We start from the raw sequence: 128,368 nt of genomic DNA, 5'->3' as shown, positions 1-128,368 counted from the left end.
ATCAGGCACTCTATCTATCAGATCTAGGCCCTTAAATCTATTTCTCACTTCCACTGTATAATCATAAGGGATTTGATTTAGGTCATACCTGAATGGTCTAGTGGTTTTCCCTACTTTCTTCAATTTCAGTCTGAATTTGGTAATAAGGAGTTCATGATCTGAGCCACAGTCAGCTCCCAGTCTTGTTTTTGTTGACTATATAGAGCTTCTCCATCTTTTGCTGCAGAGAATATAATCAGTCTGATTTCGGTGTTGACCATCTGGTGATGTCCATGTGTAGAGTCTTCTCTTGTGTTGTTGGAAGAGGGTGTTTGTATGACCAGTGCATTCTCTTGGCAAAACTCTCAATTAGTCTTTGCCCTGCTTCATTCCACATTCCAAGGCCAAATTTGCCTGTTACTCCAGGTTTTTCTTGACTTCCTACTTTTGCATTCCAGTCCCCTATAATGAAAAGGACATCCTTTTTGGGTGTTAGTTCTAAAAGGTCTTTTAGGTCTTCATAGAACTGTTCAACTTCAGCTTCTTCAGCGTTACTGGTTGGGGCATAGACTTGGATTACTATGATACTGAATGGTTTGCCTTGGAAACGAACAGAGATCATTCTGTCGTTTTTGAGATGCATCCAAGTACTGCATTTCGGACTCTTTTGTTGATCATGATGGCTACTCCATTTCTTCTGAGGGATTCCTGCCCACAGTAGTAGATATAATGGTCATCTGAGTTAAATTCACCCATTCCAGTCCATTTCAGTTCGCTGATTCTTAGAATGTCGACGTTCACCCTTGCCATCTCCTGTTCAACCACTTCCAATTTGCCTTGATTCATGGACCTGACATTCCAGGTTCCTATGCAATATTGCTCTTTACAGCATCGGACCTTGCTTCTATCACCAGTCACATCCACAGCTGGGTATTGTTTTTGCTTTGGCTCCATCCCTTCATTCTTTCTGGAGTTATTTCTCCACTGACCTCCAGTAGCATACTGGACACTTACTGAGCTGGGGAGTACCTCTTTCAGTATCCTATTATTTTTCCTTTTCATACTGTTCATGGGGTTCTCAAGGCAAGAATACTGAAGTGGTTTGCCATTCCCTTCTCCAGTGGACCACATTCTGTCAGACCTCTCCACCAGGACCCGCCTGTCTCGGGATGGCCCGCGGGCATGGCTTAGTTTCATTGAGTTAGACAACCCCACGTCCAAGGAGTGGTGGCTGTGCGGGCGCAGGAGTGACTAAAGGAGCCATCCCACATTGAAGGTCAGGAAGGGTGGCGGGAGGATATACCCCTCATCCAAGGTAAGGACCAGTGGCTGTGCTTTGCTGATGCAGCCGTGAAGAGATACCCCACGCCCAAGGTAAGGGAAACCCAAGTAAGATGGTAGGTGTTGCAAGAGGGCATCAGAGGGCAGGCACATAGTATAGGAACAACAAATAAACTCTGGTGGGGGGGGGGTGATAGAGGTTCTGTCTTTGTTTACTGCTACATCCCTAACTCTAGCACAATGCTTTATGTAGGTTCTCAGTAGGTAGCTCAGCTGGTAAGGAATCTGCCTGCAATGCAGCAGACCCTGGTTCAATTCCTGGGTTGGGAAGATTCATTGGAGAAGGGATAAGCTACTAACCACTCTAGTATTCTTGGGCTTCCCTGGTAGCTCAGCTGGTAAAGAATCCGACTGCAATGTGGGATATTTGTGTTCAATCCCTGGGTTGGGAAGATCCTCTGGGAAGGGAATGGCTACCCACTCCAGTATTCTGGCCTGGAGAATTCCATGGACTGTATAGTCTATGGGATCTCAAAGAGTCCGACAGGACTGAGCAACTTTCACTTTCCCAGTAAAAACGTGGCTGACCAAATATTCATCTGATAGAGTTGAATTAAATTGGGTTGAACAGTGCCATCTGCTGGCCGCACGTAAAGTTTGCATTCCACGGTACACAAGGTCCTTTGGGATTTTTATCACACAAATACTGCAGTGCGAGGATTTGCTGTTTTCAGAGTCTGATGCTGACCAGCCTTAACTAAGATGGTGCCATCCAAGTAGTAAGGCTCTGATAAATAGCTTACGTTGACTGTGAGCGAATCAGGATCCATCCACAGGCTCATTCACTCATTCATGTGGGCAGTTTACACTCCACTGAATTGAGAGCTACTTACGCAAGGAACTCACACAAAGGGAGTTATATTACACAACTATCTTCCACGTTGAAAAAGGGTCTGACGCCCAGCTCCACGTTCAGTTCCCCAAAGAACTCCATTAGTATGCTGAAGTGCATTAACTCTTAAAAGGGGAAAAAAACTTGGAACTTAATTTTTTTTAAACCTGCTTTTGATTAAAATCAACACACACACACACACACACACACACACACACACACACCACTTCAGAAATAAAACTGGGGACCAAAGGAGAAATTTTTTGATATATGAAAGCAGAAATGAAAAAAATGTAATTTATATGTATCATATGAACAAATGCAGATTTAATGATGGCAATTTTGATTTTAACTTACCCATCCCTTTGTTTCCTTGTATTTCTTTCTGAAGGAATATATTATACTCCCTATACCAGAAGCCTTGTGAATGAGAAGATTCCCCTCTCTGGTCCCTACGCTGTGAAAGCGCTTTGCATGAATCTTGTATACACGATTTGAGTCTTAACTTCGAGAAAGACATTTTTATTTATCCTTGCCTCTGGGGTATGTTGCCTTCCCCTTAAAAACCTTTGTCACTGGGTCATTCTTTACCTATCAAGATGAAGATGGACTCTTAAAATTTCCATTCCAAAGACTTTTCCAAGAAGAGACTTATAGAAGGCTCAGATGAGTCCAGGGTCTGTGAGCCAGTTCAAGTTGACCCACAGAGGAAAGACAATCCAGTTCAGGAGAGAGTGGGAGGGTGGGGAGACACAACCCTGTTACCGTAGTGTCCCCAGGTCTCTGCTGGGGAAACAGCTGGTGGTGTATTGACATGGACACAGTCAGAACTGCTGCAGGTATTTCAGCCTTCTCTTCATGTCCTGCTCAGCCAAGTCCCTGTTTAAGTCCTATTTAATTTGACCATACATGTGCTAAGGGATAAAGCTGGCTTCCCATGTGGCCCAGCGGCAAAAGTATCTGTCTGCCTATCAATGCAGCAGACACAGATTCGATCCTGGGGTCAGGAAGATCCCCTGGAAGAGGAAACAACAACCCACTCCAGCATCCTCGCCTGGAGAATCCCACTGACAGAGGAGCCTGGCGGGCTACAGTCCCTGGGGTCGCCATGGACTGAGTCAGACATGCCTGGGCAACTGGCATGCATGCCAACGGGATCAAGTCGGAACCTACCAGGATACTCAGGCAGCACAAAGGCTAAACAACAACAGTGGCCACAGCAACGAAACAGTGACCCTCGGGCACACACAGAGCACTCTTTGTCCGAGGCACTAGTCTAGGAGCCTTGGGTTTATTGGTCCATGAACCTCCATGGACTTAGGACCTGTGGGAGAGGTAATTAAGGTTAAACGAAGTCATAAGGAAGGGGCCCTAATGTATCACCCCGGAACAGGGAGACAAAGTCAGGAGTGAGATGTCTGGGCATAGCTCAGCTCAGTATCAGGTGGCAAATAAATAACACAATGTGACAAAATCAGTAGACTTCCATTTCCATCTCGAAATTTGGAAAGCTGGAAAGAGCACTCTGCCACCTTTCCTGCAAGTAAAAGGTGAGGCGAACTGGCCCGCACCTTAAACATGAGGTAGCGCCAGGGCAGTCAGACACTGGATAACTCTGCTGTGGAAGCTGGGGTGCGGCCCTGTGAGTCGCAGGATATTCAGCAGCACCTGTAGCCTCTACTCACTAGATGTCAGTAGCACACCCCGAATTCCAACATGCCCCAGGCAGTGCCAAATATCCCTAGGAAGCAAAGTCACCCTCAGGTGAGAAGCACTGAGCTAGAGAAACCTCAGTCCTATGGTGCAATGGGGTAACCACGGCAACAAACCACCCTCACACTATCCTGGACCCGATTAACACATACCTCCCTCACACTGAATGACTAGCCGAAGGAAAATTGTGTGTGTGTGTGTGTGTGCATGTAGTATTTAATAGCATTACTTCACTACCTACTGTCCTATACAGCATGCCAAACTTTCAACAAAATATCACAGGACATGTAAAAAGCAAGAAAAACCAGCTTGAGCTCTATTTCCCGAATGGTAGCTTGGGCAGCTCCATGGATCCATTCCCCAGTGAAACTTCTGTAACTCGTGAAATCTATTTCAAACATCTGAACATTTAAAGTCTAAGGAAATTGTCCTAAAGACAAATAGAACATTAGTCAAAAAAAAGACTACTAAGATTTTCATAAGCACACCAAGTGTCCTTGACATTTTAGCCATGACCCACTCTCTCCTTATTTCACAAAATACACAAAAAATAATAATTCACAACAGACTACTGGCCTAAATGTAAGAACAAAAACCATGTAACTCTTAGAAGTAAACGTGGGTATAAATATTCATGGCCATGAATTAGGCAATGATTTTTTTTATATAACCCAGGAAAAGCACAAGCAATACAAAAATTAGATAAACTGGACAATAATGAAATGAACTTTTGTTCACCAGTGGAAACTACCAAGTAAGTGAAAAGATAACTGCAGGGTGGGAGAAATATTTACAAATTATATATCTGATAAAGGACTTGTATCCAGAATATACAAAGTGCTCTAACAACTCAGTAATAAAAAGATAAACAACCAGTTTAGAAATGGGCAAAGTGTCTGAACAGACATTTCTTCAGAGAAGATATGCAAATAACCCATAAACACATGAAAAGATGATCACGAAATGCTACACAAAATCCTACTCTCTTGCCATCCAGGAAATGTAAATCCACCATCATTGGAAAATAAGTGTTGAAGAGGATGTGGAAACATTAGAGCCTCCATATACTCCCAGGGATGGGGGAGCCTGGTGGGCTTTCGTCTATGGGGTCACACAGAGCCGGACATGACTGAAGCGACTTATAGAGGCAGAAGCATATGCTGCCAGCAGGAATATAAAATGATGCAGGCACTCTAGAAAATAGTTTGACAGTTCCTCTAATGTTGAAACACAGTTACCAAATGATCCAGAAGCCCCACTTTGAAAACATATATTTATACAAAAACCTGTACACAAATGTCCATAGCAGAATGAGTCGTAATATCCAAAACCTGGGAACAACCCAAATGTCCATCAAAACTACCAATTTTGTAGCATGCAAATTGTATCTTAATAATAAATCCCATGGACAGAAGGAGCCTGGTGGGCTACAGTCCAGACACGACTAAGCCACTAAACGACGATATTGTTTTGGGAAAAAAAAAAAAAGAAAGAAAAAATGCAGGCTGAAGAGACAAAGCAATCATCACAATTAAACCCAGATATGACAGAGATGCTGAAACTACACCACAGTGGAATTAAAATGATTTTGATAAATATGTTAAAGATTATATTGGAAAAGATAGACAATGTGTAAGATAAGATAGGCATCTTTAGCAGAGAGATGTAAACTATACGCAAAATATCAAATGCAAATTCTAGACGTCGAAACATAGTCACAGAGGTGGAGAATGTCCTTGACAATTTCACCAGCAGGCTAAAGACAGCCAAGGGACAAACCAGTGAACATGAAGACAAATCAACAGAAATTATCCTAGCTAAAGTGCAAAAAAGTAAAAAAAGGTGAAAGAAAAAAAGACACAGAACACATCATTCAAGGTCTAATGGGCAATAGCATTAGATCATGTTATCTTATCACTGAAGTTCCAGAAGTACAAGACAGAACATGGGGCAGAAGAAATATTTGAAGAAATAATGGCTGAAAGTGTTCCTAAACTAGAGATACATCAAAGAACAGAGCAAAGAAACTCGGTGCAAATAAAGCAGAATTAAAATCAAGAAAGAAAAAAACATACAAGTAGGCCGATCATATTCAAATTGCTGAGTATCAAAGAAAGAGATAAAAATCTTTAGAGGCTGCCAGAGAAGAAAAAGTGGGCTTCCCTGCTGGCTCAGCTGGTAAAGGACCCACTGCAATGCAGGAGACCCCGGTTCAATTCCTGGATCAGGAAGTTCCCCTGGAGAAGGGATAGGCTACCCATTCCAGTACTCTTGGGCTTCCCTGGTGGCTCAGCTGGTAAAGAATCCACCTGCAAAGAGGGAGACCTGGGTTCAATCCTGGGTTGGGAAGATCACCTGGAGGAGGGCATGACAATCCACTCCAGGATTCTGGCCTGGAGCATCCCACGGACAGAGGAGACTGGCAGGCTAGTCTATGGGGTCACAAAGAGTCGGACATGACTGAGCAACTAAGCACAGCCCAGAGAAGAAAAAGACACAGATAAAACACAGCAGACACATCATCAGATAATATACAAATACGAAGACAACAGAGTGACATCCTTTTAAGGACTGAATGAATTAAAAACCCACATTTCATCTCAGATTCTACATCCTTTAAAAGTGAAGGGAAAATCAAGCCTAGCCATACTATAAAAACAGGGGGAATTCATTGCCAGCACAGATTAGAAATGTTAAAGGCTTCAGGAAGAAGGAATGTGATACAGATCAGGGAGTTGGTTCTAAACGAAGAAAATAAAATTGCTCTAACTCTAGTTTCCTACAGTGGAAGCATTTATTACTGATTTAGATCTTTCTTGTTTCTGACGCATGCACTCAAAGCTGTAAATTTCCCTCTGGCTGCATGCTTGTTGCATCTGACAACTTTGACAAGTTGTATTTTCATTTTCATTTAGTTGAAAATGCTTCTTTATCTTGAGACTTCACCCTTGACCATGTGTTATTTAGAACTGTGCTGTTAATCTCAAGATATTTCTGAGTGTTCCAGCTACTTTCCGTTATCAAGTTTTAGTTTAATTCCATTGGGGGTATAGAGCATACTTTATAATGTTTCTCTTTTTTTGAGATCGTTAATGCCTATTTTATGGCCCAGACTGTGGTCAATGTGATCTTGATATGAATGGGTATCCTGCTGATCTAGCTGAATTCTAGATCCAGTGGAATGCTGACGATGTTCTTTGGTTTTCTGCATTTGTGAATATGATATGTCTTATGTAGGGGGGTTTGGTATTTATCCTGCTTGCTGTTCTGAGTTTCACGGGCCTGTGTGTAAAATTGCCTGTCGTTAACTTTGGAAAATGTGAGACTTTTACTTTAAATAATTGTTCTCTCTCCCTTCTCCTGGATATGATCTCAGGTGGCCTAGACCTACAATAGCTTGGAGTGGGGCTTGTGTTCCCAGCCAGAGATTGAGGTTGTGTCGGGGCAGTGAAAGCATCAGATTCTAGTCACTAGACCAGCAGTCGGTGCCAAGGTCTCTGGCACTTCAGCTTTGCAGAAAAGAATTTCCATAAAGACGGAAAGTAGTAAAGCAAGTAAAGTATTTATTAGGAGGAAAATGAGAACAGTTCATGTGGACAGACACACAGGCAAACTCAGAGGGAGAGTCCCTGAGCTGTGCCCTCGTGGTAGTTTGAATTAATTTTACGGGGCATTTCTTCCAGTTTCCTTTGGCCACTCATTCTGATTTGCCTGGTTCACAGTTCGTATTGTGCTTCCCTGGTAGCTCAGTTGGAAAGAATCTGTCTACAATGTAGGAGAGCCAGGTTTGACCCCTGGATGTGGAGCCCTGGAGAAGGAAATGGCAACCCACTCCAGTATTCTTGCCTAGAAAATCCCATGGACAGAGAAGTGTGGCAGGCTACAGTCCATGGGTTCACCAAGATTCGGACACGACTGAGTGACTAAACCACCACCACAGTCCATATTTGGTATATCTTAGAATCCTTCCACGTGTGCACACACGTCTCTCAGCCAAGATGGATCCTACTGAAAAGGCCTATGGGTAGAACGTCCCTTGACATGACTCCCTTTTTGGCCTCCAAGAAGCCTTTTCTGTGCGTGTATGGTTGGGAAGGTCTCCTGACTTTGGGAACAAGAAATATGCCATCTGTTCAGCCTCCTCCCTTAATTGCCCCTGCTATTCCTGTGTTGGAGTTTCGGTCAATAGAGAATAAAGGTCAATAGAGAATGAATCTCAAGTTGTTTTACCCTGGGTTGGTTGGGGGCGGGGGGGGGGGGGATCCATCTGCCTCCTGCCTTAGTATTCCAATTTTGTATATATGTTTTGAAATTGACTGATAGTTCTTCAACATTCTGATTAATTTTTTCTTTTTCTTTCTTTTGTCTTTGCTTTGCAGTATGGGAATCTTCTATTGACTTATCTCAATCTCCATGATTTTTTCCTTGGCTGAGTCCAGTCCACTGATGAGCCCACCAAAAGCAATCTTAACTTCTATCACAATGGTCTTGCTTTCTATCATTTCCTTCTGATTCATTCTCAGATATTTTGTATCTGCTTATATTACCCATCTGTTCTTACATCTTGTCTACTTTCCATGAGAGTTCTTAACAGTGATCATAGTTATTTTGAATTCCCTGTTTGATGATTACAAGATTTTTGTCATATCTGAGTCTGGTTCTGATGCTTGCTTTGTCTCTTAAAACTATTTTTCTTCTAATAAAATTGTAATTGTTTTCCTGAAAGTTGAATGTATGTATTAGGTACTAAAAACTCTGGTACTTGGGCTTTTAGCATTAGGCTTTATGTGAATATGCGTTGGAGCTAGGTGTTTAATATTTTCATAACTGTAGGTGCCAGAGACTTCAGTTTCCTCTTGTTCCCTTTTTTCCCCCTTTCCTGTTGCCTTTGAACTTCCCTAGAAACCTTTTTTAAAATAGGGTCTCTGTCTTACATCTTTCTCAGCTATAGTTAACTGTTACTATAGCAAAGCCCTGTTTATATTTTCCTAAGGTGGGGGCACTTTTATAACTGTATGATTAAATCTCAGTGTTTCGATGAGCTTGAGTCCTTGGATGGTGACTTCCAGAAGCATTTCTTAGCTTTCTCCCTGCTTCCCACTACATGAGACCAAAAGACAGGCAAGGTGCTCGAGTGATCTAATTATCCTTTCCCAGGTGCCTGGTGGCTCAGACAGTAAAGGCTTGGCCTGCAATGAAGGAGCCCCAGATTTGATCCCTGGAGGACGGCATGGCAACCCACTCCAGTGATCCTGCCTGGAGAATCCCATGGACAGAGAAGCCTGGAGGGCCACAGTCCATGGGGTCACAAAGAGTCAGACATGACTGAGCACCACTACTCTGGACTTAAAAAGTTACCGGTTTTTCACTTTGTCATCTTTTTTTCTTATTTTTAAGTGTGGGAGCTGCAACTGCCAAGCTCTTTACACATTGGAACTGAAACCAGAGTTCTCTAAAAATCTTTATATGACTGGAATTATACAGCAGATCCTCTTCATTTGGCTTCCTCAGTCAGTGTAACTATTTTGAGATTCATCCATGATGTAGCATGAATTCACAGTTCATCTTTATTGCTAAGTAGTAATACCACAACTTGTTCACTAATTCACTTGACAGATATTTATGTTGCGTTCAGTCTAGGGCTACTGCAAATAAAGCTTGTATCAATAGTTGTGTACAAAATCTTGTTTGGCTATATGCTCATATGGTAGGTGTATATTCAACTTTTTAAGATATTTTCAATCTCTTTTCCCAATTGGTTTTGGCATCACATATTCCCATTATTGCCCCATATCCCACCAACTCTTGGTATATTCTTTTCATCTGTAGATATTCAAATGACGAACAGCTGAATCCCAATGCAGCATACTATAAATGAGAATGCTTATCTTAATAGTATTCAGTCTTCCAGCTCATGATCATGGTATACATCTCTCCATGTAGTTATGTACTTTTTCATGTCTCTCAGCAATGTTTTGCAGTTTCAGTGTACAGGGTTTTTTTTTCTCAGTTCTATTTTTTTTTAATTTTTTTACAATACTGTGTTGGTTTTGCCATACATTGACATGAATCCACCACTGGTGTACATGAGTTCCCAACCCTGAACCCCCCTCCCACCACCCTCCCCATATCATCTCTCTGGGTTATCCCAGTGCACCAGCCCCAAGCATCCTGTATCGAACCTAGACTAGCAATTCATTTCTTACAGGATAGTATACATGTTTCAAAGCCATTCTCCCAAATCATCCCACCCTCTCTCTCTTCCACAGAGTCCAAAAGTCCGTTCTATACATCTGTGTCTCTTTTGCTATCTCGCATACAGGGTTATCATTACCATCTTTCTAAATTCCATATATATGCATTAGTATACTGTATTGGTGTTTTTCTTTCTGGCTTACTTCACTCTATAATCGGCTCCAGTTCCATCCACCTCATTAGAACTGATTCAAATGTATTCTTTTTAATGGCTGAGTAATACTCCATTGTGTATATGTACCTCAGCTTTCTTATCCATTGGTCTGCTGATGGACATCTAGGTTGCTTCCATGTCCTGGCTATTATAAACAGTGCTGCGATGAACACTGGGGTACATGTGTCTCTTTCAATTCTGGTTTCCTCAGTGTGTATGCCCAGCAGTGGGATTGCTGGGTCATAAGGCAGTTCTATTTGCAGTTTTTTAAGGAATCTCCACACTGTTCTCCATAGTGGCTGTACTAGTTTGCATTCCCACCAACAGTGTAAGAGGGTTCCCTTTTCTCCATACCCTCAGTTCAGTTCAGTTCAGTTCAGTTGCTCAGTCGTGTCCGACTCTTTGCGACCCCATGAATTGCAGCACGCCAGGCCTCCCTGTCCATCACACACCCTCTCCAGCATTTACTGCTTGTAGACTTTTGGATCGCAGCCATTCTGACTGGTGTGAAATGGTACCTCATTGTGGTCTTGATTTGCACTTCTCTGATAATGAGTGATGTTGAGCATCTTTTCATGTGTTTGTTAGCCATCCGTAGTCTTCTTTGGAGAAATGTCTATTTAGTTCTTTGGCCCATTTTTTGATTGAGTCATTTATTTTTCTGGAATTGAGCTGCATAAGTTGCTTGTATATTTTTGAGATTGTTTGTCAGTTGCTTCATTTGCTATTATTTTCTCCCATCCCGAAGGCTGTCTTTTCACCTTGCTTATAGTTTCCTTTGTTGTGCAGAAGCTTTTAATTTTAATTAGATCCCATTTATTTTTGCTTTTATTTCCAGTATTCTGAGAGGTGGGTCATAGAGGATCCTGCTGTGATTTATGTCGTAGAGTGTTTTGCCTATGTTCTCCTCTAGGAGTTTTATAGTTTCTGGTCTTACATTTAGATCGTTAATCCATTTTGAGTTTATTTTTGTGAATGGTGTTAGAAAGTGTTCTAGTTTCATTCTTTTACAAGTGGTTGACCAGTTTTCCCAGCACCACTTGTTAAAGAGATTGTCTTTAATCCATTGTATATTCTTGCCTACAGGTTTTTGTTAAGTCTTTGATTTAATCTTATCCCATTTAAAAATTAAGTTAGCTTACTAGTTTCATAGATGCCAGCAGAAGACATGAGACGCCTGCAACAGAAACAAAAGACTTTATTACTCATAATGCAGTGAGCAGCATAAACATTAGCATGTTTGTGTCTGTTTCTCTTGCCTCCACATACCATGAGAGTGATGTCCATATTCATGCTGCACCTCTAGTGGATTTTCATTTCAAGTGAGAACACTGGGCTTAGTTAGAGTATCTATCATTTTTATAATCTGTAAGTAAGCTTTATCTTTAACCAGTGGGGATATGCAACATCTTTCAAAGCTATGGCATAAATAGAAACGGTTACAAGTTTACCATCTTGGCATACCCCTAAGAAGTTCAGGCATCAACAGTTCCAAAGAGAGAGGAATGTCTCTTTGCACATTTGTTGGTCAAATGTATCCCCATCTCACATGTCATGTTTTCAAAATGATTTTTAAACTCCAGTTTCTAATTCCTTTTTGTAGCATTTGTTGCTATTGTTTAGTCACTAAGTCATGTCTGACTCTGCACCCACCCGGCACCTCTGTCCCTGGCAATTCCCAGACAAGAACACTGCAGTGGGTTGCCATTTCATTCTCTTTTGTGGCATATGGGAACAAAATTATAATCTGTATATTGATCTTGTATTCTGCAACCTCATTAACCTTACTTTATGAGTTCTAGTAAATTTTTTTTGTAGCTTCCTTAGTGTTTTCTACAAGATGACCATGTGGTTTATGAATACAGTTTTATATCTTTCTACCAAATACAGATGTCTTTTATATCTTGTGCTTACCTACTACATTCAGCTGGGAAACTGATGAAAATCACCGGGAGGCAACTGGAGCAGTCTCTGTGGAAATGGCCAGAAAATTACTTGCTGGGGCACCTGGGAGGTTCTCCTGGAAACCAGCTGGGATGCCCAGGGAATGTGCTACGTATCACTGAACCTTGCTAGGGGCAAGGGACCACTAGGTGTCTAACAAGTTGGCCACACACCGCAGGAACAAGAAGAGAGAAAAGCACTTTAATGTGTTAGAGAAGCTCCTTCCCCATGCAGTGTCCCTCAGCATCATCTATAGACAGAGTTTCACATCGTGCCAGCTAGCACAGGAGATGTGTCTACAGAATCCAGCATCAGGATCACACAACAGAGCAACAAGGCATGTATTTGGAGCAAAACTGATCACCAGCACAGTCCATTCTTTGGGTACCTGGCTTCCAAGTGCACCCTTCTGTTCACATTTCAATTTTCATAAAACAACTCCACAAAGGGAAAATGTCACAACAGTCATTGTACCCACTCTGGCTGGCTCTATACATTACTCCTCAAATTCAGTCTTACTGAATTTTCTGCTACCTAAAGACTAAATTAAAAACATCCTTGGTGGCTCAGAGGGTAAAGCCTCTGCCCGCAACATGGAAGACCCAAGTTCGATCCCTGGGTCGGGAAGATCCCCTGGAGAAGGAAATGGCAACCCACTCCAGTATTCTTGCCTGGAGAATCCCATGGACGAGCTAAATTTACTAAAATTATTAATTTAAAAACTTACTAAAATTAAACTTTAAGGACTTGTAAAGTTATACTTGGAAGAAGACAGAAGAAAATTGTGAGCATGTGCCAACACCCACATGTATAACAGAAAATATGCAAAACTTCAACAGTTCTCACTCTGGAAGTAGCCCCAAAGTCATAGCTGGTATCTGTGGCTTCTCTCTTTATTTTACTACCTATTTCTTTTCTTTTTTCTAAGACTAAGGTTCTTTATCTAAAAGAGGAAACTTTTCTAGAGATTTATTTCAGAAATAGTAGTAACGCTAATAACCTAATTCAAACTGAGGACAGTGTGATAATTAACATATAAACTCTTCATGTCTTTAAAAGAAGTCTGCAACTAAGAGTCCCTTAATCATCTTATTGCTGAAAACACCTGTTACAGGAATAACAAGAGACACTGATTTCATAAATGATATTTTTTTGTTTGGGGTTTTTGTTTTTGTGTGTGGGGGGTTTTTTGCTTTTGTTTGCCCTTTTTTTTTTTTTTTTTTTTTTTTTGCTTTTTTCTGCCTATTCTTTCCCTTGCCCTGGGCCTAAGCATCAGCTGTTCAGGGGTCTTTACCTCACGCAAGGATGAAAGTCTTTCTTCAGGAGTCCAGGAATTGATTCTTCCACAGTTCAATCTTCTTTTGTTTCCTTGTTTCTGGAACGTTCCACGCAGAGTCCTTCTTCACTCCACTGGACAATGATTATCCAACTTGCCCTCAGTACTCCAACTCCATCACTTCAGCCGGGAGAAGCTCCCCCTGGGCTTCCTGACGGTTTGGTGGCTTCAGGAGGCCCAACCATCCCGGTGATGGTCTCACGGCCCAACACAGCAGAATTTCTGCTCCACCCCTCGTGGAAGGTCAGCCCTCCTGGAGTAAAAAAACCTCCAAACCAGGAGGCTCCAAGTTGCCAAGACAGACGGCAGCGAATGGTCTACAAGTAAGCCGCCCTCGCAGGTCCCAGAGAAAGCGCTGGGGCGGTGTTTGTATTAATATATAGACTCCTCACCCCTCCAGGAGGCTGGTCCACACTGGGTCCTCCTGTGTTTCAAGTGGGAAAAACGAAGCTGGGAGGGGCCAAGGGTTCTTTCTCCAGGTCAGTCACTGACAACTAGGCACGCCCAGTCTGAGTTTCTTCCCGCCAAAGCAGGCGATCCCCTCGGACACCCCGTCACTTCTGAGCTAAAAGCTCATCATCGCAATTCCCTCCAGCCAGGCAATGGCGGAGGGAAGCGGGCTGTTTATCCCCAGGGTGCGCAGAGCATCATCACCACCATCACAAAACTGGCGCGTCCTGCACGCACGCCCACTCTCTGGGCGGGGCGCGAAGCCGCGGGGCCACGCGGAGCCCGCCTCGCTGCGCCTGCGTCGGAAACGCCGCTCCGAAAGAAGGCTAGCGGCGCGCGGCTCTGCGCTGGCGCAGCCGCTCGCTTCCGCCGGGGGCGGGGCCCGTGCCTCCGGCGCACAGCCCCCCGCGCGCATGCGCATGGAGCCGGGGGACCAGACCTGCGGCATGGCCCCGGACCGGGGTTTGGTATCAGCAACACAGAGACCGCGGCAGGAGCCCGGGACAGGGACCCAGGAGGGGGCTCCTGGCCCCGGTGCTGTTCGAGCCCGCCGCTTCCTGCTCTGTCTTTACCTGGTAGGCTTCCTGGTGAGTAACTGCGGGGCCAGCGGGCTGCGTCCGCGACCTGGAACCCGACCAAGGTGCCTTTCCTTGCACATCCTGGATGGTCGCCAGGCTCTTCGAGGGCTGGAAACCTGCGATCCGCCTGGTGATGCCTCCCTGCCTCTCAGGTCCCTTCTTGCCCCACACTCCCCCTTCATGCTGCACCTGGCCACAGATGAGGCTTGCCCCTCTCGCCCACTCGGAGTCCAGTTCGCCCCCACCCTCACCCCAGCCCCGCGATTTAAGACTCTCCAGCACCAGGCTCAGGTGTGACTCGGTGATCGAGCCACTCACAAGGGTGACCCCGGGTGGTAGATGCTGTGGCAGGGGCGTCGCCCAGCAGTGCGGTGGCTACAGGTGTGGTAGGAGCACACAGGCCCTTTTTACTAGACTATGTAGGAAAGTCGCTGTTGATAACACCACTTGGGCAGAATTTAAGTTGTATTCACTTTAATCTTGAAATTTACAGGATTAAAAATATCACTATAGCTAACTTGGCTGGCATTTCCAATGCCACAGCCTCTAGTGTCTTTAAATTGTTTTGTTTTCTATTAATTTCTACTGGAGTTTAGTTGCTTTGCAATGTTGTTGTTGGTTTCTTCTGTACAACAAAGTGTACAACAAAGTCATATGTATACATACATCCCCTCTTCTTTAGATTTCCTTCCCTCTAGTTTCTTTAACTTTTAACTGATGCTGCCACATTTCACGCATAAAATGTAACACTGTTCAGACATAACCATTTTGATCTCTAACAGTGCAATACAGATCATTATTAACAATGAGATGCGGTGCCTGCTATATTCAATCACAATATACTTTTTAAACAATTATTTACTTTTGGCTATTCTGGGTCTTCGTTGCGGCTTGTGGGGTTTCTCTCGCTGCAGAGAGCAAGGACTGCTCTCTGCGGCAGTGCCTGGGCTTCTCTTGCTCCTGAGCACAGGCTCTAGAGCACTCAGGCTCAGTGGTTGAGGCTCACGGGCTTAGCTGCTCCGTGGCACGTGGAATCTTCCCAGGCCAGGGATCGAACCTGTGTCCCTTGCATTGGCAGGTGGGTTCTTAGCCACTCTGCCACCAGGGAAGGCCCAGAATAGCCTTTGAAAGTCACTTCCTTATCTAGGACAGGGTCCTGGACCAAGCAGAATGCTGAGCACATAGCATCTGAAACTCTCCCGACACAGACACAGGGCCTTCTGGAAGTTTCCACTCAGGCTGACTGGCTCACCTTCAGGTTGCAGCCTCTCCCTGGAAAGAACAACGGTGACTCCCCAAATGAAGTCTGACCCCTGCATTCAGTTTAACGCTGCACACTGCCTGAGCCTTCCCCGTCTTCCCAAACCTCCCTCCTCAGCCCTTTCTGGCTTATTTTGTCCACAGCCCACGTATTGCCTCTAACCTAACAATTTCCTTATTCGGTCCGTTCCTGGTGGCCTTCTCCCCCCTAGAATGTGAATTCCACCTGGGAAGGGAGTTTTATAGTTTTGTTCACCAACGTATTCCAAGTGCCCGGACAGCGTCTGAAACAGGACAGGTGTTTCAGAAACATCTGGAAAGGTGTTACCACGGGCTCCCTCCCAGGATTCCCGTGGGCCAGCCCCCCACAGCCCTGTCCTGTCACCAGCTCCCCGGGAACGGCTGCAGGCTCTGCTGATGGAGCCTCCCGCGTCCCAGAGGCGTGAAGCCGCTTACCCTGTGCTCCCGGTTCAAGCTGCTGTCCTTCCGAATGCTCTCCCGGAGGCTGTGCCGCCGGCGGATCAGGATCTCCTTGGCCTGCCTCTCACTTGTGTCCGCCGTCAGATTGTGTCGGTTGTAGGACAAGGTCTGAAATGAAGACACTGGGGACATTTTACTAAAACGCCGATCACTGCCCGGAAGTTCCAGTGCTTCACTGCACTTCTTTGGCTTTGCACCTTGAAGGGATATTTAATGATGAACGTACAGAGGGGGAAAAAAAGAAGAGAAGTTAACACTTGGGCAGAATTAGGTACATTTTCAGAGGACTTCCCTGGTGGCTCAGACGGTAAAGCATCTGTCTACAATGTGGGAGACCTGGGTTCAATCCCTGGGTTGGGCAGATCCCCTGGAGAAGGAAATGGCAACCCACTCCAGTACTATTGCCTGGAAAATCCCATGGACAGAGGAGCCTGGTAGGCTACAGTCCATGGGGTCGCAAAGAGTCAGACACACTGAGTGACTTCACTTTCACTTTCAGAGCTTTCCAGGTGGCGCTAGTGGTAAACAATCCGCTTGCTTATGCAGGAGACACCAGAGATGCACCTTGGATTCCTGAAAGGCTAGAGTTTAATCCCTGGGTGGGGAAGATCCCTTGGAGAAGGAAATGGCAGGCCATTCCAGCGTTTTTGCCTGAGAAATTCCATGGACAAAGGGTGTTGTAGGGTTATGCTCCTTGGGGCCACAAAGAGTCAGATGCAACTGGGCTAAGAAGCATGCATTAAACTTTACAGACTGTTGAGCACCTTGCATTGAGGTTGGGGGAGGAGAATGTCTTCCTGCTTCTCTCCTGGCTCAGTAACGCTTAGCACCCTAACCTCAGTCAGGCACCAGACTGGAGAGTCATGGCAATGGTTGTAACACACTGTATATGGATTTCTCCATACCTTTAACCAGATGAGTGTATCTTACTGTAGAATGCAGTTATGAGTTCTTGTTTGCTCAAAAATTTAGATATTGTCCTTGAAAAAAATCAGTTTAGAATCAGGATTCCACTTTAAAAATACCCAGGCCTCTGTTTCCAATTTGCATTAAGCAGCAATTTGTTGTTTAGGATTTGTTTGGTGTGAGCATGGTCGTCCCTTTACTGAGCGTTCATGTCAAGTCTCTTGGAGCAAGTCCAACGGTTGCTGGGATAGTAGGTGAGTAGGTTAATCCTGCAGCTTTTCAGAGCACTGAATTTTAAGCCCCCTAAACTGAGTTCCCTGGAAATAAATCAGTCTTTTAGCTAAGTAATATCCAAAGGTAAAAGGAAAAGAGTATAAGATGAATTTTCAGACTATTTCAAAGTCTGTCCTGGAGCAAATGTGATTCATCTTTTCCTGGACTATGTATATTCAGAGAGGTTTCCTGGTACAGTTCACCCCCATGCCCTGCCCCACCAATGCCATCACAGGTAACTTACTAAGTCTCTCCAGGGGCTCTGGTCATGCCTGTTAATAAGAGTTAGGTATTGACGCCTGCCGGCAGGGACCTGTAACCTAATGGGAGACCAGAGAGACATGATGTACAGAAATCACACCACGAAGAACAGATTGCTTACTGGCTTCCTTCACCACCACCAGAAGACCTTAGAGGGCTTCTCCCTCTGTGCAGCATAGTATCTCCATTCAGAAGTTGTCGATTTACCCAGGGAACAGTGAGGGTAGAATTCTGCTAATTAATGAGAAATTGATAAAAACTCACAGCCTTTGATCATTCACAAACGAGAAGAGCAGATGTGTTGGAGGAGTTTTGTACATAATATTTGGAAACTCCTGAGCCATGCTATGGCTTGTATTTCCCTGGAAAAGTTTATGTTGAGTTATACTGGCCCGCCAGCAGAGGGAAGGGGTCTTTGAAGAGCGGAAGGAATGTATTCTGTGATAAGATGGAGCTGAAAGTGCTCCATAAAACTTTCTAAGTTCTTTACAAAGCAAGCATTTTATAAAACTGAAATGTTAGAAACATAGGAGGTAATGTTAACATTTTAAGACTTGGTCGAGACTTTTGTGGGATTCAGATTTCTACTCCTGCGTACATGCCTCATGCAGGGTAAGAAGCACTGTCTCAAGATCCCTAAGGGTGACGTCAGCCTTCAGTCTCTTTTCTGCTTTGCCTCACTTTTACTCTGAAGACCTGTACTAAACACTGTATGACCTGACTCTTCTAGCTGAAAAAAGTATGGGGTCATTTCCTTTTTAAAATGGTCATTTTCTCCTAATGTTTTCTATTAACTTTATCCACCTTCTTGACAAATCTAGCTTATTTAACAGGTGTTACTTATTTTTTGCAGGCTCCTCCTATGGCATTTTGCAACTCTTTTCCAGCACATTAGTGGTAAGTTCTCTTCCGTCTGGCAGCACATCCCAAAAGCCCCCATGCCTCTGAGGGCCATCCACCATGCTGTAGAAAAATCACGGCTTGAGGTTTTCCCGAAAGGAAGTGTGTGGATGGCGAGGACCTAAGTGTCCTTAGACCAAGAAAGATGCGTTGATCATCTCTCTCCCTTAGTCAATCTCTGAGAAGACATAGGCCTAAAGGGGTTGGATGGCTGGATCTAAAAGGACCTGGTTGAGTCAGAGTGAGTGCCTGCTTTTTAAATCATAGCATGTTCTTCCCAGGATTCCTTTTTACTAGGAGAAGAGGATACAGACAGACATTATGACCAGTTTTATGTGTTTCAAGTAACTGACAGTCATCAAATCCATTCAGATCCTAGGATTCTAGGTGAAGTTGTGCCTTTTGAATGACATGGCTTATCAGTTATAAAACTTAAGTGTATGGACAAAGGAGCCACTGGCAGTGATGGGTTGGACATTGACCACAGAAAGTAGAAAGATCCAGAGCTGATCTCGCCAACCCCACCCACTTCTTCTTTTATTATTGGCCATGCTGTTTGGGCATGTGGGATCCTAGTTTCCCGACCAGAGATCAAACTGGTGCCCCCTATGTTGGAAGCCCCGAGTCTTAACCACTGGGCCTCCAAGGCAGTCCACACCACTCCTGCTTCTGACCGTGCAATGGCTTGAGATTCAGAATCCTTCACTGATTCTGTCTGCCCTCTATGTAACACTGATCCTGGGGTCTCGGCCTCCGGAGGTTCATGCTGTTCAAACAGAAAAGGCAGGGACTGATCAGCTGTGACCTTGGTCTAAATAACTGGTCTCACCTCGAGTGAGCACCAGGTGTACAGCACTGTGCTTCCCAAGAGTGGCTCATGTGTGAAATATATTTTAACATCAAAGGGCAATCTGGTGAGATTCCATTACAGATTCTCAGATAACTAAACAGCTACTCCCTGATTTATCTTTGTTACAGTGTTTCATGCTTTAAAGTGGCATAGCAGTAATAGTCATATTCTCATTTAATCATTAAAATGACCCAGGAAAGTAGTTAGTAGTCTGCCTTTTATTGAGGAGGAAATTAAAACTTAAAAAGTTAAAGTAATTTGACAAGGTTACCTAATCTCAGTATCTAAACTCTTAAGTGCTTTTTTCTCTCCATGCCATCTGCCACTGCCTTAATGATCTAGTAAATAGATAGCAAATATCAAACTGTATAGGAAACCAGTGTATTTACTTGTCGGGCAGCACGTCATATTTCATATTCTTTCTCATGAGAGAACCGTCTGGGATACATCTTAGTAAATATCTTTCCTGTTGTCTTTGGGAACTCCATACCAAAATACTTTATATGTGTGTGTATATTGGCTTCCCAGGTGGTTCAGTGGTAAAGAATCCGCCTGCCGATGTAGGAGACACAGTTTTAATTCCTGGGTCGGGAAGATCCTTTGGAGGAGGACATGGCAACCCACTCCAGTATTCTTGCCTGGAGAATCCCATGGACAGAGGAGCCTGGCGGGCTACAGTCCATGGGGTCGCAAAGAATCGTACGCAACTGAGCATTCACACACATGTATATACTAGACCAGTTAAATCGCAGTGTGTTTTAAATACCCAGTGCCTTTCTCCTACTGGACTCTGACCTCCCTGAGAATCTAGACCGGGCTTGATTTGTTTACGTATGTTCAGTAGCAGCCTTTATCAGAGAACCTGGAACACAGCAGCGCTTTATGAGTTTTTATTGCCAGGCACGGCCCAACCCTGGTTTTCGTATTGATCCTTTGCTGTATGATAGTAGTACTTACAAAGCACATTTCATAGCTCTCAGCTGTAATTTAATGAGACCCTTCCTTAGACATCCTTCAGTTAAAGGAAGACCTACTTAAAGGGTCCTCTTTAACCACTGCTTTCGTAAATACATATTTTAATTAAAAGTTTTATAAAAGCATTTTAATTTTATAAATATTTTCAAAAAAAAGGTTTGCTAAATCACGTGAGGTTTAATATTTTTTTCCATATGTGTATTTTAATAAAAATGACCAGAATTTATTATCTGTGATATGTCAGGCTCTACTCTCAGCACATTATTAGATTTAATCTTTGTAATAACCAGTCTCAACCACCAGGCTGGGAGTTGTGGGTTTTTAATGATTCATTTTAACTCAGCGCATGTAGCAAGTGTCGATGGGGAAGAGGAGTGGCGGAGGCAGATATGATTACTCCGACTTTATGGTAGAGAAACTGACCTCAGAGATAACGCCTGTGTGTGTAATTACATTGACTGATGCTTGGGCCGTATGTGAAATGACAAGAGTTCGGAGCTGCACCTGGACAGCCTGGCCCAGGGTGTTAACTGCCAGATTACATCATGCCCTATGAACACAGGAGGCCAGTGACCTCTCCCACACTGAAAGAGGAGAATTTCTAAAAATCCATTGAAAAGTGAGGAAAGATAAAAGCAACTGTTTCACAACATGAAATGATGTTCAAGATATACTGTTAAGTGGAAAAGCGTGTTCCAAAACGGAATGTATAGGATGGTCATTTTGTTAAAAACATAGGGGGCTTCCCTGGTGGCTCAGTGGTGAAGAATCCACCAGCCAGTGCAGGAGACACAGGTTCAAGCCCTGGTCTGGGAAGATCCCACGTGCCGCAGAGCAGCTAAGCCCGTGCACCCCAACTGTGGAGCCTGTGCTCTGGAAGCTGTGAGCCACAGATCGTGAGCCTTGTACTGCAGCTGCGGAAGCCCATACCCTCGAGCCCGTGCTCTGCAGCAAGAGATGATAACACAGTATGAAACCCGTACACCACAGCGGGAGAGTAGCCCCTGCTCTCTGCACCTGGAGGAAAGCCCATGCAGCGACGAAGACCCGGCACAGCCAAAAGTATATGTATAAATGTTTTCTAAAAAGTATAAAGGGAGAAATGATCAGGTCTCAAGGGACTATTAAAAAAAATGTAGATTCAGGATTACGAGGTTTTATATTCATTTTGTTTTTCAGTGTTTTCTAAATTTCTAAACCATGAATATAGTTGCTAAGAAGTTAAGTTGCATATAAAGTATTGAGGATGAAGACAAAACGAGGCTTTAGAAATTATCCTTCACCATCTCCTCAGCCATTCTTTGCTATTAGGTCACCATAGATGCTTCCTTTGGTATCTTAGGCTGTTTAAAAAATAAAACGGTGTTGTATTTTCCCATTCCACATGGGAAAGGCTGGAGAACATAACTTACGTGGCAAGGGGCGTAACAGAATTGATCTATGGATCTTAAACCCGATTCCCCCGTGATTTCCACGGGGTCACGTGTTGGGGTGTTTCCGGGCCGGCCAGGTTGTTTTAGGAGGAGTCAGAGGCTTTCCCCTGTCCCCTGCTTCCTCAGGGCTGCTGGAGCGACGTTGTCGGAAGACGGTCTTCCCTACTGGTGTGCATCCTGTTCAGCGCCCTGGGTTACCTTCTGCTCGGAGCGTCTACCAACGTGTTCCTGTTCACCCTGGCTAGAGTCCCTGCGGGTGAGTTCTCGCCCCGTGGGTGTCCATCCAGAACAATCAGTTTCTGCGTCTGCATCGAGAGAGCCTGTCCCTGCCTAGCAGTGCCTCTTTGATCAGACTTTATTTTTTTAATATTTATTCATTTTTAGCTACACAGCGTCTTTTTTGTCTGCATGGGCTCGCTCTCATCGCAGAGCGGGGGCTCTTCTCTGGCTGGGGTGTGCAGGTTTCTCTTCCCTTGTGGCAGAGCATGGACTCTTAGAGCGCGTGGACTTCAGCAGCTGTGGCTGTAGGGCTTCACTGCCCTGCAGCATGTGGGGTCTTCCCAGACCAGTGATCGAACCCATCTCGTTTGCACTGCAAGGCGGATTCTTAACCACTGGACCATCAGGGAAGCCCCTGGTTAGACTTTATGTGCAGAGCCTATCATGATGATAGCAGTTAGGACTGTTAACACCGGCAGCTGCTGTCGATCAAGCACTCGGCACCGCCAGGCTCTTCTGACTGCTCCAGGATTACAGACCTTGCAGTCACAGAGCCTGGAGCCCTCCTCACCCCTCGGCATGAACACCCACGCCTCAGTCATAGGACCTGACCGCTGCAGTCCACCTCTCTCTGCATCCGGTCAGTAGGAATTCCCTACATGTCTTTGGCCAGCAGCACAGTTGCTGTTTTCTCCCTCGGTGAGCTTATAGTTTTGAAATTGGGCTTCCTGACCTCAAATTGAGAACAGTAGCAGCAGTCAGGCCCTCCATATGTTGGTCAGGACAGTGGACGGCCTGTGGCTTTAGCATCCATCCACGTGTGAGTGTGTGTGGGTGTTCAGCACCCATGTGACACACACACATCCGTTATATCAGCACAAGCTTGAGGGATATAAAGTTGTTATGTACATTGTCATCTCTCTTTAAGGCAGGTCACAGCTTTCAGTTTGGCAACAAACTCCCAAGCTGCTTGTGGTAGAAAGTTGGCATTGGTTAGATGACCATGTCGTGGTGTTTTTATACTTTTAGTCACGCTCAGTCTTTCATACCCCTGCTCTGTTTGTCTTTATAGCACTTATTACCCTCCCGTGTCTTGTGTGTGTGTAAAATGATATGTAGGCTCTGTGAGAACAAGGATGAGTGTGTGTTTTATTTCGGTTTCTTGCTCTCTGTTCTTTGCGTTATCCTCAGGGTCACAGTGAGTGCTGGGCTTGCAGAAGGCATGTGGGAATTGTTTATTTACGGAGCAAATAAAGAGTGGTCAGTCTTTGCATAGAAACCACCGTGAACTGCACTTGGACCGCAGACGTGGCTGGAGACCCTGGAATGTCCTGATGGGGGGTGGACAAGCTGAGGGCTCCGGGGGCTTGGTTTAGATGCAGGTGGCCCACTCGGGTCTGGGGCCGGGCCAGGAGTCCAGCCACAGTGGGATGGGACCTCCAGGCCTTAGAACAGAGGTTCCCCAACCTTTCTGACATCAGGGACAGGTTTCATGGAAGATAGCTTTTCCATTGGGGGGACAAGATGTTTCGGGGTGATTTAAACACATCACATTTCTAATGCACTTTATTGTTATTACATCAGCTCTACCTCAGACCATTAGGCATTAGATCCTGGAGGGTGGAGACCGCTGCCTTAGAGGGTCACAGAAAATTGAGATTAGAACTCCATCAGGGACGGAGATGAAGCTCAGGATCCCAAGAGAGATGCTTTTGGTTGGAAAATGCACAGACATGTTTCTTGTCACCTCGCAGGTATCTTTAAGCACACACTCTCCATCTCAAGGGCCCTGCTAGCTGACCTGGTCACAGAGGAGGAACGGCCGGTGGTGCTGGGACAGTTCAACACGGCGTCCAGCATGGGCTTCATCTTGGGCCCAGTGGTCGGCGGGTATCTGGCTGAGCTGGATGGTGGGTTTTATCTCACGGCCTTCGTCTGCTCTTCTGTCTTCGTTCTCAACGCTGGTAAGTTGGCATGAATCATGAGGAGGTGGTCTGCTTGATGTGATTATCCCCACCAGTCTTACCCACTTTCTCTCATTACAGTGTTTTCCTTAGAATGTATTGTGTTCGTGCTCATTGTTATCCAACTCTTTGCAACTCCATGGACCAGGCTCCTCTGTCCATGAAATTTCCCAGGCAAGAATATTGAGTGGGTTGCCATTTCTTTCTCCAGGGGATCTTCCTGACCCAGGAATCGAACCCGCATCTCCTGTGTCTCCTGCATTGCAGGCAGATTCTTTACCTAGTAAGCCATCAGGGTATCCCTTTCTTAGGATAGACAGACTCATTACTCACAGAGGACAGTCAGGTCACATCGGCCCTGCTGGGGGCCGCTCAGTGGCTCCCGTCATGTGTGTGCCTGTGGGTCTGTCTGTCTGTCTCACGCCCACTTGGTGTGGGCCGGCCACCCTCTGCCTCCCCCACAAATGTCGGCTTCTTCTCACAGGAGGACCCTAATCCCGTCTTTCCTCCACCTACAGTATTCTTTTCACAGATCTATACTGACTGTTTCTTGGCTGATCATTCAATATTCAGATGTTTACTTCCTTAGACTGGCCATCCCTGATCCTTGTCTAAAATAACTCAATTTTTTGGTAGCACTTCTGAAATCAGCAATTTATTTTCTTATGTTCCGTTCCCTCAGTACGTACACAGTTAGAAAATAAAGTCCGCAAGGATAGGGGCATTCGGGCAACATTAGTTGCTGTGATTGTGATCGTTTTATCATCATTTAAATTATACTCTTCCTCTTGGTTCATCAACAACAGTCCTTTTGCACTTGTATCAAGATTCTGTGAAACGTCCAAGGCCCTTTGTCAAGGGTGAGGACAGATGAAAAGCCCTCACAGGCCCACGTTCTCTGTGGTTGGTTTTCTGCATGAATCCATTGTCCCTCAGCTCCCAGCCCACCTACACTGTGTTTCGAGGAACCACAGGCATCAGTGTTGTTGGTGAGAACAGCCCCAGGCAGGCCTGAGCAGCACCGGTCCATGTGGCGCTTAAGTGATGAAGGGCTGAAAACCACGGGGATGAATTCAGAAAGATGTCCAAGAAGGGCAGGTTTCAGTGTGAAAGAAAGGGTCATTCGCTCAGTCGTGTCCAACTCTTTGTGACCCCATGGACCGCAGCACTCCAGGCTTCCCTGTCCGTCACCAACTCCCAGAGCTTATTCAAATTCATATCCATCGAGTCGGTGATACCTTCCAACCATCTCATGCTGTGTCCCCTTCTCCTCCTGCCTTCTGTCTGCATCAGGATCTTTTCCAGTGAGTCAGTTCTTCGCGTCAGGTGGCCAAAGTGTTGGAACTTCAGCTTTAGCATCAGTCCTTCCAATGAATATTCAGAGTTGATTTTCTTTCTTAAGGTGAATAGCAGAATTCTGATATCAAAATGGAGTCTAAGTAGCTGTGGGAATGGTTAAAAACAGGTTTCAAAAATCCACCTAGTAAGTGGACTAATACAGGAAAACAGAGCAGTCGCCCCCCCCGAGGAGGCCCTGCGTGGAGTCTCTGCGGCTCTAACAGGTCTCGTGCCCTGTTGACAGGTCTCGTTTGGCTGTTTCCATGGAGTGAAGTAAAACTCAGCGGTCCAGAGGATGACTTGCCACGGGGTTGGAACCAGGCGCTTTGGGGAAAGACAGACTCTGCCGTGCAGAGGGCGGCCAGTGCCCAGGCGACCCCAGCCAGCCCCCAGGGGACCCCAGTGAGCAAGGGGCCGGCCCGACTGCCCTGGGCGGAGGTGCTGGCCACCCTGTGGGGCCTGAGGAGCCTGGTGCTGTCCGCCCTGTGGGTCGTGTTCGTGGTGCGCCTGCTGATGGCTGTGGCCGTCATGCTCTACTACAGTAACTTCGTCCTGGCCCTGGAGGAGCGCTTCGGCATGGGGCCCAGGGCGGCTGGCTATCTCACCAGCTGCAGCAGCGCCCTGGGCGTCCTGGCCGGCTTCGCCCTGGGGCCCCTCCTGCGGCTGCACGGCCACCAGTCTTACCGGCTCCTGCTGCACTCCAGCGTGCTCACGTCTGCGCTGCTGCTGCTCTTCGCCTCGGCACGCAGCCTGGACGTCGCGGTCGTCTGCTCTGTGCTCCTGTCCTTCTCCACCGCCATCGGCAGGACCTGCATCACTGACCTCCAGCTGACCGTGGGCGGGGTGCGGGCTGGCGGCAGCCTCCTGGGCATGGGGCAGTCGGTGACAGCCGTGGGCCGGGTCCTTGCCCCCATCCTCTCGGGGGTGGCCCAGGAGGTAAGCCCCTGCGGCCCTCCCGGCCTGGGGGCGGCCTTAGGCTTTGTGGCTGTTGTCATCATGTCACGAAACAGACCTCACTCTGGTGGCCAAGGGGGTGAGGAATTAAAAAGCGAGTAGGTGGATTTAGCAGCAGGAAGAGACAAAACCCAAGGTGTGTGGATGTGGACAGAGGCCCCAGGATGGGTGCTATGGAAAGGACCGATGGTAAAGAGAAGTGACTTCTCTCCAAAAAGAAGCTCTGGTGGTGGCTGTCCCATCAGGCTTGTGGGACGGGTAGAATCAAAGCAGTACGTAGACACACGAAGACGGGGGCTGAATTTGGCAGGAGGGGAAGGTAGTCAGCATTCCCCTAAGAGTCTGCTCTTCATCTGGCCAGTGAGCCTGGGGTTTTCAAGGGGAAATCGTGGTGGGCTCACAGAGCAGGACACGTGCCAGGAGGGGAGAGACTGCAGGAATGTCCCTGCTGAACAGAAATAAGGAAACATGAATGAAATGCTGGTCAGCTGGATGCAATATCAGGTGAAATTCGATGAGCTCCAAGGAGGCTTTTCTGCCACCAAAATGCCAGAGATCAAAGAAGTCGCTGTGCTGAAACCAGTCTGTGCCTTCTTCAGGGCCTCACAGCATTCCACCCGGGGAGCTGGCTCAAAACCAGAGATGCCCGTCTGAGCCCGTGGACCCAGGCGAGGCCCTGGAATCTGGGGTGTTCAGTGAGTCCTGTTTCCAGTTTCTCCTGGAGGTAGAGAAAGGCTCATTCCGAGACCTGCTGGTTTGGATTAAAGTCAAGTCAGAGACTCGGTTGTTATTAATAGCTAACGTGTTTGGGTTGTCTGTTAAAATCGTGCGATCACACACAGTGGGTTCCGCGTCCCCCGGCTCTTGGCAGTCACACTGTATACCAGGGGAACTCAATCCTAGGGGCCCTTCCCCTGTGCCCAGGGTCCCTGAGGCCCCCGCCCTGCAGAGGCCCAAGCCTGCCTGCAGCCACATCTCCCAGACACCAGGCGTGATGACCTGTCTGCTCCTGGAAGAGGGGAAAGAACCTGATGGAGAAACCAAATCAAATGCTTTTCAGATGAGCATCATCTTCAGGATAAGAGAGAGACTGGCATCAGGCCCTGTCATAGGTGCTACAGCGTCTTTGTTGAAAATCATTTCCTCACTTTCATGTTGACATCACACCTGAGAACAGAAGCGCTATGTTGACCTACAGGGAAGCGTGCTGGGTGCCTCCAGGGACCTCGGAAGTCAGGTGAGCACAGATGGCCCGGGAGGCTGCAGGCACTCACTGACTCTCCAAGGTGACATCAGTTACTGGTACAAACGGTTTAGGGGCCCCCTGTCCACACAGATCCCCAGAGCTCACGTTCCTTTCGGTCCTTTAAATCAGTCTGCTAGGGTTGGATTCCAGTCTTCCACCTGATGTGTGTAATTATAAATGATGCTTTAATACACGGATTTGTTATAACTTTAATACTTGCAGAGCAGAAAAAAATTGTTCTGCAGCTGCAGATGTGTGTTGGGTAAACTCAAATATTTATGATGAAAAATTAACTGCAGGTTTGAAGATTGTCCTTGTTCCTGTTTAGCTACAAGAAAAATGTTAGCTTCTAATTAAGTGTGAACTTTTGTACAAGTGCTTTTGAGGAAACCAAAATATGATATAAAATGGCCTCGCTCTGAGTGTGTGTACCGAGTTGTCACACAGATTAGACTCAAAAGAACAATAGATAATCAAGGGTTTATGCAATGAAGGAGAATTTCAAAAGAATTTCTCCAAAGATTGTCTTTTCTTCACTCTCAGAAATAGGTTTCTGAGAAGCTCTTAAATCTAGCCATGTGTTTATTTTTTTTTAACTGTAGCACTTTATTTTTGAAGTTAAAGCCTGTACACTTAATGAGGTTTTCTAACGAACTAGAGACATAGAAATACTGAGAACCCTAAAAATTGATCTCAGTGTGGAGAGCAGAAACACACTTGGTATTCTCTACTACTACAAATTTTAGTGTTTTGTTCGTGTGAATTTTTCAGATATTTATATTAGATAGTCTAACATGTTGCTACTCGAAGTGTGGCCCGGGGACCAGCCACGTCCCGTCCCTGGAGCTCCTCGGACATGCAGACACTGGCCCACCCCACAGCTGCGGAAGTCATGTGCATAAGACACCCAGCTCCTTTGCACGGTGAAGTGTGAAAACCACCACCAGTCTGATGGACACTGTTTATAATATGGCCTCAGGGAAATTAAATCTGCTCAAAGTTTGTGTTTTGTTTGTTTTTTTAATTTTGAGTATCTTCTGTCATCTTTTGCAATGCGTTAGGTCAAGCCACATGAAATTGCAGTTTTTATATGTCAAAAATATCTGAAGTTTACATCTGGTTCAACTTAAATTAACTGTTATGATGAAATCTCACTTCAGAGACATTGAATGTGCCTAAGAAGTTGGTAAAGGAAATGGCCCCCTGTCCAGCACTGTGTTAGCAGAGCTGGTACATTCTCTGAAACAGCCTGGGGCTTGGGCATCCGAAAGACTTGGCCTTTTCCAAAGAGAAAGGCGCGCCTATGTACATGTCCACCTGTTCACGCGTTCAGAGAGATGAGCAGGGAGGGAGCAGAGTGTGCCTGGCTAGCAGAGACATGTACCCGGCTCCACACCCAGGGACCTGTGCCCTCCTGGATCCTGAGGTGTGGAGGGTTATACCTGGAGCACGGAAGCAGGGGCTGGAGAGAGGGGCTCCTTTGCCCTGGCTCCATGTTCGAGTCACCTGATGCCCAGAGTCTGCCCTGCACCTCAGGGCAGCCCCAGGTGCTCAGCATACACCCAGAGCTGAGCAGCGTGGGGTTAAATCAAGGGCTTACCCGCCAGGCTCAGGGTAACGTTGTGTGCTAACATAACTGGGAGCCCTAAGCATTCATGCTGGATGGTGTTCCAGGGCCCTTCACATTCCAGGAAGCCCCCTCTGGCTGCAGGGAGGAGACCAGCTGGAGGCTGGAAGGAGTAGTCTGGGCCGAGCAGCCGGGGGAGAGGGGGGCATGAGGCTGGAGGGAGACCGAGGGAGGGAGAGGAGCCTCTCCCAGAGGCTTCAGGGAGACCTGGGAGGAGCTGCGGTGCCGCCCAGGTGTCTGGTCTGGCGGAGCTCTGCAAGCTTTGAGAGGCTCCTCCCAAGTGTCCAGTACGTTGTGCCCTTCCTGTGTTACCTGGCAGGGAACATTTATGGAACATTCAGAACACTGAGAAGGCGTCTTTTTCTGAGGACACTTGTAGGTATGGAGCAATCTGTCGCGGTGAGAAGCAACCCACTTGGGGAAATTTTAGGCATCTGGAAGGGAAGAGCTTTTCATTTGGAATCCGCAGTAAAAGCCAGCCTGGCCTTCCCAGGTGGTGCAGTGGTAAAGAATCTGCCTGCAGTGCAGGAGCTGAGGGAGGGAGACCCAGGTTCAATCCCTGGCTCAGGAAGATCCCCTGGAGGAGGAAATGGCAACCCACTCCAGTATTCTTGTCTGGAGAATCCCATGGACAGAGGAGCCTGGCAGGCTACAGCCCATGGGGTCCCAAAACAGACACGATTTAATGACTAAACATTCTAAAATACATCTTGATAGTAAAAACATAAACTTGTAAACCATATCATATCCAGTATATACATAATCTGAAATTTATTCTACACTGATGGTGAGACAATTGTTTTCAGGTCATCACAGAATTTATTTCTAATTTGATATAAAAATACTAACTTACTTAAAAGTGAAAGTGAAAGTCGCTCAGTCATGTCCAGCTCTTTACAATCCCATGGACTACACACTCCATGGAATTCTCCAGGCCACAATACCGGAGTGGGTAGCCGTTCCCTTGAACCCAGGGATCAAACCCAGGTCTTCCACATTGCAGGTGGATTCTTTACCAGGTGAGCTATCAGGGAAGCCCAACTTACTTTAAAGCATTATTTTTACTTTAGATCTGTTTTTCTCAAGTATCTAAACTCACCATTTTACAGATAACTGTGAAAACAAAACTAACAAAAGTTCTACTGTGTTCTTGATTCAATCCATTTTAAGTGTGCTGATTCTTATTTTGAAAGTGGATACTCTCAAATAGTTTTGTGTTGTTCCTCAAGGGGAAAAGATAATTATGAACATTAAAGATTGTTAATCATTACTAATGAACAGTATAAAAGTGGACTGTAAAGGTCTTGTTAGAAAAAATATTTGTATTTTGATTATTGTTCACTCGCTTAGTCGTGTCCAGCTCTGTGTGACCCTATGGACTGTAGCCTACCACAGTTCTCTGTCTATGGGATTCTCCAGGCAAGAATACTGGAGTGGGTTGCCATGCCCTCCTCCAGGAGATCTTCCCAACCCAGGGATTGAACCCAGGTCTCCTGAGTCTCATGCATTTTCAGGCAGATTCTTTACCACTGAGACACCTGGGAAGCCCATTTATCCATATTTATTCTGGATATTCAGAGATTGGAATTCACGTTGCCAGTTATGGCCACAAAAGTTAAAAAATTTTAAAAATTGCTTTAAAGAGGACTTGAAAAAATAATTTAAAAAATAAAGTACCAGCAAGCTACACATTTTGCTCTAAAAGTGGGGAAAACAAAAACAGAAAACCCCAGAATACCACTCATGAGCCTGACTTGTTCAGGTTGAGGAAAGAAATCAATATTCAGTGTTCAGGCCTCAAGAGAGACTATCACAGCTACTTCATCTGGACAAAGAAACCCTCTATCACTCTTGAAAGAGTAAAGTCAAGTATGCCCAAGGAACTAATAAAATACTACAGTTCTCATACGCGCTTGTGAAATGCCAGTTTTAACATAAACGTGATTTGTGTGAGGTAACAAACGCAAAACATGCTGAACGTGTAATAACCATGCTTTTCTCTTTTCATATAAACAAACATTCTCCCCCGACCCAGGTAAAATGGTACACCCCCACTACAAAGCTTAGCAAGAGCCCAAGGGAATTTCATTGCAGATGTTTGAGGCATATACAGCGAACGCATACTTTTAAGAAGTGCCAAACTTTGGGACTCACTTCTAACTGTCTGCTAACTGACATAACTGCTCTCAGCTCCCAACAGCCAGTCTTAGCATAATATATAAAGTAATCAGCTGGGTGCTCCTGTGGTTAAGACTTGGAGCTTCCAATGCAGAGGCCATGGGTTCCATCCCTAATCAGGGAACTAAGATCTCACATGCTGTGTGGTGCAGTCAAAATATAAATTAAATTAGTTAAAAATTAATATATAAATAATAATATTTTATCTATAAACAATATATTATGTAGATATAATAATTAATAAAATAAAAATAAATCAAGTTAAAAATGTTCCCAAGCCTAAAAAAAAAAAAAAGAAGAAAAAAATAAGCCCTGACTCTGCATTTATAAATAGTTCGAATTTGTTACAGCAAACACCAAAGACACAGCAAAATTCCACAGTCACATTGGAACTTGATTGTATCAAGTGCTATTTGAAACGGGAATTATTCATAAGGGTAGGGATATTTCTGTACCATAGAAATTTAGATTGTTAGGATATTTAAAGGGTTTCAGCTCCATACATGCTCCCATAATGTCTAGAATTTAATTACATAAAAAAGTATAGAGAAAAATAAAGTCAAATTTATTTTTCATTAATTTTATCATTCCACAAATAAGGAAAAATGATACTAATTATAGATAAAATGACACGTGTTCATTGTTTTAGAAATTGACACAATACCAGAGTTTGTTTTTAATCTGACTTTTAATTAATGAAAGCTGAATTTGGTCTATGTGCTTAACAAGAAGTATCTAATAAACATTTTTAGGTTTTCTCCTTTAGTTCCAGAACATTAGACTCCTTGTGATATTTATTAATCTTGGACACCAGGAAAAATCAGGACATTTATTTTAAGGTTATTATTTTACATTTCAACTTTCCATTTCAGATTTCATAAACGGTAACTTACTCTTCAAATTCTCAAAAATATATATCATATCTCTTGATGAATCATAATCTTATAATAAAGATTCTTCATTAAAATTCAGCTCTAATTTATTTCCAGCAGATGAAATATATACTTTTTATATAAATATTTCCATTTAAAACTAAGAATTTTGGCACAGAGTCCTAAGCTTGTAGTCTTTAAATTGTGTCTACATTGCTTTCCACCAATCAACCTGGGAGAGTTTGGGGAAGAAAGCATGCTCTTTTTACACTTGTACCTTGTGTGTTTACCCTTCCCTCTGCCTCATGCTGAACAATCCAGCAGTGCTCAAGATTTTAGAACATGAGAAAAAAGGGTAGAAGATTTACTTCTCCACGTCAGTGAGGGTAGAAGAAAGCTAAGCCTGAGAATTTCTAAGTACCGGATCTTTCCTTTTAATTTATCCTTGTTTTTCCAGCAATTATATGTGGTCACTTGTATCCTTTGCTATGTCTCCAAGAGCGAGACACAGCAAATGGCTCTCCAGTGTGAATCCGTCGAGAGTGGCTTCATTTCATACCTAAACCCCAGAAATGTTCAAGTCAACCTTTTATAGAAAGGTTTTTCAGGGGAAAATGACAGGCCAATAAAATCTACAGTCTGAGCGATTCCAATATGAATCTTTAATGGTTATGTTCCATTTCTAGTCTTTCTGCTGTACTTTTAAAAAGTACTCAGATGAGTAGAATTCACTTTTATATGAAGAATTTGAGCTACTCCTTTCTTGACAGGGGAGAGGTAACAAATTAGACTAGTGTAAAAAAAAAAAAAAATAGAACTCCCACATTCTCCAAAGTGCGTCCTGTGTGAAATTAAAAACCCAAATCCCCACCAGTTTGTTAAGGGTCGGAATATCATTTATCTCAACCTTTATCCTTGTCTGCTTGGAGCCTCTGTCCTGGATTCAAAGTTCTAGAATGTTCTACAGAAAAATCCTAAAGCAGGTGGTCGCAGATGGGCGTGACAGGGGATCTCCTGCACCGTCCCCCAAGTATTGCACAAAACCCGCCAGCCAGCTGCAAACAGGCACTGTCCTGTCACCCCTCGCCCAGCACGAGGCCAAGTCCCATCCCACACTGGCCCTGAGTCTGTCATACAGTGTAAGCTGGTTCCACCCACACCTTCCACGCTTCTCTTGGTACCATTTAAACACGACGGGGAGATGGAATCTGTACATCGCCCACAAACAGTAGAATGAGGAACACATTAAAAACCAGCCAACTCTCACAACTTCAGAGGACCTACAGTCTGGCAGCGAGGCCTCGTCCGCCCAGGTGTTCTGGCTGTTGGCGTCCTCAGGAATCTTTGCTCCATGCTGTGATCTTTCTTAACCAACAGCCATCAGCTCAGAATCATCAGGAAACACCCCACCATCCGGAGCTGATGACCTGGCCCCCATCCTGTGGAAGCTGCCCTGGACGCCGTGGAAAGGTGTTCTGAGTATTTTTAGTGCCATTCACTGAAAAACTAATTACAGATATACATATTTTTTCATAAATAAAATCTGAGGCATATATGTATATATTAAACTTTCACCAACAAGGGTGTGTTAAAAATTTCAAGTTCTGTCCTTCAAGTTCAATAAAGGCACAACTGTTTTTTGTGATTTTTTTTTTCCTCTCTTTAGGCTTGCAAAGAACACAATTGCCAGCAATAAGTCATCAAAGACACTATAGGGGACTTTTCTTTGACTTTCTTCTTCCTGGGGTGACCATTTGCCCCATGGATCACTGGCCACTGGCATGATTTCTACCTAAGGACAGTATTTAAATGCATAGAGGGTTTAAGTGGATTCCGTTGCTGTGTCAGGTTGCTAGGTAACACGCCACAGCTGGGCGGGGCCATTCCCCCCAGGTCTGCTTTGGCCATTTCCATTAAGGCTTCTCACTCCCAAATCGACCCTTCCGGTTTCCAGGTTCCGAGGCCCTTCGGACCAGCCTGGGGGGCGGCTTGGGTCGGTTGCCTTCGTGGACACGGTCACCCCGCACGGAGCCAAAGTGGCCTTTGGAGAGGAGGGGCTGGCAGAGCACACCCCGGGTCTGGGGGCACCCCTCTTTACTGTGGGCAGCTGGAGAGCTGCGGGGTTGATCCTGCCTGGAATCCATGTCCACCTCGTTCTTCCACTCCATTTTATAGGCCTGGGGGGCTTTCTTCGAGAACTGTTCTGGCAAGAAGCGCCTGGCCCGAGGCTGCAGGTTGAGCACCGTGGTCCCCGCCTCCAGGTCGGAGTCGCTGCTGTTGCCACCTGCCAGGGAGCAAAAGAAAGACAGCGTGGGCAGGCATTTTAGGGAGAAGATGATACAACCACCTGCTCCAGCACCTGCTTGGCCCTCCCTGGGGCTCTGGGGGTCATGCAGGAAGGCCAGAGGACTCACCCTGACTCCAGCTGAGTCCTGGGCCTGTGCTTAAGCTCTGTGAACGTCTGTGTCCACAAGTGTGCACACATTATTTCTAAAGAGCTTCTGATGTACCAGCCGCTGTACTGAGCACTTTCAAATGCATTAACCTATGGAATCCTCACAATCACCCACTTTACAGATGAAGTAACTAAGGTTCAAGAGATGTTAGTAAGGGATGAATGAGTGTGCGTGTGCACCAAGTCGTGTCCTACTCTTTGTGACCCCATGGACTGTAGCCCGCCAGGCTCTTTTGTCCATGGGATTCTCCAGGCAAGAATACTGGAGTGGGTTGTCGTTTCCTTCTCCAGGGGATCTTCCCAACCCAGGGATTGAACTTGTGTCTCCGAGTCTCCTGCTTTGGCAGGCGGATTTTTTAACCACTGAGCCTCCTGCCGGATGTCAAACAGACCATTTGGCAGCAGTTGCTGGCCCACTTGCCCCATCCAAATGGTCCTGGACTGCTCAGCTCAATGTCTGGCACACAGTAGACAGATCAATAATTAGCTGCTATTATGCAGATTCTTGTCCTGATCTACAATCTCATGTGCAGGTTTATTTCCTTTATATTTTCATAAAATGGTCAAAACACCAGTATGGCTTGAAAGCTACATAAAGATTACCATCAAATAAAGAGATATTAGCCTTCATGTCAAAGCTTTAATAATGAGGCCTGGAAGTCAATTATATGGTTGCCTTTATGAAAATATATTAAAATTATGAACATTTGAATTAGAAATATAGTAAGAATTAAAGAATTAAATGTAAACCTTTGAAGATGGACAACTTTCTATTTACCTGTTCACCAATCACACGGTGACAATAGTTGCTTTTGCTATGTCAGGCAGAATCATTATAGGATAAAACTAAATTATGTATAGCGTGCACCGAACTCGATTCCAAAAGGATGCAACACTAATAAAGGTCACCATGTTCTTATGTTTGCAAAGGACCGAACTCATTGTCTTTAATAAAGAAGAAAACATGGAAAAGTTTTCCGTTTTATAAGCATTGATAAATAAGTGTAAAGTCTTTTTGCTCCAACTGCCTTCATTACCTGAATTAGAAACATTCTTTTTCTTCTGTAGCTTTTCTGGAAGCTTTGTATTTTTGGGTAAGGATAAATATCGGGAGGTTGAAGTGGAAGCCTGTCAAAAAATAGTAGAAAACCTTATTTAGGTGTCACACCATTTATTGTACATTAGTTTACAATTCTACAGCAAATCTTGGTGTTGAAAATTAAAATCTTAGTTCTCGATTCCAAAACTACTGGGTGAGGAACTGTAAGGATGGGGAATAAATTTCCAAGTGATAATCATGTGATTTAAAATGTAGAAAGCCTCTTTTAAAATATCACAGAAATCAGTCCTATTAAGGAAAACAGAAATAAACTGGGACCCTTAGGAAAAGGATATAAAAACCTCTGGCTTTTCTTAAAGAAAAGCTACAGAAACATTCACTTATAAGAGCATTACTAAAAAAAGACATAGAACCTACATATATAAGGAGGAAGATATATGAAAAATGTAGCATGTTTAGGTTGTATTCACTTTAATAACTCTTGAAAATGATCAAATTAAAAATATCACTATAGCTAACTTGGCTGGCATTTCCAATGCCACAGCCTCTAGTGTCTTTAAATTGTTTTCTTGTGTTTTCTATTAATTTCTATTGGCGTTTAGTTGCTTTACAATGTTGTTGCTGGTTTCTTCTGTACAACAAAGTGTACAACAAAGTCATATGTATACATACATCCCCTCTTCTTTAGATTTCCTTCCCTCTAGTTTCTTCAACTTTTAACTGATGCAGCCACGTTTCACACATAAAATGTAACACTGTTCAGACATAACCATTTTGATCTCTAACAGTGCAATACAGATCATTATTAACAATGAGATGCGGTGCCTGCTATATTCAATCACAATATACTTTTTAAACAATTATTTACTTTTGGCTATTCTGGGTCTTCATTGCTGCTTGTGGGGTTTCTCTCGCTGCAGAGAGCAAGGACTGCTCTCTGCGGCAGTGCCTGGGCTTCTCTTGCTCCTGAGCATAGGCTCTAGAGCACTCAGGCTCAGTGGTTGAGGCTCACGGGCTTAGCTGCTCCGTGGCACGTGGAATCTTCCCAGGCCAGGGATCGAACCTGTGTCCCTTGCATTGGCAGGTGGGTTCTTAGCCACTCTGCCACCAGGGAAGGCCCAGAATAGCCTTTGAAAGTCGCTTCCTTATCTAGGACAGGGCCCTGAACCAAGCAGAATGCTGAGCACACAGCATCTGAAACTCTCCCGACACAGACACAGGGCCTTCTGGAAGTTTCCGCTCAGGCTGACTGGCTCACCTTCAGGCTGCAGCCTCTCCCTGGAAAGAACAACGGTGACTCCCCAAATGAAGTCTGACCCCTGCATTCAGTTTAATGCTGTACACTGCCTGAGCCTTCCCCGTCTTCCCAGTCCTCCCTCCTCAGCCTTTTCTGGCTTATTTTGTCCACAGCACATATTGCCTCTAACCTAACAATTTCCTTATTCGGTCCGTTCCTGGTGGCCTTCTCCCCCCCTAGAATGTGAATTCCACCTGGGAAGGGAGCTTTATAGTTTTGTTCACCAACGAATTCCAAGTGCCCGGACAGCGTCTGAAACAGGACAGGTGTTTCAGAAACATCTGGAAAGGTGTTACCACGGGCTCCCTCCCAGGATTCCCGTGGGCCAGCCCCCCACAGCCCTGTCCTGTCACCAGCTCCCCGGGGACGGCTGCGGGCTCTGCTGATGGAGCCTCCCGCGTCCCAGAGGCGTGAAGCCGCTTACCCTGTGCTCCCGGTTCAAGCTGCTGTCCTTCCGAATGCTCTCCCGGAGGCTGTGCCGCCGGCGGATCAGGATCTCCTTGGCCTGCCTCTCACTTGTGTCCGCCGTCAGATTGTGTCGGTTGTAGGACAAGGTCTGAAATGAAGACACCGGGGACATTTTACTAAAACGCCGATCACTGCCCGGAAGTTCCAGCGCTTCACTACATTTCTTTGGCTTTGCACCTCGAAGAGATAATTAACGATTGAACATACAGAGGTGGGGGAATAGAAGTTAACACTCTTTCAAATTTTGTTAACATTCAAAGGTTATTAATATTCATGAATTTTGAAAGAATTCATGGTCTATCAAATCTCAAATTTGGGTAACAATGGCAGCAATTGCAGGTTGTGTTGTTATGTGTTCTTACTCGCTCAGTCATTGTCCAACTCTTTGTGACCCTCTGGACTGAAGCCCACCAGGCTCCTCTGTCCATGGGGATTGTCCAGGCAAGACTGCTGGAGCTCTTGCCGTTTCCTTCTCCAGGGGGTCTTCCCAACCCAGGGATCACACTCATGTCTCTCATATCGCCTGCATGGGCAGGTGGATTCTTTATTACTGCCTCACCTCGGAAGCCCCACATATATTCAATAACTGTGTTTGATTGTGGAGAAGGCAATGGCACCCCACTCCAGTACCCCTGCCTGGAAACTCCCATGGATGGAGGAGCCTGGTAGGCTGCAGTCCATGGGGTCGCAAAGAGTCAGGCATGACTGAGCGACTTCACTTTCACTTTTCACTTTCATGCATTGGAGAAGGAAATGGCAACCCACTCCAGTGTTCTTGCCTGGAGAATCCCAGGGACAGGGGAGCCTGGTGGGCTGCCGTCTATGGGGTCACACAGAGTCGGACACGACTGACGTGACTTAGCAGCAGCAGCAGCAGCAGTGTTTGATTGGACCAAATAAAATTCTCTACTTACAGGGGGGAAAAAAAACTCATGTTTTAGTAAAAGTCAGCTAATACTTTTCATTGAAAAGTATGATCTTTATAAATCGGAAAATGACTGAATTCATCAAGCATCTTTGACTTCTTTGCAGTACCTTATATGTATTTACTCATCAGTAGCGGCTGGGAAGAAAAAAGTCATACATTCTCTATTGATAGTAAGGACTGGTAGGAAACCAACCACTTTGGGCCACTTGGTGGTGCTATGACCCTCTAATTAACAGTGTTTCTTTTCAAATTGAGAAAAGTGGCTGTCTCCACCAGCAATAATCATATCCTAATATTTGAAGCCACACAATTTATAAAGTCGGGCTGTCCAGGGTATACATTTTTAGTTCTATAAGCTATCAGTCAGTTCAGTCTCTCAGTCACGTCCAACTCTTTGCAACCCCATGGACCACAGCACGCCAGGCCTCCCTGTCCATCAGCAACTCCCGGAGTTTACTCAAACTCATGTACACTGAGTAGGTGATGCCATCCAACCATCTCATCCTCTTCTGTCCCCTTTTCCTCCTGCCTTCAGTCTTTCTCAGCATCAGGGTCTTCTCCAGTGAGTCAGCTCTTCACATCAGGTGGCCAAAGTACTGGAGTTTCAGCTTCAGCATTAGTCCTTCCAATGAATATTCAGGACTGATTTCCTTTAGAATGGACTGGTTGGATCTGCTTGCAGTCCAAGGGACTCTCAAGAGTCTTCTCCCACACCAGAGTTCAAAAGCATTAATTCTTCGGTGCTCAACTTTCTTTATAGTCCAACTTTCACATCCATATATGACTACTGGAAAAACCATAGCCTTGACTAGACGGACCTTTGTTGGCAAAGTAATGTCTCTGTTTTTTAATATGCTGTCTAGTTTGGTCAGAACGTTTCTTCCAAGCAGCAAGCATCTTTTAATGTCATGGCTGCAGTCACCATCTGCAATGGTTTTGGAGCCCCCCAAAATAAAGTCTGCCACTGTTTCCACTGTTTCCCCATCTATCTGCCATGAAGTGATGGGACCAGATGCCATGATCTTAGATTTCTAAATGCTGAGCTTTAAGCCAAATTTTTCACTCTCCTCTTTCACTTTCATCAAGAAGCTCTTTAGTTTTTCTTCACTTTCTGCCATAAGGGTGGAGTCATCTGCATATCTGAGGTTATTGATATTTCTCCCAGCAATCTTGGTTCCAGCTTGTGCTTCATCCAGCCCAGCGTTTCTCATGATGTACTCTGAATAGAAGTTAAATAAGCAGGGTGACAGTATACAGCCTTGGCGTACTCCTTTCCCGATTTGGAATCAGTCTGTTGTTCCACGTCCAGGTCTAACTATTGCTTCCTGAATCTGCACACAGATTTCTCAAGAGGCAGGTCAGGTAGTCTGGTATTCCCATCTCAAAGAATTTTCCACAGTTTGTTGTGATCCACACAGTGAAAGCTTTTGGCATAGTCAGTAAGCAGAAGTAGATGGTTTTTCTGGAACTCTCTTGCTTTTTCAGTGATCCAGCAGATGTTGGCAATTTGATCTCTGGTTCCTCTGCCTTTTCTAAATCCAGCTTGAATGTCAGGAAGTTCACAGTTCATGTACTGTTGAAGCCTGGCTTGGAGAAGTATAGCTATAAGCTATATAGAATTCCATTTCCTAAAATAAACTATAGTCAGTAATTAAGTTCATTTTCTGATAGAATTAATGTGTACTTCTTGGGAATAGTCTTATCCGCAGAACTGTATCAGACCTAGGCTTCCCAGGTAACTCAGTGGTAAAGAATCCACCTGCTAATACAGGAGACAAGGGTTTGATTCCTGGGTCGGGAATATTCCCTAGAGAAGGAAATGGCAACCCACTCCAGTGTTCTTGCCTGGGAAATCCCATGGACAGAGCAGCCTGGCAGGCTACAGTCCATGGGGTCGCAAAGAGTTGGGCACAACATAGTGACTAAACAACGTATCAGATCTAGTAGAGATAAACAGAAGTACCACAGAACCACACTCATTTCCTGCCTTGAGGAATCTGCTATCTAGTTGAGCACGTAAAACTAACAAAACAATATGAAATTGTGAAAAGAAATGCTAAAATGATGTGATATGCAGGAGCTCTAAGTGATAGCCCATTCCAAGACAGGCCGGGGAATAATTTAGAGGGTGTTGAGGAAACCTTAAAAATAGGAGAGTATGGATCAGCTGACAGGAAGGAGTGGGGCATTTCAAGTGGGGATGCAAAAGACAGCAACACAGTCTCAGGAATGAATCCAGACCCATAGCTCTGTGGCTGATGGGTAGGTGTGTGAGGGGTGGGTGGAAACACGGCTGGTTAAAGGGGAACCTGAATACAGATCCCAAAGACTGAAAGAATAGTTGAGCCTGGAAGCCACAACTGTTTTGTCTTATTTTAAATAGAAAGATGCTTTATTAAAAGGGGCTTTTAAGGGACATCTCTGGTGGTCCAATGGTTAAGACTTCGCCTCCCAATCCAAGGGGTGTGGGTTCAACCCCTGGTTGGGGAACTAAGATTCCCATATGCCTCCAGGCCCAAAAGTCAGAACATAAACAACAGAAACAATATTGAATTCAACAACAACTGAAAAAACATTTTCTATAAATAAAAAGAACTTGAAGAAAAGAGTGGCTGCTGCTGCTGCTGCTAAGTCGCTTCAGTCGTGTCCGACTCTGTGCGACCCCATAGACGGTAGCCTACCAGGCTCCCCTGTCCCTGGGATTCTCCAGGCAAGAACACTGGAGTGGGTTGCCATTTCCTTCTCCAATGCATGAAAGTGAAAAGTGAAAGGGAAGTCGCTCAGTCGTGTCCGACTCTTAGCGACCCCATGGACTGCAGCCCACCAGGCTCCTCCGTCCAGGGGATTTTCCAGGCAAGAATACTGGAGTGGGGTGCCATTGCCTTCTCCGAGAAAAGAGTGGGGCCGCCATGATGTCAGATGGAATGGGATGGGCTGGGAGGTCAGCTAAGAAGCTCCAGAAAAGCCCTTGATGTGAGTGACCGGGATCCCTGACAAGCACTGCGTCCGTGTGCCAGGTCACCTCATTGTGCCTCAGTTTCTTCATCCATAAAATGGAGACAATAGCAACACCACTTGCTAGAGAATGAAGAGTTAAGACACACAACACACAGAAATGAGGGCTGGCAAATGGCACACACCAAGTGTTGGCTGTATTATTAGCAAACTATGAGACTGAGGCTCTGTGATGGAAATGGGTTGAAAGGAGTGGCTCAGAAGATACAGCAAAAGAAGAAATGGTTGCACTTTACAAGCAATGAAGAAGGTTAAATACATTTTGAAAAGTCTTCTAAGTGATAAAGCTATTTCATTCAGAAAGTTTAAAGAGCAATCAATTAACTTTCTTCACCATTGGATAACACATGTTTTTATCTCCAGGTCTTTGGTAGCAGAACTCTTACCTCCCTGGGATTCCAGCCTCCAGCCTTTGACCAAGGTGTCTGGGAGGAGAGCTGTATGCTAATGGGACAGGCCCCTGGGGGGCGGCAGGGTCTGAGGGAAGGAAGTGCCTGGTGTGGGACCTGCAGAGGCTGGCACGATGGTGGCAACAGCCCCTGTAACTGAACAGCGTCAAATCTGCAGCTACATTTTTAACCAAAGGCAAGTATGTGCATGCTCAGTCGCTCAGTCGTGTCCAACTCTTTGCAACCCCATGGACTATAGCCCCGCAGGCTCCTCTGCCCATGGGATTCTCCATGCAAGAATATTGGAACGGGTTGCCATTGCCTCCTCCAAAGGCAAGGACATATTTTGCTAAATAAATTATTCTTACTCGCTGACGGATCTGATAGAGATTTCTTGACAATATTTCTCGGATTTCATCCATTTCACCAGGTGTGAGCTTCCTTACTTTTTCTTCACGACAGTCACTGTGAATGTTTAGGAAAAAATATTTTACTATTCAACAAGTATTAAATTCATCTATGTTCTATCATCATTTAAGAAGAAGAAACTTAATGAATAAAACTTGTAGTTTAAAGTAACGTTTAAAATCTAAAACATTTATTTCAGTGTCAAAATCATTCACATAAGTTTAATCAGGCACAAGTTTTTTCAGCCTGTTCATGCAACTATTTAAAGAGGAAAGACGAGAGGAGCTTGCAATGCTATCACTTTATCATTTCTAATGCTCCATAAATAAAGTAGCATAAGATTGTTATATTCCCACAAAACTGAATTAGCTGAATTTTACTATTATGGCTCTATTTTTTAAAATACCTCATTAGAAATATTTACAAAGACACCATTTATACTATGTATGTCCATACAGTTGATCCTGTTTATTCAAGGAGTCCATATTTGCAAATTCACTGACTTGCTACAGTTTATTTATAAACACATTACCAGTACTCAGGGTACTGTCTCAGTCATTCTCAGACACTTGCAAAGTGAATAAAAATCTGAATTGTTGGGCATGCAGGTTTCCAAATGAGGCCAAATATGTCAACCCTGTGCCTCTTAGTCTCCGTGCTCATGCTGTTAAAAAAAAAAAAATGTCCTTTTCATCATGTGGAATGTTCTTCACATTTTTATGCTTTTTATTGGTGATCCTGTTGTTTTAAATAGTTCCCAAGTCTAGTTCCGAAGTGCTGTCTAGGGTTCCTAAGTGCAAGAAGTTCCTAAGTTTTTGATTCTACTTTTTTAAAGGATACTTTAGCAGGATATGGAATTCTAGGTTCAGTTACATTTTTTCAGAATTTTGAAGCTACCAATAGTGTCTGCTGGTTTTATTGAAAAATCAGTGGTCAGGTTTTTTCTCTTTTGAAGAAAATAGGTCTCTTTTTTCCCCTCTGAGTATGTTTAAGATTTTCTCTTTGTATTTCTGACTTTCAGCAGTTTTATGAACCTGTATCTACATTTGGTTCTCTCCTTATCTAATCTGCTTGAGGCTGTCAGAATTCATGTCTTCTGTCTGTTTGGGGAGATCCTCAGTAAATATTACTTAAGACATTGTTCCTACCAGTTTCGCTCTCATCTCCTTCTGGAGCTTTTCAGTATATATGAATGTAGCCCATATAGTTCTCACTTTCTTTCTCATCTTTTTTTTTTTTTTCATACTGTTTTTCATTCTGGTCTTTCCTTCTGTCCTATCTTTCAATTAATTCCTTTTCTCTTCAACTTTATCTAGTCTGCTTTGATAGCTGTCAAATGAGATCCTAAATTTAGTTACTTTATCTTCAGCTCAAATACTTCACTCTGGTCTTTTTTGTTTCTATAACCTCCATGACAATGCCCAAAGTGTCAATGCCATTTCCTTTCCTTAAACATGTTTTTCTTTCTATTTTAAAGTCCCTGTCTGACAGTTCAGTGATCTGAATCCCTTTTGTGTCGACTCTTATTTTATATTTTGTTGACTGTTTCTCAGTGTTTTCAGTCACATTTCCTGTCTACTCATATGCTTGGTTATTTTGGATTGAGTATTAGACATATATAAAACAATCATGGGGATACTTTAATGCTCTTCACAATCTTATTTTCTTCCAGAGAACATTTAAACTTGCTTCTCTTGAGCAGCTGAGATAGAGGCAATCTCAGTCTCTGATGATTTAAACAGTCAAGAACTGAGATAATTCTAGGCTGGGCCTCTTTCCCTTGAGGGTTAAGGTATAGGATTTTGAAGTAAAAACCTATAGCTGAGAACATACAAATGGCCCTCCTTCTTGGTAGGTTCTGAATTCTGATTTTATTCTCTAAGACCAATCAGTCTGTCAAAAACCCTGTTTTAGCTTTTTAGACTCTTAAGACACGTTCTCCAAATTCCAGACAGAAAATAGCAATAAACGCCAGTTCTATCCTCTTGAACTTCCCTCTTTTTTGACTTCTAGCCAAGAAATTCCTCACTGTATGGATACTGTCCAGCTTTCCAGCAGATATTTAAAATATATTTTGTCCTTTTCCTCTGGTTTTCTCAGTAGTTTGGTCTGGACTCAGTTCATTATTGCCAGAAATATGATGCCTTACTGCCTCTCTTTTTCGCTTCTATCCTCCTCCAAAGAAAACACTTCAGAAGAGGTGGAATACTGAACATGGCAGTCATTTACCCATGTAAATGATATGTAACTATCCATCAATTTTTGCTACCCACTTCCCTACCCCTAAACCTTTGCCTTTACTCCACTTTAGACTGGCTTCAAGATGAACTGTGAACAGAGCTAAAGCTGAGATTCCCTTCTTCTATGACCACGAAGTCAATGACTCCCTTTTGAGAAGCTGGATAGTTGAATTATTTTGTGCTGCACCCACAAAAAGCACAGTGCCTAAGAAAGATCATAAATGGTAAACCTGGAGTAAACTTCAAGGAGCAAGTATACCCCCATTTTCTACTGGAAGAAACTCAATCTCAGGGAAACAGATGGACCCGCTTAAGGTCACACAGTGAGTTATTTGCAGAGCTGGGACTATAAATCAGTCATTCTGCTCAATCACCACTATTTCCAGTGCCATATAATGCCTTTATTTCTGAGTCATCCTGACCACTACTACTTTTTACTCTGGATTGTGTAAACTACAATAATTTTTATAGGGGACTATCATCCTAGGGAAAATCACAGTTTTTATGGTTGGGTGTGATTTGGAGTTTCTTTCATTTCAACCCTTCCATAGCTAGCATTTTAATTTAGGTGACACTTTGCTGAAACGAGCTTCAAGCTCATCAATGAAAGAAGAAATCATCGTGACCTGAAATTTGTCATGTAGAGGAGGAATGATGCTTCCATGATAAACTCATTGGCTAATTTGCTGACAGTATTTATTATTCTGCTATGGATTTGCTAGAAGTGTTTAAGTCACTTTACATCCTGGATATTCATCTTCTCATTTTTAAAAGTAGGGAGACAGACTAGGTCAATGCATTGCAATACTGGATTCCTTATTATAAATTTCTGTAAGTTTACATATCTTTTTATTAGAATATAATTGCTTTACAATGTTGTGTTAGTTTCTGCTGCACAACATCGTGAATCAGCTCTATGTGTGCATGTATCCCCTCCCTCTTGGACCTCCCTCTCACCCGCCTCATATCCCACTCCTCTAGGTCATCACGGAGCTGAGCTCCCCGTGCTATCCAGCAGCTTCCCGCCAGCTATCTATCCCATGCATATAAGTCAGAGCTACTCTCTCAGTTCATCCCACCCTCTCCTGCCCCCTCTGTAGTCACAAGTCCATTCTCTATGTTGGCATCTCTGTTCCTGCCCTGCAAATAGATTTATCAGTACCATTTTTCTAGATTCCATATATCCAGGCTAATACGTGATATTTGTTTTTCTCTAACTTAACTTCATTCTGTATGACAGGCTCTAGGTTCATACACATCACTTATATATAAAAAACCTATACCTAAGCCTCAACACCAGAGATCCTGATTTTATTGGTCTGGGTGGGGCCCAGGCATGTGTGTTATTTAAATGCTCCTACAGTATTTCCAATGCACAGCCTGTGTTGAGTACCTCTGCACGAGATCGCCACTACATGTTCTTTCCAAGCCTTAAATTATGACTCTGTGAATAATCCATGAGGAAATAGCTATGTAATTACATGCATCTTTATAACTGCAAATCATAACACACCTTAAACTATTCCATTTCAAAATACTTGCTAAAGAGGATTTACTTTCAGAACATACTGAACTGTCCAAAGCAAGTACAATAAATACATAATCATCCTAAACATGACCAGGTACTTTCTGACTGGTCCATTCTACAATAACATGGTGTGACAGGACAAGACATGGCATAATGTAAAATAAAGGACATGCTTCCAGGTTTTCACATTTTAACCAGGAGCTCTTTCTGCTGTGAGGTCTTAAGGACTCATGTTAGGACATAAGTCAAATTTCTTATTATTGCTGGTTTCACAAAACTATAAGTAACCTACTTAGCAATAAGTTGCTTAGATGCTCAGTCGAGTCCGACTCTCTGCAACCTTATGGACTGTAGCCCACTGGGCTTCTATGTCCATGGGATTTTCCAGGCAAGAATACTGGAGTGGTTTGCCATTTCCTCCTCCAGGGGATCTTCCTGACTCAGGGATTGAAGCTGTCTCTCTTGTACTGGCAGGTAGGTTCTTTTACCACTGAGGTACTTGGGAAGCCACACTAACTTCTATTTTCAAAATAGGACTTACTTTAAAGATGCAAAAGAAGGAACAGTGCTTATCATCCCAGTTTCTGCCATCTCAATGGCGTGTTTTATTTCAAGCTTTTTGTATAAAGATACAATGCTTGACTTGGGTTGGTTCTCCCGAATCAAAAGCTTCCGCAGGTACTTGTCATCAAACTTCTTAAACCTGGAAATAACCAAAATCAAAACTTCAATTAATTAACATGACACTGATTAAGAAAAAAAATCTGTTTTTACCAATAAAATAATTTCCATTACTCCCAGGGGAAAAACATAGTAGCAGTGTTTAGTTAGTCTGATCATTGTATTTATTTTTGTAGGTGCATACCTGAATATATAGAGACCACATATTAGTATATTTTTGTTTTAACCACAACAAACTTATACCTAATGGGGCTTCCCAAGTGGCCTTAGTGGTAAAGAACCTGCCAGCCAGTGCAGGAAATGCAGGAGACATCAGCTTGATCCCTGGGTCAGAGAAGATCCCCTGGAAAAGGGAATGCCCTTCTCCAGTATTTTTGCCTGGAGAATTCCATGGACAGAAGAACCTGACGGGCTACAGCCCATGGGTTCACAAAGAGCCAGACATGACTGAGTGACTAACACTTTCACTTTTCACGCCCAAGACTCCCAAATGTGTGTCTCCGGCTCCGACTTCTTTCCCAAACCCCAGAAATGAGTATCCAGACTCCTGCTCAACTTCTCCACTTGGACATCTCAAACTTGGCATGCTCTAATGGATCTTCTCCCAAGTCATCCCCATTTCAGTTAGTGACCACTCCACTTGGTCCAAAACCCTGATGTCATCTCTGATTCTTTGCCTTCTCTCATATTCCACATTATGGCCTGAACTGTGTTCCCCCCAAAATCCATATGTTACAGTCCTGGTCTCCAGGACCTCAGAATGTGACCATATTTGGAGACAGTTGATTAAGTTAAAGTGAGGTCATTAGTGGGCCTGAATCCAATATGACCGGTGTGTGTATTGTAAGAGGAAATTCAGACACAGACATGTTAAAAGAGAAGACGGTGTGAAGAAGCAGGAAAAAGAAGGACATCCACAAGCCAAGAAAGGATGCCTGGAGCAGACCTTTCCCTCTCAGTTCCAAAAGAACCAGTTTCACTGACATCTTGTTCTTGGACCTCCAGCCCCGAGAACTATGAGAAAATAAACTCCTATGTAAGGCACGAACATGTGGCACTTGGTGACAGCAGCTCTGGGAAACGAATACCCTACCTCCACTCTCTCTCAACAACTGCTGTGGGTCCCACCATTACAATACACACAAAAGCTAATCACTCTCCTGCCATTGCCCTGGGCCCAGCAGTGCGTGCTAAGTCGCGATAGTCATGTCCAACTCTGTGCAACCCCATGGACTGCAGCCCCCAGGCTCCTCTGTCCGTGGGATTCTCCAGGCAAGGCCCCCAGGCTCCTCTGTGCATGGGATTCTCCAGGCAAGAATACTGGAGTGGGCTGCCATGCCCTCCTCCAGGGGACCTTCCCAGCCCGGGGATGGAACCCACGTCTCCTCTGTCTCCTGCATTGGCAGGCGGGTTCTTTACCACTAGCGCCACCTGAGCATTACCATGTCTCAATGGGTTATTGCAACAGGCACCAAATTGGTTTTCCTGCTTCTGCCACTGTTTCTATAGCCTGTCCTTGATGCAAACCAGCTGCTGCTCCTAAGTCGCTTCAGCCGTGCCCAACTCTTTGCTACCCCATGGATTGTGGCCCACTAGGCTCTTCTGTCCATGGGGATACTCCAGGCAAGAATACTGGAGTGGGTTGTCATGCCCTTCCCCAGGGGATCTTCCCAAGCTAGAGAGAGAACCAGTGTCTCTTACGTCTCCTGCACTGGCAAACAGGTTCTTTACCACTAATGCCACAGGGATCCCATTAAAGTGAAAATCAAGGACTTCCCTGGTGGCCCAGTGGTTGAGAATCCGCCTGCCAATGCAGGTGATATGGGTTCGATCCCTGGCCAGAAAAGGTCCCACATGCTAAGCCTGCTCACTGCAACTAGTGCTTGGCACTACTGAGCCCAAGCATTGCAACTATGGAAACTGAAGCCCATGCACCTAGATCTCGTGCTCTGCAACAAGACAGGCCACCAGGGCGAGAGGCTCACGCACCAACTGGAGAGCGGCACCCACTCGTTGCAAGTAGAGAAAGCCCACACAGCAATGAAGACCCAGCACAGCCAAAAATAAATAACAAATAAATAAAATTCTCAATAAAAAAGAAGGCAAACCACGCCACTCCTCTGCCTCTCACTGAGTACAAGTACAATGACCTGGAGGCCCTACACCACTTGGAGCTGCCTGCCTCAGGCTGTGATGCTCTGACTCAGGTCCAGCCTCTCTGAGGCCGCCCCTGTCCCAGAAACATGCCAGCCCTGCTCCTACCTCGGGGTCTCTGTACCTACTACTTCTTCATTCAGGAACAGTCTTCCCCAAATACCTGCAGGGCTTGTTCTCAGACCTCCTCTAAGTCTTTTCTTGAAGGTCATTTTCTCACAAGAGCCTTTCCTATCTACCCCACTAGAACTGCACTCCAGAACTTGCTCTTCTTCTTCCCAGACACATTTTCCGGTTTTCCTGTCTTACCAGTGTCCAGGACACTGCCAGGTGCTTTGTAAGCTTAGAGGCAGACCGGTGCCGTTCCTCCCTGAACCCACACCCTGTAACAGATCAGGTTACTTGGTGATGCCCTTCCACCATGGCTGAGGTGACCTGCTCAGTCCTGCCTCCTGCCACTGAGATCAATAATGTCAACCTGCTTTGGTCAATGGGCAGTTAGGAGACACGATGTTGAGAGCAGAGGCTATGAATGGGCTTGCTCACTGGAGCTCACTTCTTATGCTGCCACATGGCACGAGAGGGATGTACACGGAGTGAGTCCTTGGTCCCATGACAAAGGTGAATGTCCCATGGAGCAGAGTTAAGTGACCCCACTTACATCAGAGAAGGGCAGCCAGGATCAGCTGATGACCCACTGATGCTCTGAAGCTGGAGCAAGACCTGGCCAGATGAGCTGACTCTCTGCCTCCTAACTTAAGTACTTTATTTCCTTTTTCTGATGCAAAAAGTCAATGTATTTCATTTTATTTTTTCCTATCAAAAATAATACATTTTCTTAAGCAGCATCATAGATTCTGAAGACATTTGTGCAGCATGTTCACGTGATGATAGAAGATGAATGCCTTCTGCATATGTCACCCTGAATTTGGTTCTTTGTGAAATATTGATTACTTTTTCCCCTTTGCTTTTGAGGGATTTTTTTATTCTTTATTTTTAATTGGCATATAATTGCTTCACAATGCTGTGTTAGTTTCTGCTATACAACAACGTGAATCAGCTATAACAAGTGACTGCTCCTGTAAGCAGTCGAATATTGAGTTGGTTTGTGTATAACTATTATGCCAATATTCAAGTCAATCAGGACGCTGCTGCTGCTGCTGCTGCTGCTGCTAAGTCACTTCAGGGAGTGGGTTGCCATTTCCTTCTCCAGTGCATGAAAGTGAAAAGTGAAAGGGAAGTCGCTCAGTCGTGTCCGACTCTTTGTGACCCCATGGACCGCAGCCTACCAGGCTCCCCTGTCCATGAGATTTTCCAGGCAAGAGTACTGGAGTGGGGTGCCATCGCCTTCTCCGAATCAGGATGAACTAAATATTTTATGAGAAAAAAATCAGTGTGTTACAGTGATCACTATAAGTCCAAGGTGTTTATAGGCACACCTGTGCTATGAAAGTGAACAATGTTAAGCTACATTCATGATACTAGTCCTTTGTTCCAAATACGGGAGAGCTAAAAACAACTGCAGAAAGCTATCTTGAAAGAGTTTTGCTATTGACTGGTCTCCACACAAACACCGGGCCTATTTTTGTCTAAGTTTATTTTGAATTTCACGCGAAGCTCACTGAACTAGGACACCAGGCAGCAACACAACACCTTTTCAAACTTGTATTAATATTATTGCTCTTGTTGTTTTAGTTTTCTTTCTTTCTTTCTTTCTTTTTTGTTTTGCCCAGCTGTGTCCGACTCTTTGCAACCTCATGGACTGCAGCCCTCCAGCCTCCTCTGTCCATAGAATTCTCCAGGCAAGAATCCCAGAGTGGATTGCCAGTTTCTACTCCAGGGGATCTTCCTGACCCAGGGATCAATTCCACACCTCCTGCACTGGCGGGTGGACTGTTTACCACTGTGCCACCCGGGAAGCCCAACTAGAGATTCACAAAAATAATAAACATTAAAGACAGTCACATCTGACCTATGCAGTGCAGGATTTATACCCTTTATTTGCTCTATCTCCATACTTTTCATTTCTCCACCAAGCTACACATAGGTGGCTTTTTTACTATCATCAGACAACTTTTGCCAAACATGAGAAAATCCTTACTGCATGACCCTTTCATTTCATTTTCAAAGGGTCAAATGGCTCAAGGACCGTCTGGAAGGACCGTTAGAAATCCACAGTAAAAGGATTTCAGAGGGAAGAGCAGGATACCCAGCACACCTGCAACAGTCGCTTGTTTTTTATGCCATTTTTGTAACATCTACGATTATGTACAGACGAGAAATGAGATCTGAGGACTCACTTCAAGAATGGCCTGTGTCAGCATCAAATCCCTTCACACGAACTTCTCTACTCTACCTGTAGTGCACAGTGTGCCTGACAACCCAGAAAATTATTTGTATTTACCTGGAAAACTTCATGCATGCAAATATGTAAGGCTTCATACATTTCTTCACTGAAGTATGTACACCGCGGAGAAAGTGTCAAGTACGCCGCAATATTACCTTCCAGACACGAATCAAAGGTGGCTCCACCATGTTTTGTATTTATGGTCCAATTAGCCCAGAGCTTACAGATGTCTGCCCAGAACAGACTCATATATAGAGATGAGGTGTCTCTGCCTAGAAGGCAGGATGAAGCTAGACTTTCTCTAGTCCTTCACCTTCTGGACCAAATCACATGATCACAGGGCTCACCTCTTCCATCACCTACCACTGCCCCAGGGGCAACCAACCTCATTCCTACACCATATCTATGCTTCCTTCTGTTTGGACGTCAGAGGAGTGGGATAAATCTTTAGTTCAGTCTCCCCTTGGGAAAAGGACAAACTGCTCTGGATTCCCATGCTCACTTATCACTTCAGAAAAGGACTGATACGATGCAAGAGAAAGAAAAGTGGTCGGGTTGAAAGGGATGCTGAAAATGGATAAAGGCATGGGGCTTCCCTGGAGGCTCAGAAAGTACAGAATCCATCTGCAATGCAGGAGACCTGGGTTCAATCCCTAAGTCAGGAAGATCCCTTGGAGAAAGAAATGGCTCCCCACTCCAGTGTTCCTGGCTGGAGAATTCCACGGACAGTGGAGCCTGGCGGGCTACAGTCAGTGAGGTTGCAAAGAGTCGGACACGACTGAATGACTCACTTTCATGCAAACAACAAAGAACAAGAGGCATAACAGCCTGTATCATGGGCTTGGCATAGACATCCAGAGACCTAAAGCGGGATGATGTAGGGAGTTACAGCAGGGTTTTCTGCTCTGCCTCCTGCCTCCAAAAAAGTGAATACCACCAAGACAATTGGCCTTTTGTTTCATGTTTTTACAGCAGAGATTTTAATTCACTTTATTTTATTACTAAGTGCTCCCATCTCACTAATCACGTACTCTGTTCATACAAACAAAATATTTTTCCTTTAGTTACGAAGGAAGGCTATGTCCAGGAGCCTCTGTACATTAGCAAACAACATGGTCAGGCTTGTGACGGTTGTGCCAGCACTTATAGTCTCTATAACTCCTTACTTAATGATGTCACGCACACACACCCCTGTTTGCTGTGTGACTGTTTACTTGCCTTTACTATATTGCAAAATTTTAAAGGCCCAAGTCTATGGCTTCTACTTCTCTTGTAGTCCACTGTCATGTCAGAACATGTGAGCAAACAGTAAGCACTCAAAAATGTACTTAGGTTAAATTATGTAAATTGGTACATTGGTGAACTTCATGTAAATTTGCAAGGGGGTGGAAATCTGCTTAAAAGTTAGGAAAGAAAAGACAAGAGGTTGAACAGGGATCCACCAACTATATCTTGGGACCTGTCTGTCTCTCTTCAAGGACCAGCCGAAACACCCTCCTTCAAAAGTCTTTCCCAGACAGTGATGTGCCAGCAAATTTAACACATGTATGATTTGTAGCATTTGTCAGTTCCCTGGTTCACCGCCCCCATAGCTGAGTCAAGTCACCAACGTGGATGGCAATGACTTAGATACACACAGTCAGCTCCCACCAGCCCATGGGAGCTGCTCCTGTACCACACGGGTCCTAACCCTGCTAATAGAATTAATCCTTCTTTCTTGATCCCGCAAGTCTGTGTTTCAGTATATGTTAAAGTGTGCACCTAATTCTGCTTGGTAGTGTACCACTTGCATTTCAGCCATAAGATCCTTGAGAAAGGTTCTGACTATTATCATACATGCATACACACTGTGTGGATCACAACAAACTGTGGAAAATTCTGAAAGAGATGGGAATACCTGCCTCTTGAGAAACCTGTATGCAGGTCAGGAAGCAACAGTTAGAACTAAACATGGAACAACAGACTGGTTCCAAATAGTAAAGGAGTACGTCAAGGCTGTATATTGTCACCCAGCTTATTTAACTTCTATGCAGAGTACATCATGAGAAATGCTGGGCTGGAAGAAGCACAAGCTGGAATCAAGATTGCCGGGAGAAATATCAATAACCTCAGATATGCAGATGACTCCACCCTTATGGCAGAAAGTGAAGAGGAACTAAAAAGCCTCTTGATGAAAGTGAAAGAGGAGAGTGAAAAAGTTGGCTTAAAGCTCAACATTCAGAAAACGAAGATCATGGCATCCAGTCCCATCACTTCATGGGAAATAGATGGGGAAACAGTGGAAACAGTGTCAGACTTTATTTTGGGGGCTCCAAAATCACTGCAGATGTTGATTGCAGCCATGAAATTAAAAGACGCTTACTCCTTGAAAGGAAAGTTGTGACCAACCTAGAGGGCGTATTCAAAAGCAGAGACATTACTTTGCCGACTAAGGTCCATCTAGTCAAGGCTATGGTTTCTCCAGTAGTCATGTATGGATGTGAGAGTTGGACTGTGAAGAAAGCTGAGCACCAAAGAATTGATACTTTTGAACTGTGGTGTTGGAGAAGACTCTTGAGAGTTCCTTGGACCACAAGGAGATCCAATCAGTCCATTCTAAATGAGATCCGTCCTGGGTGTTCTTTGGAAGGACTGATGTTAAAGTGAAACTCCAGTACTCTGGCCACCTCATGCAAAGAGTTGACTCATTGGAAAAGACTCTGATGCTGGGAGGGATTGGGGGCAGGAGGAGAAAGGGACAACAGAGGATGAGATGGCTGGATGGTATCACCGACTCGATGGATGTGAATTTAAGTGAACTCTGGGAGTTGGTGATGGACAGGGAGGCCTGGCATGCTGCAATTCATGGGGCCACAAAGAGTCAGACATGACTGAGCGACTGAACTGAACTGAACTGTACACACATATATGTGTGTGTGTGTGTATATATATATATATATGTACATATAAATTATGTACTAGCTTAGACAGTAAAGAATCTGCCTGCAATGCAGGAGATCTGGGTTTGGTCCTAGGTTGGGAAGATCCCCTGGAGAAGGAAACGGCAACCCACTCCAGTATTCTTGCCTGGAAAATCCATGACAGGCTACAGTCATGGGGTCACAAGAGTCGGACACAACTTAGCAACTAAACCACCACGTAAATTATATATACATAGAAAGAAATACACATTTATGTGTGTGCGTGCATGTTTAGTCATGTCCAATTCTTTGCGATTCCATGGACTATAGCCCACCAGGCTTCTTTGTCCATGGAATTCTTCAGGCAAAAATACTGGAGTGGGTTGCCATTTCTTCCTCCAGGGGATCTTCTCATCCCAGGGATCAAACCCATTGGCATGCAGATTCTTTACTACTGTGCCACCTGGGAAGCCCACACATCTATGTAAATGCACATAATTTTTCAGAGAAGTGTAACTTTAAAAATATTTGCTATTTTTGCAAGTCTATGTATCTCCTGAGGTGCTCTGGAGCTCTGCATTTGACAAAGCCCCTCAACATGTGTGGGAGAACAGACAGTAATGAAACCCCCAGTTTTAAACCAAACAGACTGCATTCCTCGGCCTCCCCCACAGTAAGAAATGCCTATATAATTAGTCCTGGTCATGCAAGGCCAAGCCATGTGATTCAACTGGAAGAACTGAGTGAGGCCTCTGATAACTCTGATTAGGAGGAAGCTAGTACATATTCTTTGTCTCTTTGTTGACTTTCTTCCTGGAATCTGCACATAAGAGCCAGTGCCACAGCAGCCATTTTTGGTCTGAAAGGCAACCTTGGAAATGGAGGTTCTTGGTGGAGGAAGGGTCCTGGGACCGTGAGGAGTCTGTGGAGCATAATTCACCTGTTAACGGTACACTGCCTACCTGATACTTACATAAGAGAGAAATAAGCTTCTACCTTGTTAAAGCTACTATTGTTCTAAGCTTCTATGAGAGCCAAACTTTATCTTAAAGGACAGACTATGGCACAATAGCAAAGATCTGAAAAATAACACAAGTCAATGTGACCTGCTCCCAGACTGATCCAGAGCCACTTAAAGCCTTCTTACTTGTCTCTCCAAAAGTTGTGACCCCAATGACCACAAACATCTTCAATCCCGGTCTTCACGTGATCAAAAAACTAAAACAGAAAAAGCCAGCTGGTTGATTAATTTTTACCTGAAATCAGTCATTTCTGTTTCTATTTACAGAAATTATTAATTCCTACTTACAGAAATGATAGTGATTATTTCTGCGTGTAGAAATTATAACTATAGAAATTTATAGAATTCTAATAGAAATACTACTACTATTTCTATCATGCCTAAACTTCAAAGATGCTGATACTTTTTGGTTTTGGTTTGCTTGAGTTTTAACTGAAAACAAATAAGACAACAATTCGTCTTCAAACAAATTCATGAGATGTTTGTCATATCGATAATTAGAATTCATATTTTTAACACAATAGTTTGTACTTTTGGAAACTATGAAATATGGTCACAATTTTCCAGTAGAAACATTTCAGGCTGAAGTAAGGGCTAAAAGGGGATTCCTTGTCCCTGTATTCCTGCAGCTGTACACATGGGGGGCTATGTTCATTATACCCTCAATTCACCTCTTCCTCAGCCCACCCCCCACACCCCATCACCCTCTGCCAGTTACCTCTTCTTCAGGAAGTGAGACCATGGTGTCAAGCTGTCTGACTTAATCCCATAATTTTCCCTTTAACCATTCAAATTGATCTGCTATATTAACACCTACCCGACAATGGATTTCCTCACTGACAGCTTGCTGTTTCTTATTGGACCTCTTAACATCAAGGAACTCCACCAGTGGTCGGATAGTTATTCCCTGCACAAAAGAAGGGGGGAGGAAAACCTTATAAAATTCAAGAATAATTTGTAAGCTCCTAATACTTGATAACCAACAAAAGATACCCTGCCCCCAAGACTTAACGGAGCATAAGTAACATTTTGTTAATTTCTCCTTCCTCTTTAAAAGCTGGCATATTTTCAGAGGGCCATGTCCCAAAAGCTGCTACTACAAACAAAATGTGGACAGAACGCAAGAAACTGAAAATGTGATACTCTGTCAGTCTAAGAAAAGGAAAATCCTAAGAAATAATAAAGGCTCATCCAGTTGAGAGGAATCGTCTACTTGTCTTATTCACAGAAAACATTTCAATGATCCATTCATTAATCTGCTAAACAATCTGAATTGAGCTTTTACGGGGTCCGTGTCAGAGAGATGGACAGTTAAGAACCTCAGCTTGAGGACGTCATAGTCTTGTGAGGAGAACGGTACACACGAAACAGTTAACAAAGTAGAAGCAGGAAGAGAGGGATTCACAGAGAGCAGGTCAAGGGAGGCTCTGTAGAAAGGTGACCCTGGGTCTGAACTTACAAGATGTTGTGCTGCTGTGCTGACTTGTGTCTGACTCTGTGACTCCACGGACCACAGCCCGCCAGGCTCCCCTGCCCATGGGGATCCTCCAGGCAAGAATACTGGAGTGGGTTGCCATTGCCTCCTCCCGGGGATATTCCTGACCCAGGAATCAAACCTGTGTCTCCTGCATTGGCAGGTAGATTCTTTACCACTGAGCCACCTGGGAAGCCCCTTATGTACATAATACTATTTAAATACTAAATATATATATATATATATAATTATATGCTCTCTGCATATGCATGAAATATATAATCCTACTTGTGAAATGCACAAAACCTTTACAAAGAGAGAACTATAAATGTAATTAAAGGGTACTGAAAATATTTGAGTTTTAAAAAGACACAATTCCTAGATAGCATTATGTAACACCATCATGATAACAATTTTATCTCAATGTATATGCAATACAATTCCAGTCACATGTTCCAAAGGATTTTAAACAGAACTTGAATATTTGGAAGTCAAGAAAATGTTCAAAATTAACCTGGAAGAGTAAATATAACCAGAAAAATTTAGACAAAAGAGAATGGTGGTGAACTTATAGCTACCAAAATAAACTCTCAGCTAATATGTTTAAAATTATGTGATATGGATACTAAAATAGGGCAGGGTAAGGATGGGGTGAGAATGTGGGGGTCAAGGAGGATCCCCAAGTTACTCGCCTGGTGGGCAGATGGCTGCTACCACTTGGCATGAAGATTTCATGGGGTCACTGGACTTGGGGCAGGGGTGAATATGTTAAGGGATGCTCCCTGACACGAATTTGATTGCTATTTCATCTCTCTGTGCATCTTTAAGTCTTTCCTTGGTGGCTCAGACAGTAAACAATCTGCCTGCAATGCTGGAGACCCAGGTTCAATCCCTGGGTCGAAGATCCCCTGGAGAAGGGAATGGTTACCCACTCCAGTATTATTGCCTAGGAAATCCCATGGATGGAGGAGCCTGGCGGGCTACAGACCACAGGGTTGCCCAGAATGGGACATGACTTTGCGACTAACACTTTCACTTGATAATATAAACTGTGAGACACAGATATTTTAAAGGAGGTTGTTAATTTTGTTCTATCAATCCAGCTTCAAGCATTTTTCATCTTTAATTTTCTAAAGCATGAATGATTTTAAGCAAATCTGGAATAAGACACACCTTGTGTTCTACCTGTATTTCCATCTGCCACTTTGAAATAACATAGGTGGTAATAACCATTTTTCAATCAACACATAATCTGCCATTTTTAACTTATGTGATTGAAAATAGGTATTAGCACATGGTTTGCAGTGATGGGTGATTTCATGAGTTTCAGATTCCATGAAGCCTCAAGGTTAATAATAGCTCTAGGGGAAAAAATCAACAAAGTCCATGCTATTTATAAAATGATATAGTGTGTTCTCAGTATGCAAAGTGCTGTTTCATATGCTTTTACCTACCAGTATCCATTCAGTTAATAATACGGCAGTGTCTTATATTTATAACAATAAAGTATTGATGAGATGCAATGGAACATTGACACTGTCCTTTTTTTCACTCCCTCACTTTATTTTTTATTTTATATTGGAGTACAGCTGATTGTTGTTGTTGTTTTTCACTCACTAAGTCATGGCCAATTCATTTGGATTCCATGGACTGCAGCACACCAAGCCTAGTGTGCTTCTCTGTCCTTCACTATCGCCCAAAGTTTGCTCAGACTCATGTCCATTGAGTCAGTGATGCCATCCAACCTCTGTGGGCCCCTTCTCCTCTTGCCGTCAGTCTTTCCCAGCATCGAGGTCTTTTCCAATGAGCTGGTTCTTCACATCAGGTGGCCAAAGTATTAGAGCTTCAAGCTTCAGCATCAGTCCCTCCAATGAATATTCAAGGTTGATTTCCTTTAGGATGGGCTGATTTGATCTTGCAGTTCAAAGTGAAAATGAAAGTTACTCAGTCACGTCTGACTCTTTGCGACCCATGGACTGTCGTTGATGGAATTCTCCAGGCCAGAATACTGGAGTAGGTAGCCTTTTCCTTCTCCAGGGGATCTTCCCAACCCAGTGATCCAAACCCAGGTCTGACGGGCTACAGGAGCCTGGCAGGCTACAGTCCATAAGGTCACAGAGAGTCGCACACACCTGAATCAACTTCGCAGGCACTTAGCACACATATTCTAGTATTACATACAGTCTTTCTCTAGTTTTCACTAGTCTTCTGTAGGTGTTTATGTTTTCTTTTTTAATTACCAAATGAGTTAATTATCAAATGGGATGAATTTGTGTATGTTCATTTTATGTCTAGCCATGTGGGTTAAAAAAAATAAAGAAATCCCTTAGTTTTCCAACAAACCACTGAAAGACATATTTACAAAGCACAAGTTAAATTTTCATACTTTCATGCAGCTTTGGTGCAATAAACACAATACCCTAGAGCCAGGCCTGGCAGAGAGGGGTTATGCAGTGGCCCCAGGGAACATATCAGTGCAGTGAGGTTTATTTTCCCCCTGGGCTTCCCAGAAGGCTCTAGTGGTAAAGAAACCACCTGCCAAAGCAGGAGACAAAGGAGACAGGATTTTGATCCCTGGGTGGGGAGATCCCCAGAGGAGGAAATAGCCCACTCCAGGGTTCTTGCCTGGAGAATCCTATGGACAGAGGAGGCTGGTGGACTACAGTCCATGGGGTCACAAAGAGTCAGACATGACTGAAGTGACTTAGCATGCACGCACGTGCCATCTCTGCTTTCTGCCCACCCTCAAACCTTCACTCTTCTCCTCCCAGCAAAGTGGGAAAGAAAAAGGAACTGCTGTCTGATTAAATAAGGTGCATTCTTTGGGTTTGTTCTTTGGGAAGAATTTTCTTTTGTTTTCTTTGGAATTAAATTTTATAAAAAAAAGGGAGGGTGCTGTGGCAGGGGTGAGTGGGTATGGCTTTATATTTCTTTGCTGATTTAGCAGAAAACTTCCAGAACAACTTGAAGAAACTGTTTTCATTCATTAAAAAATATTACTGTCATGCTATCCTGTATAAGGCTTTCTCACATTCCAAGTTTGATCAGAGATTCATAAATACAGTTGTACATACAGTGTTTATTTTAGAATAATAAATAAATCCTACTTACCCCATTTTAGGATAAGGTAAGTAGGGTGACAACCATAAAAGTATTCAAGGAGGAGCCTGTGAACTTGCAAATCCAGGTACCTCACAGTTCCAGACAATGACTTAACAGCCGGTTATGAAACCAGTCTACTATGGAGGCAAAAGGAGACTCCATTCTTGCAATTCCTGTCAACCATGCTCCTTGATGGACTTCTCGTTAATAACTGAATGAATCTGCAGAATTGTGACAATCTGCTCTATAATTATAAGGACTAACCGAATAATAATTATTGGACTCTAAAATACATTGAAAATAGTTGAGTTTTCCTTTTTTTAAATATCATTTTACTTAATGTTATGATGAAGACAGGGAAAATCCCCAGGTTGAACACTGGCATCAGATATTGTGTTTACATACATATTTCCTCTGTATTGCCTGGGAGGGAAGTTCCATGATTCAGATCTTACAGCAAAGCAGAGGCTCAGGGAGGCTGTTAGAACACCGACCCAGAACAGCTTTACTCCAAAACCTGCACTTTCCACTACTGGGCTCTAGCTCTTCTCAATCTGGATATCATTTGAAAACCAGAGAGACAGCTTATATTGTCTATATCATTACCAACCTCATTTAAATGAAATTGAATATACACATACGAGCAATCAGAATTGTTTACTCATTCAGTGTTCTGGGTCAGATGGTCAAGAGTCTGCTTGCAATTTGGGTTCAATCTCTGGGTCAGGAAGATCCTCTGGAGAAGGGAAAGGCAACCCACTCCAGTATTCTTGCCTGGAGAATCTCAGGGACAGAGGAGCCTGGCAGTCCATGGGGTCTCAAAGAGTCAGACACGGCTGAGCACAGCACAGCACAGTTGATTTACAATGTTGTGCTATTTTGGGGTATACAGCAAAGTGTTCCCATTATACATTTACATATATCTATTCTTTTTCAGATTCTTTTCCCATATAGGTTATTACAGAGTGCTGAGTTCCTGTGTTGAATAATTCCTTATTGCTTATCTTATTTTATATACGTAGTAGTGTTTATATGTTAATTCTAAACTCCCAATTTATCGCTCCCACAATGAACTTATTTACAGACACACTGCTCTTTTTTAACTTGACACATTAAAAACTTTCTTAATCAATGTTGACTACTGATATACATGGTGTTCATTCAAAGTGGATGCGCAGTCTTCTAACATGGGGAATCAAAACCTCATTTGTATCTTTTGGTTGAGCTACAATTCCAAAAAATCCAAAATACCAACAGTGTAGTAATAATACCTTATATTAACCACCTATGCACACACATTCAATGAGTCAATAGTATAAATTTATCATAACATTTTTCTTTTTCCTATTGATGTCTGTTCTGATTGTAGAAGGGCAATTCTCCATCTGTCCAACCTATTCAATAGTATCTAAAATCTGAGCTTGCAATCTGGGTGTCCTCTCTCGGATTACATCTTTTTATTCAGCCTTTTTAATTTCATTTTACAAAGCCTCACCCATGGTGTTGGGGCAGGGGGCTGTTATTACACTGTGGATATTTGTGTAGATAATAAGAGCTGATAGATTCATCTCCAAACGACCCGGCTGCTACTTGCTCTAGACTGACACGGTTCTATTTTTATATTTGACACTCAGACATGACACCTTGAGCTCTGAGAGTGTGGAGAGGAGTCCGGAGCATTGACTCAGCCTGGCCAGGGCTTCCAGTGGGGCGTAAGAACAGAGCAGCAGGCTTGGGAAGAGGAGGAGAGTGACACGCTTGGTCTGACTTGTCCCCGTAACCACTCTGCCCTAAGCTGCTGTTGCAACATTAAAACGCTCAAGGCAAAATGGGTTCACTTTCTTTTTCAAATTCTTTTCCTGCGTGGGCTGTTCTGTAATATTAAGCATCGTTTAGAAGGGAAGAGTTACATGCATAATGGAATCACTTTGCTGCACACCTGAAAACACACTGTTTAGCACAACACTGTTGCTCAACTATACTCTGATATAAAACAAAGAGTTACACACATGGATTTAATATATATTACCATATTTAAAGCAGACAGCCGGTGGGAATTTGCTGTATGATGCAGGGAGCTCGAACCAGAGCTCTCTGACAGCCTAGAGGGTGGGATGGGGTGGGAGGTGGGAGGGAGGCTCAAGAGGGAGGGGACATACGTATACCTATAGCTGGTTCATGTTGATATATAGCAGAAAACAATGCAATATTGTAAAGCAATCACCCTCCAATTAAAAATAATTTTTTTAATGGATTCATTTCACAGCATCATCTCCCCACTACTCTGAGAGCAGCTACTTGGGTGCTTGTGCCAAGGTTCCTGTAAACACAGTGTGAGAAGATGGAGACAGGGTCTCTGCTTCTCTCCACCCAGAGGCTCCATGCTGTCTCCCTGCATTTACGACGGGAGCTCTAACCAAACGCAGATGTCTGAACCCAATCAGTATGTTAATCAAATGAACTATACCTAACCATAACCTGGTAAAGACTATCTTCTCTTGGGGGTCAGCAGAACCCCAAGGTTCTGAGCCTGTCTCTGGAGACAGGGTCCCCGGCCACCGCCAGCTTCCATCACTCACCAACCTGTGCCCTGATCAGCTCGCTCTCCCTCTGTGGGCCTCAGCTTCCTCAGCTGGGGGAACCGCTGGTCTCCTTCACCAGGGCTTGTCTGGAGGATGAAATGAGATCGTGCACCTAGAATAGCCCTTGTCTCAGTCGTGTCCGACTCTTTGCGACCCCAGGAACCGCAGCACGCCAGGCCTCCCTGTCCATCACCAACTCCTGGAGTCCACCCAAACCCACGTCCATCGAGTCGGTGATGCCATCCAACCATCTCATCCTCTGTCGTCCCCTTCTCCTCCTGCCCCCAATCCTTCCCACGCCCAACACAACAAGGAAGAAGTCACTGGAAGGCACTGCATGGCAAAGATGCTGGAGACAAGGACCTTGGGGGACAGCGGCCATTTCTCCACTCGGGGAAGGGTCTCCCCAGGCTTCCTCTTTCCTTCCTCCCCAGGCTTCCTTAGACTGAACAAACTACGGTCCACAGTGTTGGCAGGTGTGAGTGGGTGAAGGATGAACTGCTACATGGAGAGGTAACTGGAAGAAGAAATAGCAGGACATACAATATGCTCACTCTGCACTGGCCACTCTAGCAGGTACTTTATTGCTTTATTTTTAAGGATTTTTTTTTAACATGGACCATTTTTAAAGTCTTTATGAATCCGTTACAATATTGTTTCTGTTTTATGCTTTCGTTTTTTGGCCATGAGGCAGGTGGGATCTTAGCTCACTGACCAGGGATGGAACCCACACGTCCTGTACTGGAAGCCAGGAGTCTTAACCACTGAACCACCAGAGAAGTCTCGCAGGGACTTTTAGAGTTAAGACCAAACTGCTCTCGACCCCCCTGAGCCACCTTTTCCTGGCTGTGTAAACCTGGGCGAAGGTCTTCACCTGGGCTTCAGCGTCTCAGCCTCCCTGTCTATGAAATGGGAGCAAAGACAGTGATTCCTCCCAGAGTGTGTGCCTTAGAACAGTTATGAGGATTTAAAGAGCTAACATCAAAGGTGCTTACATCTGAGTCAGGCACCTAGAAAGCATTCTGTGACTACCTGGAAAATAAAATATTTTTTAAAAAATCAAACAAAACATCTCCTGGGGTTCTACAGTGAGTGTCGCTCATCACTCTTCCTCGGTCTCCTCGCCTGCCTCGTCTCCTCCCAGGGTCTTAAGGTTGGGCTGCCCCAGAGCCCAGTTACTGGTCCTCTCTTGGTTTCCTCAATGGATTTTCACCCCCTCGGTGATCACTTCCAGCTTCCAAGCTGTGGATCCCAGCCCTATGCTGCTGACCCAGCTCCTGCCTGGACTCCAGGCTCAGGTATCATCACCCCCACCCACAGGTCTCACAGCCCCCAGCCCCTCCCACCCCGCCACCCGCAGCCCGCCAGCCCGCCTCTTCTCACGCGGGGCCAGTCGGTCCTTACAATAGTTCGGTCCCTCACGGCTCCTTTTCCTGCCACCCCACACTGAACCCATCAGGGGTCCTGCAGGTTCCACCTTCAGAAGTCAGGTGGAACCAGGACCCCAGCCCTTTCGCCGCCTGGCCGCCATCCTCCTGCTTTGTCTGCTGACTGGCTGCACTGCCCATCCCCCCCAACCCCCACCCCCCTGCCGCCCCCCCACCCCCCTGCCACCCCCCCACGCCCCTGCCGCCCCTTTCCCCACCGTACAGGCTCATCTTCACCGTCCCTCCCCACAGCGGCCGGTGGGATGCTCTGAAAAGCGAAGCACACCCACAGCCGCACCAAACGTCCCATGCTGCTTCCATTTCACCTGGAGCAGAGCCCATGTCCTGACACCGGCCCACCTGACCCCACATGACCCAGGACCGCAGACCCTCCCTCGCCTCCTGTGTCCCGTACTGCACTCCCCTCCGGCCACGTGGTCCATGACCACACTGCCTTCAGATCTTCCTCTTTAGCCCCCTTTGCCTGGAATGTCCTTCAGCTTAGCTAATCCCTTTACCTCCTGCAAACCTTTATTCAAATACACGTTTTTCATTGTTGCCTTCTATGACTATCCAATCGAGAATTATAACCCTGCTCCCCCTCCCCTGGCCTGAGCCCCACTGTTTCTTTCCTTTATATTTTTTTAATGATTATTTATTTTTGACTGCACTGGGTCTTTGCTCCTTGCATGGGCCTTCTCTAGTTGCGGTGACAGGGGGCTACTCTCTAGTTAGAGTGCACAGGCTTCGCAATGCAGGGTCATCTCTTGTTGTGGAGCACAGGCTTCAGGGCATTCAGACTTCAGCAGCTGTGGCGCATGGGCTCAGCAGTTGTGGCCCCCAGGCTCTGGGGCTCAGGCTTAACAGTCGTGGCGCATGGGCGTCGCTGCTCTGTGGCGTGTGGGCTCTTCCTGGACCAGGGATCCAACCTGTGTGTCCTTCGTTAACAGACAGACTCTTTACCACTGAGCCACCTCCACCAGGGAAGACCCTACTGTTTCTTACAGTCCAGCTTCTTTCACCTTCTCATAGACTCTCATTGCCTCACCTACTAGACTGACTTTCACTGGAATAGAACCACCATAGGGTTGGGGGTATTTCTGGATATTTTGCTCACTCTTGGATTCTAAAAGCCCAGAGCTCTGTCTGGCACACAGCAGGAGCCCTAGGCATATTTTCTAAATGTGTCTGTGTTAGTCACTCAGTGGTGTCTGACTCTTTGCGACCCCATGGACTGTAGCCTACCAGACTCCTCTGTCCATGGAATTCTCTGGGCAAGAATACTAGAGTGGCTTGCCATTTCCATCTCCGATTTTCTACATGAATATCCACAAAATAGAATCTCTTAAGAGCTGGATGATTAACATAAAGTAAAAGTTTCTCAGTTGTGTCTGACTCTCTATGACCCCACGGACTATATAGTCCATAGAATTCTCCAGGCCAGAGTGGGTAGCCATTCCCTTTCCAGGGGATCTTCCCAACCCAGGGATTGAACCCAGGTCTCCCACATTATTGGTGGATTCTTTACCAGATGAGCCACCAGGGAAGCCCAAAGTGAAAGTCGCTCAGATGATTAACCTAAAGAGGTTGGTTAACTTGCAAAGTCAGGATCCTGACTCAGGCCCGTGCCTTCCTACCACAGTCTCTGCCCCTCCCCATGTTAAACTTGCACTCACCCCTCCCTCCATTCCACGCACAGCTCTACAGTGAACCTACATCCCAGAGCTGCTGGAAGGTCATAGCACAGCTAGCGTTAACACACACCTTTACAAGGTCAATGAGGAAGACACATGCCAAGGATTAGCAAGAGCAGTTAATAAGTTTCCAGGAGGAAGCTCAGCTCACACAGCTGTTTCCTTAAATAGTCATTCTTCTGTGCTGGCCAAGTGACCAAATTGGACTCTCTGAGACTGCTGCACAATCCAGTGACCTGATAAAATACTGTCTCTCTCCTGTCCTGATGACCAAAGCCTCAAGTTGTTGCTGTTGTTCAGTCACTAAGTTATGTCCAACTCCCACAGACGATAGGCCTGGAGAATTCCGTGGACTATCCATGGGGTCACAAAGAGTTGGACAGGACTGAGCAACTTTCATTTCTTCTTCATAGCCCCCCAGGCTCCTCTGTCCATGGGATTCTCCAAGCAAGAATACTGGAGGAGTGGGTTGCCACTTCCTCCTCCAGGGGGTGTTTCCAATCCAAGGATCGAATGCATGCCTCCTGCACTGGCAGATGAGTTCTTTACCACTGAGCCACCAAAGCCTCAAGACACCTCAGCAACATGGCATCCTATGAGAGAAGTTCAGGATGACCCTCCAAGTGACCTCTTTTTTCCTCCTGGTAAAAGGAGGGACTTCGCTGGGAGACAGAGCTCTACTCACCAGGATGAAGACGGTGAAGAATATGACCACGATTGCTGCCGTGATGAACAACTTCTTCCGGGGGAACACTGAGGACGGCAGGAGAAACACCAGCGCGAAGCAGATGGCCCCCCGGAGCCCCCCATAGGCAATGATGAACTGGTCCTTGAAGGTCAGGGGAATTGTCCGGAACCAGTTAATAACCTGAGTCAGGACGAAGACACCTGAGAAGGAAAACAAAACCGAAGGGAACGGAATGTGTCAGGCCAGGACACGGGAACAAGAAGATGAGTTTTCTGTTTCAGGGCAAAGTACAGTTAAGTCCCCAACATGGGAACTTGCAGGTTTCGAACTTTCAAAGATGTGAACGTTTGTTCCCACGTCTAACCATAAACGAGCTCACTTGTCTGGCTTACACTGTGACTTGTCAAGTGCCTGCATCCTCTACAAGGGGCTGTGGTTTTGTACTTTAGTGTACAGCACTCTACAGACTGGGCTTCCCAGGTGGCTCAGTGGTTAAAAAAAAAAAAAAATCTGCCTGCCAATGCAGGAGGTGTGGGTTCAATCCCTGCCTGGGAAGATCCCTTGGAGGAAGAAATGGCAACCCACTCCAGTATTCTTGCCTGGGAAATCCCATGGACAGAGGAGCCTGCCAGGCTACAGTCCATGCGGTCGCAAAAAGTCAGACACAACAGAGCGACTAAACAACAACAACTCTGTAGAGTACAGTTAGTATAATATCTTCATTTTAAGCCCAGGATGTCGTCTATGATGAGATAAAAAGAGCTCCACCTAGAAGTTACAGGATCATTTTTTCAAGAGGGTACATAGAATTGAACACAGTAAGGAACCAGAACACGTGCAGTCAATGTCAGGCATGAGTGAAGCTGCAGCTCGCCCTTCGTCCCCTGTTGCTGACGGTCTTTCAGCTCTACCATCTCCCACCTCCTCTCCCTCCTCCAGGAAGTAACTCTTTGTGCCTGTTCACTCGATGCCAGCCCCTGGATGCCAGCTGCTGTACTGTTACTACTGTACTTTTCAAGGTAGAGTAAGATTAAAAATCTTTTCTTTATTTTTTGTGTTTGTTAGTTTTTTATTAGAACTGTTTGTGTGCAAAGTATCATAAACCTATTATAGGACAGTATTATATAGCTGATTGTGTTAGTTGGGTACCTAGGCTAACTTTGTCAGACTTACTGACAAATTGGATGTATGACCATGCTCTTTGAACCATATTAGTTCATACACAGAGGATCTACTGTATTTCAGAAGAAGCCCTTTCCTACCATCCTGGCTCACATCACTGGGTTCTGGGCCCTGTGTTGTTCCAAGACAGTGAGTGAGAACATGGAATCATAGACACCAAGGGAGGTTAATTCCACTTAAAGCAAAAGCCATAAAAATACTCCAGGAAGAAAAAAAAATATGTCAGGGTGCAGGGAAAGGAGGAGGAGGAGGACGTGGAGAATAAGGAGGAAGAGGAGGAGCTGGAGGAAGGAGAAAAGAAAGACAAGAACCTAAGATGAGGGGACGTAACAAGAGCAACCACAAGCAGAGGGAAAGAAGGAAGGACCAGTCCTTCGGTGCCAGACTCCCAGGCCCATGGAGGAGACGTGTGCTCATTACCCAGCGCCCTCCAGATCAGGCAGAAGGCCAGGGTGAAGCAGACAAAGGCCCAGTTCCACTCGTGGTTCTTCCCCACGGTGGACACGCCCATGAAGATGAAGATCAGGGTCTCGCTGACGCTGCTCAGCATCTTCATGAAGTACTTGATGGTCGTGTAGGATTTCTGAGACACGTTCTCTTCCACATACTTATTCATGGTCATCGCACAGGCCGTGATTCTGCAAGAAGAAATTAGCTTCTGTTTAAACAGGATAATTAATGGTCCCAGTCAGAATAGGAGTCAGCAGGTAGCTGACGAGGCTGGCTCTACCCTTCTGCCCACCACTGCATCACTGATTGATTTTTGTAAGTGTCTGTAATTTGCATCCTTGTAAACCCTACTGTTTCCGGAAGTCTTCATCAGTATCCAAGGCTCCAGCTTGGCTCTGCCCAGCTTTCTAGTCTCTGGATGTGGACATCAGTACAGCATCCAGGACAGCCAGCATCACAAATAAAACAAGCTCCTAATAAATTCAAAACCCGTTATCTTCCTCTAACGCCAGTTCCATCTTCTTTTTTCCTCTAGTGCCACAACTGCTGCACTATTGCCTAAAATCCTAAATTTGAAACTGTGGTCACGCTGGACTTCTCTTTGCACATCCTCAGTGCCCCTCACCATTTATCTGCTCACCAGTCATCTTCTGTCCCTCATCAGCATCTCCGGGACCTACTTACTCATTGTGACTCTGATGCCCTACTTCTGGTTCTCATTTCTATTGGGTTAGCCCAAAAGTTTGTTCAAGTTTTTCCATTAACATCTCATGGAAATAATCTGAAAGAACTTTTGGACCAACCCAACGCTTATCTACTATACTCACTTCTGGGAAGTTCAAAATGTATTCATAGGCTCTGAAAATTCCAAAAGGAAGGAAACTGTTTTGCTTGCTTTCCCCACATTTCCAAAATTCTGGGCCCACAGAGCCCTTTAGGCTCCTTTCTCTTGACCTCTATGTCTTTAACTTTCTATTTTGTATTGGAGTATAGTTGATTAACATTGTGGTGTGAGTTTCAGGCGTACAGCAAAGTGATTCAGTTATACCTATATGTGTATTTATTCTTTTTCAAATTCTTTTCCCATTTAGGTTGTTACATAATATTGTGCAGAGTTCCCTGTGTTACACAGTAGGTCCTTGTTAGTTGTATAGAATTTTTTAAAGTTTTTTATTGGAGTAAATAAAACATAAAAATGGCCAAGAGGCACATGAAAAGATGCTCAACATTACTAATTACTAGAGAAATGCAAATCTAAACTAGAATCAAGTTATCATCTCACACCAATCAGAATGGATATCATCAAAAAATTTACAAACAATAAATGCTGGAGAGGGTGTGGACAAAAATGAACACTCCCACCCTGTCATTGGGAACGTAAATCAGTGCAGCCACTATGGACAACAGTAAGGAGGTTCCTTAAAAAACTAACAATAGAGTGGCCGTATGACCCAGCAATCCCACTCCCAGGCATATGTCAAGAGAAAAATCAAAAAGATACACCTGAGTGTTCACTGCAGCACTATTTACAATAGCCAAGATGTGGAAGCAACCTAACTATCCAATCACTTTTATTTTTAAAAATAAACTATCAGCTACAGAATTGAAGAATCCACCAGTGCCTCAACAGTAAAAAACATACCTGCCGGGTGGTGGGAGGGGGGTTCAGGGTTGGGAACTCATGTACACCTGTGGTGGATTCATGTCAATGTATGGCAAAACCAATACAGTATTGTAAAGTAAAAAATATATATATATTAAAAAAAAAAAAACACCTGCCATCTCTAGGCCAGAAAGATTCTCTGGAGGATAGAAAGGCAACCCACTCCAGTATTCTGCCTGGGAAATCCCATAGACAGAGGAGAATGGCAGACTGCAGTCCATAAGGTTGCAAAGAGTAGGACACGCCTTAGCGACTAAATAACAATGGAGTATTGAAGCCCCTACTTGTCTCACACGAACCCTATTTCCCTCAGTCCCACTTGGATTTGGATTTTTTCTTTATCATTCGAGAAGTGAGTTTTGACAGGCTAAAGAAAGTTGTTTTGTGAGCATGTTATTTATTTCCCTCTGAGATCATGCTCACGTTCATTCACTGGGAAAAATATAAGCCACACAGGTGAAAAGTAATCTTTAGTTCATTCAGGGAGCGATTTAACAAAAATTTCTATTCAGAAATTATTGAAAACTACGGCTTTGCTGTAGGAATTTAAAAAATACATGAATTTTACATGAATGTTCACAGGATCATTTTCCATTGCTTTGTGTCCTTAACATGACACCGAGTGAGGCTTCTGTCTGCCAGACACCTCCCTGTAACTCAACACTGCCTCTGACCAGCACAGGTGCGATCCTCCAGGGTGAGGAACAGCCTCGGCAGGTACCAGGGACCCAGAGGCCACGGCGCCCTTGGCAGGGAAACGTGGGCATCTTTTTGATGTGGCTGCACTGTTCAGGCTGGGGACGAGTGTTCCAAGGGCCACTTTCTACCTGTCATATACAGGTCAATGCACACGACCTCTCAAACAAAGGCCAGGAGGTATTTCACTGCAAAGAGGGATCTTTCTTTGCCACAGGGTACTCTAAGCCAGTCAAACCACCTCCCCTTCAATAACACCCTATGTACACAAAACTACAAATGAGCTTTGTTGTTGTTCCATTGCTCAGTCGTATCTGACTCTCCGCAACCCCATGGATTGCAGCTCTAGTTTCCCTCCAATTAGGGAGGCACACACATGACATACCTAGACAGTGTAATAAAAAGCAGAGACACCATTCTGCTGACAAAGATCCCTACAGTCAAAGCTATGGTTTTTCCAGTACTCATGTACAGATGTGAGAGTTGGACCATAATGAAGGCTGAGCACAAAGAATTGATGCTTTTGAACTGTGGTGCTGGAGTAAACTCTTGAGAGTCCCTTGGACAGCAAGGAGCTCAAACCAGTCAATTGTAAAGGAAATCAACCCTGAGTACTCATTGGAAGGACTGATACGGAAGCTGAAGCGCCAATTCTTTAGCCACCTGATGCAAAGAGCCAAATCATTGGTAAAGACCCCGATGCTGGGCAAGATTGAAGGCAGGAGGAGAAGGGGGCAACAGAGGGTGAGATGTTTTGATAGCACCACTTATTCAATGGACATGAGTTTGAGCCAGCTCTGGGAGATGGTGAAGAACAGGGAAGCCAAGTGTACTGCAGTCCATGGGGTCGCAGAGTCAGACACGGCAGCGACTGACCAACAATGACACGTGACACTCTTATATTGAATATGTGATGCTTAAGAGCCTATTCTATAGGCTGGAGGGGAAAATATGAGATTACATCTTCAACAATAAAATTAAAGTTTATCTCCCCAGCCCAACTGGAAGCTTCATGGGGGAAACAGTGTCCTCAATGCTTATCACAGTGCCTGGCACCTCGCTAATGTATCCTCAGCCGATGACAACATGGATCCAAGGATGCCTTTTTCACGGGAATGGTGGAGTATCATCGACAGATCTGTATTTCAGAAAGAAGTCATAAGTACACACGCAGGACAGATCTGGATGGGCACAACCTAGAGACTACAGTCACCTGCTTTCCCACAATGGTTGTTGGTTTTCAAAATCCACTGCAGCACTTGGTCCATATAATCTCCCCAAACAGGTCCACCTTTGAACAAGTCTTAGGTTCTATTCCACGGGACTACGTGGAGGGAGGGTACATACAGAATTTATCAGTGCCCTCCGCTTTGTTAAACCCATATTAGGGTTTAACATATTATCACCAATTTAGAGATGGAGAAGCTAAAGCACGATAATTAGTGGGTTTTAGATTCACCAGCAGTTGAGATTTTTTTTCTTCATCACTGTCCCAATGCAGTATAGAAAAATTTCAGGCCAGCTAATACTGTCTCAGCAGTCTTCAGGGGGAAACAGACTTTCTATTCTGATAATCTGTCATTGGACTATTGTCTGAGCAGAAAACTCCAACCAACACTTTTTTCCTTATTGTACTCCACGCCTCCACCCTGGTTGGTCAATGAAACAACGTTCGCTTCCTTTCCACCAGCATGCAGGCTCTCCAAGCCGGGGTTGGCCCTCTTCCTCCACCACGGCTTCCTGCACGCAGTGGTACCACGTGTATGTTCGCCTGCTGCCGGCTGAAAGTGACAGTGTAAGCCACTCAGGCGTGTCCAACTCTTTACGACCCCATGGACTGTAGCCCGGTAGGCTCCTCTGTCCATGGGATTTCCCAGGCAAGAATATTGGACTGGATTGCCATTTCTTTCTCCAGGGGATCTCCCTGACCCAGGGATCAACCCAGATCTTCTGCCTTGCAGGTGGATTCTTTCCTCTGAGCCACCTAGCTGCTGGCTGAGTCTAGCTTAATGGAGACCCAGAATCCTTCAGTAGGCAGTTGGCAACTGCAGAACCAAAGAGAAAGGCCTCCATACAGATGGTGGGTGGAGAAGGCAGATTTCTAGTTGTGAAGAAAAAATACAAACACACCTTGTCTGTGTTTACCTACATACCGTGTAGCCATGACTCAGTTCATTCACTTTATGAATACAAGCGCTTTTATGTTTTTCAAGAGTGATCAATTCTCTAATTTCAATTGCAACATTGGGAGACCTATTTAGAGCTGAACTGTTTAGAATTAGAATTGTACTGATAGAAAGGATGTTGCAAAAGTCTTTGGTGTCCATGCCATGCCTGTGTGTGATCTTAAATGTATGGATTCAGTTGCAGGAAAAGACAGCCCAAACAACAGTTGCATATTCTCCATAAAGTCTTCATCAAACATAAAAGCCTGCTCCACTAATCAGAGCCGAGCATTAGCAAAGGCGAAGGACAATTAACAAGCTTTCTCTGCACTGATTAAAGCCAGGTCTGCGGTGATTCAGGGTACACTGCATGTTCTCAGAATAAAGTACTCACTCATGTGAGGTAAATTAATTATTCCAGGGCATGGATTACTATATAACGGATCGCCTCTTCCAGTAAACCTGACAACCCAGAGAGAGTGAGTTTGACACATGAGAAAATGAAAAAAAAATGTTTTGCAAAGAAATATCCAACCACAAAAACTGAACAACCTTTCTTAAAATTTCAAAATGAAATAAATTCCAACAAATATAGATGCTTGGTTATTCATGAAGTCTTGTCCATTTCATGGATTTTCCACATCTTTTGTATTTTTCTCCTTTGGATGTGTTTAATTCACCTATTATTTATAGCTCATTTTCTGGCTCCTAAAGTTTGGTCCCTGGGTCGAGAAGATCTCCTGGAGGAGGAAATGGCAACCTGCTCCAGTATTCTTGCCTGGAGAATCCCACAAACGGAGGAGCCTGGTGGGCCACGGTCCACAGGCTCGCAAAGAGTCAGAGACGATTGCAGCGACTTAACACACACAAAACAATCATGACTTTGAGCAAAAACACATAAGAGGCCACAGCTCATTGTCAAAAGTGTGATATGAAATACAAGGCATCAGGGGACCCGTGGTGTCCACTGACTCTAGTTGAGGACTGGTGATGAAGGCATGAGGGACAGGAAGACTGGACTAAGATCACAATGATGGAATTACAGTTTTTGAGCTGGAGAACACCTGGTGGACATTGGGAGAGGGTTGCAGACAGGTATGAGAATCAGCTGCTATCCAGTGAACAGGCAGAGTGTTCCCAGGATTTAACCGAGACCCTCATCGGAGGCTGCCACCTTCTGGGAGTCTTCCTGCTCATCACACTAGTAGCCAAGAAGTATTTCTAAAAGTGTAGTTTGTAGATCACATGATTCTGAGTAGTCCTTGGGAAAACCCAAATGCCAAGACCCCCATCTGAGACCTATGGACTCAGAATCTCTGGTGGGGCCCTGGGATTCTGTATCCACGGCAACTTTCTCAGGTGATTTCAAAATACATTAAAGTTTGAGGAAACCAAGGAAGCCCAGGAAGAAGGTTCAGATGAGGAAGAATGAAAGAGAAAAAGAGCTGACACTTGAATCCTGTTATTTAAAGATCTATTGGAGAGTGAAAACAAGGGCTAACATGAGATGTGAGGACTGCTGTGGATTTAATTACGCTTTGCCATCTGTTTTCCCTTCCCTTCTCACAATATTCATTATTTGCATCCGGGTATACATTCCCACCTTCTCTTGCCTAGACTAGTATGCAGGCACCTTCGCTCTGCTGCTGGACACACATTCCCACGCTCCTGCCTGGACAGACTCCTCATCCCCAGGCATCTAGCAAGCCTGAGGCCCTGCCTTCTAGTTTCCACCACAGTTCTTATTGTTGTTCAGCTGTCAGGCTCTCCTGTCCTTCACTGGCTCCTGGAGTTTGCTCAAATTCATGTCCATTGAGTCAGTGATGCTATCTAACCATCTTACCCTCTGCACCCCCGTTCTCCTCCTGCCCTCAGTCTTTCCCAGCATAAGGGTCTTTTCCAATGAGTTGGCTCTTCACATCAAGTGGCCAATGTATTGGAGCTTCAGCTTCAGCATCAGTCCTTCCAATAAATATTCAGGTTTGATTTCCTTTAGGATTGATTGGTTTGATCTCCTTGCAATCCAGGAGACTCTCAAGAATTTTCTCCAGCACCACAATTTGAAAACATCAGTTCTTCGGCGCTCAGCCTTCTTTATGGTCCATCTCTCACATCTATACATGACTACTGGAAAAACCACAGCTTTGATTTTACACAGAGGACTATTCAAACATTATCAGTGTCCTGAGGGATGGTGTAAAAGGGTTTAGAAGCTCTCCAATCATGGATTCACTAGAGAGCAAAAACAGAGCGAGTCACCTCCCTGCTTACAGTTTCCAAAGGCTCCCGAGTGTCTACAGAACACAGGCCGAGACTAGGCATCTGCTGGGGGTGGGGAAAGGACAGAGTGGGAGTTTGGGATTAGCAGATGCCAGCTTTTATATATAGGATGGATGAACAGCCAGGTCCTATTGTATATGATTAAGCTGGACTACTAAATAGCTTAGATATGGAAGCAACCTAAGTGTCCATCAACAAACAGATGAATGGATAAATAAGCTGTTGTCCATATATATAATGGACTCAGCCGCAAAAAAAAATGAACCAATGCCATCTGCAGAAACATGGATGGATCTAGAGATATAGGAAGAGTTTGGGATTACCAGATGCAAACTATCATATGTAGGATGGATAAATAACAAGGTCCGGCTGTATAGCACAGGGAACTATATTCAATATCCTGAAATAAACCATAATGGAAAAGAATCTGAAAAGAAATATATATACATATTTATAACTGAAATATGTATATATGTATAATTGAGTCACTTCACTGTACAGCAGAAACTAAAAGAAAAGTAGGCATGTACCTCTCTTATCACCCTGGACTCAGTTCTTATGTGTAGGTGGTCGCTTCACCTGGGGGCCTTCTGTCTCTCCCCAGAATGCCCTTCTCTTCATCCTGAGGCTTCAACTCGGCATCACCAGCTCCACCCCCACTGTATTATTTATATGTTTGATTATCAAGGATCGAGCTTCCCTTAATGACATATGATCGGCACAGGTGGAGATGGCCATCTCTCCCAGTGAGTTTACTCTCCCTGCTTTCTTCTGCTAATAGACTCTATTGCTCATACCGTCAGCTGGTCATGAGACACAGGCTGATCCAATCACAGTTCTCCAAATCCCTGGGCCAATCACAGTCCTTCCTTCAAAATGTCTTCTGCCTGGGGCTGGCAGGGTAGATCTCTGTTAATAGGGACGAGGTTCTAGAGACAGAAAGCCCAGTGTGTCTGTGACCTTTGATGAGAAGGTAGTCATCACATGGAGAAAGACAAAACTGAAAGAGAAAGACTGTCCAGGTGGCCAGGTGACCTGGAGTCCCTGTTACCATCACACTAAGGCCAGACCTACAAGAATTTATTTATATGAGCCAATACATTCCCCCTTTATGGTGGAATCTGGTTTGATTTGGAGTTTGCCTGGTGGCTCAAAAGGTAAAAAAATCTGTCTGCATGTGTGAGAGACCCAGGTTGGATCCCTGGGTCAGGGACGATCCCTGGAGCAGGGGATGACAACCCACTCCAGTATCCTTGCCTGGAGAATTCCATGGACAGAGGAGCCTGGTGGGCTACAGTCCATAGGGTCGCAAAGAGTCAGACAAGACTTAGCAACTAAGACTTTCACTTCACTAACCCAGAGCCTCCCTCTATTGTTTCAGCTGGGCCCCTGCTTACAGAGCTCCTTTGGTGGCTCAGCAGTAAAGAATCTGTCTGCCAATGCAGGAGACACAGGCTTGATCCCTGGGTCGGGAAGATCCCTGGAGGAGAAAATGGCAACCCACTCCAGGATTATTGCCTGGGAAATCCCATGAATAGAGGAGCCTGGTAGGCTGAGGTCCGTGGGCTTTCCAAGAGTCAGACATGACTTAGCAAGTAAACAGCAACTGGTTTTGGAATTTGGATCCACATCCATAGCTGAATTCCCTGGTCTAACACTCTCATGAAAGGAATAAAAATGTGACTTTAATCACGTGTTCAAAGCCGCCATACTCAAAAGCGTGGAGTGAGTGGTCCCTGTACACTGCGTTTCACTGTGAGTTTTCTGAAAACAGAAATGGGAATTATTTCTCAGCGATTATATCATATCTACATTTCTGATTATAACCTTGTTTTGCCCCTTGGCCTACATAGATTTATAGCAAGTCTCAGACTCGAGAGTTTGAAAGAGGAAAATGCAACTTTAAATTGTAGGGTTTAAATCTAGGGTTTCCCTGGTGGCTCAGTGGTAAAGAATTCACCCGCCAATGCAGGAGATGTGGGTTTGATCTCTGATCAGGGAAGTTCCCAAATGCCTTGGGGCAACTAAGCCCCTGCACCGCAACTACTGAGCACATGCTGTAGAGCCCGGGAACCACAGATCCTGAAGCCTGCGCGCCCTAGGGCCTGTGCTCGGCAACAAGAGAAGCCGCCGCAATGAGAAGCTTGCGCACCACAGCTAGAGAGGCATCCCCGACCGCAACCAGAGAAAGCCCGTGCAAGGAGACTCAGCACGGCCGAAAAAAAAAACATTGTTAAGCTCTAGACCAAGAGCAAGCCAGTGATGACTTGATCAACGAATCGAGTTATTCTCTACAATTTCCATGAAGCATAGACCTGAAGCAATATAATCATTTTCAGATAAAGACAAGACAAGAAACAGTTGGAAAAGCAAAGGGATGGCACAATCAGTATTATCCAGTTGTGTGAAAATTGTTTAGCCATTCAGTCATGTCCGACTGTTTGCAACACTGGACTGCAGCACGCCAGGCTCCTCTGTCCTTCACACTCTTTCACTATGCCAAACTTTCCTTTCACTATGCGAAAATATCCATTCTTCAAATAGATCTCAGGGAATCCGCTCTTAATTCAACAAACTGTTACAGTTTCATGAAACTTAAATTTACCAGGAAAATACTAGATATTTTCCTGTCTAAGAATTCTCAACCCAGCCTAAAACTCTCTCGATTAGCTGCACTCACTGAGAAGAGCAGTGGCGGATTAGTCCTAAAGAATAACCAAAAAATTACCCCCAGTTGGTCTTTCAGGTAAATGTCATTCTGAGAAGGTAATGAATGGGTTTTCGCAAGCTGCTTAAATACAGCATTTATTGGATTGACTATAACATGGTACCAATTCTTCCTCAGAAATTTAACTTTTCTGTTTGTGTTTCATATAAACTAAAATTATTTTTCCTTCAGCACAACTGATAAACACAAGATTCCAAAAACATTTTAGGAGTTGGGGAGAGACTGAGTAGCTTTAAAAATCTATCCCTGATCATCAGTAACAATGGGTACTTTATTTTACTTTGTTTTTTTGTTTTGTTTTGTTTTTGCCTCCACCAAAATCAAATCTTTTTTGAGTCTACCTGGAATAAGGCTCCTTGAAAATGACCTGCTTCAGAAGCCACCACAAACCTTGGATGAGAAAGACCCCAAATTATATCACTTTATTCATTTGGACTTAAATAGAAATCTGTAAAATATTGTTCACAAAAGAAAACGCTCTCTGGTAGCATTTATTACTGCAGCTATTTTAAATTTTTGTTCTCTGTTTTTTAACTACTACTATGAAATACCCCATATACTATTTCTTGCATTCTTAACATACCTTAAAACACCTAATTACAAACTGTGTAATGGAACCACATAGGACTAATGTAATTGAAATTTCACGGACTGCATAAGTAAATTGCATTTCCCATACAGACCAAAATATATAGTTGTTATTGATCTTAGTCTGCAGAACAAGTACAGACAAAAACAGAGATTAAAACAGTGTTTGAAGGGTTGTTTTACTTCTAAGAAAATGGGGTGAGAAAATGTATTATTCTGAATACTATATATCGGATAAGTTTGCAAATTTAGTTCATAAAAAATATGAAATCTCCAAACATAGGGAATCTGTTTTAAAGGATTTTGTTCATCCCTGTACTGTGTGTGTGTGTGTGTGTGTGTGTGTGTGTATGCGTGTGAGTGTTCAGTTGTGTCTGACTCTTTTGCAACCTCATGGACTATAGGCCCCCGGGCTCTTCTGCCCATGGAATTTTCCAGGCAAGAATACTGGAGTAGGTTCCCTTATCCTCCTCCAGGGGATCTTCTCAACCCAGGGATCAAACCTGGGTCTCATTATGTCTCCTGCATTAGCAAGTATATTCTTTACCACTGAGCTACCTGGGGAAGCCCATGCCTGTAGGAATGATGCCTTTTCCTCAGAGAGAATCCCACCACTGAGCCAGATGTTGAAGGTGTTTATATCAAAACCCCTCCTCACACTGTTCATGGGGTTCTTGAGGCATGAATGCTGGGCGGTTTGCCATTCTCTTCTCTAGCAGCGAAGGACAGGGGAGCCTGGTGTGCTGTAGTCCATGAGGTCGCAAAGAGTCAGACATAACTAAGCCACTGAACAACAGCATAGCAAAACCCCCAAATGCAGGTTTGGGGCAACAGTTTTCATTTTTTACGGTGGCTTAAACTTGACTTCTTAATAATCTCAAGCTGCCTCAGAAGGCCCCCCCACCACTCTCCCTTCAGTGATCTTCCCCTTCCTTTCTGATCTTCCTGTTCTGAAAGAAAGGTTCTTTATAAACCACACTGTTCCCATTGATGGAGAAACTGCACATCAGCTCTATTTTTCCCATTTTTTTCACACCCTCATTTTTTTCTTTTACTTTATCAAAGGGAAGAAAACACATTTCAACAAAGCTTTAAATATCCAAGTAGTAAAACTAACGCTGGTAATATATATGTCCCAGTGCCATTCTCTCAAATCATCCCACCCTCTCCTTCTCCCACTGAATCCAAAAGTCTGTCCTTTACCTCTGTGTCTTTGCTGCAGATGGAGGGGACACATGGATGCCTATGTCAAAGTCACTTAGTTGTGTCTGACTCTTTGTGACCCAATGGACTATACGGTCCATGGAGTTCTCTAGGTCAGAATACTAGAGGAGGTAGCCGTTCCCTTCTCCAGGGGATCTTCCCAACCCAGGGATCGAACCCAGGTCTCCCACATAGCAGGCAGATTTTTTACCAGCTGAGCCACCAGGGAAGCCCATATATGCCTATGGCTGACTCATATTGATGTATGGCCAAAACCATCACAGTATTGTAAAGTAATTATCTTCCATTTAAAATAAATAAATACATTTAAAAACGAATATGTAATAAAATCTCTAAATGCAAATTAAAAAAAAAAAACTAAGTGGATGCTATGGAACAAAGCTAACAGAGATGGCATACAAGCTCCATAAGTAATCTTCAGTTTCCTAGTGGTCACAGTTAAAAACATAAAAATAAACCAGTGAAGGCAACTTTCATAAGGTATTTATTTAATCCAACCAATATAACACATTTTCATTTCAACATGCAAACAAGCAATATAAAAAGCATTAATGAGATACTCTACAGTCTCTTTCAACTAAATCTTAAAAATCTGGTGTATATTTTACACTTAGAGCCCACCTCAAGTTAGAATGACCACATTTTAAGTGCTCAAAAGCCACATTTGGCTGATGACCACACTACTGGACAATACCCAAGGGAAAAAACAGTGACAGCCCACCAGTTTTCTTCCTCCTTCAAAAAAAGCCAAGCAAACACTGGAACTCACCAGCTGGAATGAGTTCATTAAAAGTTTAAACCATCAAAACAAGTGAAAATAATTTCCCAAATCACTTACACTTTGCTGTTTCTGTTGCTGCTCAGACGCTAAGTCGTGTCAGACTCTTTGCAGCCCCATGTATCACCCCAGGCTCCTCTGTCCCCCTGTCTCCAAGTGTTTGATCAAGTTCATGGCCACTGAATTGGCAATGCCATCTAACTACCTAACTTCTCCTTTTGCCATTTTTTAAAAATAAAAAACAGTATTTTGGGTGAATTTACATACTTTAGGCAAACAGTATATTATTTCACTCACATCTCGAATCTTAAAAAAAAAAAAAGCAAAGTCACAGAAACGGAGTGTCAATTGATGGTTGCCAGGGGTTTGGAGGGGGTGTAAGGGGGAAAGGTGAAAATTGATCACAGGCTGCAAATTTCCAGTTACAGGATAACTTCTGGGATCTAAGGGGCCATATGGTGACTGGACAATCCTGCATAGGATGGTACATTTGGGCAGTTAATAACGCTGTATTGTGCACTTGAAAGTTCTCACCGCACACATACAAGGATGGGTAACTATATGAAGCGATGAATATGCCAGTTAACTTCATGGTGGTGATCATTCTGCAATACACACCTATTATCTAATCATCACATTTTATACCTTAAATTTATACAGTGACGTGTGCCCATCACATCTCAGTAAAGTTAGAAAAAAAACGGCTTATAATTTCAAATTCCTCCCTGCATTTTCTAGTTTTGCCATGTAGGTGAGGGAAAATTATACAAAATAAAACAGAAGGTAGGCGAGTCACCATTAAAAAAATAATGCAGTTTTGTTTCTTTCTCACTTTTTTCCTTGAACAGGGCCAGCAAATTAGGGGAGATATGATTTGTTTCCCTATTATTTAACTATCTTCCTACCTCATTCTACTGTCTTCCTCCCCTCCCCCACTCCTCCACTCCATTCAGTGATAGAGGTGGTAATAGAAGATTTTTTTTTTACTTTTTAATTTATATTTTTAATTGAAGTTGATTTACAATGTTTCAGGTGTATAGCAAACTAACTCAGTCACATACTTATATATGTATTCCTTTTTTAATCGGAGTATAGTCATCTAATCTATGTCAAAGGGACAAGAATATAGAGGGGAACAGACAGCCTCTTCAATAAGTGGTGCTGGGAAAACTGAACAGTTACGTGTAAAAGAATGAAATTAGAACACTCCCTTACACTATACACAAAAATAAACTCGAAATGGATTAAAGATCTAAAGGTAAGACTGGATACTATAAAATTCTTAGAGGAAACACATAGGAAGAACACTCTCCGATATAGATCACTGTAAGATCTTTTTCTGACCCACTTCCTATGAAAATACAAACAAAAATAAACAAATAGGACCTAATCAAACTTCAAAGTTTCCACATAGCAAAGAAAACCATAAATGAGACAAAAACCCCTCAGAATGGGAGAAAATGTTTGCAAATGAAGCAACGGACAAAGGGTCAATCTCCAAAATATACAAACAGCTCATGAAGCTCAATATCAAAAAAATACCTAAGATTTTAACAAGGTCTGTTTGGATCAGGCTAAGATATAACTGAAGGTACCAAAAACATCACCAAAAATAAAGCTTTTATTTGCCAAGACAACATAAGGTACAAAGAGACAGTGAACAGAGCGGGAGACCCAGAGCCACGGATAGAAGCTGGTGTTATGGTCCCTCTCTCTTTGCCTCAACTGTTCTTTGTGATTCAGTGGGTTGTTCTTTGAGATTCAATGGGTTCTTCATGATTCAATGGGTTCTTCGATTCGATGCGTTGATGTAAACAGGATGCTCTGTCTCTGAGGATGCCTGCATGGTGTGGCAGGGATTCACTCAATAGAACAAACAAGGCTTGCTCTAAGCCTCTTAATACTTCATCTTCCTCCCCACCTTCCCCATCAGAGGAATCCCGTGCCGATCTTGGAAAAAGAGACACCTCATCTGGAGCAATTGCAGCCTTTAGACCCCGAGGCTCTTCCAGAAGCATGCTCATGAATACTCCAACATCAAAGTCTAAAGAATTTTCTTTTCAAGTTAAAACTGGGTTCCTACTCATTCTTACGACACAGCCCATGTCACGCGCACCAGGGCCTTCCCTGGGACTGCTCTTTGGGGCAGTGGCCGTAGGGGTGAGGTATTTTGGGAAACTTCAAGAGAAGCCTGTATACCAGAGTCCAGGGCTGGTACCTGCCTTAGAAATGGTTAGTAGCATTGCTGGTTACATTTTGGATCTTTATAATCGTTGATATTCTGTAGAGCACGTGTTCTGTTGTTCATCTTGACTTAATGAGATTCTGCCTTGCATCTCTATCTATTTATTATTTTTTTCTGACTGCACTGAGTCTCCAGTCGCCATGCGCAGGCTTCTCCTTGTGACGGCTTCTTTCATTGTGGAGCATGAGCTCCAGGCACACACGGTCTTCAGCAGTTGCAGCTCCCGGGCTCTAGAGCACAGGCTCAACAGTTGCGGTGCGCGGGCGTAGCTGCTCCATGTCATGCGGGATCTTCCCAGACCAGGGATGGAACCTGTGTGTCCTGTACTGGCAGGCAGATTCTTTACCCTGAGCCATCAGAGAAGCCCCAGATAATTGCCTCCTGAAGAGATGGTCTTCCAACTGCTTACAACTGGTGGGCAAAGCATCACCAGGAGCAACCAGGAGAGAAGCTGCAACATGGCAAGCAAAAGCACGGCTTCTTATTGTTCTCCAAGTTTTCAGTAGATGACAATCACCACCTCGTACAAAGGAAAACAGGAAGGAAAGGGAACATGACCTTCACACCTCAGTGGTGACTGCCACAGTCCAGGGACATCAGCCCAATACTTGACTTCATCCCTGAGCCTACCACTCTGGAAATTCTTGGTAGAGTCTCATTTTAAAATGTCACGGAGAGGACTTCCCTGGTGGGCTAGTGGTTAAGAATCTGCCTTCCAATGCAGGAGATGTAGGTTTGATCCCTGGTTGGGGAACTAAGATCCCATGTGCCATGGGCAGCTAAGCTCCCACCGCAATGAAAACCCAGCACAGCCAAAAACAAACAAACAAATGTCATGGAGAGGTGCTCATTTTTTATTTTTATTTTACTGAACATATTCTGGGTGGGCCTGATACCTGGAGATGCAGGGTCCAGGCCTCACCCTACAGCCGAGGATTTTGCCCACCAGGGCCTCAGTTTGCTCATTCATAAGATATGTTGCTGTTCAGTTGCAAGTCATGTCTGACTCTTTGCAACCTCGTGGACTGCAGCCCACCAGGCTTCCCTGCCCTTCACTATCTCCTGGAGTTTACTCAAAACCATGTCCATTGAGTCAGTGATGCCACCCAACTATCTCATCCTCTGTCGTCCCCTTCTCCTCCTGCCCTCAGTCTTTCCTAGCATCAGGGTCTTTTTCAGTGAGTCAACTCTTCTCATCAGGTGGCCATTTCAGCTTCAGCATCAGTCCTTCCAATGAATATTCAGGATATTCAATGAATATTCATAAGACAGAACTGGTCATTAACATTTCCTACTTTCTTTGCAATAATGCTGCTAAAATCACTGAAACGACAGATCAAAAATATTTTGTGTGTGCTTATGCTTAGTCGCTCAGTCGTGTCTGACTCTGCGACCCCATGGACTGTAACCTGCCAGGCTCCTCTGTCCATGGGGATTCTCCAGGCAAGAATACCAGAGGGGGTTGCCATACTGGATCTTCCCAAGCCAGGGAGAGAACCCAGGTCTCCCACACTGCAAACAGATTCTTTACCTTCTAAGCCACAGGGAAGCCCAAAAGTATTTTAAATGTCCTCTAAAGAAGAAAGACTAAGGAATTATTAATCCATGAAAACAAAACGAGAATATTGGGTGCCCTCCATCATATCGAAAGGAGGACTTGAACATTTTCTGAAATTCTCAGAGCATAGCAAGAAGAAGTCAGTAATTGACTGGCGGGCTACTGGCTGCCATGGGAACCAAGCATTCCCTCCTCAGGACAGTGGGTTTTCAGCATCCCACTGACTGGATCCCAAAGCAACGCAAGGGTGCAAGGTGAGAACCAGAAAGGGGTGATGTTCACGAGGGGGAAGAGAGTCCCAGCTCAGTTCACATCCCTGTGGATCTGATTTGAGGAATTACATTAGGCATCTGTTAGTGTCTTTGGGTAAGAGGGACAACGGGAATTATCTCTGAGCAGTTTTCTGAACATAAAGTTCAAAACACATGAACAAAGGTACGAATTTCTAAAATCAATGCTATGAGTCCCTTCTCCATCCCCAGCGATAAAACTATGGTACTCGAGGGTCCCATGCTATGGCAATGTGAAGGTTCATGTTTAAGAGACTAGAAACTTTGCATTAACCTTAGCTCCAGAGCAGTGGAAATGCACTCTGAAACACACATGCACAGACATACGCAAGTATGCACCTTCCCTATTTCCACGACTTATCCCAGTATACAATGAACAGGAAGGTGTCAGAAAATTAGAAAACAAGAAACTAGCTAAGTGTCTGAACATCCACAGAGCTATGTGGATATGCTTGTCAACTTTCCTGATGTTCAAAGCAGCAACTGGTATGGGAAGATCCTGAATTAAAACTCTCTGAATTGAAAACTCTCCTGAACACTTGGGAAGTATGATGTGGCCCTGATTTGTCCCTAAGACCCTAGTTCCCAGAGCAAGTACAGCACTGATCCCACCCTCGCAGAAGGTCAGGTACCTGGGGCATCACCAGCCTTCTGAGTTCTGTGGACTCTGACTCCCAGACATGGCTAAGCAGAGATGTACCAGGACTCTACCCTTATTAGCACTTCACCTGTCCCCCCTCACACTCAGGATCTTCCCATACCAGTTGCTGCTTTGAACATCAGGAAAGTTGACAAGCATATCCACATAGCTCTGTGGATGTTCTAGAACTTTTACATATGTTTTTACTTAACTTTTACATAACTTTTACATATGCCCAGGGTCAAAATGAGGGCTTCCCTGGTAGCTCAGTGGTAAGCAATCCACCTACCATTGCAGGAGACGCAGGTTCAATCCCTGGGCTGGGAATATGCCCTGGAGAAGGAACTGGCACCCCACTCCAGTATTCTTGCCTGGAGAATCCCATGGACAGGGGAGCCTGGTGAGTTATGGTCCATGAGGTTGGAATAGAGTCAGACACGACTGAGTGACTAAACAACAACAAGGGTCAGGTTCTATTCATATATGTAGGTTATATATATTAAAGGTTCTTATACCAACCATTGCAAGGACACTGCTGGGAAACTAGATGCAAAGTCCCAGCCCTGTCATCTTTGCAGAGACCTTGTCACCAGCTGATCAGACACTTTCAATGACACAAGTCAAAGAACAGTGAGGACACTGGAGGTCATACAAATGATATGAATAGCCACCCGGAAGACGCTGCCCCTTTCAGTACTGGGTCAGACTGGATTAGTCTGGTGCTTTATTTAGGTTCCCTGGGATACAGAACATCACACAACTTCCTGATGCCTGGCTTTCATTACAGTGGGTTCCACTGTCATTGTGGAGAGAGACAAATCTCACTGCTTCTGCTACAAAAGTGGTGATATGGCCAGAAAATAAACAGTCCACATTCAAAGCATCACCGAAATCAGACTGCAAATAAAACTCCAAGAAGAACTAGACCCACGTTTACAACACAAACCCTAAACATGGATAGCAGACCCCAGGAGAGAGGCTGGCGTGTATTAAGCTGTAAAAAATATTCGTCAAAATTAAAACCTTTAAAGGCATTCTATTACAAAGCATTTCTCACTGTCCCTCTACAAGTCATGGCCATAATATAATAGGCTTATTTTTGGAAGCTGCAAAACACCCACACCCAACAAGTAAACTCTGTCAAAGTGACCCTCCTAATAAGCTAACATTGGACCCAAATGTAACCATTCTTCAGCTACTTGAAGAGCTTTTTGAGAGCATCCTTCTGAATCAGTTAGTGAGTGATGGATAACTATCCACTCTTGCTTTATAACTTCTTTCAGCTCAAAGGCCATGATGGCATGCCTTATTCATTGAGTTTTGCTTTGAATGATGTAAAGCTGTAACCTCAAATCGAATATATCACACAGAGTGAAGGTTTTCTACTACTAATGTTGTTTAAATGAATATACAGAAGCAATTGCAGAGCTCTAGGGTTCTTGCCTGGAGAATCCCAGGGATGGGGAGCCTGGTGGGCTACCGTCTATGGGGTCACACAGAGTCGGACACGACTGAAGTGACTTACCAACAAGACTCAGCTTCGAAAACAACCTTGTTGGAGTAAGCTGACCTGGGCAACACTAAATGGTCATCAAACTCAGAAAACTCGTGGTGCCTCACCATCTGCCCCAACACTTTCTCCTCTTATTTCATGAGACCCGAAAGGTCACTTAAAAGTATTGTTCCATGTCAGCACTGGATCACTTTAGTACAAATCTGGTTGACCCATACTTTAATTTCTTTGAAGCAAAAAGTAAGCAAAATCTACTTTTAATTTTTTCTGAGAAGAATTCAAGAGCATCTACTCTTTTTACATAACGTGTAAACATAGCTTAGAGCACATGGATTCCACAAAACGCCATGATGCACATGAGTCAAATACTTACGCCATGATGCCTGAGAGATGGAACATCTCGGCCGTGATGTAGGACAAATAGCTGTACAGGAAGACGAAGAGTGGCTCGATCACGCGGATGTTGTGTGTGAAGCGCGTGGTAAACGCCGCTATAAAGCCCAGGAAGATGCCGATCAGCACCCCACCGATCCCCACGACAAAGAAGTTCGCGATGCCAGCAAACACGTCAACGGTCTCAATGGTCTTCATCTGGCAGAAAGACTTGAACAGGTTGTACAGGACCTATGGGAGACGCAGAGGGAGGTCAGGACCTGCCAACTTCCCCATCATCCACGAAGCCCCAGAAACACACCTGCCTCTTAATAAGGGTGTGTCTTCTGTGCTCCAAAGTGGACGGCGAGTGGGAGCGACTGGGCATCTCTTTATCTCACATTTTAACAGTACATTTAATTGTTGTGTTTAGTTGCTAAGTCATGTCCCACTCTGCGACCCCACAGACTGTAGCCCACCAGGCTCCTCTGCCCATGGAATGAATTCTCCAGGCAAGCATACAGGAGTGGGTTGTCACTTCTTTCTCCAGGGAATATTCCTGTCTCAGGGATCAAACCCAAATTTCCTGCATTGCCAGGTGGATTCTTTACCACCAAGCCACCTGGGAAACCCGGGCATTCAATAGCTTTAAACAAAAAGTGTTGATGAAAGCATGTCATCAGGAAATCTATTTCTAGATGTGAGAGAGAAGAGACTTCAAAATTATTTACATGAATTACTCCTAAAACATCATTTTTTAGACCCTAAAAGATTATTTTAAAAGACTTGGTCACCCTTCAACACACCCTGCTTGCGTTCCCAATGCCCGACGAGGACTGTGTCACAGAGAAAGCTTGTGGGTGTCGGCTGTGAGTTTAGTGACCTTTCAAGGCCCTCTTGTGGGGTCGGTCTGCCCATCCATAGTGGTCTATTCCCTGAAGACATCCTCCCCCTCTGTCACTGAGGTCCTCACTTGGTCCCTGCCTCCCTGCCCCGCCCACACACATACCTCTTATGAAACATAAGACCTGATCAGGTTTTCTTAAAGAGGCAGCAACCACGTGTGTGTCTGCTGTAACTTCATACATATCTGTGCTTCCGAAGTGATGAGACTACAGTGGAGCTCAGTTTCTGAAAAACCTACAGTCTTTTACATAGTTTAATTAAGTATTCCAAAATAACAGGCATTCACACCTGTTTTCAAACATGTTTCTAAGGATCACTGAGCACCCAGCACTGGAAACAACGCCTCACTCCTGAACTTTTTTTTTTTTTTTTCACGAAACCAGCAAGTGACATACAGACAGGCACGTGCTTTGCTTCTTTTCATTGTGATGTCTGCAGCCAGAATCTCCAGGAAAGTCAGCTGATGGGACATGGGGGCAAAGACCTTAAGGGTACAGTCCCTGTGACACCTTCCCTGGGTTTCTGAGAAACTCAGAATTAAACCCACTCATCCACAGGCATGCGAAATACCAGAGGCAATACCAGAATCCAGGTATCCCACCTCTGGGTCAGTTCTTCAATTTTAACCACAAGAATGAGGCAGAGACTCTTTTAATCAGGGTGTATCCCAGCAAATAGCCATTTCACTCTTTTCCTCCTCATTTAAGGTCCTTTATAGCCTACACTTTACAGGTTTCAGGGAACTTTTCCTCTTTCCTATGCGATCATAGGGATTTCCCTGGTGGCTTAGTGGTAAAGAATCCACCTGCCAATGCAGGAAACACAGATTCTATCCCTGATCTGGGAAGACTCCCTGGAGAAGGAAATGGCAACCCGCCCCGATACTCGTGCCTGGGAAATCCCATGGACGGAGGAGCCTGGCGGGCTGCAGCCCGTAGTGTCGTGAAGAGTCAGACATCACTGAGCAGCCAAGCACGCACACAGCAGAAGAAATAAGCGCCTCGCAAACCCAAGGACTCGAACATCCTGAAAGACTGTCCTTCTCCAGGAAGGAACTGGCTGCAAGTCGTGCTGCTTCCTACTGTCACGCAGAGCCTGCCACACACATCAGATTTCATCCGCATCAACACACCACGATTGCTTCCTGAGAGTGGACCAGAGATGCGCTCTATTTATCCATTGCTTCTAAACAACCAGGCCAGAAGGGGACGGTCACCTGCTGCCCGGGCTGAGGGACAGGCTTCCCAGTCTCCAGCTCTGCATGGACAGCCCCCCACCCCGGGCCACTCAGGCTCTGGGGTCTGTTCCCAGGTGCCGTGGCTTCGTCTGCCCTGCTGCCAGCCTGCACAAGCAACCCGCATCACTCATTTGTGTAGTGCTTCCTGGAGCCACCACAAGACTCACTTCCTTTAAATACTGCTGTTCCATTTCTTGGGTTTCCCTGGTGGCTCAGATGGTATAGAATCCGCCTGCAGTGCTGCAGACCTGAGTTTGATCCCTGGGTGAGGAAGACTGGCTGGAGAAGGCAACCCACTCCAGTATTCTTTTCTGGAGAATCCCATGGACAGAGGGGGCCTGGTGGGCTACAGCCCATGGGGTTGCAAAGAATCGGACACGACTGAGCATGCTCCATTCCTCACTCTCCAGTTTAAAATCATTGGCTGCCTGACTCTGGGAAGAGGCTGAATATGCCTGATGCTTTTCTCTTTTTGTCTGCACCATGGCAGCCTGTGGGATCTTAGTTCCCTAACCAGGTATGTAACTTATGCCCCTGCATTGGAAAAGTGGAATCTTAACCACTGGACCACCAGGGAAGTCCCCACTTGATGCATTATTTAAAAATGCATTATAACGCTTGCAGTCTAGGACAGAGTCTCATTAGTGCTCCACAAAGCACATCGTAATTATGCACTCCTGCCCCTGGCTTCTCTTGGCAGAAACCCAGCCTGCAAACCAGGGGAAACTTTATCTGTCTTCCATGGCTCAGCTGAAGCTGCTGGTTCCCTCTGGCCTTTCTGGACTCCAACAGCCCTTGCAAATAGTCCTTCCCTCTGCCCTCCTGCAACACAGGCGATCTCCCAAACCATTCAGCATCTGGAGGCAAAGCTTCCTGTGTTGTTGGTGCTGTCTCTTGAATGCTGACCTCATTTCCTCTGAGGAATGAGAAATTTCTTGTGCAAAGAACTTGTGACTTCTCCTCTTTCTATTTCATCTCCCCACTCCACTCCATCCAGACACCAGTGACGTCTCCAAAGGAAGTCAGGTGCCCATTCCTAAGGATCAACTCACTGACAACACCCTAAACTTCCCCAAGGGATTCTCCTGGCAGCCCCATCCATCATGCTATCAAATGCATATTCTGTGTTTTATATCCCTGTAGGTTTTGCAGAGGGTGTGGCTGAGTCACAGGCTCCCCACGTTCAGAGAGCTGGCAGAAGCTCCTGTTTGATCATTCAACTTCCTCGGATGCTGGGCCACGTTAGGAGAGAGTATCTTAGGTAGAAATGTTACCTTGACAACGAGAGAGCTTTCCATAACCTCCTGCCTGTTGTACACTGAACCTGATACCTAGTGATCAGCACGAGATAAAACTCTTTTAGGTACAACCAGCCATAACCCCCTGGTGAGTTCATTCCAGTTAAATACTTTCATTTTACCACAAGGGAACCTATACAGAAAGGTGCTTTTGAAGCAATCATTTATAGACAGTATATGTATGCATATTACATACGTGGCTACAATTATGTCTCTAGCTGGCCTGTGCAAAGCTGACCTCAACTTGACAACTGTATTTTTAGAAAACTGAAAAGCCAAGAGTACCTGTTTGCTCAGCTCTGAAATGGGCTAATGTGAAACCGGGGTACTTTCAAATGCTTCTATTCGTTGTTCTTATCTTAAAAATACTTATAGATATTAACATTTGATATGATCTGTTTCGAGTCAGTCCTTGTGCTCAGTCATGTCCGACTTTTTGTGATCTCATGGACTGTAGCCCGCCAGACTCCTCTGTCCATGGGATTTCCAAGGCAAGACTACTGGAGTGGGTTGCCATTTCCTCCTCCAGAGGATCTTCCCCACCCAGGGACAAACCCACATCTCCTACATTAGCAGGTGGGTTCTCTACTACTGAGCCACCTGGAAAGCCCCCAACATCTCTTCCTCCGTTCTTTAAGGATACCTGACTGGGACACAAAATTGTAATGTTGTACATCATTTTCTAATTGTTCCTAATTAATTCAGCCTACTATTAATTACTCGTTCCTGGTTAATTCAGCCTCCTATTCAGCCAGCCCACCTTCTTCTCCTGTTGTGTCCACAAATCTGTTCTCTCTATCTGTGTGAGATCTGATTCTTTTTTTTTTTTAATTTATTTAATTGGAGGAAAACTGCTTTACAATGCTGTGATGGTTTCTACAATAGAACAACGCAAATCAGCCACAATTATACATATATCACCTCTCTCTTCAGCCTCCCTTCCCTCCCCCAATCCTACTCCTCTAGATCACATTAGCACTTATTTATGGAATCTAGAGAACGTACTTGTGGACACAGCGGAGGAAGGAGAGGGATAAAGCAGTATAGATATGCGTCACTATCATGTGTAAAATGGAAAGCTAGTGAGAAGCTGCTGAATAACATGGGGAGCCCAGCCTGGCACTCCATGAGGTCTGATTCTTGACACACTCAAAGACTGGACCACTGAGGCGACTGCATGTGAAATCTCAAAAGAGAAGGGACAGCAGTGTAAAGAAGTGGCAGGTCATCCTGAATCAGACCTGATGATGCTCCCCTATTCCTAAAAGCAATGCATCAGGATACTGTTATCTCTTGGTGAGGATTTCTATACACTAAATAGATCCAAGATTGTCAACTAAAATTTCCAGTCTCCCTGGTAACAGTGTATACATCGAACATCAGTCAGCAAGGAAAACGTGATGCCTCCAGAAATTAGAATGAGTTACAAAACATCTTCATCATTAGGGCAGTTTTCCACTTAAAATTTAATACTGGTGAGTGAATGACTAACCACTATTAATGAATAATGGAATAAATGAAGTGGATTTTGTTACTTGAATGAGGTGACTTCACTGTCTCAAAATAGCTCTCAGCTATTCTAAAAATGATGAGATGGTTAGATAGCATCACCAACTCAATGGACATGCATTTGAGCAAACTCCGGGAGACAATGAGACACGGGGAAGCCTGGTATGGTGCAGTCCCTGGGTTGAAAGAGTCAGACACAACCTAGCAACTGAACAACATTCTGAAAATGGGGTTTCCTTATCAGAAAATTATTTTTACATAATAATATCTACACAGAGTTAATGAATATCCTTAAAGGTGATATTTTATTCAGGTCAAGGGTGTGAATACAGATTAACAGAGAACAATGTTGGTTTCTATCTTAACTTTTATTTTAGATGTCATATTATTGTAAACTTTAACTGAATTATTAAAAAGATAGTCTCAGTTTGCTTCTGAAGCTGATCACAATAACCTATCTTTGAAGAGCCGATGCCCCATAACCTACACACAGGATACTATATATTGTGTGTGTGTGTGTGTGTGTGTGTGTGCGCACATGCACACACTCAGTCATGTCCAGCTCTTTGCAACCCCATGGACTGTAGCCCACCAGGCTCCTCTGTCCATGGGATTTCCCAGGCAAGAACACTGGAGTGGGTTGCCATTCCCTTCTTCAAAGGATCTTGCTGACCCAGGGATCGAACCTGTGTCTCCTGCATTGCTGGCAAACTACTGGCTACTTCACCACCTGGGAAGCTCAAACATTCTAGAAAAGATATTATTTAAAGGATCCTCTCTCCAACTCAGATGGAGGGACTCTTTCCGGGTACTCTTAAGTTACACGTACACGATAAAACTGAAGGGAACTGATTTTCTTTCCTTGTAACCTATGTGAACTTTTAAACAAATCAAGAAAGCCATTTTAATGATTGGAACTAACAGAGGGGGTAAAATAAACTACTTAATTTACTTAAATACACTTTACTTAATATTTCCCTCAATTTTCCTATCTGCAAAATGGGAAGTATACCTATTTCATAGGCTGCTATAAAAATTCTGGACACAAGATATACATTCGCTATAAAAATTCTGGACACAAGATATACATTCACAAAAGGTTACTGACTATGATCCTATCACCATCACTGCTACAGAACCCTGGGTAACATAAAATAGCATCACCAACATTCACTGACTGGTTAACATACCCAAGGTCACCCAAGTGTCCCTGACTGGTGGAGGAGCTCTGTGCAGCTGTGTGGGTGAGGGGAGAGGCTTCTTGCCCGAGCTCGGGAAGCAGGTCAGTTCTGCTCACATTAAGCTCATAAGAGCCTCTGACTCTAATTATGTGTCAGTTAGTGAAAATTAAAGACAATTTGCATTTTCTGAATTAATACCCACCTACAGAAAAATGAGGACCCAAAGTCTGCTGGCTGAGTAGGAATAGGAAGTGAGTTGGGTCATGAAAACTTTGCTTCAAATCTGCGTTCTCCGCAGATGGAGAACGGCACTCAGTGGGCTTGATCATTTCACTTGCACTACACATGCCACAGGCTTCTCTGGTGGCTCAGATGGTAAAGACTCCTCCTGTGATGCTGGAGACCCAGGTTCAGCCCTTGGGTCGGGAAGATCCCCTGGAGAAGAGAATGGCTACCCACTCTTGAGTCCTTTGAATTATGATCAAAGACCATTGTTGTTGAAACCGCCAGTGAGAAACCCCCAGGACACACAGCTCACAGTCACGGTGAAGCTCCTCTGGCAGCAGCAAAGCTGTGCAAACAGGATGAGCCACACAGCTGGTGAGATCCAGGCAAAGGAAGATGAGGTGCCTTTATATAATCAGGAATAAATCGTTGTTGCTATTGTTGTTTAGTCACTCGGTCATGTCCAGCTCTTTGAGACCCCATGGACTATAGCCCACCAGGATCCTCTGTTCATGGGATTCTCCAGGCAAGAGTGTTGGAGTGGGTTGCCATTCCCTTCTCCAGGGGATCTTCCTGACTCAGGGATCAAACCTGTGTCTCCTGCATTGGCAAGCAAATTCTTCACCCCTGAACCACCAGGGAAGTCCATGAATAAATAACAAATAATAAAGGTATTGAGAATGTTAAGACAGTGAGAACAGAGTCTGGCACCAAGCAAAGGGCCCTTCCCAGCACTGGGGCTGGGGACCATTCAGATGCCCACTCTGCGCACAGAGCCAGTAGGTGGGGCCCCTGCCTGGTGGAGCGACACTGCCGGAGCTGGTTACTCACCACTGTCACGGCGTCATTCAGCAGGGACTCTCCAAAGACCAGGATGTAGAGCTGCTCATTGACGTGGATGTTCTCAAAGACGGCAAGCACGGCCACAGGGTCCACAGCCGAGATTAAGCTGCCGAAGAGAAGATTCTGGAGCAAAGTGATGTCACTCAGGCCAAAGGCTTCGATCTGGCAGATCCCGAACAGCGACACCCCAATGCCAATGGAATTCCAGAGCGTGCCGACCACAGCGTACCAGAAGATGGTGCCAATGTTCTCAAAGAACGGGCGGGTGGGCATGAAATAGCCCGCGTCCAGCACGATGGGTGGGAGGAGGTACAAGAAAAATACATCCGTCTTCATGGCCGGGGGGGACTTCTCATCCACTCCAAAGATAATCCCCCCCAGCAGAAGCCCCACCATGATGAGCAGGCAGCTCTCAGGCACTATGGTGGGAAGCTTGTGATACAGATGGAATCCTGTTCAGGAAAACACAGGGACAAAATTCGGGTTATACAGGAATTATGGGGACTTCCTAGGTGGCACAGTGATAAAGAATCTGCCTGCCAATGCAGGAGACTCAGGAGACGCAGGTTTGATCCTTGGGTTGGGAAGATCCCCTGGAGAAGGAAATGGCAACTCACTCCAGTATTGTTGCCTGGGAAATCCCATGGACAAAGGAGCCTGGTGGGCTATATAGTCCACAGGGTCACAAAAGTGTCCCTATGTAGGTATATTAATTCACATAGCAAAATAAAAATAAAAAAAATTCACATGGCAATCAAATATACATTTCTTAAAATTAAATTGAAACATGCAATAGAAACAGTGAGAAAACAGTAAATACCATTTTGATCAGATACATCAACAAGCTGCTATTACTGCATGATAATTCTAATGGGCAAAGAGCAAGTACAAGAATTTAACTCTAAAAATAAATAGAATCAGTGTAAGACCTAGTGAGGACCAGGGACTCCCATGGCCATGCAGCAGTAATGAGCAGACCCTCAGTGGGCAATGGAAATGAAGTGGGGAACTTGAAAATCTATGCTACCTGGCAATAATCAATGATAAGGCAGCCCTTCCCCATCGTACCCCCACCAGAGTGGTGCCATAAGAAGCCACCTAACACAGAAGGTATAAAAAAGACCTTTGGTCTCATAATACCCCAAATGTCCGTGTTCCAACAGGAAATCACTCATCATACCAGGAACCAAGAAGATGGCAAGCTGAAGAATAATAATTTTTAAAAAGATACCATCATAATGGCAGAGATGTTAGATTCAGCTGACAGAAACGTTAATACTGCCATGATAAAAATGTTGCATGGGTAATGACAATCACACCTGAAACAAATTTAAAACATGGGAAGCCTGAGAAAACAAAATGTAAACTTGATTAGGGAAATACATGATACAAAGAAAAGCCCTATGGAGATTTCAGAATTGAAGAATACAACAATTGAAATTTTTAAAAATTCAATTATGTTGGCTCAAAAGCAGATTTATAATCAACTGGAAGTATGGGTTAGTAAACAGGAAAGAATTAATAAACTAGAAGATCGAATGAGAGAAATTAACCAATCTGAATGACAGTGAGAAAACAGACTTCTAACAGACAGACCGTGAGAGAACTGTAAAACCGGAGCAGAAGACCCAACACTCATGTCATCAGAGTTTCAGAGAGAGAAAAGGAGAAGGGTGGGAGGGGAAACTACTCAAGGAAGAATGGCCAAAACCTCCCAAAATCTGGCCCAAAATACGTGTGCTGAGTCGCCCAGTTGTGTCCAACTCTGTGACCCCATGGACTGTAGCCCACTAGGCTCCTTTGTCCACGGGGATTTTCTAGGCAAGAATATTGGAATGGGTTGCCATGCCCTCCTCCAGGGGATCTTCCCAACCAAGGGATCCAACCCAGGTCTCCCACATTGCAGGCAGATTCTCCCACATTGCAGGCAGCTACCAGGGAACCCAGGGCACAAAATATAAACCTACAGAATCAAGAAGATGAGTGAAACCCACACAGAAGAAACCCAAAGAAACCCATATCCAGAGGAACTATACTCAAACTTCTGAAAATAAAGAAGAAAAAAAATGGCAGATTTCTCTTCGAAAATTGTGGAGGCTATCAGGAAGAGGCACAGCGTTAAAAAATAAATGCCAACCCACAATTCTATATCCAGTGAGACCAGCCTTTGGTAATAAAAAAGAAATCAAAACATTCTTATTTGAAGAAAAACTAAGAAAATATGTTGCCAGCAGACCTGCGCTAAAATAATGGCTAAAGGAAATCCTCAAAATGGAAAGGGATGGAATTTTGGAACATCAAGGATTAAGAAAACAGAGGGAAAGAGTGAAAATACAAGCAAATTCAATATATTTTCTTTCTCCCCTTGACTTTTCTAAATTCAGCGTGGCCACTGAAGCCAAAATTACAACACTATCTGATGTGGTTCTCAAAGTATATAGAGAAAATATTTAAGATGACTATAAATGGGGAAAGTAAGAAAAACATTCAGGGCAGAGGTTTCTACAATCATAGTGGTAAGTGACAACAACAGTAAGCTGTTATTAGCTATATGGTATATACATTTTGTAAATATACATATATATGTATAATATCAATATATAATACTTGGAGGAATCACTAAAAAAAAAAAAAAAAGCTATACAAAGCTCAAAAACACTATCAATAGATGGAAATGGAGTTCCAAAAGGTGTTCAAGTAACCCACAGGAAGACAGAAAAAGAAAACAGAGAGATGAAGAACAGAGAGTAAACAGAAAGGAAAAGAAAAAGTGGAAGATTTTTAAAATCTCAAACAGCACAGACACACCAATAGTCACCAAAAAATGTAGGTCATCTAGGGGCATCAATTAAAAGATAGCTGTGAGCAAAATATAATAAAAAGCATGACCTAACCATTCACTGGCTTTAAAAAACTTTTACTTCATATGCAGTGGGGTAGGCAGGTTGAAAATTAAAGAATGCAAAGAGTTACATCATTAAGTGTTAGTCGTATAGTTAGTCATTAAGTGTTAGTTGTATACAGCTCTTTGCAACGCCATGGGCTGTAGCCCACCAGGCTCCTCTGTCCATGGGATTCTCTAGGCAAGAATGCTGGAGTGGGCTGCCATCTCCTTCTCCAGGGGCTCTTCCCGACCCAGGGGCTAAACCAGGTCCCCTGCATTGCAGGAGGATTCTTTACAGTATAAGCCACCAGGGAATACATCCTAAAAATATTAATCAAAAGATCAAAAGAAAAAATGGGATTGGCTAATATCCAATAAAGTAAGCTTCAGAGCAAAGAAATTTCCCAGCAACAGGGAGGGACACTGGGTAATTATAAAATGGGTCAACCCACCAAGAAAACATGGCAAGTCCAAGTGCGTATGCACCAAACAACAGAACTATAAAACATATGAGACAAAAACTGATGGAACTGAAAGGAGAAATAGGCAAATCCATAATTATAGTTAATAACTTCAATACCTCCCCTCTCAATAATTGCTAGATCAACAGCCAACAGGATCTAATCCTATAGAACAGGGGTGCCCAGCCTCTGGGATCTAATGCCTGATGATCTGAGGTGGAGCTGATGTAATAACACTAGAAATAAAATGCACAATAAATGTAATGAGCTTGAATCACCCCCAATCCATCCCCCCATCCTCAGTCTGTGGAAAAATTGTCTTCCATTTTAGACCGCTGCTACAGAAGACCAACCAGCAACAGCAGATAATGCATTCTTTCCAAGAATCCACAGAACATACACCAAGACAGAACATTTCCTGGGACATAAAAGCAAACGTCAAAAAAATTAAATTTAAAAGAACTGAAATAATATAGAATATATTCTTTGATCACAGTGGAGTCAAAATGGAAATCAGTAACATATGGAAAATTTTAAAAATCTCTAGAGACCTAACAACTCACTTCTAATTAATCTATGGGTCTCACACCCACCAAGATGGCTATAATCAACAAGACAGAAAATAACAAATGTTTTTGTGGATGTGGAGAAATTAGAACCCTTATAGTATGGTGAGAATATGAGTTATGCAGCCATTTTGGAAAATAGTCTGGAAGTTCCTCAAAAAGATAAACAAAGACATCATTTGACCTACAAAATTCACCCCTAAGTATGTAAGGATGAGATGGTTAGACAGCATCACCCGCTCAATGGACATGAATTTGAGCAAACTCGGGGAGATAGCGGAGTACAGAAAAGCCTGGCGTGCAGCACTCCATGGGGTTGGGTTGCAAAGAGCCGGACACAACTTACAACTGAACAACAATCACTTTCCTACTTCCAACTTTTCTGTCTTCTTTAACCTTTAACTTTTCTCGTTTATTTCCCAATGGAACGCACAGCCCACTGGTTTATATCTGATTACACTAAAGGTTTATTTGCACCTGTCTCAATTTTGTTAAGGTTGTAAGAACTACAGTAGGCAAGTGATATCTTTACTGTCTCCAAAAACAAAAGAGCAAACACTGCATGATTCAACTGATATTGACTACATTAAACAGCCGATTTCATGGAGACAGAAAGCAGAAGAGAGGTTACCCAAGGCTGGGAGGAGAGAGGTGAGGACTCACTGGTTGACACGCAGAGTTTCTGCTTGCGAAGATGCAAACGTTCTGGAAGTGTGATGGTGGCACATCGTGAATGTACTTAACGTCACCAAATGGTCACTGAAAAAGGTCTAATGGTCAACCAAGTGTCAGAGGCAGAAGAAAGACGTGCTGGCCTCCTGATGGCCCCCCCAGCACTGTTTGCATGCACGGGGTCCTTATTCAAAGGGAAAAACATGAAAATCTCTCACACACAAATTCCATAACAGCTTCCCATTTTCATCAATGGTAAGAGTATGCCACCATCTGTACTGACTTACTTCTCTCTTTGTAACATGGCCCCACTCTGAGAATGGCACTCATTTTGATTATTATTAAGTTGAATACACAATAAATTCCAAGTGACCCTGACTATCCCAGACAACAGACAAAACTTCATGTAACATGAAAAGGTCTGGACCAGAGGTTGCAAACTGGCAGACCGTGGGCTATCATGGCCTGCAGGGCTATTTTGTTTTATTCATTTGATGTTCTAAAATATAGAGCTAATGTCTGGAAATTGAGTCTGCAGGTACAAATTCTCCTGTCTGATTTATCCTGGAAAATCAGCAGACTGGGCCCTCTGGCCCTCACCCATACCAATGTGTTCAGGGGGACAGCCAGCTTTAGCCAAGGCAAGGAGTGGCCCGCCAGCTCACCTGCCAGCTTCCCCCATCCCTGCCTCCCACTCACATCTCACAGGTGCCCTCCCTACTCACGCACCACTAGATCCACCCTGTCTGCCACCTGTCGAGAGCTCAGTTCCAAAAGTCTTAAGACACAACTAAGACTATAATGTGAAAGTGAAAGGAGAGTGAAAAAGTTGGCTTAAAGCTCAACATTCAGAAAACAAAGATCATGGCATCTGGTCCCATCACTTCATGGCAAATAGATGGGGAAACAGTGGAAACAGTGTCAGACTTTATTTTGGGGGGCTCCAAAATCACTGCAGATGGTGACTGCAGCCATGAAATTAAAAGACGCTTACTCCTTGGAAGGAAAGTTGGTCATAACTTAAAAAGCAGAGACATTACTTTGCCAACAAAGGTCCGTCTAGTCAAGGCTACAGTTTTTCCAGTGGTCACGTATGGATGTGAGAGTTGGACTGTGAAGAAAGCTGAGCGCCGAAGAATGGATGCTTTTGAACTGTGGTGTTGGAGAAGACTCTTGAGAGTCCCTTGGACTGCAAGGAGATCCAACCAGTCCATTCTAAAGGAGATCAGTCCTGGGTGGTCATTGGAAGACTGATGTTGAAGCTGAAACTCCAATACTTTGGCCATCTTGTGCGAAGAATTGACTCATTGGAAAAGACTCTGATGCTGGGAGGGATTGGGGACAGGAGGAGAAGGGGACGACAGAGGATGAGATGGCTGGATGGCATCACCGACTCGATGGACGTGAGTCTGAGTGAACTCCGGGAGCTGGTGCTGGACAGGGAGGCCTGGCGTGCTGCGATTCATGGGGTCGCAAAGAGTCAGACACGACTGAGCGACTGAACTGAACTGAAGACTATAATGAAGATGAGGTTGGCAGGGGGGAGGAACTTCCATTCTATTTCTCCTCACTGTTCTTTTTAGCCATGGGTGCAGGCTCAGTTGCTCACTCATGTCTGACTCTTCGCAACACCATGGACTGTAGCCCACCAGGTTCCTCTACCCACAGGATTGCCCAGGCAAGAATACTGGGATGCGTTGCCATTCCCTCCTCCAGGGGATCTTCCTGACCCAGGAACTGAACCCATGTCTTCTGCTTGGCAGGCAGATTCTTTACCACTGAGCCACATGGGAAGCCCATATGTATGTATATATAAAAACTAGAATTTCTCTGGATTTCAAGAAAAGTCACAAATTGAAAACAGTAACAAGCTATTTCTTCGAATGACAGAGTTCTTCAGTCCTAACCTTAGAGGCGCCTGGGAGGAACCAGGCTCTGACCAGGGCTAGGGTGGCCAGGAAGATGCTCCTGGCACTGGATCCCTTGGCTCACAGGTCCTGGGGGTGCAGGGCTAGCAGACACGCCCCGGCGGCGGTGGGCGGGGGGGGGGGGGGGGGGGGGGGGTGGGCAGGCTTCTGCTGTCAATCAGTCCAGGGCAGGCAGGTCACAGGGGAAGTTCTCTGGGCTGCTAAAGAGGCTAAACCACGGCAGTGAACTCAGGAACCAGAGGGCAAAATAGATAGTCCACTGATACAGCCCCCTCATTCTGTGCCTCGTGGAATTTCTAGAACCCTCCAGTATCTCTTTAAAATCTAATCCCATGAAGGGACAAGCTTGGGCCACATCTGTTAAAGGGCTACCTCTGTAGTCCAAGGGGGTCACTCTTTGTCCAGGGATTGTCCAAGAGACCAACATGAAAGAGACAGCTAATAGCGTCTATGTAAAGTACACATTTTACATAACGATCTTGTCAAAAGCAAATTGACCTCTTCCTTTCCAAGATAAGAAATTGTCCTTGAAGTTGGAGGAAAGAGAAGACAAACAGACAAATACACACACACTGTACTTTTCCGTAATCCTATTTCTCATTTCTCACTTACAGTTATTCACGGTTTTGAATTTTATATTCAATTGTTTACCACGAACTAGTTTTCAAAAAAAAAAAACAAAACCAATTATGTACTTGAAAGCCTTGATTACTTCCTGCCAAGGAAGTAGATTACTTAGAATGCCCTGGTAATGGGTCACATTCTCCTGTTTGAAGCTACAGCTGGGAGGGGACAGGGGGATGGGTCCCAAGGATGTTCAGTTCTTACTATCAGCACACTCAGGGTCTAGGACAGCCAACAGAGGAACAATGTGAGGCTTGTATCATATCAATTCTGCTAAATACTCTGTGAGCAAAGTGCAGTCGAGGTGGAAGACACAGCCCGCACCATGCAGACAGCCTGGAGACGACCACCCCATAGCCCACCTGGCTTCCCTGGTGGCTCAGCAGTAGGGAATCCGCCTGCCGATGCAGGAGACACGGATTCGATCCCTGGGGTGGGCAGATCCCCCGGAGAGGGAATGGCTACCCGCTCCAGTATTCTTGCCTGGAGAGTCCCATAGACAGAGGAGCCTGGCGGGCTGCAGCCCAAAGAGTCTCAAAGAGTCGGACACGACTGCAGAGACTGGGCACACACAGCCCACCACGGCAGCAGCTCTGACCCAGGAAAGACCAGTGACACTGGACAAAGTATTTCTGCAGATGCAATGCCCTGGGGTGAAATACGTGCCTCCCAACGCCACGTAAAGGGACCCAGGGGGCTTTCTAACACAGCCAGGTAGGAAACAGGATCCCTGATGGCAAAGTGCTGAGTGTGAGCCCTGGCTACACTGAGTATTCTTATTTAGACAAGTCTTCGGGTTACATTTCATGTGAACTGCAGCCCTAAGTCATCACAGAACTTGCTCTGCATTCATTCTGCCCGCCCACCTACATTGTATGGCTATGAAGCAGATCCCAAAGCCCTTATTCTATGCTGGGCATCTTTTTTTTTTTTTTTTTAATTTACCGGACTGTGCCAGGTCTTAGTCATGGTTTATAGGTTCCTCAGTTGCCGCATGTGGAATCTAGTTCCCCACCCAGGACTGAACCTGGGCCCCCTGCATTGGGAACACAGGATCTTAGCCACTGGACCACCAGGGAAGTCCGTCCACATCTTCACTTTTACTGAGTTTCATCTCCTTGTGGCTCTGGACCCTCATCTTTTCTCGTTTCCTTTTTCTTCATTTTCCATTTTAGTGATAGAAGGGGGATGACCAAGAAAGGATCAGGTCTGAAAAAAGCATTCTGATGGTAAAGACTGTCCAGTGTGCAGTGATTGTGTAGAGGGAATTTCAGAACTCAGGGACTTAGTAAGTTCTGGTGATTGTTTACATAACAGACCCTTTGCAGAGCCTGCTAGATGGAAGCACAGAGGGAGGAAGCTCTGGGCTGGGGGAGAGGTGATAAGATTCTGTAACCTAGATTCAAAACTTTCCGTGCAGGCCAACAGCTGAAAGCAATTTTTATTTTATCCCCCATGGGTTAGATGTTAAATCCTGGCATTTGTCTTTCAGCCCATGTGTTAGTAAATGATTGATGCTGCTTTTGGGTTTTGCCATTTGCCCACTGTCATTGTTAAGTTCTATGAGGCTATTAAGGAAGCCTACCCCACCCACCCAAACACCCTGTGCTCGGGTTTTATTTCCTGTTTTGTTTTTAATCCTTGAAGAGCCCGCCTTCTAAATAAACTGACAACTTGCTTAAAATAAGTAGATCAAAGGGTAGGAAAAGAATCCACAATTGCCAGTAATTGCTACCTGATTTCATTTTTCAGTCAAGTGATTGCTTGTATTCAATCACCAGTGATTTACATGGTGGGGACCTATGGGTACACTGGAGCCTTGGGCTAAACTAAGAGACTGCCCTATTTGGTAAATTACACTATTTTCCAAACCATCTAGAATCATAGCATGTTCCTCTACTTTGCCTCCTCTCTGGCTTCTGATTTTTACCAGGTCTTTGCACAACCAAGTGTCGTACCATTTGCCTTTCATTGCAAAGACCGCCAGGGTTTCAAGGAACATCAAGATGTTTGCATCTTAAGGATCCTTATGTAGAGTCTTATGGCTCCACTTTCATCATGTATATTCTGTTTCATCAAAATAGCAGTCCAACCTACTAACACACTGAGGGGGGAAATGGAAGACTGGAGTCCTGCCAATGATGCACTTTCATCCAAAGATTTAGAATTAGCAACAACTCCCCTGGTGTCAGGGACTTCAAAACTCAAAAGTGAAAACAGCAAGATCAAATGAAAACAACAGCATACAAAACTGCTGGGGAGGGAGTAAGGTCATTTAATACATACATTAACTATCCAATCAACCAGTCCTTTCAGCAAAACTATCAGCACTCTTGAGACAGGTTAAGAATAAGATAAAACACAATAAAGACTTCCAGGAAAAGCAACACGGATGATAGATATGAAACAACTGAAAATATAAAACAATGTAGACATCCTAAGTTTTATCTCTGAACATACCAAGCTCTACAGAGGTAGACGAACACAAAGATACATGGTTTCCATCGCAGGAGACTGTACCCTGAGGAGGGAAGGACACTGAGTCCAGCGTAGCCAGAAAACAGCCATATGTCAGATAGTGACACAGAGCTCTGCAGAAACTCAGCCTGGGCCACAGCGCGCAGACGGACTGGGGCTGGAGCTTGCATGCAGGCGTACGTGTTTTCTAATTCCCTGAAAAACATAAGCTCAAGCTAGAGGCAGCATCCTCCCTGCCTTCCAGACAGTTCACCAGAGAAGTCACAAAGAAGGATGCCCATTCTCCCAAGGGAGAACAGTTGGTACCAACACGGTATCCTTCCCAATCCGGCACAACGGAAACGTCAGTCAGATAGGAAAGAGGGGGCTGGGATTTCTCATCGTTCCTCCTCCTCACCATTCTAGTGTTTTCCTAGAGAAAATGTACACTCAGCCAACATGCGATTCTGCCTAAGGATGCTGGTGATAGAGAGGGTTGTGTGCATGCTGAGTCACTTCAGTTGTGTCCACCCCTTTGTGACACCATGAACTGTAGCCTGCCAGTCTCCTCTCCATCCATGGGATTCTCCAGGCAAGAATACTGGAGTGGGTTGCCATGCCCTCCTCCAGGGGATCTTCCCAACCCAGGGATCGAACTCACGTCTGTTTCTATCTCCTGCATTGGCAGGCAGGTTCTTTACCATTAGCGCCACCTGGGAAGCTGAGAGAGGGTTGGTGGGTGGTTTTAAAATTGCAGTAATGACTCTGAGTAGCACTTTGTTTTTAAACTCTTTCTCATCCAGATTTCTAAAGGAACCCTGTTTGCACACAATGTACAAAGGGGCTTGGAAACACGCTGAAAAAACGTTTCCCCTGCCGTGTGTGAGCAGACTTGTCTAGGGACCTTGATGACACTGTAGACCCAAAAGCTCAGGGGGTGTCAGGAGGAGGGTAGCAAAGACAGGCTGCTGGTGCAGAGAAGGGCTCAACCTGACCCCTGACCCTGACTGCTGGGTTTCAAGACAAGAACCTGGGATAAAATAAAGAGTTTTCTCTTCCATTGCAAATTAGCTTACAAAAGCAGTATGATGGTTTTTTAAGGGTAGGCAACATTGGACACTGAAATACACACAATTTAGAGAGAAACCTACACATGACACCAGCACCTGGAAACAGGAGTGTCTAGGCAATCTGACAATTGGCTGCAGAACCTCTGGACAGGAGAGACTTCTGTGGCGTAACACTGAGGCTCCGGAGAAGGAGACAGGACGTCTGCTCTCATACAAGGGCCAACCACATCTCAAGGTCTCTCAGGGAGCAGGTTTTCTTAAGTGGATGAGCTCTGTCTCAACAACCCAATCAGGAAGCTACAGTAAGTCTCCTACGTACGAGCTGTCAAGTTGTGAACTTCCAAAAACGTGAACATACGTATGGTCCCAGCAAGGAACCAGAAGCCGTGCCATTAACGTCGGGCATGAGAAACTGCAGCGCGCCCTCCGTCTCCTGTTGCTGACGATCCTTCAGCTCTACTATCTCCCACCTCCTCCAGTCAGTGACTCTTCTGGCCCGTTCACTCGACGCCAGCCTCTGGATGCCAGGTATTGGGCTGTTACAGTGGTACTTTTCAAGGTACTGTACTGTAAGATTAAAAATGATTTATTTTTTGTTTGTTTTTTATGTATTATTTGTGCAAAAAGTATTATAAACCTGTGACAGTACAGTACTGTATAGTTGATTGTATTAGCTGGGTGCCTAGGCTAACCTTGTTGGAGAGAACAAACCGGACTTAACGAATGCTCTCTCAGAATGGAACTCGTTTGTATGCAGGGGCCTTACTGTGCTGTCATTATCTACAGATGGAATAACTGAAGTTAGAGAGGTTCATTAACTCACCCCCAAATCCACAGCTAGTAAGTGGGTGCTCTCAGGTTTGGGGCAACAGAGCCTAAGGCACCACTCTGAGCTGATGCAATATTAGCAGATGCATTAGAAGTGGGGTGACTGAGCGAACCACCATACAAACTAGTGTATTTGAGAAGGAAAGGGCACAGAATCAAGACATGCGCTAGATTCCCTTCACAACCACGTGATTAAAGTGAGAGGAAACGAAAAGCACCTCTAAATATTACTTAGTTATTTAAACAGTGATTGTCTATTGAGTACCTACTATGAGCCAGGCATTGTTCTAGACAGAGAGTCAATAAGTAAACTCCCTTCCTGCATGAAGCTTATGTCCTGAAGTGTCGTTCACATGCGCACGTGTGTCTATGTACATGTGTACGTGTGCCCGATTTACTAAGTATGTATGCATGTGCAGCAGTGAAAAAGATTTAACACCTTTTCTCCTATAAATCTGTTGAAACAGAACTTTGTCCTATTAACGTTTATACAGTGGCTCAAGTTATATGGGTTGAACCTCTAACCTATGAATATCTAACATGTTAAACACATATTGTTTTAATAAATAGTTTTTATTCAGAGATTTCACATATTTAAAGAAGTGTTCTACTCATTCTTTTTTTAAAATTTTTTCTATTGGAGTATAGTTGCTTTACAATGTTGAGTTAGAGGGGCTATATGTACACACACACACATATATATATCTAAAGGAGAAGGGGTAACAGAGGATGGGATGGTTGGATGGCATCACCGACTCAATGGACATGAATTTGCACAAACTCTGGGAGGTGGAGGAGAGGAGAGCCTGGTGTGCTAGTCCATGGGGTCACAAAGAGTTGGACGGGACTTAGCAGCTGAACAACAATGCACACATATAGCTGATTCACTCTGCAGTACAGGAGAAACTAAATACGTATTTCAAACACACGTTCAAATTCTACAGTCCCTGAGTTAGGGAGGTGGAGAAGGCGGACCAAGATTCAGGAATTTTAGTTGCACCTTGAAGAATTCTAGACGCACATTGAGGAATTCTAGGCTGACGGGGTCTGCCTTCTTGTACTGTTCTATGCTAACTCAGCACAGAGCCACCATGTGTCACGCTGACCTTAACTCTGCAGTCACAGCTTGCTTTCATGTATCATTTCAGTTGGTTCCCCCAGTGACCCTCATTACTGTCTAATTTTACAGTGAAAATCTCAGACAGTCCACACGAGATAATAAGGTTCAAGTGGGACCTCAGCACAGGTCTCTAGGTCCAGGTTAAGGCTGAATGAAACCAGGTCGGTCAAGACGTTCTGGAGACCACGGGCAGATTTCTGAACTTCATAGTCTTCTCCACGGAAGGCAGGCTGCCAGGGCGAGACACAGGGGAGTGCCCAAGCACACTCCCCATGCACCTACCTTTCCCACATAATAGCTGTGACACCTAAGCTCTCTAAACCTGTTTCCTCATCTGCTTTTTGAAACTGGGGATCATAATGGTGCCTGCCTCCAAGAGTTACTGTGAGTATTAAAGAGAATACTGGGTGTAAAGCACCTGACTCAGATTCCTGGCACGAAAAAAGGCTCCATCCTCATGAGCTATTATGACTCCATGAAAGAGGCCACCATACAGGGACTATCAGCCTCTCCCATCTCCACCCTCCAGGCCACAGGGGAAGACACTGCCGTGCTGGGGTGTGTAACACAGCTCAGGTGTCCCAGCCCATGCATCGCAGGAAATAAGCTCACGAATCGGGAGTCGCAGGATTGGCAGTGGCAGGATCTCAGAAATACGGCAGTGGGGTATTTCTTGGTCCTGGGCCTCAATAAGGAATGTCCATGGTTCACAAAACCTTGAAGTGGCCTCAGAGTGCTTTCAATGCAGGGCGCGAGTATGTGCATGTACTCTGTTTCATTATCAGGCAAAGTTGCTAAGTACAATTGTGAATTTCGTTTCTCTTTCCTTGACACATGAGCCAACACTAAGGAATAACATGAAATTCACCTTTAAATATGACTTCTGTCCTTGTCGGTTATGTGTGTTATTAACATAGATAGGAGTGTGTTGTCTGTTAACCCCAAACTCCTAATTTCTCTCTCCCCCATCACCCACTCTGGTAACTGTAAGTTTGTTTTCTATGTCTGTGTTTTGTATAGAAGTTCATTTGTATCATTTTTTTTTTTAAGATTCCACATATAAGTAGGGTCATATATTTATCTTTCTCTGGTTCACTTAGTATGATCATCTCTAGGTCCACCCACATGGCTGCGAATGGCATTATTTCATTCTTTTTATGGCTAAGTAATACTCTGTTGTGCGTATGTACCACATTTTCTTCACCCATTCATCTGTCAGAGGATGTCTAGGTTGCTTCCGTGCCTTGGCTTTTGTGAACAGTGCTTCAATGAACACTGGGGTGCACGTATATTTTCAAATTATGGTTTTCTCCAGATATATGCCCAGGAGTGGGGCTGCGGGATCACATGGTAACTCTATAGTTTTCTAAGGATCCTCATACTTTTCTCAATAGTGGTTGCACCAATTGTACACCTCAGAGAACTATATTCAATATTTTGTAATAAGCTATAAGGGAAAAGAATCTGGAAAAGAATATATGTGTGTGTGCACGCTCAGTTACTCAGTCCCGTCTGACTCTGGCGACCCCAAGGACTGTAGCCCACCAGGTTCCTCTATCCATGGAATTCTCTAAGAAAGAATACTGGAGTGGGTTGCCATATCCTCCTCCGGAGGATCTTCCCAACCCAGGGATCTAACCCAAGTCTCCTGCGTTGACAGGAAGATTCTTATCGTGGTGCCACCAGGGAGGCCCACATGTGTGTATGTAACTGAGTCAATTTGCAGTACACCTAAAACTAACACAACATTGTAAATCAACTATACTTCAATTAACAAATTAAATTGAACTAAATTTAAAAAAATGATTTTTGCATGACCACAAGGAGAGCTTGCAGAGGGATTCCCATGCCCTCCCCTGGAACTACTGGACAGAGAGGAACATACACATCTTCAAACAGGAATGAATCTATAAAAATCAAGATCAGAAAGCCCTTGGACACTGACGAACCATGCGCAGGGTTGTTGCAGGAAGTACATCAATTATGACTCATTACATTTAAAAGAGGTAATTGCAAGAGAATAAGCTGTAATTGTGTATGTCTCATTTAGCATGACAAGACGCCCATATCACACAGCTCTTTAACATAATGAACACATGTTTCTCTTGGCTTAAGTTTTCTTTTGCTATAAAAAATAAAACCTTCGTTATGAATGTTTTCCTTCTCGACAGAGTCTTTCACATTATCCCTATGGAAATACTAAACAGCTGGGAGCAGATACAGATCCCTACTTCTACCCTTAAATGCAAGAACCAAGTAGGTGAAGACCGGCCGGGATCACAAGACAATATTAATGGCAGAACCGCAACTGAATAGTGTCTTTCTACTTCTGACGTTACTCTGCCGACCAAGGTCCTCATAGTCAAGGCTACGGTCTTCCCAGTGGTCACATGGGTGTGACAGCTAAACCATAAAGAAGGCAGAACACCAAAGAATTGATGCCTTCAAACTGTGCTTATAGAGAAGACTCCTGGAATTTCCCTGGAGAGCAAGGAGATCAAACCCATCAATCTTAAGGGAAATCAACCCCGAAGACTTGTTGGAAGGACTGATGCTAAAGTTGAAGCTGCGGTATTTTGGTCATCTGATGCAAACAGACGACTCATTGGAAAAGTCCCTGATGATGGGAAAGATTGAGGGCAGAAGGAGTAGAGGGCTTTAGAGGATGAGACGGATGGATGGCATCACTAATGCAATGGACATGAACTTGGGCAACATTCGGGAGTTGCTGAGGGACAGGGAGGCCTGGTGTCCTGTGGTCCATGGGGTTGCAAAGACTCAAACACAACTGGGCTACTGCAAAACAACAGCAACAACAACAACCTCTGACTGGGAGACAGCTTTTCCAAAAGTAGGTCCAACATATCTTCAACTGCTGAGCTACTTCTCTTTTATTCAAGTATGATAACTACAGGTCAAGAGAAAAGTCAGGTTAACTCAAAGTGTGATGAGAGTGACAATGAAATTCTCCATCACAACCAAAGAGAACAGAAAGTATGAAATAGTACCTTCCAAATGATAAGGCTTCCCCGATGGCTCACCAGGTAAAGAATCTGCCTGCAATGTAGGAGACACGGCGGACGCGGGTTCAATCCCTGGGTTGGGATGATCCCCTGGAGAAGGCAGTGGCAACCCACTCCAGCATTCTTGCCTGGAGAATCCCATGGACAGAGGAGCCTGGTGACCTACAGTCCATGGGGTCACACAGTCTAACAAAACTGAGTGACTAATCAGTAGCAGCAGATGGTAAATGACTATAATTTCAGCTCCTATAAAGCACAAGCTGGAATCAGGATTGCCGGGAGAAATATCAATAACCTCAGATATGCAGATGACACCACCCTTATGGCAGAAAGTGAAGAGGAACTAAAAAGCCTCTTGATGAAAGTGAAAGAGGAGAGTGAAAAAGTTGGCTTAAAGCTCAACATTCAGAAGACGAAGATCATGGCATCCAGTCCCATCACTTCACGGGAAATAGATGGGGAAACAGTGGAAACAGTGTCAGACTTTATTTTGGGGGGCTCCAAAATCACTGCAGATGGTGACTGAGGCCATGAAATTAAAAGACGCTTACTCCTTGGAAGGAAAGTTATGACCAACCTAGATAGCATATTCAAAAGCAGAGACATTACTTTGCCAACAAAGGTCCGTCTAGTCAAGGCTATGGTTTCTCCAGTAGTCATGTATGGATGTGAGAGTTGGACTGTGAAGAAAGTTGAGCACTGAAGAATTGATGCTTTTGAACTGTGGTGTTGGAGAAGACTCTTGAGAGTCCCTTGGACCACAAGGAGATCTAACCAGTCCATTCTAAAGGAGATCAGTCCTGGGTGTTCTTTGAAAGGACTGATGCTAAAGCTGAAACTCCAATACTTTGGCCACCTCATGAGAAGAGCTGACTCATTGGAAAAGACTCTGATGCTGGGAGGGATTGGGGGCAGGAGGAGAAGGGGGCGACCGAGGATGAGATGGCTGGATGGCATCACTGACTCGATGGACATGAGTTTGAGTGAACTCCAGGAACTGGTGATGGACAGGGAGGCCTGGCGTGCTGTGATTCATGGGGTCGCAAAGAGTTGGACACGACTGAGCGACTGAACTGAACTGAACTAATACTCTGTGATATAATCATTCAAGAGAATACTCAAAATAAAGACATTTTAATACAAAGATCAAGAGAATTTATCAATGGAAGCCTCCCTTCCCAAAGTATCCACTAAATTACATATTTAATTAAAAAGAAAACAATCTGGAAAAAAGAGGAAACAGAAGAAGTAACAATGAAGAAAAAATGGTAAGCATGTTTAGAAATCCATGTAGACACTGTTTGTAAAAACTAAAAACTAACTCATGGAGGAAATTAAATACAAATCAGGTCTAAATTATAAGGTAAAAAGATAGAATTCTGAAGCTGGCAGATAGCAAGTAAAATTTTTTAATATAAACATCATTCATGAAGACAACAAAACAATAATAAAACAGAAAATAATATGTTTACTGTGATCCCAAATGTAATTTTAACATTTTACATATATTAACAAACTTAATTCTCACAACAGCCTAGGACATTGGCACTTTTACTATCCCCATTTTACCAAAGGGTAACTGAGCTCAGAACTTCAGTTACGTACCAAAAATTCATACAACTACAAAATTATGCAAGAAAATTTCCTGAGATGTGGGCCAAGGCAGACTGGACTGGATCCTGTTTAATCAGGTATCTGGTTAAAATTGAAATGTAACCACAGAAAAATGGAAAGAGAATATATGATAATATATTACAAAATGAAGGGAAAACTTGACTAAGCGAAAATAATGACAAGAAAAGAGAACTGGAGAGACCAGGTAAAAATGTAGTAAACAGACAGCAAAGTCCAAATATATCATTACGCACAACATACATAATTATCCTTCTCCCTAAACTGCAGATATTTGAAATTTTAAATTAAAGATAGAAAGTCTACTCACATGTGGTTTAACAAGATACAGCTAAAGGAAAATTACCCAGTTGATTTGATATGATAATTATGGTTAGGGAAAAAATATGTCTGGAAAATATAGGTGTGGAAAACATAGATACAGAAAAGAGTACATGTGCAAAATGAAGTTTATTTTGAACAGCAATAGAAATATAAGAAAAAATAGACCTTGAGCCACAGAAAAATATTTAAAATAGGGACATTAATGAGTAACCTAATAAGTAAAGGAAGGATTTACTCAGAAGATTTTAACAATATTGAGCTAGTAGGTACTTAATAACAAAGCATCAAAATATTAAAGCAAAAAATAACAAACTTACCAACAGCAACTGACATCACAGTCTTAGAGAGTGGTTTTAATGTACCCTTAGAAACTAATAAAGTAACCCAAAAAATTGGTAATGCTATTTAATATTTGCACTCCATAATTTGAAATTTCATCTAGTCCTTGGTGTGTATGCACATATGTGAGCCTGTATATGCGTACAAGTGCCGACATGTAATAGGGAACACACAATCTTCTTCAATCAAAGCTTGAAATGTAATTTTAAATGACCACCTATTAAGTCACAGAGTATGTGCGTGTGTGTGTGCGTACGTTCAGTTGCATCTGACCCTTTGCAACCCCAGGGACTGTAGCCTGCCAGGCTCCTCTCTCCATGGAATCTTCTAGGCAAGAATACTGGAGTGGGTTGCCATTTCCTATTCCAGGAGATATCCCCAACCCAGGGATCGAACACAAATCTCTTGCATCTCCTGCATTGGCAGGCAAATTCTTTACCACTCATCCAGCTAGGAAGCCCCATTAAGCCACAGAAAATGTCTCAATCAATATAAAAAACCAACCAGGTCTATATAACCAACATGGAGTAAACTATGAATAAAATTTTAAAAATAACCATACATCTTGAAATGTTTATTACTATAACTCAAACTATAATCCTGAATAATTATTGGGCTACAATAAAAAAAAATCACAAGGAAAATTTAAAACACTGAGAATTGAGCTAAAGTGAAAACTCTATACATCAAAACCATGCAAAGCAACTGAAACAGGATCAGAAGGATATATTTCTAGCCTTAAATACGTATATTACCATTCCTTTAAATTATACACATTTGGATCAGGAGAATTCATCTTTAAGAAGAGCTTCATTTAACATTCCTATTTCATCTCATGAGGCATTTATTTGACTTCATAAAGACCAAACTGTATTTTACAGGTCCTGATGCACCATTAACCGTCATGCTTCCCGCTTTACCAGTAATGTGTGGTGTTGAGGTCTCCTCAGAATACAGATGGTTTGCAAGTTAAAAGCAGTAATGATTTCACACCAATTGTTAGGCAAGTGCAATTTCATTTGCATCATCTCCCCGAATTCTTTAGTCTTTACCATTTTCTTTATTGCTATTAGTATAACTTGCAATAGATAAATTTACATAAATTTAGAGTACCATGAATGCTTTTTATTTTTTATTTTTAAAAAGTTTTTATTGGAGTATCATTGATTTTAAATGTTGTGTTAGTTTCAGGTGTACAGCAAAGTGAATCATATATATATATATGTATACACACACACATATATATATGTCTCCATTCTTTTTTTAGATTCTTTTCCCATATAGGCCATTACAGAGTACTGAATAGAGTTCCCTGTGCTATACAGCAGGTTCTTATTAGTTATCTATTTTATACATAGTAGTGTGTATATGTCAGGCTTCCCAGATAGCTCAGCTGGTAAAGAAGCCACCTGAAATGCAGGAGACCCCGGTTTGATTTCCTGGGTCAGGTAGATCCTCTACAGAAGAGACAGACCACCCACTCCAGTATTCTTGGGCTTCTCTGGTGGCTCAGACAGTAAAGAATCCACCTGCAAAATGGGAGACCTGGGTTCAATCCCTGAGTTGAGAACATTCTCTGGAGGAGGACATGGCAATCCACTCCAGTATTCTTGCCTGGAGAATCCCCATGGACAGAGGAGCCTGGTGGGCTCTATGGGATTGCAGAGAGTCAGACACGACTGAGTGACTCAGTACAGTACAATGTATATGTCAATTCCCAATTTTATCCCTCTTTACCCTAGTCAAGGCTATGGTTTTTCCAGTAGTCATGTATGAATGTGAGAATTGGACTATAAAGAAAGCTGAACACCAAAGAATTGATGCTTTGAACTGTGATGTTGGAGAAGACTCTTGAGAGTTCCTTGGACTGCAAGGAGATCCAACCAGTCCACCCTAAAGGAAATCAGTCCTGATGTTGAAGCTGAAACTCCAATACTTTGGCCACCTCATGTGAAGAGCTGACTCATTTGAAAAGACCCTGATGCTGGGAAAGATTGAAGGCGAGAGGAGAAGGGGATGACAGATGATGAGATGGTTGGATGGCATCACCAACTCAAAGGACATGAGTTTGAGTAAAACTCTGGGAGTTGGTGATGGACAGGGAGGCCTGGCTGCTGCAGTCCATGGGGTCGCAGAGAGTCAGACACGACTGAGTGACTGAACTGAACTGAACTGACCTTATCCCCTGGTAACCATAAGTTTGTTTTCTACATCTGTGACTCTTGTTTTGAAAATAAGTTCATTAGTTACCTTTTTTTTAGATTCTGCATATAAACAATATCATATGATATTTGTCTTTCTGTGTCTGACTTACTTTACTCAGTGTGATAATCTCTAGGCCCATCCATGTTGCTGCAGATGGTTCTTTTATGGCTAATATCCCATTGTGCATATGGGCCATATCTTCTTTATCCATTACTCTGCTGATGGACATTTAGGTTGCTCCCATGTCCTAGCTATTGAAAAAGTGCCGCAATGAACATTGGGGTGTATGTGTCTTTTCAAAAGAGCAATCAAGAAAGGATTAATCTCCAAAATAGAGTATCATAAATGTTTTGTTTATAACATAGTCTCAAGTGTCAGTTTTCCACAGCTGTGAATTTAATGAGAATAAATAAATAGCCATATTTTGGACAAGATGATGACAAGAAAATGGCTTAGTAGGAGTTATAACAACTAAACTATTTAAATGTCTTTGTCCACTTTAATAAGACTAATGTCATATAGCCATGCCAATTGTGGAGCTTGTCAGTTCCTAAAAGTATTTATCACTGAAAATATTGAAAGTAATGCTAATTATGTTTTCAATTGTAAGTGTTTTTTCAGCGATTAATAACCCTTATAAGTTTGGAGTCAACATACTGGAAAACAAGTAACTTCAATAATTAATGAGGTAAACTTTCAATTCAGTAATTTTTGAAATAATAACAAAATACACCCTAATAAATTAGAAGTAACTAAATAATAGAGAGCAGAAATTTATAAATTAGAAGCCAACCAGAATGCAATTCTCTGAAAAAGAATAAAATAAATAGATTTCTATGAATTTTGATCAAAGAAAGATTAAAAATAACAATATTAGGAAAAATAAAGTAGAACTTAAATACAAATAAAGTGAAGATTTTTAAAATCATGAAAAATAGATTTATTCTCATAAATTTAAAAATGCAAATGAAATGATGACTTTCTAGAACAATAAAAACAACAAAACTGACCTAAGAGGACATAGATAGGCCAACAGAACAATAAACTTTAAAGCAATTGAATAATTAGTGAAAATATACCCATACACAAACCAACCAATTCACCTGGTTTTACAGGTAAGCTTTTACAAGCCTACAAGGAACAAATAAGTTTATACAAAAGGTTTTCTATATACCTCTTTAGGACTTCAAGCTATGCAAAAGAATTCTGTAAAAGACAAAGCATCTCATTAATGATAAACATTATTCTCATTTTTAAAGTTGACCCAAAGACCAACATTTTTGGTAGGAAATCACCTGCTGTTATTTTAAAAGGTAAAAAATCACATCTGTGGTAGAGTGCAGTGATAATTCTAGAAGACATTTGAAACGATCTTTAGAAAGACCCTTAAGTCATCCTTTGGACAGAAAACAGGAAAAGTATGGTCAGCCCAATAGGAAGAGACGATGGCTTTGAGAAAGTAAGAAATTAGACTTCTTCTTTGAGCTTTATTAGGAACAAACACACGTCATCAGGAGCACCTGGCTTTACAGGTGTGTTCAAAGTGAGATGTGGTTCAAATAATTAATGAAAATCATGAGCCTCATCCACTGACGAACCAGTTGGTGAATACGCTTCAGGAAAACCAAAGGTAACAAAGAGAAACAGATCAAAGGCAAGGATGGGTTTTTCCAGAGATCAAGATCTCAGTAATCAGGTGGATAGTAACCAAAGAAACTCTCTGGTTTCATATTTAAATTCAGAACTGCTTGGAGCCCAGAGGAGAAACACTCATGCACCAAACTGCTTTGTCTTCCCCCTCAAATAACAATACAAGTCATTTCATTTCCAGACAACAGGATGAAGAGAAGACAAAAATTCTGCACGCTAACCCAAGTTCAAGGGCAAAGGTGAGAGACGACACCTGGAAGAGGCAAACAGGCCAGCTTCTCATGGCTGCAAAATGAGTGACAGGGTGTCTGGAGAACCACTGAGACAAACAGGGGAGCTGTGTTACCCTAAGCAGCAGGGGACACACTGCTTTGTCCCAGGACCCTGAACCGAGTTAGAACGTATGCCCAAGTTCACCCAGTTTAGGACAAATCCTACTAACCCACTTCTTGGGCAGGGAATTCAGAGGAGATAAGCTTAGAATGAACAGGTTTCCCAGGTGACTCAGTGGTAAAGAATCTGCTTGCAACACAGGAGTCATGGGTTTGATCCCTCAGCCAGGAAGGTGCCCTGGAGAGAGAAATGGCCACCTACTCCAGGATTCTTGCCTGGAAAATCCCATGGACAGAGGAGCCTGGCGGGCTACTGTCCACAGGGTCATAAAAGAGTCAGACACAACAATGACTAAATAAGCAACAAACAATCTTAGAACACTCTAGGAAATTTGTCTCTTCTTCATCCTCTAGCTACCTATTATTCCAGGCTATAGAACTCCACCCCTGTGTCCAGGATTTACCAGGCAGACTGAGCAGTTAGTTATAACTTTTAAAAAAATCAAGTCACTCAAAATATAAACATCCAAAGTGAAAGAACAATAAGAGTTCAAATGCATGAGGATCTAAGTGAAAAAAATTTCAGGAGATCTTTCTCGCCAAAAACAAAACGAAACAAAACTTTTCAAAGGTGGACCAAAACGGCTGCGTTCTTTTATTTACTTAACCCATTTCACACACACACATACACAACATCATCATTACCAATTAGGAAACTTTTCAACTACAGAACTTTCTTTTTGATCAAGTCACTAGAAAGTGGACTGTCCCTGATAATCAAGTTGCTGTTCAGTTGCTAATTTGTGTATGACTCTTTGCAACCCCATGGACGGCAGCATACCAGGCTTCCCTGTCCATCACTGTCTCCCAGAGTTTGTTTAAACTTATATCCATTGAGTCAGTGGTGCAATCCAACCATCTCATTCTCTGTCTCCCCATTATTTTGCCTTCGATTTTTGCCAGCATCAGAGTCTTTTCCAGTGAGTTGACTCTTCACATCAGGTGGCCAAAGTATTGGAGTTTTGGCTTCAGCATCAGTCCTTCCAACGAATATTCAAGGTTGATTTCCTTTAGGCTTGACTGACTTGATTGCCTTGCAGTCCAAGGGACTCTAGAAACTGATTCTGAATTCCACTGGAAATGATTTCAACCTCCTACAAATGCTATTGGGTGCCTCCGTTGGGCGCAACCTGTGATCCACACTCAGCTTAATCACTAACAATGTTCCTCCATGTTCTCTGGGGCAGGTAAGCTCAGGTACACTAGGTACACACTAAAAAAACTGCCCCAAATGCAAACCGGGACATTTTGCGTGAGTCAACACTCCCATTCGCCCTCAGCCTCACATCCCCCTGCACTGACTGCTCAATTCATCACCCTACCCAAATATGAGCGGATCACATCATACAAGTCCTGCCAGAGTAACAGTCTTTCCAGAGTGTACATGCTAAGTCGCTTCAGTCTTTCCAGTGCAAAAGTTCAGCTAGAATCTGAATGACCAGACCACTGTTTAATGGGCTGTAAAAATGTCTTAGGTACCTGCACAGTCTTCCCTAAAGCTGAAAAGAACAGTTTAGGGCCTTGGGGGCAGGGGGGCGGATCCCTGGGCATTTTATAGTTCTTCTAGGAACAGAGTTACAGCAGATGGACAGGGCTGGACTATACACTGGAAGAACCTAGAAAAGACCCCAAGCACTAGCTTGTGGCTCAGCTGGTAAAGAATCTGCTAGAAATGCAGGAGACCCTGGTTTGATTCCAGGGTTGGGAAGATCCCCTGGAGAAGGGATAGGCTACCCACTCCAGTATTTTGGGGCTTCTCTGATGGCTTAGATGGTAAAGAATCCGCCTGCAACGTGGGAGACCTGGGTTCGATCCCTGGGTTGGGAAGATCCCCTGGAGGAGGCCATGGCAACCCACTCCAGATTCTTGCCTGGAGAATCCCCATGGACAGAGGAGCCTGGCGGGCTACAGTCCATGGGGTCGCAGAGTCAGGAACCACTGAACAACTAAGCACAGCACTAGCTTATCCTTATTTCTCTGAGAACCACACCCTCAGCCCACCATGGTGGTCTCTACTCCACTCAGACCCTTCTGGCCAAGAGACATGAACATCATCTGTTTCCATCTGGATGCCACATCACACGCAGGAAGGAAAGAGGAAGCTCCAAATTTGGAGGAGGCAGAGAGATGGGCAGAACAGCAAAGCGCCAGGGAATATAAACACGTCTGGATGAGAAAACTGCCAATGGGGAGATAAATACATCCATGAGCTCACACAAGCAAGAATGCCTTTTAATAAAACACTGTACAATTAACATGATGAGGTCAAATAAGATAGATAGATCATGACAGGAAAATAAAGCAAGTGTTACAAGGCAACCTGAAGATAAGAACACTTGGAAAAGGCGGAGCCTAAGACAGAAGCAGGGAAAGGGGAGAGGAGGCCCAGTCCTGAGGAAAAGGAACCGAAGTGCCAGGAACCTGTCAGAGTCATTTCTGCTTCTCTTCCACCACTTCTGATGGTAACAATACTCAGCACTCACTGCATGCCCAGCTGTCCTAAGAAGGTCATACACATCTCTTTTCATTTAACCCTGACACCAAACAAGCCTCCAGGGTAGACAGGAAGATGAGACACTGAGCAGAGCTGGGTGGGATTCTGGCTCACCATCTGGCAGCAAGGTAACATCCCCAGCTCTCAATTTCCTTGCATATGAAATGCGGTCATCATTTCTGCCCCGGGTTGATTGTTAAAATTAGAGGTAATGAATTTAAGTGCCTACTAGCGGCTGTTATTAGTGTGAGCGATCAGATGAAGATAATCAAGAGTGAGGAACAGAAGAAAGAGTCACAGTTGAATAGAAACGGCAACAGAGAAGCAGTCATAGGAACAAGGGAAGGAAGCACTACGCCAGGGACAAAGATTCAGAGAGAGAAAAAGAGAACAGAGAACACTTGGCTCTCCGCCTGTGTGTCTCTGCAAACTGTCTGAGTTTTATTTTCCACCTCTACCAAGCGAGTATATACTATCTGCCCTTCCTACCTGGCAGGGCTGCCCTGAGGACCATATAAGGAGACAAGCACCTGCATTTACAAGGACTGGCAACCCTTTTATGTAAATGTGCACATCTGCTCAATAAACGGAGAAATCCTCTCCCCCTTATTCCATTTCCCAAGGGAAATTAAAGCACTCAACCAGTTTTAAAGTCAAAACCGGGCAATTACAGGCTGTAAAGCACATGTCTTCTTTGGGCACCGTTAACAGAATCTGGTCAATGTAATCTAACATCCAAGATTCAGCTTCTTTCCTGCAACTTGCACCTTCTACAAACTTGTTTTGCACTTCCTTCTCAATTTATGTCTTTGTTTATTCCTCTCTGGAATGTTGTTCCCTTTCATCTGCAATGGACCGTCTTCTAGTCATCCCTGAAAACCTAGTTGAAATGTTTCTCCAGCATGAGGAAGCGATTCCCTTCTCCCTACACTGCATATTATCTTTTCTGAATGTCTTACTCCACCTAGCATTTTTCTGGATTATGATCACTGGGCCGTAATGCCATCCCCTCCCTCCAATCTTCAGGTGTGAGGATGCCAGCAATGTGTCTTTTTATCCTTTATAGAGACCTTACAGCATGGGTCATTTCAAGGGGCAAATCTATAAAACATATGCATATAAAACATATGCATAAATTCTGTCCACCTAACAACTTTTTGGAATCATTACAACAGTAACTGCTATATTCTAAGATTAAAAAGTATATACATATAAAGCAAAAATAATATAAAGCATCACAATCATAATAAAATTCATGTGGGGGTGAAAATAAATGAAGATGAATGAATAAACCAACAAGGTCCTACTGTACAGCATAGGGAACTCTGTTCAATGTTATGTGGCAGCTTGGATGGGAGGGGAATTTGGAGGAAAACGGATACAAGCATATGTATGGCTGAGTCCCTCTGCTGTCCACCTGAAACTATCACAACATTGTTAATCAGCTATATTCCAATACAATAAAAAATTAATTTTTTAAATTTTAGAAAAAGGTGAGAAAATAGATTTGGAGATATATTTCCAAATGAGAGTCTAAGGTAGTTTTTGAAACTTGGGTTAATTATTTTTAAACACCCAACTGGCTTCACTGGCCTTAGTCACCAAGAAAATGCTTCCTGGAGAGCTGTCACTCTCCAGCCTTGGCCCAGAGGAGGGAGGGCACAGGGCCCCTTTTCCAGACACCCTGTCGCGCTGCAGGCACTCAGGTGTCCCTGATTCCCCTTCCAGACACCGCAGCAGTCAGGTGCGGGGCAGGGTCTGCGTCGCTGCCAAGGCGCATCCATCTCCAAGCATCAAGGGCTTCGACCATTCTAGCAGCACTGGAGCCCTGCTCCCGGTAAATGAGACCCTAAATTTCAGCCCACTCCCCTCCTCCTGCAATCAACAGGTCCCCACTTTGCCAGAGGGCTGTCACTGGGCATGCCAGGCAGAGGAAGCAGCGAATCGCTAAGTTGGTTACAGGTTGCAACTCCGGGGCTATTTCAAGGCCAAGTTCCACAAGAACCAAAGCATAAAGCTGCTCCCCCACCGCCCCCCCCACCCCCGCCCCCGGGGAAGGGAGGTCCCTTTCGGCCAGGTGAAGCCGCTCTGTCGCCCCTGCCGGGGTCCCCGGGGAGGCGGCCACGACCCAGAGGTCAATTCGCCGCGGCCCCCGGCGCCCTCCGGAGCCGGGCCCCTGCCCCACCCCCGCGCGTCCGGCGCGCTCACCGATCTTGGCTAGGGAGGCCAGCAGGATCCACAGGGTGATCTCGAAGGGGATCTGCACGTGGGGGTAGTCCAGGGTGAACACCGGCAGTCGGCTCTCCTCGAACGGCGTCGTGCCCGGCGCCACCACGCTGGCGGGGCTGGGCGGAACGGAGCTCGTGCCCCGGGCCCGCGGCGCGTCCAGCAGGGTCTCGGCCCGGGCGCCCGCCGCCTGCAGGAGCAGCAGCAGCAGCAGCGGCAGCGGGGCCTGCCCGCTCAGCCCAGGGCCCGCCGGCTCCATGGGCGCTGCTCCCCGCGCCGCTGTAGCCCGAGCGGTCGGCCCTCCCTGCGCTCAGCGCATCGCCCCTGAGCGGGCAGCGCTGCCCGCCGCCGCCACGGGGCCGGGAGTCTGCGGCGCACTGGCCCGGTCCCTGCTGCGAGCAGGCGCAGCGCCTGGCGGGCGCGCACGGGACGATCGAGGCCACAGCGCGGACCCTCGGCGCCCTCAGCCGCCCGTCGCCGCCGGCCGCCGGCCCATGTCCCGTCCGCCGCCCGCCGCGGCTGCAGGCCCGGCCCCGGGCGGCCCGCGGGCGGGGGCGGGGCGGGGCGGGCGCGGCGCCCGCGGCCGCTGGGCGGGAGGACCGGCCCGGGGCGGGCGCGCGACGCACCTGCCGAGCCGGCCGGCGACGCGGGGGCCGGAGCCGCGGGGGCCGGAGCCGCGGGGGCGGCGGCCGCGCTCGCCTGGGGCCCACGCCGCGCGGCGAGACCGGCCAGCCCCGGAGCCGGGGAGCTCTGGGCGCACGGGCCGCGCCGGGCGCGAGGTGACCGGAGCTGTCCCCGCCCCGGAGGCCGCGTCGGGCATCCATCCCGGGAAGGGGCCGGCGCACCCACGCGGCGCGCGCGCCCGGCGCGTAAGGTCTAGAAAAGGCTCCTGGGGTCCCTCTTCCTGTACTTCGCCAGGTCGCGCCAGGGGCGCTCGCTCTCTCTGTCTCGGGGCGCCGTGTTCCCGCGCTCCCACCCGAGCCCCGGCTTTTCTTTTCCACCGAGCACGGCTGTCAATCGCCGGACCCCTGTCGGTTCCACTATTCTTCCCGCCCCAGTCACGAAAAAGAAAAACATCTCTGATTTCAGGCTTCGAGGTGTTCATGTCCCGGAGCTGCAGAACCATCATTATTTCGTGGAAAGCCCGTGATTTGCAGAGCTCAGATGAACCCGCTCCGCTAATTACAGGACAGGCTGTGGTCTGGAGAGCGGAGGCGAGGAAACGCGGTTCCCCTTCTGGATCGGAAGGAGCCCCGTCTGCCCGCGCAGCTGGTCGTCCTGGTTCTGAGATTCCGAGTGAGCGCAGAGGCCTCGCGGGAGTCGTCCTTGACCTTGCTGCCTGCCATCCGCTGTCGCAGCATCTTTGTCACCAGGAACTGAAGGCTCCCTGAAAGCAGGCCAGTGGTCACTTCAGTACCTGAAACCGTTTTGCCTTCCTGAGGAAACCAAAATCCTTCTTTTCTCATTTTGTTAATCCGTCCAGACATGGCTCCTGCTGTTAAACACCCTGAAGTTCAACATTCGAAGCAGATTTTACTTTCAAAGTTCTAACACAGGGAATCTGAAATGTCAGCAAAAGGGACAAGGGGAAAAAAAAAAAAAATTCCTTGACCTGAACAGCCGTCTTCAGACCTTGGAAGAAATGAAGAGACAAGTCCAGGAGAAAAATGGGAGGATTCTAGCAGAGGGCGCAGAACACTTCCCTTAATACTCGACAGAACATATCTGTTTAAAAAGTGCAACAGAGTAGAATTTAAGGATGGTCTATCCTCGGTAAAAAAAAAAAATAATGATAATTGAGCCATCCAAAAGTCTGCCTCCCCCTCTCTATTGGAAAGTGTCTGGAAATCTGCTGGAAATGTGTGTTAAGGTGTGAGCTTAACATTTCCTTCTAAGGAAGGAGCAGCAAATAACTGCTTTTAAAAAAGCAGAAGTGTATCTCCACATGGGAAGCTCAATGCAAGGTGGTTTTTGTGTGTGTGTGTGTGTTGTTGTGTTTGTGTGTTAATCATCCTGAAAACCAAAGACATGCTGTACCCATTGTACCCATTTTATGAGTGAAGAATCATGATGAAGTAAGGTAAAAGCAAACAAACAAACAAAAAGACTTACTCAAGTAGGCAAATCAATTAAGGGTCTGAAAGGAATTCCAGCCCAGGCCTGTCCGGGTAACACTGGTTCCATCCCACTTTCCACCCTGTGACTAGTTGCTCCCCAAAGAGTAGGTTACTTCCTTACGGGCTTTCAAATAGAATAGTGGAGATTCTATTTAGGAAATATCCCCGAAAGCTGTAGCAGAAATATCTTATTTCCAGTAAGCAGATCAGGCCAGTTCTACACATTGAATGAAATAATGGTAGGCTAAGGGCACATTCTGACAGTAATTTCTAGGAGTCTGACTCACGTAATCCGTTTAAGGATAATGGCGCCCCAGAACCAGGGTGATGAAGGTCAAATCTATGATTCTGGGACCTTCCTGCCCATGGGAGCTGTAAGGACTGCAAGCTCCAGGTTTGATCTCTGAGTCAGGCAGATTCCCTGGAGGAGGAAGTGGCAATCCACTCCAGTATTCTTGCCTGGAGAATCCCATAGACAGAGCCTGGGGGGGTGTGGGGAGTTGGGAGGGGAAAGCTTCAGTCCGTGGAAGCACAAAGAATTGGACATGACTGAGGGACTAACACAACACTATATTGAAGGTTATCAACTTTCTCTTACATTTGGAAAAATGCTCTTTTATTTGTTCTTATCCATGGAAGATGAGCTGCAGTCCATGGGGTTGCTGAGTCGGACACGACTGAGCGACTTCACTTTCACTTTTCACTTTCGTGCATTGGAGAAGGAAATGGCAACCCACTCCAGTGTTCTTGCCTGGAGAATCCCAGGGACGGGGGAGCCATGTGGGCTGCTGTCTATGGGGTCGCACAGAGTCGGACACGACTGAAGTGACTTAGCAGCATGGACGATGAATGACTTGACTGTAAACACTCTTGTCATCTCTCAAACAAGAAATAGTTAAATTACACCCCCTTGCTGACAAGGGCTTGGCCGAGCCATTTCTCTGAAGGGCCTCCTGACTAGGAACTCAGCCCTTAAAAGTGATAAAACATCACCTATTACTGTACCCATTGAATGGATGAAGTCTCTGCCAAGTTAAAAATCCCTGAGTGGCTCCTCGGTACCTTCGGAAAGACAGAAACTCTGCAGTGACCCAACTAATCTGACCTTTGCCTTTTCCTCTCACTACTTCATTTCCGGACCCCACCCTCAATGCTCTATGAACTCAGATCAATGTTCTAGGATCCCTCTCACTTCAAGGCCTTTGCACGCTGGTCCCTGTGCAGAGGAAACTTTCTGCCCTCTGCCCTACACTTTCCTGCTAGTGTCTCAGCTCAAACGTAACTGAATCAGAGAACAATTACCTGGCACCTGCATTTCTGGACTAATTAGGGCCCTTTTATGCCCTCTGATCTCTCCCCCTACCTTTCTGTCTTAGCAATTCATCATTTTCTTTTTCTCCAACTAGACAGAAAGCTCCATGAAGGTAAGGATGACCTCTTTGGTTCCTTCTTTTATTCTTAGTTCCTGATACAATGCCTGGAGCACAGTAAGTACCCACTGAGTATGTGCTGGGTGAATAAAAGTGATCTGACCTGGAATGACAGTCCTCCAGCCTTGGGAACATGGGCTGCAGAACATTCTCGTGGTTGGATCAGTTTCAGGTTGGATGTGAATAGCTCCACATGAAATGTTTCCTTCCAATGATCCTGGTTCATATTTTGGGAGCTCACATCTCCTTTTCTCTTTTCTACCCAAATGTGAAAATCTAATCACATGATGTGATTTCTAAATAATTTCATACATAATAATTACCTGGAGAAGGAAATGGCAACCCACTCCAGTATTCTTGCCTGGAGAATTCCATGGACAGAGGAGCCTGGCGGGCTGTAGTCCATGAGGTCACAAAGAGTTGGACCCAACTGAGCAACTGAGCACGCATGCCCACAGCCTCCAGATAATTGTTATGTTGTTATGTGTTAGTTGCTCAGTCATGTCTTGCTCTTTGTGACCCCAGGGACTGCAGCCCGCCAGGCTCTTCCGTCCATGGAATTCTCCAGGCAAGAACACTGGAGTGGGCTGCCATTTCCTTTTCCAGGAGATCTTCCCGACCCAGGGATTGAACTCACTTCTCCTGCATTGGCAGGCAGAGTCTTTCCCAACTGCACCAGGGAAGCCCCTTACCTGAGACACGCACTAGCGTGTGTGAAATAGACAGCTAGTGGGAAGTAGTTGTGTAACACAGCCCAGCCTGGCACTCTGTGATGACCTAGAGGGGTGGGGTGCGGTGGGGGGAGCGGAGGGAGGCTGAAAGGGAGGGAATATATGCATACTTATGGCTGATTCATGTTGTTCTATGGCAGAAGCCAATACAACATAGTAAAGCAATTATCCTCCAATTAAAAATAAAATTTAAAATATCAATATTTTAATATCAAAATTATCAAACCATCAAACTATGTAAAATATTTAATATTCTTGTAAATTTTTATAGATATATTTTTAAATTATAATTTATTTTTAATATAAAAATTTAATATTGAAAATTTTAATATTTATAATAATTACCTGATTTGAGATGAACCATCACATATTAGCATAAAAATGCTTCCTAGGAACATAGGAATCCTCTCAGAGAAAGTAGTAAATATCTTTTTTCTGCCTGTCCATCTAAAGTGGTTTATTAGAGGGACTTCCCTGGTGGTACAATGGTTAAGACTCTGCCTTCCAATGCAGGAAGCATGGGTTTGATCCATGGTCCAGTAACTAAGATCCCACATGTCATGCTGTGTGGCCAAAAAAAAAACAAAAACAAAAACAAAAACAAATAAAGATCTATTAGAATTTTAATGTAATCATATTTAATGGATCTTTTAACAGGTATAACTCTACTGAAGAAGAACAATATCTCTGGAATCACTAAAACTCATGAAGGATTTGGAATTTAGCTTAGGAGGAAGTGTACCTTAAAGAATAAAAATATGAGCCCGGCAGAGGAGATTAGAATTATCATCAGGTCCAAGCTGGTCTTAAATTCTCCCCACCCTAGGCCCCTTGCTATGGAAGGTTCTAGAGGACCTGAGATTTAATTTTGTGTCTTTCCTGGTGGCTCAGACGGGAAATAACCTGCCTGCAATGTGAGAGACCTGGGTCAGGAAGATCCCCTGGAGAAGGGAATGACTTCTCACTCCAGTATTCTTGCCTGGAGAATTCCATGGACAGAGGAGCTTGACAGGCTACAGTCCATGGACTCAAAGAGTCAGACACAACTGAGCAACTAAGACTTTCACTTTCTCTTGCTACACAGAGCTCGGAGTGTAGAGATGTTGCTGTGTGTTGATCCCCCAGGAAGTGCTGCGCAAAAAGAAGAAGCAGAGATCTTGTTCTCTGCACTGACAAACAGCTCCCGAAAGGGTGACTGTCCCAGCTCTGCTTGTCAGATGCAGAGTGGAGACCGGTGGAGGGGAAACGATTTGATCCTAAATGGCAGTGTCCCCCTCCTCCACTGAGGGGCGCCAGCACCCTCTCCATGGGTCAGCAACTCCCTGAGCGTCCAGCCCACTGTGTGAGCTTAATCAATAGCCAGGAGACAGAGAAAGCCTCCATCATTATACTGTTATAATGTAATTGTCAGGAGAGTACCTAGCAATAGTTAGATAATAGTTAGAACTGATATTTCACATTGTTTATTTTTTACACATTTTTATAACATTCATCCCTTAACTCCCCCATCTTTGAAGTCTGCATTGTACAACCATGAACACTTAGTTTCATAATAAATTGCAACTCAAAATATTTGCTTGTGAAAAGTCAATACTTGTGGTACTGTTGATTTTAGTTGTTTTTTTTTTAGTTTAAAATAGATTAATACATTCATGTGTTCAGCACAATGAAAGATTTGACTTGTAAAATATTTGGCTACACGGGATCTTAGTTGCAGCACGGGGAATCTTCGATCTTGTTGTGGTATGCAGTTGATGATTTTATTGTTATGTTTGAAGTCAAAGTCTTAACTAGATTTAAAAAACAAAACAAAAAAATTCAGTTCTCAGCAAAAATCTAGAGCCCTGTTCTTAGAGTGCAGCCTTATGAAGGATCGTGCTGTGGTGTAAATTGTTTTATTGATGTGCATGGAATTAAGTGCCGTTCTGTTTCTTTGGAGCCAGAGGTATTTGTTTCATTTCAGCAGAGAAATGTCTTGCTATATGAAAAGCTACTGCCTGCAAATTCCAGGTTATAAGCATGGTGCTATTCATATGGAAGTCTCCTAATATATTTAAAATGAGATTCTGCCTTGAGATATTCGACTGGGAAGTCTTTCAGAGCCTCAGTTTTCCTTCATAAAATGAGAGATTTGGAATAAGAAAATTTGTTTCTTTATAAAAGGCTTTGCAGGTCTAGCATTTGAATCCAACAAGTCTATCGGAAAAGGACACATGCTCGCATTCGACCTCACCTTCCTCAGGGACCTCAATGTCACCTGTGAGAGAAGGTCACTGTCACCCTGTCCTTCAAGCTTTGCCACCCTGTGGCTCTACCCTGATGTCCAGTGCAGTCAGAATGCAAAATGACAACCGATAGGACCTTCTGAGTAACATTCCACTATTACATATAAGGCACATCCACTCATCAATTCAACTTACATTACCTCTATAAATGTAACTGGGCACCTGCAACTAAAAGTTTCTTGGCATCTATGGAAACCAGTAAGTCAGAGTGCTTCAACGGATTGTGGGGAGGAAAAGTAATATTTCCTCCACCCTCCATAGTGGAAGCAGAGATATGACCAAACCCAAACCTGGAAATAAAGGAGCCAGGGTTTAAAACACTGATCTTCTTCTAAGCGTGTTCCTTTTTGCATGTTCATCTAAGCATCTTCATCCACTTTCCACCCCCTTCCATCTCGAATAAATCCTTAAAGTTTTTTGAGTTTCCATTTATTCAAAGATGGCTCTAAAAGGCATGCTTGTGCAGATTTTATTTAATAAGAGTTCAGGCTCAGAAAATCTCGTCAGCTGTTTCTAGTGTGATTTGTGGTCCAGGCTGTTCAAAGTGGACTGTTTCGTGGTTTCCTAGTACTTCCCCAATGGGGAGGAGCAAAATCTAATCTATATACTTTGGAATTTCTGCATTTCCTATAGTCCTTGAGCTCCTACTATTTTATGATCCGTCTTAAGAGTTAAAAAGAGTTTAAAGAGACAGTATTAGTTTAAAACTTAGTGTGTGCTATGCTTATCTTTGACCTATGTTTTCATCCACCCACCCATTCATTTATCTTTTCAAACAATCAAACATCAAGTAAACTTTTTGAGAACCTAGTGTGTGCACGCATGTTAAGTTGCTTCAGTGGTGTCCAACTCTTTGCAACCCTATGGACTGCAGCCTACCAGGCTGCCCTGTCCATGGGATTCTCCAGGCAGGAATACTGGAGTATATCCTCCAGGGCATCTTCCAGACTCAGGGATGGAACCCGCTTCTCTTACTTCCCTTGTATCGGCAAGCAGGTTCTTTACCACTAGCATCACCTGGAAAGCCCAATCTAGTATGTGCAGGGCGTTAATTCCTACAAGAGATACAGAGACAAGCTGTAGGAATCTTGCGCTAGAGAACTACACAGCATGGTAGAGAAGATAGAATAATAGCAATGGCTACATTTACTGAGCACACACAA

At 44.3% G+C, this 128,368-nt stretch overlaps 2 protein-coding genes across 2 annotated transcripts; one reads left to right on the top strand and one right to left on the bottom strand.

Annotated features, from left to right (window-relative positions):
• Nucleotides 14,358–28,644, top strand: MFSD9 (major facilitator superfamily domain containing 9). Its single transcript, XM_018054965.1, has 6 exons — nucleotides 14,358–14,591; nucleotides 17,395–17,482; nucleotides 18,616–18,659; nucleotides 22,047–22,176; nucleotides 23,894–24,103; nucleotides 25,686–28,644. Exons 1-6 carry the CDS (start codon nucleotides 14,418–14,420, stop codon nucleotides 26,495–26,497), a joined length of 1,458 nt encoding a protein of 485 aa, XP_017910454.1. The 5' UTR covers nucleotides 14,358–14,417; the 3' UTR covers nucleotides 26,498–28,644.
• Nucleotides 32,116–121,114, bottom strand: SLC9A2 (solute carrier family 9 member A2). The gene is made up of 12 exons (XM_018054964.1): nucleotides 120,625–121,114; nucleotides 93,736–94,199; nucleotides 86,550–86,800; nucleotides 67,779–67,996; nucleotides 66,174–66,376; nucleotides 56,027–56,116; nucleotides 55,336–55,406; nucleotides 46,648–46,809; nucleotides 42,299–42,395; nucleotides 37,555–37,686; nucleotides 35,811–35,901; nucleotides 32,116–34,602 (listed from the first exon to the last, which is right to left on the bottom strand). Exons 1-12 carry the CDS (start codon nucleotides 120,899–120,901, stop codon nucleotides 34,232–34,234), a joined length of 2,427 nt encoding a protein of 808 aa, XP_017910453.1. The 5' UTR covers nucleotides 120,902–121,114; the 3' UTR covers nucleotides 32,116–34,231.

The sequence above is a fragment of the Capra hircus genome, chromosome 11 (genome assembly GCF_001704415.2).
Source record: "Capra hircus breed San Clemente chromosome 11, ASM170441v1, whole genome shotgun sequence".
NCBI classification, from domain to species: domain Eukaryota; kingdom Metazoa; phylum Chordata; class Mammalia; order Artiodactyla; family Bovidae; genus Capra; species Capra hircus.
The sequence above is the reverse complement of the archived record's forward strand: the minus strand, read 5'-3'. Positions and strand labels throughout refer to the sequence as shown.

Excerpts from the sequence above, each read along its gene's own strand:
- SLC9A2 (XM_018054964.1), bottom strand. The coding sequence starts at position 120,901 with ATGGAGCCGGCGGGCCCTGGGCTGAGCGGGCAGGCCCCGCTGCCGCTG. Across the intron at positions 67,997-86,549 it reads CATCTCTCAGGCATCATGGC|AATCACGGCCTGTGCGATGA; the intron begins GTAAGTATTTGA and ends TTCTTCTTGCAG. Across the intron at positions 56,117-66,173 it reads TCTTCACCGTCTTCATCCTG|GGAATAACTATCCGACCACT; the intron begins GTGAGTAGAGCT and ends TCTTTTGTGCAG.
- MFSD9 (XM_018054965.1), top strand. The coding sequence starts at position 14,418 with ATGCGCATGGAGCCGGGGGACCAGACCTGCGGCATGGCCCCGGACCGG. Across the intron at positions 14,592-17,394 it reads TTTACCTGGTAGGCTTCCTG|GATTTGTTTGGTGTGAGCAT; the intron begins GTGAGTAACTGC and ends TTTGTTGTTTAG. Across the intron at positions 17,483-18,615 it reads AACGGTTGCTGGGATAGTAG|GCTCCTCCTATGGCATTTTG; the intron begins GTGAGTAGGTTA and ends TATTTTTTGCAG.